The 131,943-nt window shown below is 34.3% G+C and overlaps 3 protein-coding genes and 2 long non-coding RNA genes across 5 annotated transcripts; 3 read left to right on the top strand and 2 right to left on the bottom strand.

Moving 5' to 3' along the window:
* The first annotated feature begins 16,809 nt into the window (after window positions 1-16,809).
* On the top strand, window positions 16,810-21,496 carry LOC127789830 (uncharacterized). Its single transcript, XR_008020662.1, has 3 exons — window positions 16,810-17,461; window positions 18,425-20,695; window positions 21,021-21,496. It is a non-coding gene; the product is annotated as an uncharacterized LOC127789830 (long non-coding RNA).
* A 4,642-nt stretch (window positions 21,497-26,138) lies between these two features.
* LOC127791050 (sulfite exporter TauE/SafE family protein 3-like) lies at window positions 26,139-32,953 on the top strand. The gene is made up of 11 exons (XM_052320785.1): window positions 26,139-26,764; window positions 27,112-27,271; window positions 27,412-27,615; window positions 27,722-27,786; window positions 30,839-30,866; window positions 31,110-31,285; window positions 31,446-31,496; window positions 31,586-31,807; window positions 31,902-31,995; window positions 32,086-32,226; window positions 32,651-32,953. Exons 1-11 carry the CDS (start codon window positions 26,588-26,590, stop codon window positions 32,728-32,730), a joined length of 1,398 nt encoding a protein of 465 aa, XP_052176745.1. The 5' UTR covers window positions 26,139-26,587; the 3' UTR covers window positions 32,731-32,953.
* Window positions 32,954-57,140: 24,187 nt separating this feature from the next.
* On the bottom strand, window positions 57,141-60,399 carry LOC127790828 (uncharacterized). The gene is made up of 2 exons (XR_008020830.1): window positions 59,019-60,399; window positions 57,141-57,471 (listed from the first exon to the last, which is right to left on the bottom strand). It is a non-coding gene; the product is annotated as an uncharacterized LOC127790828 (long non-coding RNA).
* Window positions 60,400-72,089: 11,690 nt separating this feature from the next.
* Window positions 72,090-77,578, top strand: LOC127789622 (glyoxylate/hydroxypyruvate/pyruvate reductase 2KGR-like). Its single transcript, XM_052318558.1, has 2 exons — window positions 72,090-72,668; window positions 76,888-77,578. The coding sequence occupies exons 1-2, from the start codon at window positions 72,243-72,245 to the stop codon at window positions 77,404-77,406; spliced, it is 945 nt and encodes a 314-aa protein (XP_052174518.1). The 5' UTR covers window positions 72,090-72,242; the 3' UTR covers window positions 77,407-77,578.
* On the bottom strand, window positions 77,509-78,157 carry LOC127789623 (uncharacterized). Its single transcript, XM_052318559.1, has 2 exons — window positions 77,957-78,157; window positions 77,509-77,819 (listed from the first exon to the last, which is right to left on the bottom strand). The coding sequence occupies exons 1-2, from the start codon at window positions 78,146-78,148 to the stop codon at window positions 77,664-77,666; spliced, it is 348 nt and encodes a 115-aa protein (XP_052174519.1). The 5' UTR covers window positions 78,149-78,157; the 3' UTR covers window positions 77,509-77,663.
* Between the last annotated feature and the right edge of the window lie 53,786 nt (window positions 78,158-131,943).

Raw genomic sequence — 131,943 nt, 5'->3', positions numbered from 1 at the left:
AAAACAAAAGGAACTAGTAACTCTGTTTGGATGTGAATTTTGTCTCACTCTAAGTTGTCAAACTTAATTGTTTAGTTGTGGAAAATGATTATTTTCTAATATTGTTTAAGTGCAATATGTAATAATTATTTGTGCAACATTTTATTATAGGAAAATATTCAAACTATAGTAGCCCAAAGAGCTGAGGAGTAACCTTTTGAACCTGTTGATGAAAATTAGATTTTTCTTGAAGTGATGGGCAAAGAAAGGCACGGTCGAGTTCGTGGATATGGTTTTGACCCCACACCTTCTTTAGTCTCTGGTAAGCTTCCTTCTCAATTACAAATGGTTTCAACAATTGAAACACTAAGACAAGAGAATAAAGAGTTGAAAGAAAAACTAAACACATTAGAGTAAACCCAAGTAGAAACTCTTAGCTTGCTAAAAAGTTTCATGGAAGAGGTTAGATTAGGAAGGGTTAGTAATGAATGATGGTGCTCTACTGATATGACATGTTTTGGTTGATGAATCTTGTTCAACATTCCATATTTTGTTGGTTTATTGATTTTGTAAAGTGATACTTTGAATTATAGCTTTTGATTGTTGATAATGTGAGTATATATATATATATATGTTTTCCTTTTGGGTTGTTGATGATCGTATAGCAATATATTTCATATATTGTGATAGTTTTTAACATTTTGTAGAGTAGGTGTTCATAAATTTGTAAAGTAAGTATCCATAGTATAGGTTGTAGGCGAAATAATGTGAAATTGTAAACCACTTTTAGTGATGGCCACATATGGTCGTCACTAATGGGTAAACCACTTTTAGTGACGGCCAACATCATCGTCACTAATGGGTTAACTTTAGCAACGGTCAACATCTAGTGACGGCCACTTATGGCTGTCACTAATGGGTTGCCATTAGTGACGACCAGAATTATGGTCACTAATTACATTAGTGACGACCATAGTGGCTATCACTAATGGGTTAACTTTAGTGACAGCCAGTTTTACCGTCTTAATTACATTAGTGACAAGGGCATTAGTGACGACTTGTGACGGTCTGTTTGGCCGTCACTAATACTTTTAATGACGACTTTTTGGGCTTTTAGTGACTACCCTGGCCTCCACTAAAAAGCTTGTTTCTTGTAGTGTTTACTTATGCTATGGATTAAAACATTTATGTATTAAAGTAAATGTAAATATGTTGTAATGTATACATGCTAAGGATTGTATCATCAAACAAATCTAATTTTTTTTAAAATTTGCACTAAGAATCGACTCTCAGTGAGGGACAATCGATTGTGGGTTATGCAGAGTCAACCCAGCCAAGAGCAAGTTATGCAGAGTCGACCTGACAGCATTGGTGTATTTCGAAGAGTCGACTCTAGCAGTGGAGAAGTTAAATCTTGTATAACTAAAGTCGACTCCCACTTGGAATGGAAGTCGACTCCTGTTTTAGAACAATCAACTTCCAGACTCAACGGCCAGATTTTTCAATCATTAAAAAAGCCATTGGAAGCCAAATCTATAAAAGGAAAAGGAAAAATCTAGAGATGGAAGATGCACAATCAAGATTAATCTTTCTAAAGACACTCTCAAGCTCTCAACCACTCAAGAAAATCAATCCAAGGCCCATGCATTGAAGATACATCATGTGGAGCCCAAGGCAAAGAAGAAGAAGTTTTCTTCTTATTGGTAACTCTTGTATTATTTATATTTGCCTTGTAATATCATTGTATTTAATTCTATTTTAGTCCAAGGTTGTTCGGATATAGGATTTATTTGTATTAATTGTAGATTGAGAGTGGCATCCTAGAGCCCGTTGTAATCTAGGTGTGTTGTATTAGTTTTTGGGGTGAGCTAAGGAGAAAATCTCGGTGTAGTACAAAAGTTTCCTAGGTGAGCTTATTGAAAAACCTAGGTGTGGTTATAGTGGAACCTCAAGTATCGGGTTGACCTTGAGAGAGTGGACGTATGTGTTGGAGACACCGAACCATTATATATCTTGTGTTAATATTGTGATTGTTTGTGTATTTGTATTGCTATCACTCCCAAACAACATACATATATTTATAACAAGCATTTTCTTTGTATAAGAAAATCTCAAGAGTTTGAAAAGGGAAGAATTCAGTTTAATAAGTTTTTATCACTCAATTCACCCCCTCTTGAGTGGCCATTGTGTGTCAAGGGATTAACACCATCGATATGGGGTAACCGATGCATAGGGTTAAGGGTATACTCTTTATGAATATGGGGTAACCGATGTCGATTAGATGTTTTTTTTGTTTACTTATTATTGTTTTCTCTATTTGCTACAGAGTTTAGATAATAACTTGGAGATCAAGAAGTTTTTCCACACCAAGATCACTAGGCTTAATCATTTTGAAGACACTGTTGATGGTATTAGGAAGAGTATGATTTGCATTCATAATGTTTGTAACAAGCCCAATCCAAGGCTAGTAATAGAGATCACTTTCCTCAGGCTTCTCAGATACTGTAGTAGGTTCATTCATGGACTCTGATTGCTCTGCCTCTTATTGCTAATTCAGAGTCTGAGTACCAATGCACTGCTGCCATGGTTTGGTAGCAGTACATTGGCAATATACTTGGAATCTAAACTAATAATAAGAGGCAGAGCAATCAAAATTTGTGAATGAACCTGTTCTAGTATTTGAGAAACCTGAGAAAAGTGATCTCTATTGTAAGCCTTGGACTGGGATTATTACAAACATTGTGAATGAAAATGATACTCCTCCTAATATCTTCAACAATGTCTTTAAAATGATCAAACCTAGTGATCCTAGCGTAGAAAAGCTTCTTGATCTCCAAGTTATCATCTAAACTCTGTAGCAAATAGAGAAAACAATAATAAGTAAACAAAAAATACATATAACCGACATCGGTTACCCCATATCTGTAAAGAGTAAACCCTAAACCCTAAGAATCGATTATCCCATATCGGTGGATTGCTGCCAACTTTGTCAAAACATGACAAACTAACAAAAATTTTGTTTTAACCTTATTTCCTGTCTTTTTCTCACGCTTGTTCTACGTTGTCTTCGCCTTCTTCTCGCTTGTGTTTTTTTCAAACGAGACATGACCTGAGCGAGCAATTTTCAGTTATATGGAATGAGGAAATGACAGTATTAGAAAGCAAAAATTTGAAAGAAGCCAGATAACGAGAATAAAAAGACAAGTTCTACGCAATGAGAATAAATAGTTGTGTTAGAGATAGAGAGAATGTAAAGAAACTAGAGCAAGTCAAATGGAAAGGTTAGAAGGTATAAGGAGCGAGCATGTAGGAATGGGAAGAATGGCCAAGGGAAAAAAAGAGAGTTTTAAACAAATAAGGAAAGTGAGTGACCATATATATATAGTTTCAATTGTGGCTTTCCAATAGCCAATTATTATAAATGACCTAGTGGCTTCCCAAGAAAGCATACCAAAAGTTGGGCAACCAAAAGGTCGCAAATCACGAAGATTTTATTGGTTTGGACCAATAGGTTTTGACTGATATCATATAGTTGGAATATTATCGGTTATGTTATATCGGTGTATAACCGATATATTTGACCGATATCCTATAGTTGGAATAAATGAGTTAGTGGCTTTCCAAAAAAGCATACAAAAATTCGGGTAACTAAACGGTCGCAAATCATGAAGATTTTATTGGTTTAGACCGATAAGTTTTGATCGATATCATATAGTTGGAATATTATCGATTATGTTATATTGGTGTACAACCGATATATTTGACATATATCTTATAGTTGGAATAAATGAGCTAGTGGCTTCCCAAGAAAACATACCAAAAGTCGGGCAACTAAACGATTGCGTATCACGAAGATTTTATATGTTTGAATCGAAAGGTTTTGACCAATATTATATAGATGGAATAGTATCAATTAGGTTATATCGGTGTATAGCCGATATGTTTGCACCGATATTAAGCATTTATCCTTTGCACTTCTCAATGTTTGCACCGAAAGGATGTCTACTTTTTTATTGGACATAAATGACTTTCCAGTTAAAAAAGATATGTCCTCCTGTTGTAGCTTCCATACATTTCTTGCTCTTGCATCCTAGTTCAATACATTGTTTACGACTCCTCTTCCTTTCATTGAGTACACAAGTCATCTCATTGCTTTCATTATCTGTCTTCTTTCAAATTTTTTGCTTTCTAATGCCTCGCTTAAGTAATGTGTCGTTTGACAAGAACATCATTGAGAACAAGGTGAAGACGATGACGAAGATGGTTTGAACATGTTTTTTTTTTTTTTTTTTTTTCTAATTTTGCATGTTTTAAAAAAGTTGGTAGAGCAATTGATTTGAAATAAATCCAACAGCGGTTTATGGGCATCGGGTCCTTATGTTTACCAAGACCAATGCATTGTAAGTGACATCGGTTTGGGTTTTGGGTTATATCATATCTAACTTAATTGATTCTTTATAAATGACATATCTTCATTGCACAGATATATACTGCTATTCTAAGACATCTTATGTATTGTATTGTTTATTTTCTTAATATTGTTTTCTCCTTTTATTACAGAGGTTCGATGATGATTTGGAGATAAATGAGTTTTTTCACACTAGGATCACACGACTTGATTATTTTAATTCAACTGTTGAATAGATTCGGATAGCATTAAAGGAGAAGCCTAACTTAGAGGATCAGTTTAAGAATTCATGTTTTGGCCAACTTGTGTATGGAGCATACAGTTAGTTCATAGTTTGTTGTTAAGGGTGATGAAGATAAGAGAAAATGACGAGATAGGCTCCATGTACTTCAAACTGTGTGGAGAGCAATTCAAGTCTGGGAAGAAGGAGTTTTCTCTCATCATCAAATTGAAGTTGGGCAACTGCTAAACTGTTAAGCAGAAAATAAATGTGGTCGGGACCCCAACGCTGTTTGCCAAGTTCTTTCTAGATGAAGACACAAAGAAAGGGGTTTCAGGGGCAAAGTTAAGGGATTGTTTTGGAGGGATATTTCCAGCGATAGGATGGAATATTCTAATGATGACCTCTTGTCTTTGTCATATCTGATGATTATTAATAAAATAAACTCCAAGTCCACTGCCACGAAGGTGGACATTAGATATTTTTACCTGGCCACTCATTAGGAGGAGATGAACAATTTTTCTTAGGCAAATGACTCTTTCGTGTCCACAATAGAAAGTGCTCGGAGAGGCATTTTGAATGGTTTCAATCAAGTGCATAACAAGAAGACTTACTCTATTAGAGGTTTCCCAATTACTCTACAGATAGAATTTTAGATAGTTTTGAACCATATCGGTTAGTATGAATCGGTTAAGTATCGATGTCATGTAATCGATATTTATATCATAAATGATATCGATTATTTCATATCGGTATTTGAACGAGTCTTAGTAACCGACATGTCTTCTGATTCAATATGTAATGTTTGTTTTGTTAATTTTAACTCAAATGCAGATTTTTGTGTTTGAGGTGATGCCATACTTATTACATGTCAGTGTTGTTAAAAGCATGAAAAATGGCCCCCAATATCCAAGGATCAAGAAATGGAGACTGTTTGACTCCATGTTATCCCAGTAATTCATTCTTATGAAAGGGTATTTTAGATGATGCTACCCGTAAAGGTTATTTGATCCATATTGTGCCAATGAAAAAGGAGATGAGTTTGGATTATTTTATAAAAGGCACATGGTGTGGAAGAAGTAGAAGAAGAAGAGGAAGAAGAAGAAGAAGATGATGAAGGAGAAGGAAAAGGTGAAAATGAACTTGAATCCATGAACTAAATTCTCGCAAGGCAAGTTGAGCCAAAGAAAAAAAGAGCTATCAAAAACTTTCTTGATTGTTTATTTAGGGAATTGGGGAAAGTGAATAGGGAAGTTGGGGTGCTGACAAAGGACTTTGGGGACGTGAAGATGAAAGTGGGGGTGCTGATAAAGGACCTCGGGGACGTGAAAAGGGAAGTTGGGGTGCTGACAAAGGACCCCGGGGAGGTGAAAAGGGAATTTGAGGTGCTGACTAAGGACCTCAGTGACATTAAGAATTTTTTGAATTTAATCTGATATAATTTGTCTATGAATTCAATGGTCATCAAGAACCAGGTGGAGACAATTGTGTGTTAGAACGGGAGATGCTATGGCACACACCAAGAGGGGGGGTGAATTGGTTATTTTAAAAACTTAATTGATAGAACTTGAAAAACTTTTTAATACAGGTTGAAGTTTTAATGATTTAAAACGTGAAGCATATAAAATGACAAATGTGAATCAAGTGAGGAATTAAGGAATGCTTGGAAAGATAAAGATGATTTAAAGAACACAAGCACACAAGAACACCAAGATTTATAGTGGTTCGGCTTAACCCAAGCCTAATCCACTACCTTAGCTCCTCACTAAGGATTTTTCAAACCATCCACTAAAACCCCCTACTTAAACCAAGTAGGTCCTCTAGTTCGAGACTAGGAATTACAAAACCTCCCACTCAAATGGGCCCTTTAGCTATACAAGCTAGGAAAACAAGAAATATATAGTTGGAGAGAATCTAAAAGATGAATCTCTTAGTTACAATGTCTCTCAAAAATGATACAAGACTTAAATGAATGTAAACAAATTAAGATCACAGCCTTGAAGAGAGAAAATTGAAGCACAGTGAATGTAAATAGAAACGAGTGTAAAATGTAAGCTCAATTCAATTCATTCCCGTCCATTTGCCTTCTCTTGATCATCTATGACATGTATATATAAGTGTCCCACGAAGTTGAAGAGAAATATAGCCGTTTGGAGCCGTTGGGATTTGAAAAAATAGTCGTTGGAGCTTTCTGCAAAAAGAAATAGTCGACAGAAGAAATATATAGTTGACTATTTTTACAACTAAAGCAAGAAATAGTTGACAGACAAAACGAATAGTCGACTATTTTATAACACAAAATTTCAATAGTCGATAGACACATTCCAATAGTCGACAGATGCTGAGATATGAAGAAATTTTTGAAATTTATGAACAAAAGTAGTCGACAGATCAGAAGGCATAGTCGACTATTTTTACTTGATAGTCGACAGATGCTTAAATAGTCGACAGAACATAAAAAATAGTCGACTATTTTGAAGCATAGTCAACAGAATGATCCTGATAGTCGACTATTCTATAAAAAAACTTGAATTTTCAATACATCCTTATTCGATTCTTTAAAAACTCATTTTGATTATCTTTAAAGCAAGTTGAGATTATCAAAAGTATGATTTGAAACAAATTATTCTTAACAAATCAATCTTTCATCCATACTCAATATTTCTTCTATAAGTTTTCATATCTTGCTTCAAAACTTATATACTAAAAATTCATTTTCTCATTCATATAATCCACATAGTAGAAATTGATTTTCATATAGTCATTTATCAAAACCATTCATTACCAAGAGATATTAGATATCAAAATACTAGGAGATAGTTTTCTAAAATGAACATACTTTCAAAAACATGTTCTAGTTGGTCTTTTGCCTTAGAATTATTTTGACCAACGATTTCAAGGAGATTCTTTTTAGATCTTAAAACTTGTTTATGCTAATCTCCAAATAATATAAAAGATCATAGATCATTTTAACAAAGCACTTTGAAATTGATTTTTGTTTCCAAACCATATGCTTTGATTGAGAAAAAAATACATTTGAAATTTTTCATCATCAAAGCTAAACACAAGAGTAAAATTTCATTGTGCATAAAGAGGAGAAGGACCAGATGGATAAGATAAAGAATGTAGATGATGAGAATGAGAGGGATAGGGATAAGGAGAGGGTAAGATAGAGGAGGAAAAGATGAAGTGTGAGGGGAATAGGGAAAATGAGAAGGATAAGATGGAGGAGGAGAAGACCAAGTTCGAGGGGGATGAGAAAAATGAGAGGGATAAAATGAAAAAGGAGAAGACAGAGAGAACAGACTCAAAAAATAAGTTATTACAAGAAATAATAACAACACTAACTCTTGTTAAAGAGAAAGTCAAAAAGTAGAGTACATAAAAGAGGCAGAAAAGAAAAGAAGTTATGGAATCAATAATGAAGTCCTTTATTGAAAATAAAGAGAAGGTCGAAGGAGTTCCAACATTCACATCCACTCTTCTGAACCTGAATGATTAAAGCTACTTTATGTACGATGAAGAAGGAGTTTTTCCAGACCCTTTATACACCAGATGCATGGCTCGAATCTTAAGTAAGTAATTATGTACTTGTATAAGTGTTGTTGTGTATCGGTTTATGTTTATCAATTAAAAATCGATATTTGTAACCGATATTCGGTTGATTTTTGTGTATCAGTTAGGGATTTTTGTGTAACTGACATTAAAAGATATTGGTTAACCTGCAAATCTTTTATCTGTTCCAAACTGATATTTTTAACCAATATCTTTTATCTGTTCAATTTGAATTTCATATTGCTTATTGACGTTTTGTTTAAATCCTTATAGCACATGGTTAGCTACGTGTACATGCTAAATAAAAGAATGAAAGAATCACGGACTTATAATTTATCATTGGTTGAAAGCACATTTGCTGTAAGTTCCGTAACAATAAATATGTGTCAATTATTATGTGAAATTTAATTTTTTTTATGTCAAATTAATCCTTTGTGATTTTTTGCCACACACAACAATCATTGAAATTGCCTAAGATCTATCTAAGGAAGGCAAGTGGGAGGAGTTCTTAGATACTAATATTCCCTGCCAAATTTTTTGGGGAGATAAATGGTTCCAATGGATTTTTTAACATGGACACCGTGCTCTACCTTGCAAATCTTGATAATAATCATTGGATTTTGATAAGGTTTGATATGAACTTCCAAAGTGTTCATGTTTATACCTATACCACACCCCTAGACTACGAACATAGGTTTCAATATATGGTATATATGATTTCAAAACTTCTAATAAGTTGTCGATACACCGAATTAAAACCTGAAATTAAGTTGAGGGATAAATGGGACTTCAAGGTTGAAGAAGCTCCGCATCAAACTGGGTAAGTGTAATTTATTTGATTATTCTTAGTTAGAGTTGTTTTGAATGTGATGCTAATTAATTTTTGTCATGTGTTTACAGTTGGTAGGCCTGGTGATTATGGGATTTCTGTTCTGAAATGGATGAAATTTATGGCTCACGATATCTCATTTCATGAGATGACCCAAGAAAAAGCTGTATAATTTAGAAAGCAAATGGTTGTGGAGCTTTTTGCTTTTACAGTACTAGATGCAAAGGATTTGGCCGCCAACAATGACAATAGAGAAATACCCCATAAGAGAAAGAAAAAATGATAAATAATTATGTAATTCTTTTATTGAACCAATTTTTTCCCTATATTTACATAGTTGTAATAAACATTTAAATTTATATTATTGTAAAAAACATTTAAATTTACAATCTTTTAATAAGCATTTATATTCTTGTAATAATAATGGAGCAGATATCATTATAAACAAAGACATATTGGTATTGGATGCATATGATCTCCTTATAGAATTTTGTTTGGAAACAATATCATGGCTAACATATCGATCATGTAACTTAAGTATGTAAAGCAATGAAAACGGATGCAAAGGGCATCGGTCAATCATATCGGTTTATGACCGATTCTACAGAACTAATATTTAAGTTTCTGTACACAATGCAATTTATACACATATATCAGTTATATAAAAGAAGTATGCAAAACCAATGAAAACAGATGCAAAATGACATCGGTCGAACGTATCGATTGGTGACCAATGCAACAAAACCGATATTACAGGTTGTGTTGGCAAAACCATTTTTCAACTAGAAGAACATGCCCCTTGCAACATTTGACAGCAGTGCATTGGCAATGTACTTGGATTACAAGAAATCTGGTACTATATAAAGCAACTAGTGGCTTCCTAAGAAAGCATACTAAAGGTCGGGCAAACAAACAGACAGTCTTAATTAATATAGGTTGTATTTCATCGATTATTAACCAATATGTTTGACCGATGTCTTAGGCATCTTTTATCATCGATTTCTGATGCATCAGTTATAAACAAAAGATTAATATTCGTGATTGAACTTCAGCTTTGATACATCAGTTGTGAACTAATATGTTTTGACCGATGTCCTTTCAACCAGTTTCAATCGGTTTACTTACATTGTTTACATAACCGATGTCCCAACACCCGGTACCGTATAAATCAGCTAGTGACTTCCAAATAAATTAAAGCATACCAAAGGTAGAGCAACCAAACATGTATTAAGTAATATCGGTTGTGTTTCATTGATTAAAAATTGATATGTTTGACCGATGTTCTAGGCATCTTTTATCATCGATTTCCAAGGCATCGATTGTGAACCGATATGTTTTTATAAATATCATTTCAATTAGTTTCCATCAATTTACATACATCGTTTACATAATTGATGTTGATTACTAGAAAATTTATATGCAGTTTACAATTCCTGTTCCATTTATATTACAATAATTAATTTGTTAAATACAATAATTTAAATCGATAAAAATGGGTTTAATACAATAAGTTGTGTCATCCTTATTTGAATTTCAACATGGTTGTTGCTGATTCATCATCATCCTTTATGTCATCCTGCAGTTGCGGAGTGAAGCAAATATCAAAAGTTATATTTATTTAAAGGTAAATAAAATTGAGATAATGTGACTAACCACTCTTGCACGTTTCCTATCTTTTTTTTCTTCCAGAGAAATGGGATTTGAGCAAGTTTGGCAATTGTGACCAACTTGATCACATTTGACCCTGTAATACCCCATATTCGTATGAGGTTGCCATGTAATTTCGATGAGTTTAGAATATTGAAAAATTAGTTTGATAGCAGTTATAAGTACTGAATTGACTACAGGGAATGCACCGGAGTGAAATTGTCTAAGAAAAATGACATGGTCTCGATAAGCGTTTCAAGATAGGATTTATGGTATCAAAAGAAATCGAATTGGGAACGATTTTCAGTACAGCTAAAATACAACTATTATTTAGGCTATAAAATCGAATTGTTGTAGGGGACTCCCGAAAAATCAACGGAACTCTAAGGGGGCTCCAGTTTTGCGTAATGAGCAATCCTTCAGTGGTTTCGAGATGAAACAATAGCCCGGTGAGGACGCTGGGGCAAAATCGCCATTATCGAGTTAATCTTTAGTTATTAATTTTGCATTTTCAGTATCGAAATGCAAATTAATTCAGTATTTGGGGGTATAATTGTAATTACAAAATTTTCCAAATAAAATAAAAATAAGAAATGAGATTTAAATATATAATATAATGTATAATTATATAATTATATATATATTTGTACGTGTGTGTGCGCGTGAGGGATAACAGCCATGCCATAGCCCATACCCTGCAACTCCCAAACTTCATAGCCATGCCCTGTGGTTGCTTTGGAGTGGTTTTCACACAAGTAGGTAAGGGCATGTCAATGAGGAAACGGTTGGGAGCTTATAAATAGCAGCAAGAAGAAGTGAGGGAAGCAAGGAGTTCGAGAGAAATGCTTGGTCGAGGGAAGAGAGATTGAGAGAGAAAGCTTGGGCTGAGGCAAAGCTGGAGTAGCCGCGAGGGAAGCCGCGACGGAGCAGTTGCAATGGAGGAGGCCGGAACAACCATGGGCAGGCGTGCACGAGCTGTTGTGCGCGGCCATGGCCGACGTGCAGCAGTAGCGACGACCATGGCAGTCCGCTGCAAGCAGTAACGGTAGGGGCAGCGCGCGTAGGAGGCTGCTGCGGTAGTGGCGCTGGCAGCGGCTCGCGGCAGTGGGCTGAAGCCGATGCGGTGCAGACGAGAAGAGGAGGAAGAAGAAGAAGAAGAAGAAGAAAGAAAGAAAGAAAGAAAGAAAAAGAAAGAAAAAGAAAAGAAAAGAGAGGGAGTTACAGGCAGGAGCATGGGAGCTGGAGGTTGAAGATGAAGAAATAAAAGAAAAAAGAAAAAGAAAAAGAAAGGGAAAGGGAAAAAATAGAGAAAAAATGTCGAAAAATCCTAGAAAATTCTAGAAGAATAGGATTTGGATATTTACTAATATTTCAGAAATTTTGGGCGAGAAAATAGTTCGGGCACACATTTCGAGGATATGACACGCATACCGAGGAAGCCAGATATGCTATATTAAGGTAAGTAAAAATTCTCTAGAAAATTTTAGAGATTTAGGAATATTATTTTATGAATTTTCGTAGTGAAATATTTGAGAAAATATTTTAAAAATATTTAGTTTGGATTTATTGAGGAAAAATAGGAAGAAATAGAAAGAAAAATAAAGAAAATGTAATAAATTATGAAAAACTAGATTTTAATACTTATTTAAATAAATGTGGTGATTAGGATACTTTGAGGCTTAAGTTGAAGTGACTTGTGAGAATTTTGAGGTTGGCACGCAAATTGAGGCAATGCAAGAGGCAAGGCACGAATATCAAGGTAGCTCGACAAGCTTGAGAAGGTAAGTGGTACTTCCCAACTAGACTTAGTTTTATGAAAAATACTTGGTTGGTAAGTAATTTATGTTTAAAAAACTCGATCCTCGAGAATGTTTTCATCATATTGACATGCCTTAATATATATCTATCACGTAGACGACATACATGACATGACTATGAAATGAATATGTATACGTTGATATCATTGATCATGCACATCGTGGCCATAGGGAGTACGAACTGACATTGCTACTTTATCAAGAGTGCCCCCATATACCTTGGCTTCGAAAGAGGTGGCCGTAAAAATAGTAGGTAGCATGAAGGGTGCAGTTGACACCTACGATGAGTAAGATATTGCATTCATGCACGAAATATGTTTTCTGTACCCTTACTTAGATGATTCATCATCTAATTTGGGTTTTGCCCTTGGAATATTCAAACGTTCCAGATAGAGATTGTAGCAGATACGAGGATGAATGAGACATGAAATGGTACTTAGCAAGGTGCATGAAATGTATGTTATGTAGCCTATGTATTTAAGTTCTGTTACTTTGAAATCTGAACATTTTAAGGAATGTTGATGTATATCCTTATGGTTAATGAAGATGCAAGAATTGATTTATGATTGATGTTAAGATATCAGGTTTCGATCATTGCTTCCACATTTGATGTGTATAATGATTCTCTTTCGAGAAAAATGAATGGGAAATTCTGGGACAGATTCGAGAAATGATGTGATTTAGCTTTAAGTTTGAAAGAGAAAAATTTATTGTCCTAGAATTGTCCGAAGTTTATAAAGCGCCTGAGAAAACGGGGCATTACAGACCCTCATCTTCTCTTCCCTAGATGAAGGAATTCGATAAACCTTGCGCCTTCCACATTTGCATCTAGTACTCGAGGGTAGCAATTGAGCAGAAGCAATTTCATTTGGCACGGTCCAATCAACCTAACTGTCCACCGGCATTACAGAATCTATGTAAGCATACAAGAGAGCTTCGGTTTGGTAGTATGATGAGCATAAGATGTATGGGTCAATGTTGCGTGAACGCACAATAGCTAGGGCATGTCCACATGGCAATTGGTCGAACTCAAACACTCGACATGTGCACCTTGTCGCATTCAAGTTGAATATGCCACCAGAGTTTCCATCTTTAACATTAAATCTATAAATATCAATGGGTTCCAGATGCCAATATTGGGATAATGCCAATCTTTTAGCTATTTCTCCTTCAGCCCACGTTGTGATATATCCAACCATCTAACTAGCATCACCCCGTCTCTCATAAAACCAATGTTGAAGCATATTCCTGATGTACTCCATCAGACAGGCATTTAGTCATTTTGCAATGTTTGTCGTCATGATATCAAACCATTTGCCATATGAAAATACGCATGCCCCACGATAAAAATCAGCCTCTTTAAGATAGGCACCAACGGCTAGAGCATATCGCTCCAGTTTATTAAAGTATTTATTAAATTTTGATTCCCTATAAGGCTTCGCTGCCTTGTAGAATAGGGCATGCACATTTTCGTGCTTGAATTTAGACTTAACGTTTTACTCAATGTGATATATACATGCAACGTGTGTGGCATTAGGGAACACCGTCATTACCGCTTTTTGTATGCTCTTATGCCAGTCAGACACAAATACCAAATCGAGTATCTCATCGCCAATTACAAAACGCAATTTTGTGAAGAACCCTTCCCATGATGCATCATTCTCCGAATCTCTGACTCCCCACGCTATAAGATATACGATGTTATTATCTTTGCAAGTGGTAACAAACAAACTACCAAGATATTTACCCTTTAGAAAATAAGCATCGATAGCACCAATGGTCATGGAAAGGTATTTGAATATGTTGTTACCTTCAATCTCGATTTTTGCAATCGTCCTGGGGTTTTTCAACTTCAACATGTAAAGATAAGATGGAAGCAACCTGAACGATTCCTCCGCACCCCCTCAGATAAAGACTTTTTCCACGACCACCATGCCTTCTCATAACTGATATTGACCCAAAGTTCTTGCAAAAATTGTCAATAATGTTCTTGGGCTTATAAATATGCTTCACATCCTCGTACTTGGGTTTGACATAAAAGCCAATTATACTCTGTTCTTGCCTGAGAATGATCACAGTGGATTATTGAAAATTAACATGCATGAATATTGACATATTTCCTTATTGTTCAACCAAAAGAAGTGTCAAGCCTTGTTGCTCTCAAGCACCATTTACACTACTCCTGCTTGCATCTCAGGTACAATACCTTCTTTATTAACTTTACAACTTTGTATTCACAATTCTTCTTCAAAGCTAACAAACTCATCTTTTGATGCAATTCTGATTTTGATGCGAAACTTGGTTCAACTCAATTTCTGACACATCCGAGATCCCTGGCTAACCCTTGATAATTTCAAAGATAGGAGCAAACTAGATGCTCAGCAGGATCGGGTTCTTCAGAAACATGTTGATCACTTTCAACCCCATGTCCAACATCATCCCAATTAACATCTTTTGCACCATGCCCACCATCATCACAATTAAAAACTTCAAGCCTATTCCATCCACGACATCATGATAATCATCGTTTATTGACCATATTGGACTATCGCTGCCCAAGCGTACCATCAGAGTATTACTCAATCCTTTATTCTTTGCAACCTTATCGTTATTTCTAACACCAAGATTATCCACAAAATCAACACATAATGAGCTTCTGGAATCTACATAAGAGCATTCGACTTGAAAGCCTTTAAGGTCTATATCATCATGAATCTTCATCAGAAGTATGGACATATCTAACGTCTTAAACTTGTACTTTAGCTCAATCGACTTCTCAGTTGGACTAACATTGAACCACATGTATATAGAAGTTACCAATTGTTTGAAAGTGCAATCTAGCTCCACGCGTATTACCCAACCACCTTTATCGGTCACGTACTTATATTCTTTGGCATCAACGTCATATTTCCACTAACCTCCAAACATCACATGTACAAAGATAGGTGTCATTCCTTTAACGTTATATCGATTTTTCACAAATTTGTGTGTAATAATATATTGGTTAAAACGTATCGATGTATAAGAATATATCAGTTAACACATATCGGTTCACATAAGATATCAACCGATAACATGCTATCGATATATCATAAATTTCAGAACAGATGTCGGTACATACATATCCGTTCGCCACCAATATATAAACTGATATAAACATGAGAAATATATAAGTTTCATCTACCGATTCCAATATATTAACCAATATAGAGAATTGCATACTTTTCACTAGATCCAACTTTTTGATGAAGAAGCAGAGCCAGTTTTATTTACAAATCCATTACTTTTTCATTCAAAACATTGTAGAAAAGAGGATAAACTACTCTGAAATTAGCCAAGCTTCCAACAAACATTGACCATCAGTTTTCCAAAGATAAGAAAATGAATAAATACCTAGTATGGAGAAAAGTTACAGGATCTGTAGAGTAAATAACAACAATGACTTTAACGAAGACGATTGATGTTGAAGCGGAGGCAATGGAGAGAAAGAAAGAAATACAAGCCAGAGAGATTGACGGTGTAATACCCGAGAAATTCTAAAATACTCAAAGATAAATTATCTTGGGGGCAAAAATGGAATTTAAGGATAAATGAAGGGTATAACGGTAATTTATTACCGTATAAATGACTGAATCGACTGTCGGGAGTGCTCTGGAGCCAAGATGCCAAAGAAAAATGATGTGGCATTAACAATCACCCTGAGATAGGATTTATGGTGCCGAAAGAAATGAGATCGTGAATAATTTTCGGTACAACTAAAATATAGCTATCATTTAGACTATAAAATCGAATCTTTATAGGAGACTTTCGGGAAGTCAACAGAAGCTTGAGGGGGCTCTGGTTTTGAGTAAGAAATAACCTTGAGGTGATTTCTGGATGAAACAATAGCCCAGTAAGGTCACTGGGGCAAAATCATCCTTATCGAGTAAATTCAAAGTTATTAATTATGGATTTGAAGCATCGTAATGCAAATTAATTCTATGGTTGAGGATGTATTTGTAATTAATGAAATATCCAAGTATAATTAAGATAAATTATGGGATTCAAATGTGTAAAATATATATTATATATATATTTAATTAAATATTTTTGTAAAATAAATTGCAAAAGTAACAATTTCCACCGAAAGAAGCCATTTCCACCGAAAGCTGCAAATCAATTGCCACCAAACATTATTCTCTGCCACTGATTTTAAGTGACTTTCAGCCATGTAAATTCAGGGCCATGTGGTGTTAATAATTATGTTGTCTAATTAAGTGGGTTTCTCATGATGGACTGTTGTGCTTGATGGCCAAGGCAGACTGCCTATAAATAGTAGCACTCGGCTGTGCAAAATTGAAATGAGAACCAAGAAGTGATTGAAGCCAAGGAGAAATCAGAAGGCGTTGCTCGTGGAGGAGGGCGGCAGCGAGGTTGGTAAAATAATTTAAATAAATGATGAGCTAGTTTAGTCAATTTAATGACTAAATTAGTAAATTACTTAAATTAAAGAATTAATTTAGTAGTTTCGACAATAAGGTAATTAGAAGTTTGGTTTAATTGGTTAATTTAGTGAGTTAATTAAATTAGTTAACTTCATAAATTAAGTTAAGTTAGTAGATTGGTTTAGTGGATTAGTTTGTGATTATTTAATTAATTAACCTTATGCTATACATATAATTTTACTAAAAAGAGAAAGAAATGGCAGCAGTGGCGCGCGCAGGAGGTGCATGCGCAAGTCGCTGGAAGGATGAAGAAGATAAATAGGAAGGAGAGAAAAGAAAAAGAAAAGAAGAGAAAAAGAAAATAAGAAAAAGAAAAGAAAAGAAAAAAAAGGAAGAAAATGTAAGAAAAATATAGAAAAATTCTGAAAAATAGAAAATTACTTTTCGGTAATATTCCAGAGAATTTGGCGAGAAAAAAATTGTTCAAGCACGCGTTTCAAGGCAGTACATGAAAATCGAGATCAGGCACGCAAATCGAGGCGATGCGTATTTTTTTGAGGTGTGCTAAAATTTGAGCATCAGGTGAGTAATTTTATCCTAAACATGGTTTTGTGAGTTTTCCTATCCTACATGATATGATTGTTTATTATGCATGATATTTATGAAAGATATGATTGCTTATATATGCATAATATTTACGAAAAATATGATTCATTTTGTCATATTATATGAAAAGTTGTGATAATTGTATGACACGATATTATTGTCACGTTGATATTTGTGCATGGGAATGGTAGTGGTGTTTAAAAAAACTGGTGCACCGCGGAAACTGGCCAAATCGAACCAAACCGAACTGATCGATTTTTTTTTTTTTGGTGGTCGAAAACAGTTTGGATTCTGTCCAAACCGCACAGTTTGCAGTTTGGACAATTGGCGGTTCGGTTTTAGAAAAAAAAATTATAAAAAAAATATTATTATAAAAATCTAATAATTGGCAACCCATCCTATTTATTTTTTACACTATTTTGTCTTTAGTTTTTGCTCCTATTTATTTACATTTAATTGTCTTTATTTACCAATATTTGTGTTTTTATTTACTATTTTTAAATATCTTTTTTAGTGATTTTAAGTAGCATTTCAAACCGAGGTAAACTACACCAAACCAGGCGGTCTGGTTTGGTGCGGTTTGGCCAAACTCAAACCAGACCACAGTCTGGTTTAGTTGAAAAACTGCACTAACGGTTTGGCGTGCTGAAAATGATTCAGACTGGCTAAATCGCACCGCGAACACCCCTAGGGAATGGGATGTTGCCCCTAGAGTGTAGCCGTAATTCCTCAATGACGTTGAGTGAATAACGTTAAGCTTATTCTGTAGAGGTTCAGGATTTGCCTAGGATTCCTAGCCAATCTTGCGGGCCAGGAAAGTTATACTAAGGGCAAATGTTGTTTATGTTATTGTATCATGCATTCGTATATATGTTTTGGACCCTCACTAGAAGTTTCATCTTCTAATGGGTTATGCCTCTGGAACATTCAACGTTCCAGTTTAGATTTGCAGCTTAGGCAAGGAACATGTTGAGATATGACGGCACGTGATGGTGTGGCCGATGGATTCAGCGAGCTGATTCAGATATGTTTTAACTGATGCTTTATTGATGATTAGTCTTGTTAGAATATTATGGAATCTCCATGTATTTATGTATTTCAATATTGAGGATATGATGTTAATTATGGTACAGATTCTTATGTTATAAATAAAGTGAATTGATTATATACCATATCAAGTTTCGATTATCACTTCCACATTTTTAATGATTTACTAGGGGTTTTGCTTGGAATTCGGTTGTAATACCCCATGTTCGTATGAAGTTGCCACGTAATTCTGATGAGTTTAGAATACTGAAAAATTGAATTAATAGTAGTTACAAGTACCGAATCAACTGCAGGGAGTGTCTTAGGGTAGAATTATCTAAGAAAAATGATATGATTTCAATGAGCACTCCGAGATAGAATTTATGGTATCGAAAGAAATCTGATCGGGAACAGTTTTCGGTACAGCTAAAATGCAGCTGCCATTTAGGCTGCAAAATCGAATCGTTGCAGGAGGCTCCCGAAAAATTAACGGAACCCTAGGGAGGCTTCGATTTTTCGTAAGGATCAACCCTTCAGTGGTTTCGGGATGAAATGACAGCCCGATACGGACACTGGGGCGAAATTGTCATTTTTAACTAAGAATTGGATTATTAATTTTGTGTTTTCGATATTTTAATGCCAAATAATTCAGTGTTTGAGGATATTATCGTAATTAGAGAATTATTTTAATAAATGTAAGGTTAAAATTGGGCATTTAAATATATATTCATTTTTTATAATGTAATTTATATGCAATATATATATATATAATATATGTGTATACGCATGGCAGCCTCTGTAAAAATGCAACCCATGCTCTGCATAATATATGTACACGCAATGCCTCTGTAAAATGCAACCCATGCCCTGTTGCAATCAGCCACGCCCCCTGCAAGATTAAAATCACGTCTCTGCATGATTTGGAAGATTTTATACGCAAGGAAGATTATGTACGCAAGTGTGGCCATGCCCTGTGAACTCTCTGGCCATGCTCTGTAAATGCTGTAATCTTCACGCTAAAATGAGGGATGGCCGAAGGAATTGAGGGTCGGGATTGCCTATAAATAGAAGAGGAAGTGGAGAGCAAATGCAAGAAATGTAGAAGGAAAGGAAAGCTTGGGCAGGCGGCCATGGCAGCACCTCGAGTGGAGCAGGGCAGCAGCAGCAAGCTGCGACGGTGTGCGGATGCGGGGCCGAGGCAACCTCGTACGGTGGTTCGTGGCGAGAGGCAGCTTGCTGGCGCGGCGATGGAGTCCGAGAGGCGGCCAAGAGCAGCAAGCCCGCGGCCATGGTAGCCATGGCCGCGAGCTCACCGAGCTGGAGCAGCTGCCGCGGTGATGGCAGCAGGGTGCGACCCGATGAGGTGCTTCAGCTCGCGGTGGTGGCTCACGGCGGGAACGGAGGCTGGCGGCGGCCGACGGAGGGCGAAGGTTGGCTGGTTGGCGGTGGAGCTGTACGCGCATGAAGCTGGGCGCGCGAAGAAGCTGCAGGCACGATGCAGAGAAAGAAGAAAGAGGAGAAGGAGAAGAAGAAGAGAAGGAAGAAGAAAAAGAGAAGAAAAAGAAGAAAGAAGGAAAAGGAGGAAGAAGAAGAAGAAGTTGCAGACGCAGGAGGCGGGAAGAGGAGGAAGAAGAAGAAGGGAGGAGAAAGAAAAGAAAAAAAAGGAAAAGAAAAGAAAAGTAAGAAAGAAAAAAAAGAAAAGAAATGAAAAAAAAAAAAGAGAAAAATGTTGAAAAAATTCCAGAAAAATCCCAAAAGATAGGAAACTATATTTTGGTAATTTGTCGGAGATTTTGGCGAGAAAAGTTGTCCAGGCACGCTTTTCGAGAATGTGGCACGCATATCGAGGAAGTCGATGATGCTAAGTTAAGATAAGTAAAAAATTTCTTAGAAAATTTTAGAAATTTAGGAATATTATTTTATGAATTTTCGTAGTGAAATATTTGAGAAAATATTTTTATAAATATTTAGTTTGGATTTATTGAGGAAAATTAAGAAAAAATAGAAAAAAAATAATAGAAAATGCTAGAAATTATGAAAAAATAGGTTTTAATGTTTATTTAAATAATTATGGTGATTAGGATGTTTTGAGAGGTAAGTTGAAGAGACTTGTGTAAATTTTGAGGTTGGCATGCAAATCGAGGTAAGGCACGGATATCGAGGTAGCCCGATAAGCTTGAGAAGGTAAGTGGTACTCCCCAATTAAAGTTAGTTTTATGAAAAATGCTTGGTTTACGCTCCTCGAAAATGTTTTCATCATATTGACATGCCCTGATATGTATCCATCACTTAGACTGCATACATGACATGACTATGAAATGCATGAATACATGTTGATATCATTGATCACTCGCATTTGAGGCCGTTGGGAGTACGAACTAGCATGAGGGGTGCAGTTGACACCTACGATGAAAGACATTGCATACACTCATGACATAGCATTATGTACCCTTACTTAGATGGTTCATCATCTAACTTGGGTTCGCCCCTGGAACATTCAACGTTTCAGTCGGGACTTGCAGAGATGATTCCGAGATTGGTGATATGTAGTGGCGCGAGACATCAAGAAGCGAGTAAATGTACCATGTTATGTTATGAGTAGTTTAAGAATTATGTACATTGTATTTATTGTCAGACGCTTATGAATTAACTTTGTAATGAATGTCATGAGCAGGTTCGATTCAGCTTCCGCTTTGTATTTATTTCTAGTGTAGATATCTCGCACTAGATAAGGTCTTAGGGAATTTCGGGATAATGTAAAGATAAAAAAAAAAAAAAAAGACCAAATTTCCTAAGGCATAATACGCCCTGAAGAAGTGGGCTGTTACATCGGTGATTAAGGTTATGTATCGAGAAAGAAAGAAAAAAATGATTTATGTATATTTTAGGTCTCAGCATAGTGACACACTCGATAAGAGAAAAACGGAGTGTTACAGACAGCGAGTGAAAATATGAAGGGAAGAATAAGATGGATCCTATACCTAATACAAGTGGGGGCATTTTTGTACAGCACAAGTTCAAAAATCCTAGTTTTACAAAAGTTTTCAAAGTGTCCTCCTTTTCAAAAGTTTAGTACCAAAAGTCCTATTTTTGCAAATTTCCCATCTCCCCCCCCCCCCCCCCTCCTCTCTCTCTCAAAATATTTATATTAAATTACTTTAAAATTTATTTACTTAAACAAATTAATGTTTTACATAGTTGTAGTTTAAGTTATATATGTATATATAGTGTTTAAATTCAAAATTAGATGGTGACTAGCATTAGGCCTAATCACTCGACCTATTCTCAATTTTTTTTGTCAATTTTCAAGTTAATCTTATTTTGAGAATTATTTCAATTTATGCCTAATATTTTAATATTAGTTACAATTATATCTTAATTTACTTTGACATGTACCTCCATTAATGTGACAAGATAAACTATCACATTGATGTGCCTTAATATTGACTTATCAAACCAACCCATTCAAACTCTAGGGTTAATCACTTGATTTATCCTAAACTTCTTGTTAATTTTTAATTTAATCATGTTTTGATAATTACTATAATTTATGCCTAATACTTTAAAATTGATTGCAATTGTATCCTAATTTTCTTTGACATGAGTCTTTACTAACGTAGTGAGATGAGCTCTCACATTGATACGTCTTAATGCTAATTGATCAAGCCTTTAAAACTCTAATAGGGATGTTCATCGATGTGGCAAAAAAGGCTTGTAAGGTGGTGGCTTCTCGGAGACTTTGAGGAATTTCCCACACCGAAAAAAGGTTGTAGTTGAGGTAAATGGCTTGGAGTGACATCAAGCTAGAGAAGAAATCAGAGCGAAAGGAAAAGAAATTGTTATTGTTGATAAGGAGATACTGGAACGAGTTGAGTTCGGCAAGACTAAGGACTGACGCAGTGAGTTGGTTGGGCAGACCTCAAATTGCTCCAAGGCGGTAAGGTTTCAAGGTTTGTCGGGAAGGACCCCATCAGACGTTAGTGCTCGATTTGGATCTAGGGTCACAAATGAGCCGAGCTGTTCATGAGCGGCTCAGTATTCGAATCGATAAAATCTAGTTCGAATTTGTTTATTAAAATAAATGATTTGAGTTTAAGTCTAACTTTGAAGCTCGATTTGTAAACGAGCCGAGATTAAATTCAATAAATCTCGATTCATTAGCTCGCGAGTGGCTCGATTAGAGGCTTGCGATCAGGTCCGATTGGAAGTTCGCAATGTGCTTATTTATAAATACATTAATAAATTTATTTATAATTTTATAATATATTATTTTATGATTAGATAATATATATATATTATAAATAAAAGTACATATACATATACATAAATCATCATTATATCATATAATATGTATTTATTAGATTTGATTGATTTGGAGGCAGTGCCATCTCTAAAACCCATTCTAGTAGTCTCTCCATCTCCAAGAAACCCATTATGGCATATGTATACATATCATATACATACCATATGTATTCTTTCCCTGTTCCATTCATCTTCTCTCCCCTTCTCTTCATTTCGCCGCCGCCTGTTCCTTCCTCTTCTTCTCTAACAGAGAGGTAGCTTGTCTGTACGTACCTGTTCTGTTCCTCTTCATCTCCTTCCGACACTAGGCAGGAGGAAGGAACGATGATGATTCTCCAGCAATTACAGATTGCTGCTGCTATTGGGAAGAAACAAAAAGGAGACTAAAGAAACAAAAATCAGCTCTGTTCTGTACCACCATGATCCATTGTTTAGGATCATGGTGGTGGTACATCTATTAAGAGAGACCAAATTGATGAGTTTATTTTGTTTCCTTGATTGTTTGTTTGACTCTTTAGTTTTTCTTTTTTTTGTAATTCATGATGTAAGTTATGTAACCAAAATTGTGGAACAAATAAGGTGCTTTCGTTAAATTGACGAGACGTAGGTACAGCACTGGACCACATGCATGCACAGCCAAATCTCATTACTACTTCACCAAGACAAGGATTAGGATATACTCTACTCAAAATGTTTTTGTCTGCAGCATCAATAAGGTTAGGTACTCTAAATTTATTACTTTTAGACTATATTTTTAATCAGATACATAGGATATATATAGTACACACCTCACCTCATATGATTTACTTTGACTCTCATTTACGCAAACATCTTAATTATGTGGTTCAAAATTAGTCTTATTACTTTTTATGCTTTCAATTTGGTCTCTTCTAGAAAACTCACGTGGCTGGGTTATACACCGGCTATGAATTCTCCACTAACTCATGGCTAGCTCCAACCGATCACAATCTTTTTTTTTTTTTTTTTGAGACCCCCTTTCGTCACTTGCTCTCATCAATTTTATTTTATTTTTTATTTAAATTGAATTTTTTTATTTAATATAATTTAATTAGGATCGCAAATGAATTGACCCATTCGCAGGTGATTCAGTGTTTGGCTTGACAAAAGATTGTTCGAGTCATTTGTTAAGATAAATGAGTCGAACTTGAGCCTAATTTTAAAATTCAATTTGTAAACGAATTGAATTTGAACTCAATAAAATCGGCTCGTTAAGACTCATGGACATGTTTGATTATAAGCCTATGAATATTAATAGGTTCGGTTAGAGGTTTGTAAACATACTCGATTAGATGTTCGAGAATAATTCGTAAACAAGTTTGTTTATAAATATATTAATACATTTATTTATAATTTTATAAATATATTATTTAATATAAAGTTATCAAATTTTAAATTATTATAATAATATAATTAAATTGAATATGTTTAATATTATTTAACTTTGTTTGGGTTACTATCTCATGTCTTGTTGTTTAGGTTGAATGATCAAAATTTTTCAGGACATCGAGTCAACCCAACCTGAAACCAAAATTGACAATACCAAGTTGATATAACAAATACACGTATATATGAGAATACTTAATATATCTATTGCAATACATATATGTATGTATACAAAATATAAATTAATAGATACATTTGTGCGTGAAAAAATAAATAATTATAGAAAATATAAACAAATAGATATACATAAGAGTTGTCAGAGACTCATCGATGGTCGTCGACAATAAAGGGTTGGAAGGAGAAACTAGTGACCATTTACCTTCTCACCGATTTGCGTTCTCTTACTGAAATGATCCCTACAATCATTCGCCTTCTCTGCCACCTACGACTACTTGCAATCATTCACCTTCTCTGACGATAAACACTATTGCTTGTTCATTTTTTTAGATTACGTCCTATCACTGTCATTTTCCCTGATGCCCCACTCTGAAGAAGGAGGTAAATTAGGACCTGATAATCCCTTGGTTTCAACACCGGGATCAATGCAAATGTAATGACAACACCTTTTTGAAAATCACCGAGAACCACCGGACTGAACCTTGGGGGGCAACATATATATATTTTTTTGTAATTTGGCTTATAGCAGTGGAAGGCGGTGGGAGCACACGTTATAAGTAGTTGAAAGACACGTTAATAACTTGAACTTTCCACATTTTTTGTTTTTTTCGTGCTCATGAACATGATGAATATGTATTAAAAAATTTTGAAAAGGGGAAAATTAAAAATCAAGTCAGTTGTTGACTAAAATTAGAATGAATGACGTGTACTATATTTAACTCATCGACCCCAAACGTACAACTTAATAAGCATGCACATGATCACTGTTTTACTTAACTTGCAAATCTACAACTCCATCAATGGAATGTTAATGCTAGAGAATTAATTGACAATAATATATGTACTAACACATACACATATCTTTAATTATATATATAAAAGTAAAAATATGTACTAAAATGGGTTTTATAAGCAGATCCCCCCCAAAACTAAAAAGCCATGGTGCATGATTCACCCGCAGATTGATATGTAGCTTGATTGAGAATCAAATAATTAATTAATTAATTATCCCATATTTCTAGAGATACAATAAACTTGGTACATAGAATTGGATTCTGATTCTGCAGATCATTCCCCTCCTGTCCTCCTCCCCTAAAATCATATGATTTTCTCTTGGAAAATGTATGTATGTATGTCCTACATTAATCATCCTCTTATTATTATGTTATTTAAATCCAAAATGCTATTCGAATATAGGAAAGTTGATATTTTGTATATTAATATGATATTATTACCATAAGGTGTGTTTGATTGTATTATTTAGAATTTAATTCTAAATAATTAATGATTGTCTAGAAAATAAATATCACTTCACTCTTTTGAAAAATAAATTTTATGGAAAGAAACTTGAAATGCCTATACTATATATAACTTTTCTATAAAAAATTTAAGGGTGTTTGATTATTTTTATAATAAATATTTACAATAATTATACATAATTAAATATTTTTTATAAAAATTATGTACTATCAAACATGTCCAAGTGTCAAAATGAAGTTTTCAAATAACATTTGGGTTGAATAAACACCAAACTTTAGTGTGAAAAGAGCATAAGTGTTGGGGGTTTTGTCCTTTTGTTGATGGGAACCACACAATGCTTATCACCATTATCATTCAAAATCAAAAGTAGCAAATACGATTTCACCTTTTACAGTTGCAGTGCCGAAAACGATGCGTGCCGAATAATTGAGAGAGGAGTCGTTCCCAACCCGAGTCACATCTCTCTTTCCCATTGGGAATAATCCTTGTCGGGAAAACAGTTCTTCTCTTTCACACCATTTCTAGTCACTATGATTTTGGTATTTTATATAATATAATGTATATTATATTTATACAGTTATTTCATGTGACAAGCTTTTTAGCAGAATTTACTCGTTTGAAGTGTATACATATACATATACATATACGATGATGATGATGATGAAGAAAATGATGCTCTACTGCCAGCTTGGGGTTGAAGCTGCATGGACAGCCATAAATGTCAAGCTTCTTCTCTGTATATATAGGACAAGAGAAAGAGAGTTGGGAGGGTGACCGATCAATTACAAGACGACTGCTTTCTTTTCCTTCCTGTCCTTTCACGTGCCGCCCGTCTTCTCCGGCCACCGTTTCAGTTTCTCCTGTTCCGGTCAGTGGATCTCCGGCGCACACACACCCTCACACATATAAAGCCAAGTGCTTGCCCGCTTCTACATGTATAACTTGATGGCCGCTGTTACACTAGTGGTAGTCGTGTCCGTAATTCTCCTTGTCTCCTTGGCTTTGGCCGCCGGCGACCGGAGCTTGCAAGAGGACTTCACCGAGTACAAAGCGCGAGCAATTCATTTTGTACGGCGGGACGGCCATGTGGGTTACCGTCATCATTGGCCAGTAAGTTCCGTTGTTTGCGTATCCACCGAAAAGAGAAGCAATTATTGCTTTTCCATAGCTGAGACCTAAAATCTCGGCTTCACTATTGTTTTTTTGACGACTCGGCAGTGGCAATTATTGTCGGTTCTGATAATTGAGACCAAAAAGTATCAGTAGGTAACAGAATATATAGTTGGATGGAATGGGCTCATTAGTACTTCGGTGAATTAATTCGTTTGCAGCAGTAGAGCTAGAGATTTGTTCCGGTGGTCCCTTTTTGTGGCCCGTCGACAGAATACAAATATATATATATATTTATGTATGTATGTATCGAAAATTGGAGGGATGGTGAACGCTTTCATGTGCAGGGCATGAAATTTGGGTGGAGAATCGTGGTGGGGACTGTGATTGGCTTCCTCGGAGCAGCTTTTGGGAGCGTCGGCGGAGTCGGCGGCGGCGGCATCTTCGTCCCCATGCTCACTCTCATCATCGGGTTCGACCCCAAATCCTCCACCGCCATGTCTAAATGTGAGCTAATTTCCACCAAATGAATTTCTTTAGCCTGAATTAACAAAATAATGTTACACAAGCTAGCCTCTGCAAAAATTAATGACCATGACCGTACAACTCTAAACAAATACAAAAAACGACCCACCTTTGTGGCTCAGGTATGATAACGGGCGCGGCGGCGACGACAGTGTACTACAATCTGAGGCTGAGGCATCCGAATACGGCGGACCAACCCATCATAGACTACGAGCTGGCGCTGCTATTCCAGCCGATGTTGATGCTGGGAATCAGCGTTGGCGTCGCCTTCAATGTTATCTTCGCCAACTGGATGGTTACAATCTTGCTCATTGTGCTGTTTATAGGTAAAATTAATGATTAATTGTTGACGGAACTTGGAAATTTGGTTGTGTTATCCTCTTCTTCTTCTGGGAAGTGTTTTTTGACAGGTCTGCTTGGCCCTCTCTGCAGTGACATCAAGCAAGGCCTTCCTCAGGGGCATAGAGACATGGAAGAAGGAGACTATTGTTAAAAGGGTTAGCGTTTCCTTTCCATTAATAGCATTCCTTAATAATTTCGAGATGGCATTTGGTCTTTACCTAGAATTCATATTTACCGTTCTTTTGGGTGTACATATGTGCAATTTTTGTGACAAAACAATCATTGTCACCCCCCTTGGTACCAATAGAGTTGAAGATGCCATTTACTCTCTTGACTGATTGTGACAAGCAAAAATCATATCTACATAGAAATATTATACAGATGATAGCCTACATATATATCACGTAGAAAATGACATGTAAATGGAGTTCTATACAGGAAGGCTTGATATTGCACCTAATTCTCCCTCCTATTATTTTACATTAAGAACTACATTAGTTTATTCACACAAATAATATTTAAATAGCATCCACCACAAGAGTGAAGGGCTAGATGTGTGCATGTACTTTGGCCCTACCACTTTCAAGAGAGCTAACTAAGCCTTGTCACTTTTAGCTCCTCACCAAACATATATGATGTGTTTGATTGTAGATATTTATTATAAAAAATATTTAATTAATTATAATTATTATATATATTTTTTATGAAAGTAATTAAATACTCTTAACTTTTTTATGAAAAATATATGTATGGTACAAGCATTTAAAGTTTATTTCCATAAAATTTATTTTTCAAGGAAATATGATAGTTTTTATTTTTTAGACAATCATTACCTGAAATTAAATTCTAGATAATACAATCAAACACACTTTTATAATCCATTGCCAAAGGTAAATCTAAACTGCCAAAGCAAATCCTGACCCCTCAAATTAGAATCAATATTGCACCAAACATAATAGGTTAGGTTTCTTCTAATCACCCATAATCAATTTGAGTGGCACTCTTTGCCACCATGATGCATGACCTATTAAAATCATGGTGGATAATGAGCTAGGCCAGTATGATTTAGGAACTGAGATCAACCATAGTCACAAAAAGATTACCGCTCAAATTAATTGCGATTTTACTAACCTAATCATCATCAGAGGAGCCCTATTAAATTATGTCTGGTGCAATTTAATTCTAGTTTTGAGGGTTAAGATTTGATTAACAATAAAAGATATTAAACACCATCAGTTTAAAAATAAGAAGACTAATTTAGTCCATAAGCCAGAGTATATGAGCCTGACTCTTATATCTAATGGATTATTATAAACAATGTTGGATGCCATTTGAAAGCCATTCATGTCAGGGCTAACAAGACACTCAATTTAAAAGTAAGAGAATTTGTTGACCCTTTTGAGTAGGACCAGCTTAGCCCTCCATCCAAAGTACATGAGCTAATTTATCATTTCATTCTTTTTCTTTTTAAAGCTATCATATCTTACTATGCATGTGAAAAGAAAAACTTAAATGAAAGTTCATTAATTAGATGGATGGTTACTGTTTATTTTTTAATGATTTTAGGTAAACAACAACAATATATCCTGTCTTTATCCCATTATGTGGGGTCGGCTACATGAATTCTAAACTTTCATGTATTTCTGTCTTTTGTCATATTCTCATTTAGATCCATATATTTCATATCAAATTTTAATGTTTCTCCTAAAGTCTTCTTGAGTCTACCTCTACTTCTTTTTGTGACTAATTATTCTATTTCATCAACTCTTCTCACAGGAGCGTCTCTTATTCTCCTTCTCACATAACCAAACCATCTTAGTCTAGTCTCTCTCATCTTCTCCTCGATTGGCACTACTCCTACCTTATTACGAATAACTTTATTTCTAATTTTATCCTTTCTTGTATATCCGCACATCTATCTTAACATCCTCATCTCCGCTACACTCGTCTTTTGCTCATACTAGTATTTGACTACCCAACATTCTGAGCCATACAACAAGACTGGTCTTATAGTTGTCCTATAAAATTTTTCTTTAAATTTTAATGGGATTTTACCATCACATAACACCCCCAATGCATTTCTCCATTTTAGCCAACCTACCTTAATTCTATGTGCGACATCCTCGTGGATTTCTCCATCTTTTTGAATCACTGATCCCAAATATCGAAAATGGTTTTTTCTTTATAAGATTTGGTCTTCTAATTTTATTATAATATCAGCCACTCTTGCATTTTTACTAAATTTACATTCCATATATTCTGTTTTCTTTCTACTTAATTTAAATCCCTTAGATTCTAAATTGTTTCTCCACAACTTAAGCTTAGTGTTCACTCCTTCTTTTGTTTTATCCACCAACACTATGTCGTCTGCAAATAGCATACACCATGGCACATCTGTCTAAATATCTTTAGTGAGTTCATCCATTACTAGGAAAAATAAGTATGGACTTAGTGTAGAACCTTGATGCAGTCCTATTGTAGTTGTAAATGGTTCAGTATCCCCTCCGCATGTTCTGACCCTTGTTTCTACACCATGATACATGTCCTTAAGAGCTTGTATATAGACTATTTTGACTCATTTCTTCTCTAAAACTCTCCATAATACTTCTCTAGGGATTCTATCATAGGCCTTTTCTAGATCTATAAACACTATATGTAGGTCCTTCTGATGATCTCGATACCTTTCCATTAGACGCCTCAGTAAATATATAGCTTCCATTGTTGACCTACCAGGCATGAAACCAAACTTATTTTTTGACACATTTGTTTCCTTTCTGAGCCTCTGCTCTATTACTCTCTCCCAGAGTTTCATGGTATGACTCATTAACTTAATTCCTCTATAATTTTCACAGTTTTGAACATCTCATTTGTTCTTGTATATAGGAACCAAAGTACTCTTCCTCCACTCATCTGGCATCTTTTTTGATTTCTTAAATAATATATATAAAAAAATATTTTTAAAAAATAATTTAATAACACGATTCATAACGACCAAAAAAAGATATTTATTTATACAATGCTATAAATATTAATATTTAGAGCTTCATATCAACATTAATCATGTGCCATACATACAAAAAGTATACATATATATAATTGTCACATAATATTTTTAACATTTTTATATAAAAAATGTACACCAAGCCAAACATAATTGCCACGCAGGCTTTCACTATAGAATATACTTACATTTTTACTGGTTTCCAGGAGGCTGCTGCACGCTTGGCATCTAATGGTGAGTAAATTTATAGACATTGCATTTCAGATATTCTTTCTTATGGTACCATAAAACCTGCGCCTTTAATTACTATTTAGGGAAAATGTTTGGATCTTCTATTCATTAATGAAGACTTTCCATTTCCATCTTTTGGGAGTGTGTCGGTTAAATTCAGATGGTATGCACGATGTTAGAAAATGGGCGAGGTATGCCCATAATAGAAGTGTTTGTCTCTGAAAGTGTAATTTAATTAATAATCAGGTGGGGATGGGGGTGGGGGTGGAGGTGGAGGTGGGGGTCAGCAGCTGGAAGGCCAAGCGGAATCCAATGAATCCAAAGCATCAGAAGAGGTTTCCATTATGGAGAATATTCAGTGGAAACAGCTCGCCATACTGATTGCTGTTTGGGCCAGCATCCTCGCCCTCCAGATTCTCAAGGTCTTCAATTCCATTGCTTTAATTTAAAGTAGTAACAAATCAATTATATATTTTGTTTTAAGACTTTCATTTCATTGTCACATTAATTAATTATTTATAGTATGTTCTGCGGCATATTATTATTTATTAATAGGAGCTCTGTGTGTTTTGTTTGGTGCAGAATAAAACCACCACATGTTCTGCGGCATATTGGGCATTAAATTCGTTGCAGGTAGTGGGAAATCAATTCTTTTGTACAAACACACCTTAAGAATAATACATTTGATCACATTTATGAATTAATATTTTAATGTTCATCAGATACCGATTGCGGTGGGGGCATCGGCTTACCAAGCAGTAAGATTGTACAAAGGGCGGAGTGAAATATCATCAAAGGGAGAAGGACGAAAAGCCATGAGAGTGCACCGTTTGCTTCTTTACTGTTTCTGCGGCATTCTCGCCGGCGTTGTCGGCGGCCTGCTTGGACTCGGCGGAGGATTCATTATGGCCCCTTTGTTTCTCGAGCTTGGAATCCATCCCCAGGTGATCAGAGAGAGCGAGAGAGTGTGTAAGGACATTTCAAGTTCAAGTTTTATGAGTCTCATGAATTGCTGTCTGTCTTATGATGGTGGTGCAGGTTTCGAGTGCGACAGCAACCTTTATCATGATGTTCTCTTCATCCATGTCAGTTGTGGAGTACTACCTTCTAAAACGCTTTCCAATTCCATACGGTAACTTAAATTTTTGTGCATCTCCACCTATATCAATTTCCTTCTTTTCTTAATATATTTGGTTGAGAATGTATGTACATATTATTGTAGCTCTCTACTTTGGGGGAGTGGCTATGGTGGCTGCGTTCTCGGGGCAGCATGTGGTGACAAGAGCAATTGCAATTCTGGGGAGGGCATCCTTGATCATCTTCATTCTTGCCATCACAATCTTCATCAGTGCAATCTTACTAGGCAAGTGCTTTCATGCTCTCTCTCTCTCTCTCTACACATAGGAGCCTTGGAACAAAGCCAATGATGCAAGTAAAGAGGAGATCTGGAGCAAAGGAAGTGGAAATTGGTGAGGGAGGGAGATTAATTTGGAGACAGAAATTAAGACCAAAGGGAAGGCTCGATCTCAGGCTTAGAGAGGAAGATTAGCTCACCAAAAGAGAGGAGTTTTTACTAATATATGGAGGGTTTAAAACCATGGTTTATAACTTAAATTAATGGTGCATGCATGAATTCTACTAGTATGGTATATTGCGTGACAAAACTTGTTACTTGTGTGTTTCAATTGTACAAGGGAGGGTCTCCTTACGTCTACATGATTATTGTTCTAGTTGTTATATATTTACTTGGTGGTATTAACTTGGACCTTTTATTTCATCCTCAACAGGTGGAGTTGGCATATCAAACATGGTGAAAAGGATGGAAAGGAAGGAGTACATGGGCTTTGATGACATTTGCTCGTACTAGGTTTAGGTTAAAATTATTGTAACCCACAAACTAATTCGATGAGGACGTATATATATAATTAATATCCCCCATGTAGCATCAAAGATTAATTAATAATAGATCAATCCCCTCATTCAGTCCCTTATCATGACTTTTTCCTTTTAGTTTCTTCTTTTTCTAATTTAATGTGTCTCCAAACACGAGGGGACTCTCAGATTCTATTGGAGAGATTTTTAAAAGAATGATTGCAATTTTTCACTTATTTGAGAAGAGATCCAACTCAAAGAATTAGAGATTATAATTTTTCAAATTCTATTTACACACATGAATGGTTGTAACATTTAGTAAAGGATTATGCCTCATTTGTTTTATATTTAATTTATGTGATTATAACTTTTGGTGAAGGGATGTATTTTTGGTAAAGAGTTGTAACATATAAGAATTAGTTATATCATTTTGTGAAGGATTGTAATACATGTGAATGGTTGTACCTTTAGTGAAGGGTTGTAACATTATCTATAAATAGATTGGTGTGTTGTTGGATAAAAATACTTTGAGAATTCATATGGTTTCTCTCTCATTTTTCTTCTCCTACATTCTTACATAAAACTTTATAATTTTTGTGCATACAAAAACCTATTCTTTGTATTCTTTTACTGACAGAATTAGAATATAAATCTTCTTGTGTTTGTTATTAATTCCATATGTTCGGGTTTATTTTCAAAAATTACACATTCGTCAATAAACATTATTCTTGATTCTATTATATCTTAGAGGCATGTTTGGATCCCTTGTGCATTGTATTTTGGGACAAACAAAGTTTTAAGGAAAACAAATTTTCGTATCTTAAAATCTTTGAGTTATTGCAACATATTTATCATTATATCACTATAATTTATTCAACACATTCGACGGTTGAGTGAGAGCCCTTTAACTTCAAGGATAAAAACAACTTCTTACAAATATATATATATATATATATATACACATATAGATATAGATATAGATGAAGATACAGGTACGGATATATAGAGTAAGAATCCTTGATCTTGCAGGTGGAATATTTATGCCGGAAACTTGGACCAAGTCCAGTTAAGTTTTTTTGTATCTTTGTTCTCCTAAAGATTTTTATGTCAAATAGGACGAGACTTGATTTTCTATGAGATAGGTACCCGTAGATTCATGCAACAGAAGATGCTCTAATAGAGACCGATCAAAAGAAAAACGTGCCCTTAGCAAAATTCACAGATCTTTGAGACATCACATATGCAGTGGTCCCCTGTGCATGTGTTTCTCTTTCCAGGACAACTTTCCAATGGAAATATGTGATTTGCAAATCCAAAGTATTGACAATGCCACACACTTATGTTTCTTTGGGCAGGGGAAGAGGAAACAAAGTTGGGATTTCTATTATTATTATTATTATTATATGAAAAAATTAATACTACATATCTACTCAATTGGATGTCAAACCCAAACTTAAAAATATAAAAAATAATTATAATTTTTTTTTTTGATAAGTAATTATAAAACTTACACAAATTAGCTATAAATAGGTAAACATGCCTTATATGTAATACCCCAAGAGTCTAGAAAATTATAATATATATTGAGAATAAGTAGGGAAGAAAACAACACCAGCTGAATACTTTTTGGGTTAAATATAGACAAAGAACTTTCGGATTAAGCGTGTTTGAACTAAAAAAATTTAAAGATGGGTGATCTCTGAAAAATTTGCCTAGACCCATCAGAATAAGTTGTTTCAGTTATTTCTATCGCTAAATGCAAAATGTTACATTATAAGTTCACTTTGGGCTACTCTGTAAAGACAATTGTGAACACAAAATTATTGTATATAGGACCAACAACAAGATTGTCCATACCTTTTCGTTCTGGGCGAAATGAGTGGAATTAATATCTCCGTTTTTCATTAAAAACAAAATGGGTGTGCTTTTGTTTCGTATCGGTAAATTTCTTGTATATTTCGGGCCATACCAGCCGAAATGGGAATTTCGGCTGAAATGATGGGATTGGTTGGGATTTAAGATAGGAGTTGGCGGTGACGATGGTTTCACAATTCACACACAGTTTCAACTTTTGCACTTCAGTCTTCTTCACGCTCTCTCTTTCAATCTTCCTTTCTTCTTTACTGGGTTCCAACAACGGAGTCACAACAAGTATTCTCCAATTCTCCTTTCCTTCTTTGCCTCTTCTCCTCCTTCCCTTGCCTTTTCTTTTCTAGCAAGATCTCATTTCCTCTTCTTTTCTAGCGATGTCGATTAATCTTTCTTTTTCCTTTTTCTTTTCAGACTTCTAAATTCCAATAACGCCGTCACGATGAGCCTTCTCCAGTTCTCCTTTCATTTACTCCTTCTCTTTTCCTTTTCTTTTCTAGTGGTGTCGTTCAGTCTTCCTTTCTCCTCTCTCCTTCCAGACTTTCAAGTTTCGATGACGACGATGAGCATTCTCTAGTTCTCCTTTCCTTTTTCTTTTTCTTTTTTTTTCCCTCTTATCCTTCTCCTTTCATCTTCTTTTCAAGCAAATTGTCCTTTCATTTTCTTTTACAACGGTGTCAGTTAATCTTTCTTTCTTTTCCTTTCTCCTTTTAGACTTCATAGTTATGAAAACAACCGGCCTTTTCTAGTCTTCCTTTCCTTTTCATCTTTTCATTTTTTCTAGTGGATCTTCTCCTTTCTCTTCTTTTCCTAGAGGCCTTTTCCTTTCTTTTTCAGACTTTCAATTGACGGTTGGTCTTAGTCTCAAATATGGTGAGAAGCTTTCAGTTCTTCTGTTAGAAACTATTTGATAACTTTGATTACATTAAATTATTTGACCATAGTTCTTAGTTAAGTATAGTTTGATTACATTTTTTTTTTTTTGGTCATCTCTCTCTCTTTTTTTTTAATTAACGCACTATCACAAACACCCCCGCTATTCGACCCTACTAGTCTAGCAGGAGATGTAAATTAGGGAACTCATAAATCAATTTTTATCCCTAATCTCTCTCCTCTGACATGAGAGTGATCTGACATTTTTTCAATTTTCAGGATAATCCTTGACTGTTGAGTTTTCTCACTTAGTCAAGGCTTAAACACGAAATCTGAAAACCAAAAAAGCAACACCTCAACAGTTATTTCTTTGTCCTTTCTCTCTTTGATGTTAAAAACTATTTGATTACGTTTAACCATTTATCTATAGTCTCTAAAATGTTTAATTATAATTTTTTATTACAGTTTTTGTGTATTTTATGGTACCGCATTTTAAAAGAACTTATGCTTGTTATACTGTTATTTTTTTTGTACAATAGATATTATGGCTAAAAATTCATCGAGTAGTCCTACTGTTCCATCCACTACAAAAAAAAAAAACTAAGTTTAGAAACAGAAAAAATTCGCCACTAAACCTATAAAATTTTGTCTCTAATGCTTTAGAGATGGATTTTGGTCCATCTCTAATTGGTTCATTGCTAAATAATTAACGGCAGATATTTTTATTCCATTTCTAATTCAAAGATGAATTTTTTTTCATCTCAAAAAAGAATTTTTCATCTCCAATTTGGTTGTATAACCAATCTCAAAATCGGTCAAATTTTACATTTAGAGACAAACAAAATTCGTCTCTAATTGAAAATAGAGATAGGAAAAATTTTGTCTCTATTTCAAATTAGAAACAAAAAAAATTCTATCTCTAACTTTAAAGACAAACTTTAAAAAAATATTGGTCGTCGACCACCATCCATGACAGATTCTGACGATCGAAACTGATCATCGGAATCGCCTTAGACTGGTGACCAATAGACGCAAAAACTAAAATGATCTAATGGTCGGATCTTAATAGATCTAAAAATTATTTAAAAAAAAAAGAGAATGCGTGTTTCTAGAAGGAGTTTGCTGGCCACCATTCATGGTAGATTTTAATGATCAGAATTGGTCATTAGAATTGTCTTGGTTTAGTGACCAACATACCAAAAAATCAAAACGATCAAACAATCGAATATTAATAAATCTAAAAATTAATTTTTTAGAAAAAAAAAGTTACTTATTTCTAGCCAACCACCATTCGTGGCAAAATCTGACGATCGAAATCGATCATTGGAATTGTCTTAGTCTGGTGATCAATATAACTAAAAATCAAAACGATCCAACAATTAAATCTCAATTGATCTAAAAATTATTTTTTTGCAAAAAAGTTACCCATTTTTGGAAAGGCATAGCCAACCACCATTTAGGGCAAATTCCAATGATCGAAATTGATCATCGTAATTATCTTGGTATGGTGACCAAATACCCAAAAACCAAAACAATCCAACAGTTGGATCTCACCAGATCTAAAAATTAAAATGAGAAGAAAAGAAGGAAAAACATTTATTAAGAGGAATCAACAAATAAAAGATCAAGGCACTTACCCGCATAAAGCCTGCTTAAGCTTCATCTCTCAATTAGCTTGCTCGAGTCTTTCAATCAGCTCCTTGTGATGACCTTGACTCCAACAACAAAAGATGCTCATTCTCGAAAATCTCCATTTCAAACCCTACAAATGAACGAGAGGGATGAACCAACGAAAAGATCAAGATACTTGCCCATAAAAATGAGTCTTTTTTAAATAAAAAGTTATAGGTAGCAATCCATTTTTAAATAAAAAGTTAAAGGTAGCAATCCATTTAGAGACAAAATTAGAGACAAAATTTCTAGTCTCTAATTTCCACCTCTATTCAAATTAGAGATGGAATATTCTATCTCTAACGGAAATTAGAGACAAAAAAATTTCATCTCTAAGGAAAAAACTCAGAGACAGAATTTTTTTTTTTTTGTCTTTGAGAGCAAGATAGAAAAATTATGTCTTTGATTTCGAAAGACTTTGAGAGATGAAATTTTTCTTTCTCTGATTCTGTAAAACTTTCAGAGACTAAATCTTCTATCTCTAATTTGAAAAACATTCAGAGACGGAATTTTTTTCATCACTAATTTCGTTTCTAATGCCATCTCTAAAAGAAATTTCAATTATTTTAGTCATTCGTCTCAAAAACAAAATTTATTACTCTCTAAAATCCATTTCTGTTAGAGATGGAAATAAATTCTATCTCTAAATTATGTCTCTAAATGTGATTTTTTTTTTTGTAGTAATCCGTGACTTCTGCGGCAACAAGGTCTAATGATCCTGCATGATCTCATGGTTAAGTGGTAATTGGTTCCAAAATTGGCACTATATGTCTTCATTGTAATAAAAAGATGAATGGTGGGAGTATTACTCAACTCAAGTATTACTTTGCTAGAATTCAAGGTCAAGTTGAAACTTATAAACAGATTTGAACCAGATGTGAAATGGCAAATGAAGCAACTAGTTAATGATTTGATGAAAGAGCAAGAAAAAAAAAAGGAAGAAACTTAGGTGGCGTTCTCTTCGTATTTCAATTTTGAGTTTTGAGTTTTGATTTCAGTTTCAATTTTGTGTTTTGAATGTTTGTTTTGAGATTTTTAAAAACGCATTTTTTTTTTGTCAATTTGAAAAAATATTTTTTAAAATAAAAAACTTGAAAATGCGTTTACTTTAAAATTTTGAAAAACTATTTTGTGTTTCTTTTTTTCTTTTCTTTTTTTTTTTCTCTTTTCTTCTTCTATTCTTTGGCGCCCAGCATCTTCTTTGGTGTCAACGACCACTGCCGGGCAAAGATTCACACTATCAGAGCCTATCAATAGAAACTCCAATCCAAGAGAGTTAACATACACAAAAATGGGCTAAGTTTAACGATTGAATTTTCGTAGATCTAATTTTTAATTTTCGGTCAACACCTATATACGCACTACCAGTCACCACCGGCCATCGTGGTTGGTGGTTTCCGGCGATCAGAGGTAACCACCCGACACCCAAGGGCTCATCGACCAACATACCCGAAAATTAGGAAGATCCAACAGCAAAATCTCCTTAGATCTAAACTTAATCATTTGACCCACCCGCTTATCGCACTGCCAGTTGCCATCGACTACCATGGCCATGATTTCTGACGATCTGAGGCAAAAACCAACAAAAGAAGGAAGAAAAGAGGGAGAGAGGAAGAAAACCAGCAAGATCGAATGACGGGGGTGGTGGTGAGCATAGTCAATGGCAGTGATGGCAATGGCAATGGCGGGCGTAATCGATGGTGACTCGTGGCAGTGATGGAGATAAGGACGCAATCGACGGTCGAGGCCGAAGAAAGAATGGACGAGAGGAGAAAGGAGGAGAAAAAAGATAAGGAATGGAAAAGAAGAGATAAGAAAGAGAGAAAGAAAGACGAGGGATCTGGAGATTAGGGGTGGGGGGGAGCATTTTCGATATTTTGTGTTTTTAGTGTGTTTTGATTGAAAACACCCAAAAATGTTGTTTTGGGTTTCATTCACAAAATTTTTTCTTGTTTTCGAAAATAGGTTTTCAAAAATAGCAAAGTGAATGCATTTTTAGTATTTTAAAAAATTAAAATATCAAAACAGGCTGAAAATAACAAAAAGAAGGCACCCTTAGATTTGAGACCAAGAATTCTTGTTGTGAGTCACCAATGGAAGAAGAAGAAGATGATGATGATAATGATTGTGCTATGGTGAATCTTATAAGTAGTATAAGGAAATGTAAAAGGAAGAAGAGTTTGGAAAAGCAATGTGGACGGTCAAGAAAGGGGTTGCAAAATTATTTTTCTCTGCACATGCTACTCTAGGGTGACAACCAAGCATCAAAAGTGCAATGGTTTCAAAAGATTTAGTTGATAATGCTCGGATGGTTGTGGCTAGATGGTGGTGTGATGCCAATGTACCATTTAATGGGGCTAGATCAGTATATTAACAACCGATGGTGGATGCTGTAGGAGGAGTTGGTCTTGGTTTCAAAGGACCATTCTATCATGATTTGAGGGGATCTCTTTTGAAAAATGCAATTCATGATATCCGATGTTATGGATCAAGGCTGACTGGGGAGCTTATGGATTCTCAATCATGGGCGATGGGTAGACAAATTAAAGACAACAACCAATCATAAATTTTCTCATGTATTGTCCAGAAACACAATGTTCTTAAAGTCTATAGATAAATTGGGTCTTAGAAAGGATAAAGAAACATTACTTTCACTCTTTGACCAAGTTGTTCGATCTAGGAGTGGGATAAGAGCATGTTGGTTAATTTATCACTAATAATGATGCTAGTTACAAAGCTGCTGGTAACAGCAGAGGAATGACATTATTTTCTTTGGTCTCCTTGTATTGCTCATTGTGTTGATTTGATGTTAAAGAATTTTTCTGATCTTAAATATTTTTCTATGATTGATGAGACTATCAAAAAGACAAGAAAATCACAAAATTCATTTACAACCATGCATGGGTCTTGTCTTTGATGAGAAAAGACTTCACTAATGGTAAGGACATGTGTCTTCCTGCTTTCACAAAATTTGCGACACATTTCTTTAAGTCTTCAATGTGTACTCAAATTTAAGAAAGAGCTCTAGAAAATGTTCACTTCTGACAAGTGGTTAGAGTCAAATTATGCTAAAATTGTATGAAAAAGGGAAGAGCTACAATTGTTTTACAAGATAAAGAATTGTAACCCCAATGCCAACATATAGTTAAGGCTAGTGAACCTTTAGTGAGAGTTCTTTGGCTACTGGATAGTAAAGAAAGACCAATTATGGGTTACTAGTATGAAGCAATGGAGAAAGCAAAAGAAGCTATAATTACAAGAGAAAATAAAAAAAAGTAACATTGTATGGGCCATATGTAGTTATTGATGCCAGATCATGAGACGAGTAACTTAATATCTCATTACACGCAATGAGTTGCTTTTTCACTATAAGAAAAATTATTTTTAGTGATGGAATATTTTTAAATATTTTTTTAATTTAGTGATGAAATTAGTGACAGGATTTTCGTCACTAAAAAATAAAAAAAAATAAAATTAAAATTTAGTGACGGATAAAAATATAAAAAATGTAAAATTTAGCGACGTGGTCACACCCATTGCTAAAAAATAAAAAATTAAAATTAGCGACGAGATCACTCTATTGCAAAAAAATAAAAATAAATTAAATAAAAATTAAAATTTAGCAACAGGGTCACACCTATCGCTAAAAAATAAAAATAAATTAAATAAAAAATATAAAATTTAGTGATAGGATCACACCCGTCGCTAAAAAATAAAAAATTAAAATTTAGTGACAGGATCACTCAGTCGCTAAAAAATAAAAATAAATTAAATAAAAAATTAAAATTTAGCTATTGCTCACACCCTTCGCTAACAAATAAAAAAATTAAAACTTAGTGACAAGATCACCCCGCTGTTAAAAAAAATAAATTAAATAAAAAATTAAAATTTAACAATAGTCACACCCGTCGTTAAAAAATAAAAAAATTAAATAAATTAAATTTATTTAGCGTTGAGAAATTCTGAAGCTAAATAGTTAAAAAAATTAAATAAAATTTAAATTATTTAGTGTATGGAATATTTCATCACTAAATAATTTAAAAAATTAAATTATTTAAGAAATTTAAATTTTAATTATTTAAACAAATATAAATATAACTTTTATGATACTCTAAAATAACTAAAAATTACATTTAAACATATCATAATAATTTTTACTAACATTAATATTTGTAAAAATTAAACTAATAATTTTTTTAACATATTACAAATTAAAATCAAAATAAAAACATAATTTTTCACTTCTAATATAATAATTTATAAACTTTATTTGAATTAATAACTAAATAAAATTAAAATTAATATTTATTTCCCTCTACTAACATTAATATTAAATTTAATATCATTAAATAAGTTTGACAAATTTTGGAGTGTAAATATAATTTTGAAAAATTTGAAAAAGAATACTATAAATATATTTTATACACATCAATAAACAATGAGGCTTTTAGATCAGCTGGCTCGTGTGCGAAACTTAGTCATGAGAGATTGAGGATTTGAATCCGATAGAAAGGCTGAGATAATAGTTGGGAATAATATCCGAGCGCTGTCACATGACACGCAAGAAAGGAGGCGAGCATGCAGGGAGGCATGATGTTTTGATTTTGCAGGCGTGCTAAATTTAGCGAATTCCGTCACTGATCAATGACGAAATATAATTCTGTTGCTAAATTATTGATTTCAAAAACTGAAAATATTCTGTCGCTGATTCCGTTGCTAAAGTTTAGCGACGCCAATTTTAATGACGAAACTTGTCTGTCACTAAATCCGTCCCTAAATAATTTAGTGACAAAAATTTAACATTTAGTGACGGAATTTTTTGCCACTAAATGTTAAATTTTTTGTAGTGTCTTAATCCCACAATTTACTCTAGGTCTTCATTCACTAAACAAAAGAAAATGACTCCGAGGGTTACTTGTCAATATCACTAGATTGGTTATTGACTTTGACTTTGATGTGCAAGATATGATTAGTGGGCAACTTAAGGAATATGAGAAATCAATAGATGATTTTGTTATGTCCCTATCTATTCGCCAACTAGAAAAATTAAATCTATGTAATATTATAAGTTTATTACTCATTTTTATTTATAGTATCTTTATTTTCAAATTTTGAATAGGGTCATATTATGTAATTGTTTATTTTTTGTTATTTCCTTTTAGTTGCATGGTGGGAACAATTTGGAAATGACACTCCAAAACTTCAAAAGTTTGTCTTCCGAGCACTTACCCAAATGTTGTAGTGCATATGCAAAAGGAAATGGAGCATTTTTTAATTCATTCATTCTAAAAGACAAAATAGACTTGAGCATAAGAAATTAAGCTTGTGTTCTATTTGTGTTTTTCATTTTCAGTTTTGAGTTTTAAATTCATTTTTAGTTTTTTATTTTAATAATTTGTTTTTAGAAAACTAAAAACGTATTTTTTTTGTCATTTTAAAAAATTGTTTCTTAAACAGAAAATTAGAAAATGCGTTTACTTTAGAATTTTAAGAAAAATTATTTTATGATGTTTTATTTAATAAATTTTATTATTAAATGATAAAATTAACTCTTTTTAATAAAATTTTACTATTGAAATAAAAAATAAATTTAATTAATAAATTACTGACATTTGAGTGATAATTTATATTAATTATTATTATACATAATATGTATAATATACTTAATAATATACTATATATTATCCTATATTTTTAATTATAATATAGATATACTATATTTTTAAAATTTTAAATAAATATATAATTTTATTTTTAAAATTTAAGAATTTTTTTTTCTTTTTTTACTTCTTTCCTTTTTTTTAGAGAAAAAATATGAAAAATTGATTGTGTTTTCCATGTTTTGGATTTAGAGATTGTTTTGGCTAAAAATAACCATTTGTTGTATTGGGTTTGCTTTACAAATTTTTTTTCTTATTTTCGAAAATGAATTTTTAAAAATGATAAAGTAAACACATTTTTATTGTTTTAGAAAACTGAAAATTAAAAATGGTTTGAAAACAACAAAAAAAAAACGCAGTCTAAATAATTTGATCTTTGTTCATTACAATCTCAAGCTTTGAGAAATGTAAGAAACAAAATATTATATTATGCAAAATGTAGTATTTCTTATTGTAATCTTAGAAATAACATTTCAATTGTTTATTTATAGTAATTTGAGCAAAACGAAAGAGTGTTTGGATCCCATAAGCATTGATAATATTAACTTGTTGGATGAATGGGTGGGTTTATAATGAGCCTAACCTTCTTAATGGAGAGAATTTCAATTGGGAGACCACCGAAGCACCATTTGCTTCATTAAATTTAGAGAAGAAAAAATAAACTACTTTGATGATGAAGATGAACTTGTTCTAACTTAAAATCCAAGGGGTTTTATGGGTGTTGGTATGTTTGGAGACAATACCATATTTAATCTCCTACAAGATCAAGATCCTTATTATTATATATGTTGGTGATGAATCTTATGTCAAGTGACCTATAATGTTCTTATGTATCAAATTATCAATTATGTTGTTGGTGATGTATCTTATTTTTATATTGTTGGTGATCAAGATCCTTATTTTTATGTTGTTGGATTTTGAGCAAAACGATTCTTGTCTCATTTGTAGTGCTTGTTATGGACTTATGTTTCAAGAACATTTGTAGTGTATGACAAAAAATACTTATTGTATTATGAGCATCTAACAACGAAGCTAAGTATGAGGTGCTCATAGATGGGATGAAATTGGCTGAGCAAATGGAAGTGAAGAACCTCAAGGTACATTTTGACTCCAACTTAATTGTACAGTAGGTTGCCAATGAATTCGAAGTGTGGTAAAAGAACATAACTCAATATTTGGTGATAGTCAAAGAACTAATATCTCAGTTCGACACCATAAAGATCAAGCACGTCTCTTGAGCTCAAAATGCGATAATTAATGCAATTTCAAAGATCGCCTTGTCTTCCTTTCTAACCAACTCTTAGGCAATACTCATTGAGTCTTGCTTACAGATGAGCATCGAGGAGATAGCCTAACACTTGTGTCTCGATCCAAAGCTGAGTTGGATAGACACAATGGTCTCATATTTGACCAACAAACAACTCCCAAAGGATCAACAAAAAGCTTAAAAGCTAAAATGCCAAGCCTCAAAGTTTCTCCTTATTAGTATTGAGCTCTATAAGAAATATTTGACATAGTCCTCCTCAAGTGTGTCTGCACAACCAAACCAAATTATATCTTAAGAGAAATTCATGAAGGGATCTACAAAAGCCATATTGGAGCTCGAACGTTGTCACAAAAGAGTTTTGGTGAGGATACTATTAGCCAACCAAGAAAGGTGACACTGAGCAGCTAGTACATACTTGTGCAAGATGCTAAAAAGTTTGAAACCTAATCCATGCTTCAGCTACCAAGCCCATATATTTGGCTCATCCTTGTACTTTTGCTCATTAGGGGATGAATATCCTCGGACCTTTCCTTTTCTCTCTAGTTGTAAGATAGAACAAGTACTTGATAGTGGTTGTTGATTACTTCACTAAATGGTAGAAGTCGAGCAAGTGACCATTATAATCGGTCGAAAAGTGAAGTTGCTCTTGTAGAAATGCATTGTATGTTGATTTGGGATTATTTTTGTCCTAATGAAAGATTGCTTGGTTTAGGATTGGTATAAGGAACTTGCAATCAGCAACACTTCACCTTTATAGACCATTCTCAAGCCAATGTATAGATTGAGCTTACCAACATGACTTTACTCTAAAGGCTTTATACTTGGGTAGAGGGAGTTATAGTGGTTAATGGGAGGAAAAGCCGTTAAACATCTTGTGGTCTTACGAAATTACACCATGATTGGTACCTGGGAAAACTCCTTTCAACTTATGTTATGGGTTAAAAGACTTGGTTTTAATAGAGATAAAAGTAACACCTTCTAAGTAGAACATTTTGATCTTGAATTAAATTAGCAGAACCTCTAAGGTAACTTAAACCTACATGATGAGCCATGAGACTGAGCAAGAATTAGGCAAGCTACTTACAACCAACATATGGCTTTGTATTATAATCGCTGAGTACGAATAACAACCTTTTTACCAAGAGATCTCATGTAAGGGCACACCCTCGAATATTCCCGCTAGCATAGGATATTCGAAAGGAAGTCATCACAGAGATGATATAGAACAAACCATAATAAAATAACTCAATTCATTACTAGCAGCGGAAACTAAATTAAGGTTCAGTTACACTTCCAATATCTCATAAGTTTGGGGCTCGAAGGCCATACAAAATAATTAAGAGGCTCTAATGTTAACCAACAAAACAAAATCATTTCATCTCAAACCTCACAAAACGCTAAACAGGATCTTCAAGTTAGGACGCGTCCCCGTACACCACTATCCTTAGGCCTTAGTCCCACTAGATTTGCCCCCAATAATAGCCTTCCCTTTACCTGGAATGGCAAAGAAGATCAAGTGAGCCACAAGGCTCAGCAAGTTCTAGGACAATAAACAAGAACCAAGAATAAGGTGACACCAAAAGAGAGTAATCCAGAACTCAACAGTTGTATACAAGTTTCACAATTTAAGACTTGATCAATTCCAAGTTAAATGTATCATACCACTATGTACCAGTATGCAAATGTGCATATAAATTTAATATCAGTATCCAATCTCATAGGCTCGCAACCCATCAACAACATATGCCAAGTGCATCAAGAGAGTAAAAACTCACATTCAATATGGAGCCAACCTGCCGGGCTATGGCCACCTCGTCCCGCACCAGGTGCTCTAGGGTACCCTTTCCTCCGCGCAAAATAATAGGTGCACAAAATTTAATAACAATAGTGTATATATCATATTTTGACATGCCATTTATGAAATGACGCAAGGTTACCAATCTTGATGCCATGCTCTCAAATGCATAAATAAGTATCCTCATAGTTTAATATTACGTATTGATGATGAGTACATTTTCACGAATAGTCTCAAATTTGTGATTCGAGTTCCCATGCAACTAAAAGAACCACATCAAGGACATTGGCTCTATTGATCTTTACACACATTTAATTTACTACCCATAACTAATGACTAAAAATATAAGGAAAGTTTTGATATGAATTCTCATAAGTTTGTCATATTCAAAATTATTTAATAGATAAGTTATGCCCATGAAAAAAAATACAATGGTGCGTACATATGTATACATAAACAAATGTATATATTTATATTATTTTATTTGGGTGAACTTTAATTCTTTACAGAGGGTGCTTTACAGTGGGTGCTTTAACATGTATATATATATATATATATATATATTATTTTGGGTGCCTTGTGTTCAAGGTGGGTTTACATATTTGATAGCATGTAGAGATATTAAACAAAACATAGGCTAAATAGGTGCTAAACGTGCATATGCAATATATATATATATATATATATTGGGTGACTTCAATTTACTGGGTTATTGGGGGCGTGGGTGCTAAGCACATATATATATATATATATTTAGGTGTCTTCAATTTTACAGAGGGTGTTAACATGTGTAAGCCTTTATATAGGTATATTATTTGAGTGCCTCAAGCCCTAAACATTACACTAATTAAATAGGCAAGCGTATATGTATATATATGGTACCTGCAAGTAAGCATATAGACATATATAAAAGTGGACGGAAACTGAGAGGGGTGGGTTTGCTCGATGAACCAGGGCAACTAACGTGGGCGCGAATTTATGCATATAAAAATGGTTTTGCTCGGCTGGAACAGAAGATTCAAAGTAAGCTAAAAGTGTATATATATATATAAAACAAGTGGGTCACTCGATTGGCAACAAACAATTGCTCAAGAAGAGATAAAATATACAGGGATTACAAAATGTGAATGAGAAGGCAGAAAGAACTTGCCTGAAGTTGATTGAGCTTTCTCCTTGCTGAGCTTCAATTGATAGCACAAGGAGGAGAAGATGAAGGAGATGAAACCGAAATAAAGGGAGAAGAAAGACGCTGAGGTGATGAGGAAAAAAAAATGGAACAGTAGAAAAAGAAGAAGATGATTTGCACTGTAATTAGAAGATTTTCACACAGAAAAGGGACCACGTACAAGTTGCACGCCAACTTCAACAAAATTATTATAATGCCCTTCTTCTCATATTATAGGCAGAAATATCTAGGGGCTTTATTGGCAAATGCTAATTTATTTTTTTTCTTTATTATTATTATTATTATTATTATATATTTATTACACCACCAATTTCATTATTTTTAAATTATTTATCTCAATGGGCCTAAGCCCAAGCCACATATACCCCATATATATATATATATATATCAAGCCCACTAGGCTTAATTTCCCACCCGGGTCAACCCATGACCTCGCTAACTAATTAATTGCGGCCCATTACATCGTTTCTAATTTTTTTAAAATTTGACCCATACATTTACTTTCACGATCATATGAACCATAAAATAAAATTATACAATTCAAGAATTATTTCTATGCCATCAAAACAGTTATCACTAAGTATTAAAGTACTTAGATCCATATTTAAGTGCCATTAATTGAAATTAGGTAATAAAACACCTAGACCCATTTTGTGGTCGTTACAGTTTCTCCCCCCCTTCAAAGAATTTGGTCCCCAAATTCGTACCTAGTCATGCAAAAAGCTGGGGGAAAAAACGTCTCATCTCATCCTCGCGCTCCCAAGTAGCTGATATTCTACCCTTGTGTTTAGTTTTGATGATGAAAAATAATATCGTGTTTTATCCCAAAGTCATGAGTCAAGTTTATGGTTTTCAACAAAAATCAATTTCAAATACTTTGTTAAAATGAAAACCAAATGATTTATATTCTTATACATGGAGATGTGAATAAACATGTATTATGATAAAATCTCCTAAAATGTTTTTCGAATTAGCTTTGAAGTCATTGGTCAACATAGAGCTAAAATTGTTCTAAGGCAAAAGACCAACTAGAAATTCAAATGAAAGGTTTTCAATATAAGTTTTTCATATTTTGAAACATGCATGAAAGGTTTTGGTTTGAAACTTAATCATATGAAAAATCCTTTAGTTCATGCATCATGTCTTGAAACTCATTTTGATATCGTTTCAATATTTTTCTAAGTCTGGAAAACTAGCACCTTATAAGGAGACATATATGAAAATGTTTTCTTTTTAGAAAACTAACTCCCGGTAATTCAATAAGTAACATTCATTAGTGATAAAATAATTTTTAACGAATTTTTCAAGAAATGAAAAGTGTATATTTTGGAGGTGGTAAAATAGCAAAATCCTAAGTTCCTACTAAAATCCAAATTCTACTTTTTTATTCTTATGGATTTTGATTTTTTTGATATTTTTATTGAATCCAAATGGGGGGTACTTTCTTATTTACATTTATGTATTAAAGTAAATGGAAGGTAAAATATAAATTAAACAAAATGAGGATAGTCGACTATGTTGTTTAGTGTTGTCGACTATGCATAAGGATAGTCGACTATGCTTGTTCAGTCTGTCGACTATATCTTGCATCTGTCGACTATTTTTGAGTCTGTCGACTATTGTGGAAGGATAGTCGACTATGTTATTTCATCTATCGACTATGTTTGTTCATGAATTTCAAAATTTTCTTTGTAATTTTTGATCTGTCGACTATGTAAAAGGATCTGTCGACTATAAGATTTTTGTGTTATAAGATAGTCGACTATGCTTTTCTGTCTGTCGACTATGGCTAGCTTTATTTGATAAAATAGTCGACTAACCTATTTGATCTGTCGACTATGTGTTTCACAGAAAATTTCAACGGCTAGTTTTTGGCGCATTTAATGCTCGCCCAACCACCACAACGGTCAGATTTTTGGATCTATCTACCATCAACTATAAATATGGGTTGGGAGAATCGATTGAAGGTTGTTGGAAAACATTTAATATCTTCAACCACCGAGCTTTCATTTTACATCGAGCGATTAATATCTTTTCTCTCTGTATTTACATTTCTGAGGCTTTGTATACACTGTTACATTCATTGTAAGCCTAAATTTATCAGTTGGAGAGAGCTTGTAACTAAGAGTTTGTACTCTTAGACTCTCATCTTCACGATTACTGTAATTGTCTTAGCGTAAGCTAGAAGGCCCATTATATTGGGAGGTTTGTAAGTTTTTCCTAGTCACGGACTAGAGGACCTACTCGGGTTGAGTAGGGGGTTGATAGTGAATTTGCTTCAAAATCCTTAGTGGGTAGCTAAGGTAGTGGATTAGGCTTGGAAAGCCGAACCACTATAAATCTTTTGTCTTTTGTGCTTCCTGTTTTTATTTGTTCATGTTAGCATTTTTATCCCTACTTAATTCATTCATTCATTCATAAGATTTCATATTTACTTTTCACAAAACAAGATTGTTTTTACACGATTGATATCTCTGTTTCTCTACTTCAATTTTTAATATAACCAATTCACCCCCCTCTTGGTGTGTGCCATAGCACCTCCTGTTCTAACAGTAGCCTCGTCTGAAGAATGACGCTGCCATTGAACTTTCACAAAAGGAATCGAACGGTTCCGTAGCACTTTCTCCTTCCGTTCCAAGATAATGACAAGCATTTCCTCGTACGCCACATCTTCCCCGACCTCTATAGTCTGATAGTCAATAATGTGCTGAGGATCTGGCACATACTTCCTCAGCATGGACACATGGAAGACGTAATGAACGCCAGATAACTGTGGTGGCAAGGCCAACCTATAGGCCAAAGTGCCAACCCGTTCCAAAATCTTAAATGGCCCAATATAGCGAGGACTAAGCTTCCCTGACACCCCAAATCGGCGTACGCCCTTTATGGGGGTCACTCTCAGCCATACATGATCCCCACTCGAAAACTCCAAGTCTCGTCGTCTCTTATTAGCATAACTCTTTTGTCGATCCTGGGCGGCCTTCATTCTCGCTCTGATGATGCAAATCTTCTCCGTTGTCTGTTCCACAATCTCCGGCCCCAACAAGGCTCTATCTCCAACCTCCTCCCAACAAATGGGTGATCTACATGGCCTACCATAGAGCGCCTCATAAGGCGGCATACCAATACTGGAGTGGTGACTATTGTTGTAGGCGAATTCTACTAATGGCAGATGGTCATCCCAACTGCCATGAAAGTCTAGCACACATGCCCTCAACATGTCCTCTAACGTCTGTATGGTCCTCTCTATCTGCCTATCTGTTTGTGGGTGGAAAGCGGTACTAAATCTCAACTTCGTCCCCAAAGCATCTTATAATGCCCCCCAAAAGTGCGAGGTAAAACGAGGATCCCGATCCGACACAATACTAGATGGGACCCCATGCAATCTCACTATCTCCTCGATGTACATCTTAGCCAAACGGCTCAAAGGATAAGTCTTCTTAATCGGCAGAAAATGGGTTGATTTAGTCAGACGGTCTACTATCACCCATATAGCATCATACCCATTTGTCGTCCTCGGCAGCCCTGATACAAAGTCCATAGATATGTTGTCCCACTTCCACTCTGGAATGGGCAATGGCTGTAGAAGGCCTGCCGGCTTCTGATGTTCTGCCTTAACCTGTTGACATACTACACACTGGGACACATATTTGGCCACATCTCTCTTTAGTCCATCCCACCAAAAGTGCCGCCGTAAACCTTGATACATCTTTACCGTGCCAGGGTGAATGGTATAACGAGACTTATGTGCCTCTGCCAAAATTTCCTTTCTAATCCCGACATCATCAGGTACACAGACTCGATCCTGAAATAGTAACATCCCGTCGTTTCTCTGATTGAATCCCATTGGAGAAAACTTTCCCATATCTGTCAAAATCTGGGCCAACTTCACATCACAAGACTGTTGCACCCTAATCTGCTCCATCAAATCTGGTTGTACCCTCAGGTACTAACAATACACAGTAGGTCTCTTCTCGGGTCCAGATATAGTCATCTCCCCCATCTGCCTCAAAAGCGTCCACTCATGGACCATCATAGCTGCCATGTATGCTCCTCGGTGACTCAAGGCATCTGCCACCACATTGGCCTTCCCGGGATGGTATAAAATTTCACAATCATAGACTTTCAGTAGCTCCATCCATCTGCGTTGTCTCATGTTTAGCTCCTTTTGTGAGAAAAGGTACTTTAGACTTTTGTGGTCAGTATAAATCTCTACCTTCTCCCCATAAAGGTGATGCCTCCAAATCTTGAGTGCAAATACCACGGCTGCCAATTCCAAATCGTGTGTGGGGTAATTCATCTCATGCTTCTTCAACTGTCTCGAGGCATATGCATTTACTTGTCCATCCTGCATCAACACACACCCAAGGCCAGAGTGCGACGCATCACTAAAGATGGTAAACTTCTCCCCACTCTTGGGAATAGCCAATACTGGCGCTGTCGTCAATCTCTTCTTCAATTCCTCAAAGCAACGATCACATGCCTCGCTCCACTCATACTTGACTCCCTTCCGAGTTAACTTCGTCATAAGCAAGGATAGTTTGGAGAAACCCTCAATAAATCTCCTGTAATAACCGGCTAGTCCTAAGAAACTTCTGATACCCGTCACTGAGGTTGGTCTTGGCCAATCCATCACTGCCTTCACCTTCTCAGGATCTACTGAAATGCCCTCACCGGATACTACATGCCCTAAGAATCCCATCTGTCGTTGCCAGAAGTCGCACTTACTGAACTTGGCATATAATTGTTTTTCCTTAAGTCTCTGCAAGGCTAACCTGAGATGGTTCTCATGCTCTTCTAAGCTCGGCGAGTAAATGAGAATGTCATCGATGAACACAATGGCAAAACAATCCAAGTACTCCCTGAAAACCCTATTCATCAAATCCATAAAGATAGTCAGAGCATTCGTCAGCCCAAATGGCATGACCACAAATTCGTAGTGGCCATACCTAGTACGAAATGTAGTCTTCTGAATGTCTCCTTCTCTGACCCTTACTTGGTGATACCCCAACTTTAAATTAATCTTAGAAAAGACTGAGGCTCCATGTAGCTGGTCCAACAAATCATCAACTCGGGGAAGAGGGTACTTATTCTTCAATGTTAACTGGTTCAACTGGCGATAGTCTATGCATAACCTCATGGATCCATCCTTCTTCCTAACAAACAAGACCGGAGTGCCCCAAGGTGAAGCGCTTGGGCGAACGAATCCCTTCTCAATCAACTCCTCAAGCTGTACTTTCAATTCCTTTAGTTCATTTGGGGCCATTCTGTAAGGTGCCTTGGAAACTGGCTGGGTTCCTGGCATCAACTCTATGGAAAACTCTACCTCCCTCGGTGGCAGCAAACCTGGCAACTCATCAGGGAATACATCAGGGAATTCTCGGACTATAGGAATGTCTAGCAATTCTGTATCGTTCTCCTTGCCCGTGGTCACAAAAGCCAAATACGCTTCACATCCATGTCGCATCAATTTTTTAGCCTTCATCACCGATATCATAGGAGTGACAGTCATTGGTTTAATGCCTCGATACGCTATGACTGGTTGCTGAGGTAACTCAAAGTGGATAACCAATCCACCTTGGCATAATGTCGAGATAACCAATCCATGCCCAAAATAAGATCAAAATTATGTATGTTTGAGATTATCAAATCCCCGGGCAGTTCCTTATCATGCACCATAATCTTACATCCCTTATAGACTTCACTCCCCACTAACTCAACTCCTCCCGGTGTAGACACGATCAAATAATAAGGCAACAATGTACTAGAAAATGGAATATAGCACACAACCCTAGGTGTAACAAATGAATGTGTAGACCCCGTGTCAAACAAAACACGCACGTCAATGTCATATAGGGAGAGAATACCTTGCACAGTGTCATTTCCCTTCTCTGCCTCTGCTGATGTCAAAGCGAATGCTCGTCCCTGGGTGTGGGGTCGACCAGCGTCTGTGGTACCCTGTCCTGACGGTAGTGCCAATGGTGGTGCTGTCCCCTGAAGTCTCGGCATTGGTTGCCTTTGTTCCATCTTGTTGCCTTGGTTCCCATACCTCTGTCCTCCTTGTTGTGGTTGTTGCCTTAATTTGAGCTTACTGTTACTCGTTTGTATTTACAGTGATTGTGCTTCAATTTTTTTTCTCTCTTCAAGGCTTTGATTTTAACTTGTTTAGATTTATGTTTTTAGATGACCAATTATTCTTTGAACATATATATATATATATATATGAGTGCATGTGGTTCATTCATCAAATTTATGATCATTGTCATATAAGTTCAATTCTAACAATTGGTATCAGAGCCTTGTTCCCATTGTTTTTCATTAGTTTAACAACCTAGGGAAAAAGATCTTGTCAAATGGCACATATTTTCGGCTCATCAATAGTTGAGGGTCAAAGTACCACTCGTCCACCTTTCTTTAATGGTACTAACTTTAATTTTTGGAAAACAAAAATGCTCATCTATCTTATGCAGGATACAAGTCTTGTGCAAGTGATTAAGAAAGGGGTTACGTTGGCCAATATGGAAAATATGGAGACTTGGACAGTAAAGGAAAGAAGAGATATGGAGATAAATGCAAGAGCCATGAACACTTTGTTTTGTGCTCTTTGTGTCGAAGAGTTTAACCAAGTCTCAACATGCAAAACGGCCAAGGAGATTTGGGACAAATTAGAGGTCACTCATGAAGGCACCAGTCAAGTCAAGGAATCAAAGGTAAATCTACTAATTCATGAGTATGAACTTTTTTCTATGAAATCTTGGGAACCTATTAATGAGATGTTTACTAGGTTTAATAATATTGTCACAAATTTAGAGGCCTTAGGTAAAACATTTACAAATGGAGAAAGAGTTAGAAAAATTCTAAGAAGTTTACCTAGATCGTGGGAATCCAAAGTCATTGCCATAACAGAAGCTAAAGACTTAGATAACTTATCTTTTGATGATTTGGTTGGATCTCTCATGACTCACGAGATCATGTTGAAGAGAGATAATGATGAGATAAATAGAGATAAGAATCTTTTGTTCAAAGTTTCACACTCATCTAGTGATGATGATGATGATGATGATGATGGTGATTTGATGATAATTACTAGGAAATTCAAAAAGTTTCTTAGTAGAAAAATGTTGAAAGAATTGGAAAGAAGAAACCTAAGGAAGAAGAAAGATAAGTTTGAGGGGGAGAAATATAAAAATGCAGTTAAATGTTATGGATGTCAAAAGTATGGGCATATCATATCCGAATGTCCATCATTTAAGAGGTATGGAAAGAAGTTCAAGAAGAAAATGTATGACTCATCCTCTAGTGACGAATCTCAAGTGGAGGAAGTGGTCAACCTATGTCTTATGACCAACATAGAAGAGAATCATTCCCATTCTAGTGATTTAATTTTAAGTTTTACTCTTGATGAATTGCATGATGCATTCAATGATTTGATGAATGAATTTGAAAATATCAGTATGAAAAACAATGTCTTAAAGAAGAAATTAAAATCTTTAGATAAAGAAGTGAGCTTATTGAAAGAAGAAAAAGATTCGTGGAATAATGAGAAGAAAATGTTGAAAGCTCAAAATGATGAACTTCAAGAGAAAAATAAATGTTTAAAATTATCTCTTGAAAAAGCTGACAAAGAGAAAGAAGATTTGAAAAATGCTCTTGAGATTCAAAGAAAAGATTTTCATAAAAGAAGAAAAGGGCAAAGTGGCTTTGTGAAAAGAAAACAAAATTTTACCTCACATTCTAAAATCACTTGTCATTATTGCGGTCAATGTGGGCATTATGTAAACAAATGCTTTATAAGAAACCATCCTACAAGATATAAACAAATATGGGTTCCAAAAGGAATTTTCAATGCTAACTATGGTGACCCCAAAGTGGTTTGGGCACCAAAAGCTTGTGGATGATTTATCTTTGCAGGTTGCTTGTCATTCAAATGAAATTCAAGGAAAAATATTTATGAATGAATCAAGCATGAAGAAAAGAGGAAGTGAACAAGAAGATCATTCCTCATTCTACCAACTAAGAGTAAGAGAGTTTGCTAAATTTAATCTTAGTGGTATATTTTCTATCCTTAAACTCTCTGTGTTTATAAGTTTTGATGATCTTGAGTTATAAGTGTGGCTTTATGATTTTGTTGAAAACTTATATTGGTTTCTAAAATTAAGGGGGAGAATAAATCTTTTTGATATATGTTATTAAGGGGGAGTTTGTAAAAATTTATCTTTTCTCACATGTACTCTTACCCCATTGATGTTTTGCCCAATCCCCTCTTAATCTTGTGTTAAAATTCTTTCAAATTTATCCTTTTTGATTTATGACAAAAAGGGGGAGACTTTTGGGTATTTCATAAAATGTTTTGTCATCATCAAAAAGGGGGAGATTGATGTTTTACATTTGATATAATTTTGATGATGAAAAACAATTGTATTTTGATGATGAAATAAAGTTATGAGATTTCAATGTTAAAGAATTTTATGATTCAAAATATTCTTTTTCATGTTATCATTTATCGTTTCAGTTTTTATAAAAAGAATAGTCAACTATGTGTTTATGTTCTGTTGACTATGTTTGTGGATAGTCGACTATGTGGTTTAGTGCTGTCGACTATGTCTGAAAATAGTCGACTATGCTGATTTGATCTGTCGACTATTTAAGGCTTCTGTCGACTATTTTTTCATCTGTCGACTATCAAGTAAGGATAGTCGACTATGCCTTTTCATCTGTCGACTATTTTTGTTCATAAAATTCAAAATTTTCTTCACATTTTTGCAATAGTCGACTGTGCATATGTATCTGTCGACTATGGGATTTTTGTGTTATAAGATAGTCGACTATACGTTTTTTCCTGTCGAGTATATTCTGTTTTATTTGTAAAAATAGTCAACTATGCATTTTCTTCTGTCGACTATATCTTTTACAGAAAGCTTCCAACGACTAGTTTTTCAACTCCAACGGTCACAAACGGCTACATTTCTCTTCAATCTTTTGGGAAGCCTATAAATACAAGTCATGGATGATCAAGAGAAGACTAATGGATGGGAACGAGTTGATCTAAAGAAGTTCAAATCATTTTTACTCGCACTACAAAAAAACTGACATTTAGCGGCGGTTTTTTTTACATTTAGCGGCGGTTTTTAACCGCCGCTAAGTAATTTAGCGGCGGTTTCCAAAACCGCCACAGATACAGCCGTCGCGCAGCATTTAACGGCAGTTTTTAGCAACCGCTGGTATAACCGCCGCTAAGTGATATTTTTAGCGGCGGTTTTTAAAATTTAGCGGCGGTTTAAAACCGCCGCTAAAATTAATTGAATTTAATATTAAATTAGCGGCGGTTTGAAAACCGCCGCAATTAGCGGCGATTTTTAAAATTTAGCGGCAGTTTAAAACCGCCGCTAAAATTAATTGAATTTAATATTAAATTAGCGACGGTTTGAAAACCGCCGCAATTAGCGGCGGTTTTTAAAATTTAGCGGCGGTTTAAAACCGCCGCTAAAATTAATTGAATTTAATATTAAATTAGCGACGGTTTGAAAACTGCCGCAATTAGCGGCGGTTTTTAAAATTTAGCGGCGATTTAAAACCGCCGCTAAAATTAATTGAATTTAATATTAAATTATTTAATTTTTAAAATTTAATGACAGTTTTAAAACCGCCGTTAAAATTAATTAAATTTAATATTAAATTATTTAATTTAATTATAAAAAATAATTTGATAGCAATTTTTTTAATTTTTGCAACAATTTTAAAATCGCTGCTATTTCTATCTCTAAATCCGTCAAGAAATTTTTAAGATAATTTTTTCGTCTTAAATTTGAGACAAATTTTTTGTCTCAAAATTCGTCTCAATTTTAAAAAAAATTGGAGACAAAAAATTCTGTCTCTAAATCCGTCTCAAATTTAAGACAAATTTTTTTACAAAATAATTTTTTCGTAATTTAATAAAGATTTTATAACGAATTTTTCCGTCTCTACATCTGTCTTAAATATAAATATAATTAAAAAATAATAATTTTTTAAAAATTTCAAAATTCAACCTAATAAACACAATATACGAACTAAAAAAAATCATTCATACAATACAATAAATCCATAAAGTAATACACATCATCCATAAATATTAAAAATACATTGTAAAATCTATCCATACTAATTACACATTCATAAATAGTAAAATACATAATAAATTCTATCATCCATACAAATAACGAATCCTCTTAATAATCCGAAAGATCTAAGGGTGGTGATGATGAAGACGACGGCGGGAGAGGCAATCTACCTTGAATGGCTGACAGGTGATTGTGAAAGGATTTCATAGCTGTCTTAATAGCTTCTTGTATCTATTCTACCAATAAGCTCGACGATAATGGCAACTTACCTTCAATGTGTGATGATGCCTCCTATTGTAGCGTTTGAAAGTTAGCCTGTAAGCATCATAAATACATGAAATAAGTTGTAATATCAAAAAATTAATTAACCATAATAGAATAATATAAAAAGATATAAGTAATGTATACTTACAAATTGCTTCGACTGTAAGAAAAAAAAAATGTTCATACAAAAATTGTTATTTCTTAAAAAATAATTAAGTAAAATAAAAATAATAAAAAATATCAAATATTATCAATTTTTTCTTATACTCTGACATGGGAATAGAACCATAGGTAAGCATACTGCCCCCGACATTTGAGACCTATTTTTTTTTGGCTTTCTCATACTTGTTTTTGAATTCTGCAAAATTTCAATACTCCTTTTAAATTTAGACATCACTAAAGCAAATCATTTATCCCAAATAAATTCACAAAGCCCACAATGGACCCACCAATCACTTAAATGCAATTCATAAAAATTCATAATACAATCAAGAATATACAACTGGATTAACACGGTATTTCAAGAATTAGAGAGCTTCTCTCGTGTACACTTATAGATAATCCAAAGTAGAACATATACAGAACAAGTTGCTGATATGCTCTATAAAAAAAAAAGTTATTGTTGAATCTCACCAACAACAAATTTAGTAACGGATAAGAATATGGATAGAGGTAAAAGACCCAATCTCAATGTTAATAACTTTGTCCGCGTAAACATAAGTCTGCTATATATCTATATCTATAAATCTATATCTATATGTTCCATGTATGCAAATTACTTAGCGGCTTACACCATGCTTATTGATGTAGTGATTGTATAGCCAATGGACATTCCAATGAGGATACATATTTATCTATATGTTCCCAATAGAATATATATATATATATATGAACAAAATAGCAATCCAACCATCGTGACGCTGCCAGTTACTCATTCATGGTGATGGCCTTGTTCCCTTATGGGTTTAATTATTTAAAATAAATAATTACATTTATAAGACAAATGAACATGCAAAATGCCTTGGTTCCCTACAATAGTAAAAATAAGAATATGCAAATTCCCATGGGTACTGTAAATCTCAGTATACACCATTACAACAGAAGAGAGTCCTATTACTGCATACAAAGGAAACATTATTTACTTCAACAAAACAATGAAGTAAATCAAAGTACCAATAGTTTTGTACATTCATGAAGCTGCAAATTAAGTTTCCAATGATGACTGTTCCACTATTTGAAGAATTAAAATAAAATCACAGGACTCATCTAAGAGGCAGGATTTGTACTAGTGTGCAACATCTAAGAGGCAGGATTGTATCATGTAAAATTAAAGTAGGGTGTGTACTATGTCAGCATGATATAGTGTTCAATAGAGAGTTAATTTATGATAAGAGGTGCTATACCATAACAAAAGAGGTAACATCTCGCATGTTAACTTGCCACATTAACACAAATAACATCAACTTTCAAATAATATTTGAATAATAATTGGAACATATTGTCACAGCCATAAAACTTCCAATTTCTTAAAGAATACTATGCTAAGACAACATAATTAAACTTTCAAGTACGAAAGCAAGTGAAGGCAATTCTCTTACCAACTAACAACTCAGCAACCCAGGGGAAATATTTTCCAAGAACCTTCTGCAGAATCTCCAACAGAGTACACCAAAACTATAGCAAAAATGCAACATTCATCTAGAGAAAACATCAACTTCCACGCCCAATTCTGCTGCAGGTGATTTCAGTTGGGAAAAAAAGCAAAAACAAAAACAAAAACAGGCAACCCATGTTGCAAGCAACTAAACCGCCCAAAGCAAGCAAATGTTGATACCTTTTGTAGCTGTGCTCAATAGTTTTATCTGGAAGGATTACTAATGTACCTACTTCCTTGCTAACATCAATATACTTGAGAAAATGCTCTATGTATTAGATAGGAAATAAAATATTGAATGTATTTATAACAAATAACCCACCCAAGGATTATAAGTACTGTTTAGCATACAGGAAATACAACAAAATGAAAGCAGTTGGGCATGAAAACAGTAATAAGTCCAAGGATTGTAAATTATTCAATTCTAGGTTTGGAAAATTGCTGAAGTCTTGCGGTTGATATTAATTAAAAAGATTTTAACTGATAGAAACTCAAAAGATTTAACTGGCAGGTTTGGAGAAAGGGAGAACACACCAATTTGATTCTCCCACTTCTAAAGCCATGTCACAATTTTGTGACGGTGTTACCCTTAAATAATCTATGGATATACTCTTTAAAACATCTTTCTTTCAAGTAAATTTTTTAATTGACAAAAGCATATATATGATATGCACACCATTGCTGAAAACTCAAGAAAACTACCATTTTGTGGATTTATGGCCATACGATATGCACACCATTGCTGAAACTAAACTAAGTATAGATGTCTGGGACAATTTTGATAGCGATTATATATATTTGAGATGTTATTACTTTTATTTATAATATTTGTAGTAAAATTTGTGTATTAAAAAACTGAACCACATACAACTCAAAGTCCAACTGTTAACATATACACACACAAAATATATACACACACAGAATATACATACACACAGAATACATATACACACAATATATATACCTTTGAGGCGGATCTGGCAGCGATGAAGGCGGAGGCGGATCTGGAAGCGACGGAGGCGAAGCCCGATCGAGCTGGAGGCGGCGGCTGCTGTGGCGACAAGAGGCGGAGGCAGCGGCGACGACGGACGTAGCAGCGACGACCAGAGCCGGATCTGGCAGCGGCGAAGGCGGAGTTCGATCGAGCTGGAGGCAGCGGCTAAGGCGGAGGCGGCGGCGGATGGGTCGACGGCGGGAGTAGTTCACAGAAGAGAGAGAGAGAGAGAGAAAGAGAGAGAGAAGGGGGGAGAGGGGTGAGTTAGGGTTATATTTGGGGATTTGGGGAAGGAGGGGAGGAGAGAGGGAGAGAGAGACGGCGGGAGTAATTCCCGCCCACATTTTCAGTTTTTTGTTTGTTTTTTTTAATATTTATTTGTTAAATAATAATAATAAAATAATTTATAAAAATAATATAATTAATTATTTAATTGATAAAAATATAATAATTTATAATTATGATAATTAATAATATAATAAAAAAATAATTTAAATTATTATATCAAATTAATATTTATTTAAAAATATATTATAAATCTATCGAACTTCTATCCATCCCTTCCCTTGTTGGCTGTAATTAGTTTTTATCTAATTTGGCCACTTATCTAATTAAGATTGAAAACTAATTAGGGTTATTTATTGTTAATAATTATCTTATATATATATTATTTTAAATTATCATAATAAACAATATTAATTATTTATTAATAATATGCATTTATAATAAATATTAAAATTCCTATTCCATCCCTTTCTTCTTTCTCTATTCTGATGTACATATATTGTTTATAAAAAAATAAAATAGTTTGGACTAGTTAAGATCAAATTGGACCAGTTTAAATCGAATAAATACTCCTAAAGTAGACATCAAATTTGGCATTATGACGTAATATTAGATTTTTAATTTTTTAAAATATCATCTATTTATCAATTTATTTATTTTCTTAAGAAAAGATAACAAATGAATAAGCTAATTCCTAATTTGATTTTATAACCTCCAAGACACAACAAATGAATAAGCGAAGTAACTAGATCAGGCTTAATTCACGGATTAAGCCTGGTCAAGTTCTTTTGGATTAAGCCCAATTAAGTTTTTTAAAACTTACACTATTGCAAGCCATCTGAGCGTTGACCACAAAGAACTCAGTGGCTATGGCTATGGTTGTGATAAGAGACATTTGAAGTAAAGAGGGAGTTAAAAGAAAAAATCAAAAAGGAAGTGACCATGCCATGGATTTGGGGAAGTGACCGGCTGTCTGTCTCGCCGCCTGTCTCTCTGATAGTGGTTATGATACTTGTGAGGTGATGGGGGATGGGATGGTTTTGGGAAGAAAATATGTTGAGTATTTGATCTCAACCATTGACACTGTTAGTGTTTTTTTAAACTTCATGTCTCGACCATATGAATTTAAATTAATTCATATATATTTATGATTAATCAAACATTGTAATGCTTAATTAATCAAACACAACACAATGCATTGCATTTATTGATTAATCAAAACACAATATAGATGAAGATAATACTAAATATATTATTAATCAAAGTCATGTTTGATATATACTATATATATAGAGATTCTTGTATATTATATAGAGAAATGTACATTCTGATCATATTAGATGTATTGTTATTTTTAATTCAAAAAGTTATTATAAAATTATGTGATATAACAAGTTTTTTGAGATTTGATATGTTTTTCTTGACTCTATCATCAATCTAAAAATATTTATATTATCTATTCAATATAAGAATAGTATTTATATATATTCTCTAAATATTATTCAATTCAGTTTTAATATACTTTTTCCCATTAAAAAAATATAATTCATATACTAACTTCTTTTTTAAAATATGAAAGCGCCCCTTTCTCTCTCTCCTCTCCTTTTTTTCATTTTGTATATATTTAATAACTATTACAAATAATTAATTATTATACATTTAATATATATTTTAATTTATAAATTTTTATATAAATTAGTTTACATGTATATATATTTTATTTTATATTTTATGCACATGAAATATAATAATTTATATATTTAGAATTTAATTTCTATATTTATAGATAAAAAATTTATATTTTATAAATTAATATTTTAAAATTTTACATTTTATAAATCTGAGAGGGAAAAAAATTAATTGATAAATTAAAATTTTAATTGATAAATTAACTGATAAATTTACATTTTATATATTATTTAATTGATAAATTTAAAATAAATAAATTATTTAATTTAATTGAATTAAATTAAATAAATAAATTGATTAAAAAATTAAAAAATTTAGATTATATTGCAAAATTTAATTTAATTTTAATTTTAAATTATTAATTTTTTTTTAAATTTATTTTTTGATTTTTTTAATTTCTGAATTTGGCGGCGGTTTTTGACCAAACCGCCGCTAAATTTAATTTTTTATTTTTTAATTTCTAAATTTTGCGACGATTTTAACAAAACCGCCGCTAAAATTAATTTTTTCTGAATTTTTTTATTAATGAATTTGGCGGCGGTTTTGACAAAACCGCCGCTAAATTTAATTTTTAATTTTTTAATTTCTAAATTTTGCGGCGGTTATTTAAAACCGCCGCAAAATTTATTTTTCAATTTTATTATTAACGAATTTAGCGGCGGTTTTGTCAAAACCGTCGCTAAATTCAATTTTTTTGAATTTTTTTATTAATGAATTTGGCGGCGGTTTTGACAAAACCGCCGCTAAATTTAATTTTTTATTTTTTAATTTCTAAATTTTGCGGCGGTTATTTAAAACCGCCGCAAAATTTATTTTTCAATTTTATTATTAACGAATTTAGCGGCGGTTTTGTCAAAACCGTCGCTAAATTCAATTTTTTTGAATTTTTTTATTAATGAATTTGGCGGCGGTTTTGACAAAACCGCCGCTAAATTTAATTTTTTATTTTAAATTAATTAGTTTGGCGACGATTTTTCAAAACCGCCGCAAAATGTTAAATAAACCGCCGCAAAAAACCTATTTTGCGGCGGTTGAAAAACCGCCGCAAAATTCCATGTTTTGCGGCGGTTTTCAAAACCGCCGCAAAAAAGCCGCCGCAATAAACCCGTTTTTTTGTAGTGTCGAAGCTTACAATCTTTGTGCTTTCACTGTTGTATTTTCTCTCCAAGGCTTTGTTCTATCATTGTAAATCCATTCAATTAAGCCTTGTTTAATTTTGAGAGACATTGTAACTAAGAGATTCATCTCTTAGATTCTCTCCAATTGTATACTTCTTGTTTTTCCTAGCTTGTGTAGCTAGAGGGCCTACTTGGTTTAAGTAGGAGGTTGTATTTCCTAGCTTGTGTAGCTAGAGGGCCTACTTGTGTAAGTAGGAGGTTTTAGTGAATTGGTTTAAAATCCTTAGTGGGAGCTAAGGTAGTGGATTAGGCTTGATTTAAGCCGAACCACTATAAATCCTTTGTCTCATTTATTCTTCTCGCTTTACATTTGTCATTTTATATGTTCTATGTTTTAAATCACTAAAACCTTAATTGGGTCAAAAAGTTTTCAAGTTCTATCAAGATTTTTAAAATATCCAATTCACCCCCCTCTTGGTGTGTGCCATAGCTCCCGTTCTAACAGTATGCCCCTTTCTTCCACACCGGTAGCAAGTCACCTCCCTGTTGCCCGTTATACCTTTCCCTTGTGGACAATCATTCTTTATGTGCCCCAACTGCCCGTAACCGTAGCACGCCTTACATACACCTCGGTGTCGCTTCCCACAAGTGGTGCAGGGAGGAATGTCAGCTACATTACCAAAAAACCTCGGTGCTCCCTTCTTTTTCCTGTCATTGCCTTGCCCCTGAGCTGAACCTGATCCCCTAGCGGCTGCCTGAACTGCCCTTAGCTCACTCCTCTCCTTCTTTATGATATGTGCCCTCTGCACTAGTGTAGCATAATCCGTGATCTGTGCACCAGCTAGGTGAAATCTAATGTCCACTCGCAGACCTCTTTGGAACTTGGATGCTTTCTTTTCCTCGATACATACCAACTCGGGAGCGAATCGTGCCAGAGAGATGAACTCTTCTTCATACTGCGCCACCATCCTATTGCCCTGTGTCAGCTCAATAAACTCATATGTCTTCTGATCTCGGACCCAAGCTGGGAAGTAGTTGGCATTGAAAAGCTCTCTGAAGACCGCCCATGACGGCTCCCTGCCCACAAACCTCTGTCGAACTGTCTCCCACCACCTCTCGGCTCCTCCTCGAAATAGATATGTAGCCTACTGTACTTTATGGGTGTCACTACACCCTATCGTCCTAAGATGCTTCTCCATTGCCATCATCCACTCTTCTACTACCAATGCGTCGGTCCTTCCACAAAACTCTAAAGGTCTTAGTGCCATGAAATTTTGTACCAACTGGCTCCCGATATTGCCATCCACTCCATGGGGCTCCACCTCCTGTGGCACTGGGTTTGAAGTCTGACCATTAACGTTCTCATTCAGGCCTGGTTCATTCCTTGCTCTAGGTGGTACTTGCTCCTGCCTTCCCTGATGTGCCATAAAATTCTCAAAGTGCCTCAACATAGCAGTCATGGTGCCCCTCAACTCACCAACCTCCTGGCGCAAGTCTGCCACTGACTCCGCTGAAGTGGCCGGTGCAGGTGGAGGTGTAGGGGTAGGAACAGGTACAGGCTCAGGAATGGGTCTAGGAACTGGAGTAGGGATGGCTCGGTTGCCTCGGGCACGAGTCGGCGGTCTTCCTCGTCGTCCACTCATTTCCTGCATGCCAAACGACCTTTTAGTACTCCATCTTAACTTAGGCTTACTAGACCATTAAACACAATTCTAACTCTACCCAAACCTAGGTGTACAGAGACTCCTCTCACTTCCTAACTTATGCTCTGATACCAAAATTGTAAGGGCCCACCCTCGAATATTCCCGCTAGCATAGGATATTCGAAAGGAGGTCATCACAGAGATGATATAGAACAAACCATAATAAAATAACTTAATTCATTACTAGCAGCAGAAACTAAATTAAGGTTCAGTTACACTTCCAATATCTCATAAGTTTGGGGCTCGAAGGCCATACAAAATAATTAAGAGGCTCTAATGTTAACTAACAAAACAAAAAAAAATCATTTCATCTCAAACCTCACCAAAACGCTAAACATGATCTTCAAGTTAGGACGCGTCCCCGTACACCACTATCCTTAGGCCTTAGTCCCACTAGATTCGCCCCCAATAATAGCCTTCCCTTTACCTGGAATGGCAAAGAAGATCAAGTGAGCCACAAGGCTCAGCAAGTTCTAGGACAATAAACAAGAACCAAGAATAAGGTGACACCAAAAGAGAGTAATCCAGAACTCAACAGTTGTATACAAGTTTCACAATTTAAGACTTGATCAATTCCAAGTTAAATGTATCATACCACCATGTACCAGTATGCAAATGTGCATATAAATTTAATATCAGTACCCAATCTCATAGGCTCGCAAGCCATCAACAACATATGCCAAGTGCATCAAGAGAGTAAAAACTCACATTCAATATGGAGCCAACCTGCCGGGCTATGGCCACCTCGTCCCGCACCAGGTGCTCTAGGATACCCTTCTCTCCGCGCAAAATAATAGGTGCGCAAAATTTAATAACAATAGTGTATATATCATATTTTGACATGCCATTTATGAAATGACGCAAGGTTACCAATCTTGATGCCATGCTCTCAAATGCATAAATAAGTATCCTCATAGTTTAATATTACGTATTGATGATGAGTACATTTTCACGAATAGTCTCAAATTTGTGATTCGAGTTCCCATGCAACTAAAAGAACCACATCAAGCACATTGGCTCTATTGATCTTTACACACATTTAATTTATTGCCCATAACTAATGACTAAAAATATAAGGAAAGTTTTGATATGAATTCTCATAAGTTTGTCATATTCAAAATTATTTAATAGATAAGTTATGCCCATGAAAAAAAATACAATGGTGCGTACATATGTATACATAAACATATGTATATATTTATATTATTTTATTTGGGTGAACTTTAATTCTTTACAAAGGGTGCTTTACAGTGGGTGCTTTAACATGTATATATATATATATATATTATTTTGGGTGCCTTGTGTTCAAGGTGGGTTTACATATTTGATAGCATGTAGAGATATTAAACAAAACATAGGCTAAATAGGTGCTAAACGTGCATATGCAATATATATATATATATATATTGGGTGACTTCAATTTACTGGGTTATCGGGGGCGTGGGTGCTAAGCACATATATATATATATATATATTTAGGTGTCTTTAATTTTACAGAGGGTGTTAACATGTGTAAGCCTTTATATAGGTATATTATTTGAGTGCCTCAAGCCCTAAGCATAAGTAAACATTACACTAATTAAATAGGCAAGCGTATATGTATATATATGGTACCTGCAAGTAAGCATATAGACATATATAAAAGTGGACGGAAACTGAGAGGGGTGGGTTTGCTCGATGAACCAGGGCAGCTAACGTGGGCGCGAATTTATGCATATAAAAATGGTTTTGCTCGGCTGGAACAGAAGATTCAAATAAGCTAAAAGTGCATATATATATATATATAAAACAAGTGGGTCACTCGGTTGGCAACAAACAATTGCTCAAGAAGAGATAAAATATACAGGGATTACAAAATGTGAATGAGAAGGCAAAAAGAACTTGCCTGAAGTTGATTGAGCCTTCTCCTTGCTGAGCTTCAATTGATAGCACAAGGAGGAGAAGAGGAAGGAGATGAAACCGAAATAAAGGGAGAAGAAAGACGCTGAGGTGATGAGGAAAAAAAAAATGGAACAGTAGAAAAAGAAGAAGATGATTTGCACTGTAATTAAAAGATTTTCACACAGAAAACGGACCACGTACAAGTTGCACGCCAACTTCAACAAAATTATTATAATGCCCTTCTTCTCATATTATAGGCAGAAATATCTAGGGGCTTTATTGGCAAATGCTAATTTATTTTTTTTTCTTTATTATTATTATTATTATTATTATTATTATTATTATTATTATTATTATATATATTTATAACACCACCAATTTCAACATATACCCCATATATATATATATATATATATCAAGCCCACTAGGCTTAATTTTTCACCCAGGTCAACCCATGACCTCGCTAACTAATTAATTGCGACCCATTACATCGTTTCTAATTTTTTTAAAATTTGACCCATACATTTACTTTCACAATCATATGAACCATAAAATAAAATTATACAATTCAAGAATTATTTCTATGCCATCAAAACAGTTATCACTAAGTATTAAAGTACTTAGATCCATATTTAAGTGCCATTAATTGAAATTAGGTAATAAAACACCTAGACCTATTTTGTGGTCGTTACATCTCATCCTTTGCTAAACAAGCATCAATCAACCCAAGGACTCTAATAAGTTAACAGTAAATTGGGAAAGACCTTGTTGAGTTAGGGAAACACTCAGTCGGGGGCCATATTGCTTGGAAGATATGGGAGGAAGACTTGTTAAGCACACCTAGAATGTTCAGAACCTTGGAAAATTCTATTAGTAAAAGAAGAAGGGGGTCACCCTACTCCCGATGTATTATTACCTCAATAAAAGTACATTTTATTGACCACCCATTGGCTTGTTAATTAATATAGGGTGAGAGAGTCAGGAACCGCCCCAAATAAATGAAGGAATCGAGAACCACCTGAATTGCCATGAAGTCCGGGGATAACCCTGGATGATAAAAAAAAAGGCCACTTCTACTTGGGCACATTAGGGAGGATAATTAGTTTGGCTAAACCAACCCCTACCTAAATGCTAAAATATTGATAATCAACCTAAACCCTTCACCTTTGTTAAGCACCAAGGTAAGAGGATGAAATACCAAGAGGCTCACATAGAGGCCTGATGGAAAACCCGTCTATGGCCGTGCAAGTTAAATTAAAAATTTTATACACATTAGATATGCATAACGGAATATATACATACATGCCATATACATGGCTTGAGTATTTAAGTAACACTCACACTTATCGTACGAATATAAATATGTACACACATACCTGCGGTCTGATGTAAATAGGTACATAAACAATTTTTGTACTAAAACCAATCCATTTCATGATGTGGTGGTCCTAGTTAGTCCACACCTAGTACGTTATCCGGTACCGTTTCAGCTTCCCCTTCCTAAGCTAGACACAAGGGTTGTCGTATCATCCGTACCCAGATCTCAAATTTATCCCCGCGTGACTCATGCATATTAATTTCTAGATGCCATATAATTTACAGAAGCAAAAGAAGACAACAGCGTGAAATAGTCTACACTACTTCTTCAATTTATTATGCCCAAAACTAGCCACCGCCAATACCCCAACCTTTCCCAATTTCATGCCACCTGACACTCAATAATGGCTACTGGGTCACACCGAAAGTTGACTCTTTCCTTGGAAAAGTTGACTTTTGCCACCTCAAAAGTCGACTTCCACTACTGGAAAGTCGACTCTCCAGGCCAACAAGTTTACATTTGACTCGCCAATTCCTAAGACGCTTTAGGCACAAGATACCTCTTGAAGTTGTGCTCCTAGGAAGTCCTTCACCTCCGGAAGGGTCGTGGCATCTATTGACTTCGTAAGTAGTTCAACATTATGATCCTGGACACCATGGAGCTACTCCTCTATGCTGCATTTCCCGATCCTCGGCTTCAAGCTCAAGAACCCTACTTGATCTTAGCTTGATCTCTTTATCTTTAAGCTCCATAACTTTCTCCTACTCTTCCAAGAAAATGGCGAGCTCGAGAGTCCTCTTACTAGTGTGCGCCAACCGATTAGATAGCTTAAAGATGAGGGTTATTCCCTACAAACAAGTCAAGTATTTCCATCTAAGCTAAAAGAACTTGTTAAAAAAAATCAGAGAGAAAAATGACTATGGATGCAATCAAAGAAAGCCTTATCCCAACTTGGAAGGTATGCTCATACACAATAATTAAGATAACTTAAAAGGGTGTTTTGTGGGTCTTCAATTCCCTCACAACAAGATACCAATAACCTTTTTAGGGAAGGTGATATTTCTTCACTACTCTAATTTCAACTTCAATAACAACCAAGTGGACATGGTAAGGTTTTTGGGAAGAAAAAATAGTTTGAATCTCTCATCAAGCTTAGGAGTCTAGGCACCAAGTTTAATGGAGCAAAATGACACTTCCCTTCCAAGTCCAACACCCTTGGTCTCCTCAAAGACAAGTTAAAAACTCAAAGGAGGAGTTAGACCAAGTACTCAAACTACTTGAGCTAGAGTTGGACTCAGATAAAGACATAATAAATATTGCGCAAGGAAAAAACCTAAAAATAGAGAAAAATGGGTTAAGGCAGATCCATCTCAATCAAGGTATGACTAAGTAGCAAGATGGGCTAGTGGATTGAGTAGGTAAGATGGCAGGCTGAGAAGTGAGGCTAGCTAAGGATAATTAAGCCAAGCAAATCGAGTAGATTGATTAGCAACAATGATAGTAAACCAAGAAGCAGCTGCTTGGCATTAGATTGAGTAAATCAGGTAAAAGGTAACTAAGTAATAGTAGACTGATAGAGATTGAGCAGCAAGATCTAGCCATAGGCAAACCAAACAATAGAAGCAACGATGATTGAGCAAGCCGAACCAAGCAAGATTAGGTGGCTCGATGTAAAATTGAGCAGCCCCATAAACTCGATAAAAACCAAGCATAAAGAAAGAACAATAAATGAAATAAAGGTAAAGACTAGGAAGAAAAGGAAGACACTAACCTAGTTGAAGAAACCTCTAGACCCTTGATGACTAAGCCTTCTAAGGTAGTATTTGTTAAAATGAGGGAGATAAGGTTGTATCAAAATAAGATTGTAATGCTTTATGAACCAAAATATGGAATGATCAAGATAAAGATGGGAAGCATTCTAAAATTTTTATCAGACTGTTTGTTAAGTTTTTTGGAATGCATTGGGGACATATGAGTCAATTTTTTCTTATCTATAAGGTCCAAGATAAATTTATTTAAAAGGATAAGAGATAAATTTTTATGAATAATCTCAGATAAGAAATCATGTGACTTCTTTTCCAAGGATTACTAAATAAATTTAACAAATATACTAAAAAACACTTTTGTTTAGAATGCTTTCCATATTTCAATTTTTTCAACCCATTTATTTGTTAAAAAAAGCTACCTAAGAGGAAAAGAAAACAAGTGAAGAACTCAATGGCAAGACATGACCTTTTATAGGCCAAGAAAGATAATTGCGTAACTCGCTTGCCATTTAAATGAGTGTATTATTATACTAAAAATATACAATGAAAAGGCATGATTTATCAAAGAATGATCTCTTAAATGTTAATTGCACAGTCATGGGAAAGAGAAATAGCCACCATAACACCAAGTGGCCAAAAAAGGGCAATTTCGTTACTCATCAAATTGAACAAATTGCTTAGCTTGAGGAGTAGAGGGCAAATGATGGGGACATTCAAAGTAGGAGAAAGTACTAACCTACCCCCCCCTTTCCTCCATGAAAAAAAAATAAAAATAAAAAATCAACCAATGTCATCATGTCATATGTCACTATCAATAAGCAATAGGGAAACGACATGGCCTTTCATACAGATAACACCTATCCTCCCTCTTGCCTAGATTTAAAGAATAAGTTTACAAAATCTAACTCTCAAATCCTAATTTTAGAGAACCTAACTCCTATCAGCAAGGCTGGAGATATTCGAGCTTGAAAACCTTAGAGATGACTATCTCTATCTAATTCAACGAGTACACCAACTCTATTCAATTCGAAGGATTCTCCACCAAATATAAGCCTGTTTAGTCTAACGAGTTCACTAAGTCTATCCGATTTAAATGATTCTCCGTCAACTCTATGTCCATCAAATTCGATGAATTCTCCAACTCTAGATAACTAGAACAAGTATATTATATATAATTTTAGATATCTGACTCACTTCATCTCTAAAAAATTCGAGTCTAGTATTATCTCTATCTGACTTGATGGATTCATATCCTAACTATGAGTATCCTGACCCATCTCACTTATATAAAAACAGGGAACGCCCATAGCTAAACCATGAAACTCAAGTATTTATATGCATCTATTACTTATTTATTATAGTAACTTGAGCATCAAAAACTATACTAAGAGAACCAACACTACATTTTCTTGTAAATGCTCTAATCAAGGAGAGTTATGGTGATTGATCCCAACTACCACCACCATCATCATCATACATACATACATACATATATATATATATTAAACTAATAAATACATAAAATTTAAACATAAATCTCATATTACTCAACTAAAATAAATAAATATTCATATTAAATATCTAACATCATAAAGATATATCTTAAAGTACTAAAAGCATATCCATTTTTAATATCATCATCTCTAAAATCATTTTATTTTTCAGCATTATCATTGAATGCAAGCATTTCCTCTTATTCTTATTCTTGATTTTCTTTATCTTATTTCTCCTTGGCCTCAATCAATTCATCATTTTCATCTCCAACATCCTTTATTTTTCTATCAATTCTCAAGTTCTTTGAACATTCATAAATTATGAATGTGTTAGAAGATAGATGAGTATTCTGATTTTTTAGATTTTGCTAAATTTCAATTGGATAAGAATTGATCAGTTCACTTTTGGTTTATCAATTCATTTCCAATTCTTCCCAATTTTCAATTCTCTAACAAATTTGAATCAATTAATTTAGAATTATATCAAATCACACTATTTGAACCATATATCATGTAATTTTAACAAGAATAATGCTAGAAGTCATGATTAATGACATGATCATCAGTTATGTGACGTCTCCTCATTGGAGGAGGTTAAACAGACCATATATCATTATCTCATTTGTTTAGTACTTTTTTTTAATAAAAATACGATATATAACTAATAACACTATCATTAATTATAACTCTTAATATTATCCTCCTAACAACTATAGACAAAAATAACTGCTACAGGGCGGGGAAATCTGCTGCACCTAAATAGGCCGCCCCATTTACGGCCCACGGGCCAGGAAGAGTCGGCCCGGGGGGGGGGCGGCACCCGGTGGCCGTGCTGCCCCCACGCTTTCACCAAGATTTTCCCCTGAATAAACTTCGGCTCTGTTTGGTGGCTGAGAAACTGGAAGAGAAGAGGCGGGAAAAATGGAGGGCGTTGGTGTACTGATGACTTGTCCAATGTCGTCGTACCTCGAGACAGAGCTCGACAAGCGATTCAGGCTCTTGAGACTCTGGGAAGCTTCTTCCTCCAAGGAGCAGTTCCTTGGGGAGAATTCCAATTCAATACGAGCGGTGGTCGGAAACACCACAATTGGGGCTGACTCCGAGTTGATCGATTCCCTGCCGCGTTTGGAAATCGTGTCGACTTACAGCGTGGGGTTGGATAAGATCGATTTGGCCAAGTGTCAGGAGAGAGGCATTAGGGTTACCAACACCCCCGATGTGCTCACGGACGACGTCGCCGATGTAGCAATTGGTCTTGCATTGACGACCTTGAGGAAGATTAGTGCATCTGATCGGTTTGTGAGAAGTGGCTCGTGGAAAAATCGCGATTTCCAGTTGACTTCGAAGGTTTCTTCTCTCTCTCTCTCTCTCTCTCTTTCTCTCTCTCTCTCTCATGTTGCTATATGCTTTCTTGGAATTGGTTTTCATGATTGATTGGTTTATGCTCATGACTAAAATATATATCATGATCTCAATTTGTTGAAGGCTTTTTTACTAGAAATCCCTAGTGTTGTTGTCGGATTACAATAATGAATTTATAGTATGGGAGACTGTCTCAAGGTGATATACGAGTGACCTCTCGGATGGCGGATGACCCTCTTGTGATGAGTGCCCTGCTGAGAAAGAAACCAGTTAGGGCCCGGGTGAGTGTCCCCCATGCAGACCTTTTGATGTTTAACTCAGTCTCTAAAGAATAGTGTGCTTGAGAGCGATATGAGAGTTCAAGTGCCTTAGTGAGCGTACTTAAATGAGGGGGAGGATCCCTCTATTTATAGTGATGGAGAAGATCGACAGGTGGCGTGTGACCCACTATTCTCGACGAGCATCTCAGAGGTAGTTTTGACCGGGTCTCACAAGGTTCACGACCTCCCAAGAGGGTCTCTTGCATGGCTTGGAGAGAGGCTCCCAAGTTTAGGTGGCCCACAAGGGTCTCTCGAGTGTCTTTGAGGGAAGTGAGTGACTCGTGGATCCCTCGGGAGCGTCTCTGAATGATGCCTCAAGGGAGGCTCCCAAGGGGTCACTCGGCCATGTTTAGCTTGGTGGCACGGGTGTCTTTTGCATGACTCATGGCCCCTCAGCCCTTATCGCATGGTTGCAAGTCTTAGTGTGGTCGGATGACTTGGTGCCCCCGCTTGGGGGTCTCTCAGCATGGTGTGGTTAAGGGGTCTCCCGACATAGGGGTCTCTCAGTGTATGGCTCGCATGATGGCCTTGCACGAGCTTCATTAGAGTTGGAAAATGGGCGAGTCGGGCCAAGCCGGCCCGCCTCCCACTTGGCCTACTCATTTCGTGGGTTGGGTCGAATTTGGCCCGCGAGGGAGACGGGTCAGGCTGGGTTGAGCAATGGAAAATGGGGGCCCGGTACGACCCTATGGCCCTTAATAAACGGGCCAAGGCAGGCCGGGCCAGGCCATTTTGGTGGACCACCCCCATTTTTGGTGGGCCGAGCCAAGCCGGGCCATTTTGGTGGTTCGGGTCGTGGGCCACAAAGCACTGGCCCGACACAGCCCGTTTGCTATAGTATCAGGTAGAGATGGGCAATGGGCAGTGGGTAAGCCAGGTCAGCTCGGCCCGCCTCCCGCTTGGCCCACCCATTTGGTGGCCAGACCAAATTTAGCCCACGAGGAAGACGGGACGGGCCGGGTTGGGCCAGGCCAGGCTGAGGTAATGAATATTGGGGCCCGGCACGGCTCTGTGGCCCTTAATAAATGAGCCAAGCGGGCCGGGCCATGGGCCAACTGGGTAGGGCTGGCCCGTGGGCTTGGCTGTCTGGGCCCGCCCATGGGCCATTTATTTATAATTTTTAAACATAATTTTTATGTTTATAAAATTTTTATAATTTTTTAAAATATGTATAATTTTTATGTTTGTATAATTTTAATTAATATATTTAAAATATGTTTAAATATATAAATATATTTAAACATATTTTTTAAACATATGTTTAAATATTTAATAAACATAATTTTTTAAATATTTTTTTATTTTTTGGTGAGCCGTGCCATTTTGATGGGCCATTTGGCGGGCCGACCCACGGGCCATTTTGGTGGACCGGGCCAAACTACAGGCCAGATATCCCTGGCCCAGCACGGCCCGCATTTTGCTAGGCTGAGCCGGCTTGTCTGCTACAGTAGCGGGCCGGACCATGGGCCGCCCGGCCTTTTGCCAACTCTAGGCTTCATCATGGCCTTAGCTACTCGGCCGTGTTGCTTTAGGCTTTCGCTTTTTGCTCGTTTGTTACCTAGGTGAGGGGTGCATGAACGAGAGACCCTCACTCAGTCATGCACCCACGAGGGGTCTCTTGGCATGGCCTTAAGTTCGCCGCACCCGGCCATACCTCTTGGCCTATGTGCTGGTCAACTCGCTTGTGCTTGATGTGCGATAGGGGGCCCGCGGGTGGCACGAACTTGGCCGCATGATCCTACGGCTGTGTGCGCTTATTGCGCGCGCAGGGGTGGCAGCGGCGGCTATGGTCAAGTGACCCTCACTCGGCCTTGTCTCCCCCTTGCTGCTTGGCCACTTCTCCTTCAGCTCTTCGTCCCACTTTGACTAATTTTGGCCTAGTCATGTCGGGGGCTTATTTTGTTGGTCATAACACCTAGTTTTTTGGGGAGTATACCTAAGTTGGTAGAATAAGTTACAAAGAAGGATAGCAAGGAGGACAAGAGGACAATGGAAGGGATGGAGAAAGAAATCTGAATTCTCAGTCTAACTAATATCAATCAAACCGAAACTATTTCTCTAATTATACTGTTCTTTCTACAAGAAAATATATAATCCTACTAGTAACTAAAGAAACTAAAACTTAGAGCAGCAAAAAAGAAACCGAAACTTCAAAACAACAGACCTAGCACAAGTTCTTTGCTTTTACACCTAAAGTAACTCCTAATTTGTGGATAGAAAGTGTCAGCCTGAAATGTAGAAGGAAGTGTTTCATTTATCTAGTTGCATAGTTGTTTGCTTTTGCCTTCTAGGTGATAGAAATTAATCTTTACCTATGTGCAATTTGGGACCAACAATATGTTATGCATCAATGGCACTTGTGATCAATCTCATGGGCATGACACAAGTTACATGGAGAATTTTGTATTTCATACCAGTGCTTATTAGTGGAGGGCGAGCCTTGATAGCAATAGTAAGGTTGCTTCATCATGCTCTGAAGGTCATGAGTTTTAGCTATGAAAACAACACACTAGGGATACCCTTTTTCCTTTGCTTGTTAGAGACTATGTTACTTGGTTATCAACTCTGTATATCCCCTTCATGCTAAAAGTCCAATCATGGGAACCTAAAATTGATAGAAATAAATTAACCAAAACATCAAAAATGAGAGTGAGAAGTTAAGAATAAACATAATAGTCAAATGAAGCCTACTCTGTTTATGTTAATGCCTGATGGTCCTTTCATCCCATTTCGATTTTTATTAACTTTATGAATGTAAATCTCAGAATAACCTATCTAGTCTTGAGGATGATGCATTTTATGCTACTTAAAAAAATGATGGATTTTATTTTGAGGATTAAGTAACTCCATCTTAGTTAAGGTTTGTCAATATTCTAATTTGGAGTCTTTAGCTGTTGCTGTAGACTTCTACACTTGGTTTGATGGATATGACAAAACCAAAAGCCTGTAGTAGAAAGGGGTAAGTGTCTTTATCAAATTGCCTAGATATTTTGGTATTCCACTATGTGGGACGCTGTAATCTAATTGTCTTTATTAGAGTGCCAAAATAAGAGGCTGCAACTCTGCTGACTGGAAGCATTCATGAGATACAGAATTGGCATATTTATCACAATGTCCAAATCACCCAAAAAAAAATAATAATAATAATTAATAGTGACGATAAACAAAAATGGGTCCTCACCGAAAGAAATCCAAAGAAAAAAGGACAATTTGAAGCTAGAATAGACTCTCCTCTGCATTAAAAGAACTTTCCTTCCACACCAAATGCACCACATCAAGCCCATAGGAGTATCGCCCTAGCTCCCCTGTCCCCTCCTCTTTGTCAAGGAAGAAGAACATGAGAAAACTCTGACCAGCCCGATTCAGAATCTTAATACAGGATATATATATATATATATACATACACCTTTAAATACCCCTGCCTCATTCCACTACCTCAACCTATCCCCCCACCCATCCTTCTCCCACGGTGTCAATTGCTTTGTAGATCTTGAGATCCTGCTGAAAATTCATTTCAATTCTTGCTATTACTTTCTTTGCATTGTCATTTTCTATTACTTGATATTTAGGTATAGAAAATATATTCTTACATTACTGGTATTATATTTTACAAAATATTTGCCGTCCGGGACGGACCAGTAATAAATGATCAATAGGAAAAGATACTCTGATCCATCCTGTTGGTGGGCATTAGCAGCACTATTCAGTAATCCTACCAGTAATTAAGTTGGACATGATTAAGAAAATGATCCATGGGATAAAAAATTCCACTTGATTAATGCTTATTAACAGCTATATTTTTGGCATAGACGGATACTTTGTGTCCTGATCACTGGAAGAACAATGATATTAAACCCTGTTTTTCTGTTTTTGTTTTTTTCCAGTTCAGTGGTAAATCAATTGGTATTGTCGGATTGGGTAGGATTGGCACAGCCATTGCAAAGAGAGCCGAGGCATTTGGCTGCTCCATCTCTTACCACTCCAGAACTGAGAAACCCCAGTCCAACTACAGATATTGCTCCAACATTATTGACTTGGCTGCCAACGCCCAAGTTCTTATTGTTGCGTGTTCACTTACAGAAGAAACCCACCATATTATAAATCGACAAGTCATCGATGCATTGGGCCCAGAGGGCGTTCTAATCAACATTGGCCGAGGCCATCACGTGGACGAACCCGAACTCGTGGCCGCGCTGCTCGAGGGCCGGCTGGGCGGCGTGGGGCTCGACGTGTTCGAGAATGAGCCGGAGGTACCTGGACAGCTGTTGGAGCTCGACAACGTTGTTCTTCTGCCCCACGTTGGAAGTGACTCGGTTGAAACCAGCCAGGCTATGGCTGACCTTGTTATCAGGAACTTGGAGTCATACTTTTGTAACAATCCACTCTTCACTCCGGTAGTTTGATCTTCATTTCTTGGATATTTATTTATTTATCTAGTACCCGTTCAAGTTCATATAACAACATATATATACATATCATCAGACACTAGAATAGGAGACAGACACTGCGGTAATACAATGTATTTGGATATTTTATCTTTCTAATTCATCTGCTGTAATCAATATTAATGAGGAATAGGACCAAAATAGACTAGAGAGGAGCAGCATGATCATGAACAGAGCGTAGATACAGAATAAGACTTGGGGGTGGTGTTGAAGAATTAGCTAGATGGAAGTCCCCCTTTGGCTTTGAAGATGAGAAAAGTGAGAGCCTGAAGGGTGAAGTAGATGAAGGTTCCTTGAGTATGAGTGAAGAAACACCCGAAATTGAAGCCAACCACACATTGCCATCCGCTCCCATGTCTCTCGTCAAAATCCTGTCGATATCAGTTACAATACAAAATTAATTAAATTAATGAAGCAATATTTAATCCAATAAATATGAATGAATGAATGAATTGAATTGAGCTGAGTTGAGCACAGAAGATATGGGGTTAGTAGGTAAGGTAGGTACCTTCTTAATGTGGGCAGCAATTGAGATGCAATCAAGAACATCATAGAGATCCAGAGCTTGAGAAGCTGCGGCCATGGCCTGCATCTGCATCTTCACCGGCATGTCTGAGTCCTCTACCACCGCTTTGCCTTCCAACATCTCTCTCTCTCTCTCTCTCTCTCTCTCTCTCAATGTGAAGGAATGAAACACCATTGACTATTTTAAGCTTTATTCTTAGACATCTGATTCTCTCTCTTAATCAAAACTGGATAATGATGCCTAGGAATCTCGTCTCGGATGGACACACTGAGCCAGCCCCTAAAGATATTTACAAAAAATCGTCACTCCATATCAATATATATATATATATATATATATTAAAATAATCTTTAACTATAAAGTATTACTATTAATCTCATCCATCTATTGCATAACTATTTTTAAGTTGTAATATGACTCCCTTTCAGTAATTAATTATTTAAAAGTGAGAGTTTAATGGATTCCAGTTTCTTAAAATAATCTCTTAATAAGGCTCTTTGGGACCATCTGATTATGTTCCCTCTCCATTTCACCTTCAGCTAAAAGTTAAAAAAAAAAATTATTTTTTTAATTTGTGAGTAAAGGGTTAAACTAATTGGTAAGTATTCATGCTCTACCCACCTCACCCATGAGACTACATTAAATGTGACTAATTTGACATTATTATTCATGTAAATGTTACAAAGCTCATTACGGTAAATATTTGTTAATAGATCATCAATGACAATATTATTGATCCGTTCGCTATTAAATTTAATTTAAACATGATAGATGATTATTCAATTTCACGTAAAACATAATATTTAAACTTGAAAACTTCAACCCTTATTTAAATTTGGCGACACTTACTTTATTTCTAAATGATTTTCTTGTTACCTTTTCGATTGGGTTGATTAAATTTTTTTAGGGTAGGTGATTTTTGTTTTTTCTTTTTACTTCTTTTATTATTAATATGGAAATGATATTGTATAGATTTTTTTTTATTTTTTTATAGATTTGTATTTATAAAAGTAGTATTACTAATGAGAGGGACATTAATTAGTACACATGGCCACGCTTGCTTGGAAAGGATTCATTTTTGTCAATTTCTCTTGTGAAGTTTGTCATAATGCAAATGGTGGTGGCCCATCTTTTTATTTTTCTAAATATTTGTTTTTTCAACATTGAAATACTTTATTTATTATTTGTTGAAGTAAATTAATATAGCTTTAGCTGTTAACGTACGGCAGCCTTTAAAAATAGAAGGTATTTTCTTTAATTTATTATTAATTTTTTATTTATAATTAAAGATTTTTTTCTATTATCCGCATCCGACAATTCTTATATTATTTGACACAAACAAAATGAGAGTAGGGCATGGACCATGGGGGTGGTGAAACCCACACACCCATCCCCCCTGAAGTTATATCGGGCAACATGACATTATAATTAATGGTTTATATTTTGATAATTTCATTGATTGAATTGACATATAATTAATTAATATATTTAAAATATATTTGTACCTATAAAAAATAACTTTAAAGGAATAGCAGAAAAACACATGGGGGACGGATGAATTACTAAAGTGAGAAGAAATATTAGAGTTCAAAATAATATACGATGTATTAAATTGAATAAATAATATGGTGTTATAAAATTTGAAGAAAGTAAAATAAAAAAAAATGAAGGCAAAAAGAGAATTTTTTTATGAATAGATTTCTTGATTTTTTGAACAATACAAAATGAGCAATGGGGTGACTCCATTTATAATGGTTTACATTCTCAGTGTACCCTCAAAATCAATAGTCATCGTATGGTCACATTTAAAAGATTGATCCTTTAAGGCAGTATTTATTAATTAAAATATAAAATATGAAAAATATTTCAAATTTTTGTCTATTTCCAATGTTTTTGTTAAATTTATCTAGCGACTCTTGGAAAAGAAGTCACGTGATTCCTTATCTGACATTTTTTAGATATGATTATCTCTCTCCCCTTCAGATAAGCATATCTTGAACTTTACATATAATAAAAAATTACTCATATGTCATCCACTACATTTCAAAAAATTTAATAAACAATTTGATAAAATCTTGAAACACTTCTCAGTTTTATCTTGATCATTCTATATCTTGATCTGAAAAGCATTCAAACTTTATTTTGATACAACCTTATTTTACACATTTTAACAAATGCTATCTAAGTGGTTATCCATCAAGATAATTATTTACAACATTGCTCATTTGATAACCACTCCATAATGAACAAGCCTCATTAAAAACCCTTCCCTAGTAAAAACCTAACGAGAACAAAAGAAATCTTGGTGAAGAAAATAAAAGTACACTATTCTCATGTGATTGATAACTTCCCCCCCCCCCCCCCCCCCCCCCCTCAAGAAGATTCAATAATATTTTCAATAGTTATGCATGAAATATCCTTGAGTCTACACTCCCTAATCTTATGTATCAACTTTATAAATATTACAGGTGGCAATGTTTTTGTAAATAAGTTTGTTAATTTATCACTTGATCATATTTGTTGAACATCAATGTCATCATTCTTCCAAAGATCATGTGTATAAAAGAATTTTTGAGAAATATGTTTGGTTGTATTTGATATAAATGTATAGAAAATGCACCACAACCCAAGAGATGAGTGAATTGGGTTATTTTAAAAATATGAATGAACTTGAAATCCTTTTTGCTAAAAAATGAGATTTTAATGCAAATGAGAGTAAGTGAGGATTTGCTTAACGCAAAAAATGAAATCAAGAACAAAAGCAATAGAGGGACACAAGCGATTTATGGTTCATCCAAATAGCTTAATCCATTCCCTTAGCTTCTTACTAAGGATTTTGAAACACTTTACTATAACCTCCTATATACTTGAATACAAGTAGACCTTTTAGTCTCTAACATTAGGAATTACAATTCTCCTACAGTTAATGTAGGCCCTCTAGCAACCTTGCTAGAAAATATAATTCTCCTACAAACAATATAAGCCCTCTAGCAACCTTGCTAGGAAATGTAAGAGATTATACAGAAAATAGATTCTAAGAGATAAATCTCTTAGATACAAGATCTCTCAAAAATAAATACAAAGTCTTTGAGAGAAAAATGAATAAAAAAATTGAGTGTTAGGTTTGTATAGCAATGGCACTAATACCCAAGAAGGGGGTGAATTAGGTTATTTAAAAAAAAATGATTGAACTTGAAAATCCTTTTGATGAAAAACAAGATTTTAGTGCAAGTGAAGGTTATTGAAATGCTTGGAACAATAAATGAAAGAAGTAGTACAAGCAAAGAAGAGACACAACGATATATAGTGGTTCGACTTAAACCAAGCTTAATCCACTACCTTATTTCCTCACTAAGGATTTTTCAATCAATCCACTAAAAACCTCATATCTCTCCGAATAGGCCCTTTAGCAATAAGCTAGGAAGATACAACCTCTTGTTTAACCAAGCAAGCCCTCTAGCACTAAGGTAGGTATTTCAACCCCTTGCTTTAATAAGCAAGTCCTCTAATACAACAAGTTAGAAATTTTACAAAGTAGTACAATATAAGAGAGGATCTAAGAGTTATCACTCTTAGTTACAAATTATCTCAATAATACAATAAGGCTTGAAGATAAATTTACAAAGATAAGCACAAAGACTTTGGGAGAGAAACAAAATCACCAATGAAGCACACAATAGAGTAAGCACTTGAAAGCTTGAAATGTAATCTCTTGGTGAGTTTGAATCACCCATTTGACTTGTATTTATAGTGCCTTGAGAGCTCATTCACGAATCTTGTCGTTGGTAGTGGAAAAATCACTTTGGAAGAGTGGAAAAATTAGCCATTACATGTTGTCTGCGACTAACCAGTCGATAGGTTCATAATACTAGTCGACAGGTTGTGATGCAGAAGTGGTTGACAACAAACAACTGAGAGCATGTCGAGCAACCGGTCGACAACAAGATTAGAACCGGTCAATAGGTCCATAAAACCAGTCGATAGGATGGAACAAACGGTTGATAATTTTGCTAATGAAAAAATTAGATTGTTTGATGATTCAATCTATAGCATCACAACATATTTACCTTTCATTTATATTTTACCTTTCATTTACTTTAATACATAAATCTAAATAAGAAAGTACCCCTCATTTGAATTCAATAAAAATATCCAAAAAATCAAAATTCATAACAATAAGAAAGTAAAATTTTGGTTTTAGTACAAACTCGGTATTTGGCAATTTTAGTACCTCCAAAATACATGTCTTCTATTTCTTGAAAAATTCATTAAAAATTATTTTAACAACAATAGATATTAGATATCGAAATATCGGGAGATAGTTTTTTAAAATGAAAATATTTTCAAAAATATGTTCTAGTTGATCTTTTGCCTTAGAACACTTTTAACTCTATGTTGACCAAGGATTTCAAAACTAATAGTTGAAAAATCATTTTAGGAGATTTCATCATAATACATGTTTGAGCAAATCTCCATGTATAAGAATATAAATCATTTGGTTTTCGTTTTAATAAAGTATTTGAAATTGATTTTTGTTAAAAACCATAAACTTGACTCATGACTTGGGGATCAAAACCAAATGTTGTTTTTCATTATCAAAACTAATCACAAGTGTAAAACATCATTGAGCACTTGAAACCTTGTAATAAATTCTCTTGGATATCTTGAATGATCATCCAGTGTGATGACCCATAATTTTCTGGATCTTTATTTACAACCAGCTAATAACTTAAAAGCATGGGCTAAGAATTTGCCCCATTATTATATAATAGCAGAAGCAAATTAAATATAAATATACATCTCAGGTAAAAAAAAATTGATCAATCCAATACAACATATACGCTATCAGAGCCCCTGATCACAACTCACACCCCAAAGATCTTTTCGGCTATGATTGCTCTGTACACTGAATCCAAAGAAAATAATAACAAGCGCCATAGCAACCATCCTTGAGCACTATTCTTCTCAACCTAGAATGATGGTAAAACAAAGTGACCCACAAGACTCAGCAAGCACAATAGAAGAAATATGGTACGGTTGGGACTAAATCTCTCACACTAAATACCACCCATCAAATGTCGTGATGGAAATCAAAGTGCCATGTCATGTATTACAACATCCAGCCATCAACATAAATAAATAAACCAATGCACACAGTGGCAGTCCTTGGGGCCCACATAAGAAATGCATAACCCGGCACCTAAGTTTGCATACAAACCTGTCGCCACCATGGACTGGCTAGCATCCACCATATGGGCCTGAAGCCCTAGTATAAATCATATGAGCTCAAGGCCCTGGCTAGCAGAAATATATGAGCCCGAGGCCCTGGCTAGCAAAGATATATGAGCCCACAGCCATGGCTTGCAAAGATATATGAGCCCAAGGCCTTGGCTAGCATAAATAAATGAGCTCGAGGCCCTAGCTAGCATAAATATACAATATCGTAACCATGCAATGCAACAAGTAATAAATGTAATAGCTTCTGCAATATTAACATGATGATAAGGCCCCCATAAGTCAAGCATCAGGCCATGCTACGCCCACATAAGAATTCACACGAGCGAATTCTCTAAATGCATATGCTCACCTAACATACGCAAGTCAGCACTCAGTAGGCCAACTATGTCATGCCAATGCTCACACCCCCAACACATACACGCATGATCCCTAATGAATGCAAGTCCAATCTCATGCACTGCAATGCCATGCAATATGTCACATAATGAAAAAATCGGTCGACGGTGACCAAGCACCGGTCGACAATTTGTGACTAAGGATTAACCGGTCAACAACCATCCCAGGCCTGGTCGACGGTTCGCTCCCGTGTCACAAAATGATCAACACGTCACCTCACCGATTAACAGCTCATGCCTCTATTTATTAAGACTCCCACTCGTGGGAAACCATAACTATAACCAAATCCCTCCAATCTTCTAGAAACCTAGCCTCGGATTAGGTTCGGCATCATTCCCAAAGAAATAGGGGTGATACAATACCCTGTAGTCACACAACAAATAAAACCTCAGTGAGTCTCATAGTTAATTTAAATTAATTCATACCATTAAAATACTCAATTCGTATAATTAATACGAGGAACCGAATCGAATTAAGGAAAGGCATGGGATTCATAAAATGGAAGGAGCTCACAAAGGAAGTAAAGAGCTTGCAATGGAAAGTAAATGAGTGAAAACTTGCCTTAGATAATTTCCTTAAATTTCTCAAAGTAATAAGATAGCCGACATCACGACTTGAGACTCCCCTTTAATCCTGAATCTTGTAGCAAGAACGTCAATTTCCTCAAGCCTACTTCCCTTCCCCGAATCACTCCACAACTTGAATTTGGTTTCCTTGCTTTGTGTATCAATTTCCAACAGCTTACAGAGGGGTTCCTTGCATTTTTCCTTAACCGTGGCCACAATCCTTCAAATTATAACCTCACTTCAAGAGGAATAAGGTAACGGAACAAGGCCGTTGCTGGTGCCACTGGTGTTGCCTGCACCTTGCTGTCACCCCTTCGTATATATATAATTAATCACACACAGAATGCTTGCTGGTCGAACTGGACGGAAGAACCGAATAGCATAAGGCATTGGACAAAGCTGCTGAAGCGAAGAAGTAAGGCGCTGAACTTGAAGCCTTGAGAACCAAGGAGAAAGAAAGGAAGAGAGAAAGAAGAAAGAGAGGAGAAAATCCTCACACCAAAAGCCCACAAAAATCTGCTGCCTCTTCTCCCATTTTCCCTTCTTTATATATTAACACTTATAAATCTATATGCACCTTAAGTCTCTGCCAACTCCACCGCCTCCCTCTCAATTCTCTTTAATAATATATTATGCTAACAATTTAATATTTATACATATAGACTCACGTATATAGCATGCAACTAGAACCTTGGAAGCTAGGTCTCCATCCCATTTCGCTTCCCCCAGATGCATTCATGTCCTTCTGCCAATTTTTCCCTTTCAATTGTCTTTTCTCCCTTTTCTCTTCCTAGCCACAGCATTTGACTTTCACATGCTAGGGACACGCGCACGCACACATATGTATTAATTGAGGTGGCAGTTCATGGAAGTCTCTTCATCCCCACTTTCCTTGCTTTTATGTCACACACGATATGTTTATTAAGTTAATATAATATGATATTAGCATAACATGCATTAACTTAAATTAATATTTGCTATTAATATACTATATCATCACATATACGCACATCAGCCACTTCACTTTCAAATCCCTTCACTTGCCTTATTTTATTATTATTATTAGTTTTTAAATATATCCCATACAACACATCAATTATTATATTAATATTTTTCTTTATTAACTATAAACACTTGGTAATATAATTCCTATTTAAAAATATAATAAATTTAATATTCTTCACTGAATTTCTCAAATCCACAAATCTCAATAGATCATAGTTAACTTCAAATACACAAATTAATGTTTATTATATGTTCCCAAATAATCGGGATGTTACATCCAGCCCTCTATTTATAGTGTTTAGCAAGCTCTTTCGAAAAATATAATCGTTGGTGATAGGTGGAGCGTATTGGATGAGTTGTCAAATTGGTCGTTGGAAGTTTCTAACATAAAAACGGTCAACATATTCAAAGAATCGGTCGATAAGTTAGTTCAACAATTCAAAAAGCAATCGACAATACTTTGATTAAAACGGTCGACATTTACCAGAAACAGTCGACAATACATGATGCAATGACAGTCAACAGCAAACAACCAGGAGCTATCATTTGTCCAATTGACAACCTTATGAAGGCCGGTCGATAGCAATATCCAAAATGACCGACAGTTTCTTAGAATCTGTTGACAACTTGTCCTTTGATTTTAAACCATCTTGCTCCATTTTCTCCAACATTTTAAACCAATTTTGAAACATATTTTTGAATATCCTTTTGAGTCTCAAGACTATGATAAAGAAATAATTTGCATTTCAAAATTGATCTGCATATGAAATTGGTCTTCATTTCAATTTTGAAATTGATTTTTATTTAAAACCGAAAACATACTCATAACTTGGTTTAGGAACCAATTGTTTTTCATCATCAAAACCAAACACAAGAAAAAAATATCGATGCCACCTTTGATGTAGCTTTTCTTATTTATATAATGCATGTAACATTATCTTCATATCGCACTATCAATTATTCTTTTAGTGTGTCTAGCCCACACTTTTCTTGAATATGCTATATCATGGACCTTAATCAAATACATTTTCTATTAGCTTCATGAATCACAAGTATCTCAAAATGATTAGAAGATGTTGCCAAAACTCTTTATTTCAAATATCACCATGATATAGTAACATCAGCATATAAGAATACATAACTTGTTTGGTACTTGGTCTTGTGTGGGTCTAACAGATAACCATTATTAGTCAATGAAGTAAAATTTTGTTATATTTGAGTAAATCATTTCTGCATATAAAGATAATCGATTATAAGTTAAATTGTATTTGAGTAAGTAAGAAAGAATACTCGATTGAATCTATTTTGTAATCAAGTAGTAATTCGCAAGTGATATGTCAAGTCTCTAGAATGGCAAGAGTAATCAAGTACACAAAATTATAATTGCGTGAATATCTTAGCATACTTGATTAAATCCAAATTGTAATCGAATATTAATTCTCAAGTAGATTGTCAAATCTCTAGACTTTTAGTATATTCGAATGTTTAAATTTGTAATCAAATAGATTTTATAGCATAATCGATTAAAATAAAAAATGCAATCAAGTAATTATTCACAAAGAAAATTCAAGTCTCTCTTCCAAAAATTTAATCGAATACAAATGTTTGTAATCAAGTAAAATCCAAAATTAGTCAATTACAAATTGTATGCACTCAAGTGATTGCCAAAATTAATCGAATAATATGAAATTTCCCTCGAGTGATTAATTGTTGATTTTGAATTTATAGTCGTTACATCACATTTAATGTATGCAATTTTTGCTTTTCATCTCTTGATTAGTTCATTAAATGCTGATTGATCATTTTGAGATAATTTGTATACTAAATATCTATTTCTAATCTCTTTGTGAGCTAGTTTATAGGGAAATTTGGTAGTTAAAAAAAAAAAATTATTCAAGCATAAAGTAGTAGAGCATTTAAGACGGGAACACTATATAAAGAGCTCGAGAATGAATAAGAGAGACAATAGAAAAACAACATAGAAGCAGAAAACAATCTAATTTCTCAAGAAAAGAGTTTCAAATGTGTTTTCTTCATGTACATCCTTAGAAAGAAAAGAGAGACTAAGCTTACTTTTCCTATCTTCTTTCATCTCTGTAACCCAAGAGAAGTAACTGTATTTTGTTATCTTTCTTTCAAAACTTTTCTTGTATATCTTTTATTCTCATTTATTTGAAAGTTGTAAAGGTTACGCCTTATCCTTGCAAAAGGCAGTGGTTGTTGCTAATTCTATTAAAAGTCATTTGTAAAAAGGTTTGTAGCTGGTTCTTTTACAAAAGCTACTCGAGTAAGTTGGTTGACTAAATTCTTGGTGAGGATGTCAGGGCCCGCTTCTAGATTACCCGCTAGCATAGGAAGTCCGAAAGAAGATCCATTCAAAATGGATACAGATACAAATATCACTCAAAATTTTTCAAAAATTCTTTTCATTCCCATATTTGCTCACTATCAATAGGAGCTAAAATAAATATTATACATCATTCTTTACATTACATGCTCGGGTCTACAACCCATACATTTTCAAAGTAAAAGGGCATCGAAACTTTAAATACAAAATGAAACCCTCTAATCATGCCCTCAAACTACACCCATGGATCTTTGAGGCCGGGACATCTCTGTACACATATAACTAGAACTTGCTCTGAATAATTATCTTTCACTTACCTGGAATGACAAAAGAAGAAATGGTGAGTCACAAAGCTCAGCAAGCATATAGCAAAAGGGAAGCATCAATAGATCCATATATGAAGGCATGAAAAACTCGGAGCCAAAAGAAAATCATTACCCGACATATAACACTAACTGGGTTTATGCCTTCTACACTTAACAACAACCTCACAAAAATACCATTTCTTATTTTTGTTTATCAAACATATTTTCCAATGTAAGCCATAAGGCTCAGCAAGTGTATCAAAATAACAAAAATTGGATATGACCAAACTTCCCTAAACATCATTCATATCATGCCACATATGGACACATACCATCCCCAAAAGCATAGATGACACACAATCTATGCCATGTAATTATATCTCAAGATACCCAGCCATAACATCAATATATGGATGCACACATATGGTCCTTAGGGCCCACATAAGAAAATGTACATAATGGCGCCTAAGACCCTGTATACAAACCTGTTGTAGCCAAGGGCAGGCTACCAAAACAACAACATGAGTCCAAGGCTCTCATCTCACATCCATCACCATCATCATCATGTGTCACATCACTCACAATCTTATCAAGGTTACAAGCTATTGTGGGCCTCCACCCATAGTCTTACGCATCACAGGATCTAGCTGTTGTGGGCCTCCACCCATAATTTTATGCACCATAAGCACAAGCCAATTTCCACCACCATCACCACTGCGCACAAAGGAACCATGCAATGCAACATATAAGGAATGCAATGGCTCTTGCAGCATTAACGTGATGACCAGACCCCCATAAGCCAAGCATTAGGCCATGCTACGCCCACATAAGAATCCACACACACACAAATGCTCTAATACATATGCTCGCCTAACATACACAAGTCAGCACTCACAGGCTAACCATGACATGCCAATGCTCACGCTCCCATCACATACAAAGCATAACCCCCCAATGAACGCAACCCATGATCCAACATCACAAAGTGAGGTAATATAGAAACACAATGCCATGTAACACAACCACAACAATGCTATGATAAATGGCATTCACACATCCTCACTTTGATTTTCCATTAGAGCTCTTGGCTCTTCCACACATTTCACATTGAATAGATTTCACCACATCAATTAAGGGCAATTATCCATATAATGATAGTCATGCAACACACGTGAGTTACCATGGACATGCCAACCAAGAACATTTCTCATTAAATTCCCAAATGCTTCATCTTGCGACTCATTTATGCTATTATCACATGAATCCCATGTATATACGTATAGGTGTCTTCAACCACATACTATTATTTTAGAGGATTGAGGGATATCAAAGGAAGCAGTTAAAAACAATTTACTTTAACAATCTTACTTGATATGGATTAAGATAAGCCTTAACTAACTCAAATAATATCCTAAATATATGATATTATATGTCAAATTGAATCCCTCAAAGTCTAGTTTATGACGGCTCAAACGGATCGCAATTCCAAGTTCTACATCAAAAGTTATGGTCGAAATAGCAAAGCACGCGTAGTGTAGTCAAGTTGCGGCCGAGTCCACTCGAGGCAAATCTAAGTCGACTTGGCCCGAGTTGACTCGCCCAAAATCTAGTTGACTCGACCCGAGTTGACTTGACCTCCTGGATGAGTCGACTTGGCCGAGAACGAAGGAGAAAAGCCAAAAATCCATCGAAAACACTCAAAATGGACACCAAACCCCCAAAAACTCTCATTCTAGCTTCCTAACCCATAATGTCATTCCATGAAAGAATAATGGGGTGAACAAATCCCAACGAAACCATTTTCAAGACATCCAATGATAATAAAACAAAAACCCACAATCTGTTTTTATGAATATAAACAAAGCTTACTTATTTCAAGAAAATAACTCCAAAAGTTTGGAAGACCACTCCAAATTATTGGTAATAAGAAGATTTAACTTTTCACATCAAAGAGGAAAACAAGAAATAAGCTTGCCAAAAGAAAGAACTTGCACCAACCATTAAAAAGAGAGGGAGTGCAAGAGAACTTTCCTTGAGAAAGAAAATCAAAGAGAAGAAAAACCTTCCGATAAGGTCAACATCCCCACTTCTTGAAGCTCCAAACAAGGAGATAAATGGAAGGAGAAAAAGAATAAGAAAAAAGAGAATAGAATAAGAGGCTTCCGTCGGAAGAAGGAGAAAAATGAAGAAAAAGCATGAAGGCATGGAGAGAAAGATGAGGAGGAGTGGGCTACCAACCACTCTCCCTTCAAAAATTACCAAAATGCCCTCATATACACATACAACACAAAATATCTCATGCCCCTTATGGTCATTTTGCATTTCTTATTTCTTTCTCATTTTCTTTATCCCATTCATTTGTGAAACCCCCACATTATCCTTACCTTTTTTTCACACACAACACAAACATAAACCCTTTTTAGACTTTTCATAAATCATTTCAACTTTTATTAAATAAATACACAACTTTATGTACATGGGCCCAAAGCCCATTTCATTAGCCCAACTCAAAGGCCTCAGCATATCCTTAAGCCTAATGGGCTTCACAACATTACAACAATTAAAATATACAAAATCTCCTCTTCGGCTCAACCCAAGTTTCCAAAGCCCAATCCTTTAATCCAAACACATCACATATGAGCAAAGCCCATTTATGTCATTCTATTTTAATTTAAAACACAACTTTTACCAATAGACTCAAGCCCAACCCATCAACTAAATACACAACACACTACTACATGGCTTAGGCCCAAATGAGCAACCCAAACTCATTAATTCAACACATAACTTATTTACATTCATTTACCACATAAGATATTTCTCACATTTAATTTAATAAGAGCAAAATTGCCAATGGTCACAAATAAAATATTAATAACTCCTAGACCCACCAATGAGTCGTTATAGAGGAGCTAAGGTAGTGGAGTAGGCTGCTAGCCTAACCACTATAAAATGTCTATGTACTTCGTTCTTTAGGTTTTCTTTTATATTTTCCTTCAGTTAAATTGAGAAAAAATTTTAAAGGTGAGGCCTAATTCACCTTCCTCTTAAGCTAACTATGTTTTTCAAGTGGCATTACAAAAAATCAAGCTTTTAGCGACGAAAAAATCTATTTTTAAAACTAAAACTTCCGTCGCTAAATTATTTAGGGACGGACAAATTCTGTAGCTAAAATTGGCGTCGCTAAATTTTAGCGACGGATGGATTTAGCGGCGAGGATGCTTTCGTTGCTGATCAAGAATGGGATGTTTCGTTTTTGATTCAAAAAAAAAATTAAATGTAAATAAAATAATAATAATAAAATATATAAAAATATAAATTATATAAATTAAAATTTGAACGTAAATTTTTATATTTATTTAATATAAATAAATTTTTGATAATTAATAATTTATTTAATTCATTAATTAAAATAACTAGCTCACCAACAATATTTATAACATTATATTTGTACTTCTTATTTTAAAATACAAATGAGAACTAATTAAAATAAAAATATTAAGCTTTTTATTTAAAATTATTATAATATATTTAATAAATAACTACTTAAAAATAATTTTTACAAATAAATTGTATATTCATTTTATTTTTTATGTATAATTAATATTTCATTGAAAAAATTGACATAATAATTTTTTATTTCGTTTAAATCATCATTAATATATACACAATACATAGTAATGTATACAGAATATACAACTATATAAATCTAAAATAAATAATAATATACATGCAATAAATATAAATAACATGGATATTTTTCATCTAAAAAATATTCAAAGATGCATTTAAAAGTTAAAATAACAAAATACTAAAAATATAATGTACAGAGAAAAAAAAAACACCTTATAAATTTTGGTGATACTCGTATCTTCTAAATGTAAACTCTACAACAAAAAAAAAATTAAACAGAACTTTAAATGTGATGCTGGGAGTGCAAAAGGGGAAGAAATGGGAGACAGAGAGTATAGAAAGGGGGGGAATTCAAATGTGAGGGGTGCGGGCTGGAAAGGAGAGGCGCAGGGAGGGTGGTTTAGTGACGGGCATCTTCCCATTGCTGTATGGGAAAGGGGGGAGGGTTTAGCGACTGGAAGATGCCCATCACTAAACGAAAATGGGGGAAGAGGGGCATGCGGGGAAGGGTTTAGCAAATAGGAAATGAGGGCAAGGAAGGGTTTAGCGACGAGAAGATGCCCGTTGCTAAACAAAAGGGGAAAAGAGGGGCATGCGGGGGAGGGTTTAGCAAACGAGAAAGGGGGGGCGTGAGAGGGTTTAGAGACGGGAAGGAGGGGCATGGGGGAGATGCTGTTTAGGTTGTTTGAAATAGCGACAGGCACATCGATAGGCATCTTCCCGTCACTAAATGGGAAGGGAGGCGCGCAGGGGAGGTGCTATTTAGGTTGGTTGAAATAGTGACGGGCAACTGCCCATTGCTATTTTTAAAAAGAAATCAAAAATTTAAAAACAAATATTTCAAATATTTTTAAAAAAATCATAAGATATAAATAATACATATAGAGTGAAAAAATATATTTTATACTCAATAATAAACATAAAATAATATATATAAAAATAATAAATAAAATCTCGAATTTAGGCAATTTACAGGATTCAACAAGCAATTGATATTTCACAATGAATGATACATTGGAAGACTCTTTTAAGTCTTCCAATATCAATACATTGATTGTTTCGCTTTTGTATATTCCAAAAAGAAAAAATATCTTTGAGAGTTATTTCCTAAATCCGAAATAGAGCTTAGGTTCTCCCGATAATTTAAAAGTGTAACATGCTTGAATCTAAATAGGGTTCGCCATGTTAGAGGAACTAGATCGAAAAAAGAAGGATTCTAGTTGTAAGATATCTAATAAAACCATTGTTGGAATTGAGATCTTATTCAAATAGAAAAATTAATTCATATATAAATATTATACTAAACAAAAAAATAATAAATCAAAAATATTATATAAATTATATATTTATGTTGGTCTCTTGACACACAATGGCCACTCAAGATGAGGGGTAAATTAAGTGATTAAAAACTTATTCAACCAAATTATTTTCGTTTAAAAACTTTTGAGCTTTTCTTATACAAAGAAAATACTTTCTTTAAATATATATGTTGTTTGAGAGTGATAACAATATAAATACACAAGCAACAATAATTAACACAAGAATATATAGTGGTTTCCTGTCCCCAACACCTATTCCACTATTTCAAGGTCAACCCGACACTTGAGATTTTACTAAAACCACACCTAGGTTTTTCAACAAGCTCACATAGGAAACTTTTACACAACCGAGGTTTCCCCTTAGCTCACCCTGAAAACTAATACAACACATCTAGATTACAATGGGCTCTAGGATGCCACTCACAATCCACAATTAATACAAATAAACAATCCTATGTTCAACAAACTTAGACTAATATGGATATGAATACAATAAAAATATACAAGACAAATGAATAAATATAATTATTAGCACCCCCACCCGGATATCTCAACCACCCGGACTACCCGATCAGGAGCTCCTACGGAAGGAGAAAAAATGAAACACAAGACAGGAACTATCCTAGCATGCATACACAAGAATTAAAATAGTGGAAGCTAAGCTATACACATGCATGCACTACGGGTACTCCGCTAGCACAGCGGTCACATAATAAATAAATGTATACAGACTTCTGTGCCGACATACATGGGACACAAGGAATGACCTGGCACAATAAAAAATAATAGAATAAATCCCTCAAACATCAGAGTCAACTAGGGCTAACGGGGGAATGATGGGACTGACTGTATACCATACCGATTATGCCGCTAGATGTTGTCTCATTTGCCCTTGACCCACGCTACCACTACCTAGAATGATGGAAAGCAAAGTGAGTCGAGAGACTCAACAAGCATAAAGAAAGAAAGGTTGTAGGCTGAATATATCTAGTAAACTTTCTCTAGAACACCAACCCCCAAGCACACACAAACCATGAGATGCCCAACACAGTATAAAAGTGTAAATAAAAGTACGTATCAGTCCTTGGGGCCCACACAAAACACACGACACCCAAGTCCCATACCAACCTGCCACTACCCTAAAAGGCAACATGTACCTCCAACAAACCTGTGCACACCATCCCGGGTCGGTGCTCCCATCACCCGAGTGCTTGCGTTGGTCCTCCCAACACCCGACCTGTAGAATAGCAGAGCCGTAGGCTCCCTCGAAACAGTCTTCCCGTCCGAAACGTGTGAACTATCGGTAACCATGCAATGCACATAAAAAATGCAATGGCGTAGTGAGCATTAACATAATACACTGGCTGCCATACATCCAGGCATTAGGCCATGCTCCGCCCACATAGTAAACCACACGCGATGCATATGCCCGTGCCAGATGCAATCTAACCATGCTAGAATATCCGTGTCCAAACATACTCAATAAATGAATACCCCAACATGCATCTTGTACCCATGTGCATATCAAACCATGAACGGTAATACAATATATCGAATCATGCAGTAAATCACATAATGGCAGAGCTAGTCAGTAGTGTCCGGCACCGGTCAACCATCAGTAACTAGGAGTGTCTGCCCGACAGTCTACTTCAGGGCCATACAATAGTCTACCCTAATGTCACCAAACAGCTGACCCTTGCCCCACTGCTCGACAGCCCTAACCGACCCACACTTGAGAAATCCATAAATAAACCTATACCTCTAAGAATCTAGTCCCCAAGTTGGGTTCGGCATCATTCCGAAAGGAATGGGGGCGGTACAAACCCCCGTAGGCTTTCAACAACTAAATTTCTAGAAGTCCCGAATTTAATTTAAATTATACCAAATGAATAATAACTCAATAAGTAATGTTAGGAGCCGAATTAGAGTAAGGGAGGGGGTAAAATACAAGAAACAATGGGGACTTACACGAAGATTGTAGGGTTTACAGAGGGAGTTTAGAGCTTGCCTTTTAATAGCAAATTCCCACCTCCTTGCTCTGTCACTGTACAAATTAGTAATTTTTACTAATTACACTAAGCTTCGATACAAGGCTTATACACGTATCTCCAATAATCTGGTTAAATCGGTATAAAATCGAGGTTATTACGGGTATAACAGGTCATTAAAAATTAGAAAGTGAAGAGGGATTGCCTTATTTCGCAAATTTTTGGCCCTAAATGCCCACTTACTGCAAAATAATAATAGCACTAAAATAAGCCAAAATATAACCTAAAAATAAGATTTAATCGGTAGAAAATGTTTAATGCTAGCTGATTAACCTACCTCGCCCTTCAGATCTTCAATTGCACGAAATAAAATCAACTTTCTGAAATTTTCCTCTATTTTCTCCCTTCTTCGCCGTTGTCTTCGCGCCTTTTTCTTCTCCCAATTGCTCTCTATTTTGCCTCCAATTTAACTTCAATTGAAGCATTAAATAGCAACCTATTACCCAAGAAAAATCGGTCAAGAAGCATGGCCAATTTGGCCTTGAAAATCATGAAAAATAGAGGAGGCGTGGGAGCAGCAGCACGGGCACGCCAGCGAGCACCACGTGGCCATGTAATGGCCTGCACTAGCGCCCTGAAACGGTGCCATTTTGGCCCGCCCCTGCTACCAAAATAATTTTTTTTCTTCCTTTCCCTAGCGCGCGCACACCAGCAGACTCGAACCCGTGTCCGCCTCTCGCCCCTCGCACGCGCCAACTGCCTGCCCTAGCCATTCCTTCCCTTCATTATAATATACACACCCAATTAATGTTAAAGAGACCTCACGGCCATTTTCGAAAATTACTCCTAGACCTTGAATTTTTCAGAATTATCACTTAAACCCCACTTTTATAATTACACTTATACCCTAACTCTTTCCAAATAATACCTACCCACCAAAAATAAAATAATTAAATATTTTCCTTTAAATTAACCTAATAAATAATTATTTCCACCTACCATTAAATAATTCAACATTTCCCATATTACCCAAATAAATTATCGCATTCTCATACATCCCCAAAGATTTAGAAATTAATTACCTCAAGCCCTATTATGAAGTTTATTATTATTATCATCAGGAATAAAATACATTAACATATCATTTAAATTAAATTAACACTATAATTGAATAACTAATTTAAATCCCGAATAACGGGCTATTACAATAATGATACAATTTTTACCACACTTGGAAAGAATATCTCCTTTGCCTTGGGCTCCAAAGATTTGACTTTAAGCTTGAGTCTTGAATTGCTTGAAATAGATCCATGAGAGCTTTGGGTGTGCTTTAGGATAATGGATCTTGATAGAGCATTAGTCATCTCTAGATTTCTCCTTCTCCTTTTATAGATTTAGCTTCAGACGGATTTGTAACGGTTAGAAAAATTTGATTGTTAGACCCGAGGAGTCAACTTCTCTAAAATAAGAGTCAACTTCCATTTTAAGTGGGAGTCGACTCTAGTTATATAAGTGTCGACTTCTCTAATGCTAGAGTCGACTCTTCGAAATACATCAATGCTGTCAGGTCGACTCTGTTGACTTCAACTTAAAGGGAGTCAACTTCACTGAACCAAGAGTCGACTTCTGAGGCCAATTTTATAGAAAATAAATTTTATACATACAACAATTGTTTGAAAATATAATCCATATAGCATGTATACATTACAAGATATTTACATTAAATGTTCTTATTTTCTTTAATTTATAATTTATCTTCAATTTACTTTAATACATAAATGTAAATAAGAAAGTACCCCCTATTTGAATTCAATAAAAATATCTAAAAAATCAAAATCCAAAACAATAAGAAAATAAAATTTTAGTTTTAGTACAAATTCGGGATTTAGCAATTTTACCACCTCCAAAACACATACCTTCTATTTCTTAAACAATTCATTAAAAATTATTTCAATAACAATGAATATTAGTTATTAAAATACCGAGAGATAGTTTTTCAAAATGAAAACATTTTCTTATGTCTCCTTATAATACGACAATCTTCCAGACTTAGAGAAATAACATTTCTTAGTTTATTTTGATACACAAAATACTATAATACTTAAGACACATCAAAAATTTTATTAAGGGATTTAAATATACCAAAAATATTTTTACTAAAATTATGTTTTGTTAAACATCAAAATACACAATAGGTTGATTGGAGCAATTTGGCTCAACAATTTATACTAAATAAACAAAAATATATATATAAAAATAATATTTTTAAACTCCAATTTAATGCTAAACTAGCGAAAAAAATGATTTACGACTTATATGTTAGAGAAATAATTTTGTAAGTAAATAATTCTAAATATTTGATAAAAAAATATCTTCAAAATCTAACAAATTTTGTAACTAACTCTAAGTTTAATTGTAATTTTTGTATAGATAAATAATGATCGAGTGTCTTCCATGATATTCATATATGCAAATATATGTTTGTGTTTTGTATCTAGGTATGTTTTATTGTTTGTGTCTTATATCTAAATATGTTTTACTTGTATTTGTCTTATATCTGAATATGTCTTCTTTTTTTTTTTTTTTTTGGTTTTTACCTTATATTTGAATATAGGCTTCTTTGTTTGTCTTGTATTCGAATACAAATGGAATATTCTATCGCTAATTCAAAAGAATATTAATTTTAATTCTAATATTTATTAATTTTGTTTCTTTGTTAATTCAAATGAAAATTTTATAAATTATTATATTATCAGCAAAAAATTCAGTCCTTATTTTGATTTTAATTTGTAATTTTATTTTTTATTAATTTTACAACTTAACGATAAAACATTCTGTCACTAATTTTGAATTTAAATATGAAATATTCTCCATTTAAATATGAAAATTTTCTTTGTTAAATGATATTTTAAATTTAATTTAAATAATTTATAAATTTTTCATTTTAGCAATGAAATAATTCAGCCTCTAAAACTTATAATTTAGATTTTAATTTTTTTCATTTTAGCAACTGAAGAATTCTGTAGATAAAAGATTTAAATTTTTCCCCATTTAGCGACGGAATTATCCGTCCTAAATTATTTTAAATTAAATTTTAATTTTATTTTCTTTTAGCTATGAAATAATTTCATCGCTAAAAGATATTAATTTTAGTTTAAATATTTTCCATTTAGCAACGAAAAATGGATTGAGAGTTTAATGAAATGGAAATATTTTACATTTAAATATAATGGTATTATTTTGAAATTAAATAAAATGGATTGAGGGTTTAATGAAGTTAGATTTGGGCCAATGTGAGAAAGCGCATGGCAAATGGTAGTTAGAATTTAAATAAAATTATTTTTAATGGATTGGGCCTAACTATGTATAGATTGAGTCCATAGTTGATTTTAAATTGAATGAGTTGGACCAAGTGAAAAATAGATCTTTTGGGCCTTAAGTGTTAGGCCAAATTAAAAATAAGCCTTTTGAATTTTATGAGATATTGGGCCTAGTTAAATGAGTTGGGCTTAAATTATATGTAAAGGATAAATGGGTTTGGGCTTGAGCTCATTTACAAAAGAATGATTTAAATTTAAAAGAAAAATTAAATGAGTGAAAAATGTCTAAAATGGGCATGAAATGATTGAGGCTTGTGTGTTTGTGTAAAGGGCAAGATGGTTATTTTGTTTAAGGAGTTGACTTTCTTTTTCTCCTTCATCTTCTTGCCCAAAAATCCCTTCTCCATTTTCTTCTTGATTTTCTCTCCAAGAGTTTCTTCTTCATTTTTTGATTAGAAGCATCGAGGATTGGATCTTGGATCTTGAAGAATAACCCATTCTCTTTAATCTTCCATCAACATCAAGGCAAGTTCTCCTTGTAACTCTCTTGTTATACAAGATTTTCTCTTTTTATTTTGATGTATAAGTTTCTTATTTAATTTCCTTCATTTTGAGTAGATCTTGCTTCTCCATGGCTAAAACCACCATTTTTGTTTAAAAATGAGTCTTTCTTTTTATTTACAAATATTTTGTAAAAATTCTACAAAATTTATGGGTCCTGTTAGATCTTTATTTGGGGTTTGATTTACCCCAAAATCCTTCAAAGAATGACATATTTTTTGTTAGATTAGAGAAAAAATAATTATTTGTTGGGTTGTTTTGCATTATGTCCATATGTTCATTTTGGGTCATGGTAGCCTACGCATGCTCTATTATTTTGGCCATAACTTTCAGTAAAAATATCCGATTTGAGATACGTTTATTGTATTGTAAACTAGACTCGATTAACTTCAATTTTAAATAAGGCTTGAATTTTTTGGCTTCAATTTGAGCCCTCAGTGGCTTTGTTAATTTCTACTAAAAAATTCATAACTTATTGCTCCTTGTAATTCGACCTTGTTTGGGTTTTTCAAGTATAACTTTTTGTGGTTATATTTGATTTGCAATTCGTTTGTTTTTGTGTAAACTAGACATCTTAGGATTCATTTTAGTTTAGGATTTGAAATTTTTGGTCATGATTTAGACCCATAACAGTCTTGTTGAATTCTGCTAAGAATACTCTAATTTTACTATAGCAATTCTACCTTGCTTCTATTTTTGGAAAATAACTCATTGTGATTATTTCCAATTCTAAATTTGATTATTGTTTCAAAAACTAGAGATCCAAGGCTTTAATTTGATATAAGATTTGAACCATTTGGACAATTCTTGAGTTTGTAAGAGCCCTTTGAAATACATGCTTGAATAAAAAATTTTCCATTTTCAAGGGTTGACTTTCACTACTTCAAGGGTCGACTTTCCATATTTCAAGAGTCAACTCTCCCACTTTCAGAAGTCGACTTTCAATGTCCAAAATTGTGGAAAAATAATTTAGAAATGATTTATAATGGGATATGGGTTGTAATTTGCATATTAATTGCAACATTCATTTATTGATTGCCTAATCTAAAAATAAAGGTGAAATTGAGAAATGTGTCCATGGATATGAAATAGGAAAGACTTGCATGATGTTATGCATTCATATTGAGATGCCTATGTGTGGTTATATATTTGTGCACCTATTATTTTATGCGGCGGCTATGTTCGTGGGTGATAAGAGGATATCTTATGAGCTCCTGACGTGGGTGAGGTGGCCATCAACCCGAGAGGTGAGGATCAAATTGTTATTGCTTGTTGATGTATTTTTATGATGTATATAGTCATGTATGGATATGGTGGTTGTGGGAGCCATGAGAAATATGTGGAAAATCACTTACTATTAATGCATGTGCATGAGCATAGAAATGAATACAAGGTATGTACAATAATCATGGCATGGGAAATAGTTGTAAATGGAAAACTTATGAGTTGTGTTTTACTGATATCTTTTCATAGTCATTGTTTACTATATCTAGGTTATCTATGCCTTTGATTCTATATTTCCATGCTTTGTATATATACTTGCTGAGCCTTATAGATCACCTTATTGTACTCTCATGTCATTCTAGGTAAAGGTAAAGCAGTGGTTGAGGGCAAGTTTAATGGGGCTAGAACCCAGGGTTAAAGGTGTACAGAGGTATCCCAAACTAGACGATCCATGTTAGTATTTGTGATGAGGGCATGTTGTGAGAAAATTTTATGTTATAAATTTTGTTAGTGCCTTTGTATTTCACTTGTGTAGGCCATGGTGTCAAGATGTTGTAAACCTTGATGTTGGCTTCTCTTGAATCTAAGGATAGTAATAAGGTGTTGTATGTTATTGTTCTATATCATCCTTGTGATGATCTCCTTTCGAATATCCTATGCTAGCGGGACTATCTGGGAGTGGGTGACTGCACTCTCACCCTGCAATTAAAACACAATAAAAACAAATCATAATAAAACTTTTATATTTTTTTTATTTTAGTGAGAGGTTTATACTCGCCAGTGTACGAGTGCAGTTGTAGTCCAAATTTATATTTATATTTTCTGGATGAATCCAGGTCGTCCACTGAGAGATTTATTTATGGCAAAAGAAAAAGAATGTCACACACACGCACACGCATTTGGACAAATTGACAACAAGATTTTTTATGGTTTTGTTTTTAGACAACAGATACTAGAAAATAAAGTAAGGCAAAAATTGAAATAAACATTAAACGTAAAAATATGAATTTGGATAGTGCTTGAGTTAAAACAATTTTAGTACCAACCCGTTGATTCCCAAATTTTAGCATAAAAGATTAGCAACATTAATTTAATTTCAGATATGAGGATTTGTTATTAAATGCAATTAGAGATGATGATAGTTCTAGGTTAAGCAATCCCCATACATGATATGCGGGATTCTAATTTAAGCAACTACCATAAATTCAATTACAATTAATATACAAAACAACTAAATTAATCATCTGGATTTGGGTATGATAGCGTTTCCAGTTCTAGTAATTCTCATACATGGCATGAAAGCTCTAAGTTAGGCTTACGCTCCAATCCAAACCTAGTGATTTTTTAATAATTAATACACACTCATACTGAAATTTAAATTAATGTTACTTATTTAAAGCGCAGCTTTCTTTGGGAATCATTGGCGTTGGACACTGTCCTTGCCTTAACCCAAGATTAGATTTAACTACTCATTTTTATTTGAAAGTTAATTGACATAAATTTAAATGACGTAATTTAAATAACAGAATTTAAATGACAAGAAATTTAAAGGCATAAACTAACCGGCCATTTAGGCGGTGGATAATTAAATGACAAGAATTAAAATTGCAGAAATTTAAAGGCATAAACTAACCGGCCATTTAGGCGGTGAATAATTAAATGACAAGAATTAAAATTACAGAAATTTAAAGGCACAAATTAACCGGCCATTTAGGCGGTGAATAATAAAGTAATAATAAATGACATAAGAATTTAAAAGAAGAAAGAAAAAAGTAAGATTATAAGAGAAAGTATTAAAGAAAATGAGAAAGAACAAGAACAATTCTCAAAGAGAGAATTATAAGGAAACAACTAAACTTTTATTCAAGAATAATAATCACACTTACAAATGCAATCAAGTGATCTATTTATAGGCCACAAGATGCAATACAAACCACACAATTTCAATTATTCAAGTAGACATAATTATATCTAATGGGCACTCACACACTTAAAGTTAAATGGATTTTAGCTATAATACACACCTAATATTAAATGGATTTTAGCTAAAATACATACCTAATAAAGCACTCATAAAGTTAAATGGATTTTAGCTATAACATCCACCTAATAGTTAAATGGATTTTAGCTAAAAAACACACCTAATAAAGCTCTCACATAAAAAATAAAAATAGATTTCTATAAATTGGTTTTTAATCTTCATTAGGATTAAAAATAATCCTTGGGCCTTCTCAAAATAATATTTTCCATGGGTTGTTCAAATTGGGCCTTAATTCTTCATGGGCTTGAATTCTTCATGGACTTGATTTCTTCATGGATTTGATTTCTTCATGGATTTGAATTCTTCATGAACTTTAATTCTTCATGGACTTGATTTCTTCATGGATTTGATTTCTTCATGGATTTGAATTCTTCATGGACTTTAAGTCTTCATGGGCTTGAATTCTTCATGCCTAAAAAAAAAATAATAATAATTTAATGTTATTAATAAATTATATATTATATATATGTATTACACATGGCACATATATATATTAGATTATATTATATATATATATATTACATGCGTGCATATAATGATGTATATGTATTATATATAATTTTATATATTATTATTATTATTATTAAATTTTACTTTAAAATTTCATTTCATTCATTTTTCAATTTAAACTTGCATATAACCATAAAATATATATTAATATCTAATTTAAACCATTTTTAAGATCAAAAGAAGGGTATAATTATAACAAAATTTTTACAAAATTAACCACTAATCATACCCCCCAACTTAAACATTGCTAGTCCCTTAGCAATCAGATTATACACATGCCAAGCTTTAATAACTGTATGAATGTAAAAATTTCAAATTTGAAACCGAAATGCGTAAAATTGAATAAATAATTTAGCATTCTAAATCAGATTTTTGGTTAAAGGTCATATAATCTCAGGAATGGAAATTAGGATAACCAACACACAGACTTACTCCCTCGAAGTTTTGACTTCAAATCTTACTATGGATTTTCTCTCCAATAAAAAGGATTCCTCAGGTGTACACACAAGGGGGTGCACCGTTATAAGAGTAAATGCAAAACAAGTTCAAAACTCGGTGCCATCCCAAATACAAGGAACGTATTTTCATGAAAGAACAGGGAAATTGACATAGCTTCATGATTGGAATAATGCTCTAGATGAGTAACTTCTGAATTTAAACATGATTCCCTACTCCAAACTCGAATTCTGAGATCACATGATTTATAGCATCAACAAGGACCAGACTGGGTTGTAATGGGGCTATAAGGTTAATACGGGTTGTCAAAGAAAATGTAGAGTGTGCAAAGGGTGTGTCGGGATTTTTTTTTTTTTTTTTTAGCATTTATTTTGAAACAGTTATGCTGAATAGCTAAGAGAATTTGCCCTTTTTTTTTTTTTTTTTTCTTCTTTTTTTTTTCTCTTTTTTTTTTTTCTTTTTCTCTTTAAATATGAAAATAGAAAGACAAATTAATTCCCAAAATCACACCAGGTTGGATAAAATTCATATGGTTATGGGTTAACCGAGAGTAACGAAAGAAATTGTACTACAAATGGCTCAAATGGGATAGCAAGGGAGGTTAATTTAAAGAAAGAAAAAGGTTTAATAGGCTCAAACTGAAAGAAATTGATCCCCCTATCATGGTTCTCAGTCATCTAAGTCAAAGTTTGAAACCAGTCAAATTCATCCGCTATCATACTAGACATTCAAAGCGAATTGATATTTTGAAGCCATTGAAAAGATAAGATAAACAAGAGAGCATATTTAGAGTAAGTGTTATTTCACTCAGAATTAATGGTTATTAGGCTCAAACACTTACTTGGGTAATAGTCTCCACTTCTGTTGAGGGATCATACAATGTACTAATCAGTTAATTACTGTTACCTTTGACTTTATGACCGATAACCAATTTTTAAATTTTGAATCCCCGATGAATGCAAATTACTTATTCTAATGCACATACGTTTTCAAATAAGAAATCAATGCATCCATGTTTCGTATTGCAAACTTAACCGGCTATCAGTGCATAACTTCAAAACTTTAGGAATAGCATTATTTAAAACACAATTTTTTTTTTTTAATAAGAGCAGATAAAGATAATCAATTTACACAAGACTACAAACTAGCAATAGCAAACTCACAGTTAAATATGAACCAGATAATTCATAACTAAACCTTACACCCCCCAACTTGAATTGCAGTAATAAATTAGGGTTGTTAGGAATACCTGTAACTCCACAAGTTCATTTTGCTGTGAACTGCTAAAACTTAAACAACAAATGAGCACACCATATATATATATATTTATATTTTCACACCAAAATAAAAATTTCATGCAAGTCATAAGATAAGCAAAATGCGTCTCAAGAGTACAAAAAGTACTCCTTACTCAGCCACCTTATCATAGACTTTGCTAACAAAATTCCACAGTTTTGTTTTTTTGTTTTTTTTTTTTTTTTTGTTTTTTTTTTAAAGAACACAACCAAGAAAAATCCTGCAAGGTGTACAATAACTAGATGCGTCTCAAGAGTACAAAAAGTACTCCTTACTCAGCCATCTTAATAAAGAGCATTTCTCACAGTGATAAATCTAAATTAATCGGACCCCTTTGGCGCTTGTTACTAATTGCCTTAGACCAGTCTATCCGAGGCTCATAAGGATCGTACTGTGGAACATAAGCATGTAATTTCTCTAGCAGCTTATCAATGGTGGATGCAGAAATGAGAATCTTTCTTGCTGAACGAGAAATGAACTGTTGGTCCACAGCCTGATCAAGAAAAGAGAGTAACCCATCGAAAAAATGGTTAGCATTTAAAAGTCCAATAGGTTTGGTATGGAGATTACTCTTGGCCCAGGAGATTATACAAAAGATTTCTTCAAGTGTTCCAAAACCTCCCGGTAAAGCAATGAAGGCATCTGACTGATAAATCTTACAAGCCATGCGCTCAGACATAGAAGTCGTTTCTATAAGTTGACCGCGTGTAATCCCGGAAATATGTGGTTCAGCTAAAGGGATTGGCATTATACCTACCACAGATGAATTTCCAAGATGTACAGCTTGTGAAACATAACCATTCAATCCACGACTTCCCCCTCCATATACCAAATTAATTTTTTTCTCTCCTAATTTTTTACCAAGTTCGCTCGCTGCAAGTGCGTAACAAATATCGCTCCCAAGTTGAGAGCCACAAAGTACACATATGGTATTGATTCGACGAACTAACTGGCCTTCCATGTTTGTTCCTTTTGTATGTCCTGAAAAGAAGTTTGGCTATCAAAAGTAGCTATACAACAATTCAACAAGAAATAAATACAAACAAAAATCATGCGTATGTATAAGTAGTTGTGATTGTGGCTCACATCTTCCTCTGGTTTTACGTCCAGAAACGGCTTAAACACTTTCTATGAAGCGGGGATAAGCTTCCCATCCAATTTTCTTATAGATTGGCAAACAGGGTCGTTTTTAGTCAGATTCCCAAGACTATAGCGTTGGTGGTCACTTCTGAACTGGGTCCATAAAGCAAGAAGTTCTCTTTGCACTATTTCACATGGATGCGTCTCAAGAGTCAATCGGATATCATCCAGAGACTCCTTACTCAGTCCATCCTTTATGAAACTAATTTTATCTTCTCGATTTATGGACGTAAACCCCACAGATTTGCATCGTGTGTTACAGGTCCATCGAGCACATTTGTAACAACCATTCACTCTTTTCGCTCTTCTTTTCTTCGCAAAACTACTCTTCCCTAAGCCTGGAAAATGCTTAAAACTAGGTGAAGTTTCACCAGCTAATCGAACTTTTGCTTCGATCAGCCAACGAATATCTTCAGGGATGTTATTAAGCGTCAACAACCTAAGTCTTTCACACCTAGCAACATAAATTTTTTTCAAATCATTCTGCGGGAGAGATGGATAGTCCTTGTGAATTTTTGAGAGATAAAGATCCATTTTTTTTTTTTTAAAAAAAAAAATTATACTAAGAAGAAAGTAAAGAACTATAAACTTTACAAAAGGGATGAGAGTACCTGATCGGAGAATAACACAAAGGAGAGAAGATTGAGCTCAAGAAGGGTGACTTGCCTCATACAGATATGGAGTCTCTTATAGAGCAATGGGCATCACTATTCTACACTCGACTCGAGGCATGCCATAATTGCACCGTCAGACTTGACGTCGTTTAGCGTCTCATTTTTCAACATTTGGCAGTGTGCCTTTTTTTTTTTTCAACGCTCGGCGCCTCTGTTTTCAACATTTGGCAGTGTGCCTTCTTTCTTTATAGGGCAGTGTGATTGCACTGCCCAAGAAAAGATGGCTACCACCAGCGTCAATTTTGTCTCTCTCAATTCAATTTTTTTTTTTAATTAATTTTGTTTTAAATTTTTTTTTTTTTTTTTTTTAGGTAAAATTTTGTAGACACCTTACCCCCAAACTTAAATTGCGTATTGTCCTCAATTGGCAATAAAATGATAGAAGATAGGCATACCTGGCGGTCTTCAATACATAAACTCGTATGGAGAAATTTTATTTCGACTGCACATAGAGAAACACTAGTTAAGTAATGAAGAAAAGGAACAACTTATATGTATATATATATATATATAAAATTATTTTATTATATTTTTATTTATTTATTTTTTTTTTAGAATTTTTTTTTTCTTTTCTTCCAGTTAAGGATCAAATGAGTTTATTTTTTTTTTAGAATTTTTTTTTTCTTTTCTTCCAGTTAAGGATCAAATGAGTGGTTGCCCACCTAATCGTATAATATCTCCCATTCACTACACCACTTTTAAAGTTATTTTCAAAATTATATAAATTGATTTTTCTCATGAATGCACATATATATTTTGAAAATATATCGTCCGGAGGTGTTGGTTTTATTATATCCGCGTATGGCACATTAATTTGCACAAACATCTCACACGTGTTTGGTTTAATTTGATCCTCAATAATATCGACTAACCTAAAAGATAGAAATTGAGGGGTAAATGTGGATAAACTTATGATTTTTTCACATTTTGGCTCTCGAATTTTATCCTCTTCTTCCTCCCAGGTTTCTTCTTTTCTTACATCATTTTGGTCTTTTTCTTCCTCCAAGGCTTCATTGACATCTACCTCACTGTGATCAACCACTCTCTCTTCTTGCACCAAAGGGTGTACTGTCCTAGGGGCATCAAGTTTATCAATTATTTCTCCATTCCTTAAGACAATCACTCCTATGTCCTGCTCCTGACTTTCACTTTTGATGATGGGTTTTATTAATGGGATTTGGAGTGAGTTGGGATGGACAGGCTCTGACATGCTCAAAGTCTGTGTTAGCTGTGTCAATTGGTTCCTAATGTCCTCTGTAACTCTAATGGTATGTTCTTGACATTTGGACATTTGTGTAAAAATTTCCATTTGGCCTTGCATAAATAGATTGAAGGTATCTTCTAATGAACTCCCATGAGGGGGTTGATATGCATCGAATGTAGACCCTTCATTAGTTTGAAATGATTGAGGCTGGGAAAGGAAGTGCTCATGTGGTTGGGCTACAAAATCATTTTCCCATGAGAAATTTGGATGAAAGTGTGAATTAAGGTGATATGCATCAAAGTCCGAATGGTAGTTTTCCTCATGGTTCTGGTAATACATTCTCTCATAGTTGTGTGTGTGTGTGTAACTGGATTGACCGTACAATACCTCCTTAAAAGCAGGTATTATAGGGCAGTCATCCGTTAAATGAGCTGAAGTCTCACACACAGCACACCAAACCTCAATTTCATGGTAAGTGGGTAACAAATGGGTAGTGTCTGATTGCAAATCAAAAGTGGTTTGCCTAAGAGGGTATAGATAATCCTTAAGAGGTCTAGACAAATCAGATTCAAAATGATAATTTTCATCATGATAAGTATCTTGTGCAGACAGATTGTAGTAATTTTGAGACATGAGTGTAAAGTTGACAATCCAATTGCAGGTAAAGACTCAGAATGATATGAAAATACTGTTTCAAAATTCTACCTGATCTCAGTCTCATATACAATGCACAAACAAAAATAAAGTAAAAGAGAAATAGAGTTACCGATTTTATCAAGAGATGCTTATTCTTTTTTTATTTTTTATTTTTTATTTTTTTCTTTTTGTTTTTGTCTTAATCTCCCCGGCAACGGCGCCAAAATTTGACTGCACTCTCACCCTGCAATTAAAACACAATAAAAACAAATCATAATAAAACTTTTATATTTTTTTTATTTTAGTGAGAGGTTTATACTCGCCAGTGTACGAGTGCAGTTGTAGTCCAAATTTATATTTATATTTTCTGGATGAATCCAGGTCGTCCACTGAGAGATTTATTTATGGCAAAAGAAAAAGAATGTCACACACACGCACACGCATTTGGACAAATTGACAACAAGATTTTTTATGGTTTTGTTTTTAGACAACAGATACTAGAAAATAAAGTAAGGCAAAAATTGAAATAAACATTAAACGTAAAAATATGAATTTGGATAGTGCTTGAGTTAAAACAATTTCAGTACCAACCCGTTGATTCTCAAATTTTAGCATAAAAGATTAGCAACATTAATTTAATTTCAGATATGAGGATTTGTTATTAAATGCAATTAGAGATGATGATAGTTCTAGGTTAAGCAATCCCCATACATGATATGCGGGATTCTAATTTAAGCAACTACCATAAATTCAATTACAATTAATATACAAAACAACTAAATTAATCATCTGGATTTGGGTATGATAGCGTTTCCAGTTCTAGTAATTCTCATACATGGCATGAAAGCTCTAAGTTAGGCTTACGCTCCAATCCAAACCTAGTGATTTTTTAATAATTAATACACACTCATACTGAAATTTAAATTAATGTTACTTATTTAAAGCGCAGCTTTCTTTGGGAATCATTGGCGTTGGACACTGTCCTTGCCTTAACCCAAGATTAGATTTAACTACTCATTTTTATTTGAAAGTTAATTGACATAAATTTAAATGACGTAATTTAAATAACAGAATTTAAATGACAAGAAATTTAAAGGCATAAACTAACCGGCCATTTAGGCGGTGGATAATTAAATGACAAGAATTAAAATTGCAGAAATTTAAAGGCATAAACTAACCGGCCATTTAGGCGGTGAATAATTAAATGACAAGAATTAAAATTACAGAAATTTAAAGGCACAAATTAACCGGCCATTTAGGCGGTGAATAATAAAGTAATAATAAATGACATAAGAATTTAAAAGAAGAAAGAAAAAAGTAAGATTATAAGAGAAAGTATTAAAGAAAATGAGAAAGAACAAGAACAATTCTCAAAGAGAGAATTATAAGGAAACAACTAAACTTTTATTCAAGAATAATAATCACACTTACAAATGCAATCAAGTGATCTATTTATAGGCCACAAGATGCAATACAAACCACACAATTTCAATTATTCAATTAGACATAATTATATCTAATGGGCACTCACACACTTAAAGTTAAATGGATTTTAGCTATAATACACACCTAATATTAAATGGATTTTAGCTAAAATACATATCTAATAAAGCACTCATAAAGTTAAATGGATTTTAGCTATAACATCCACCTAATAGTTAAATGGATTTTAGCTAAAAAACACACCTAATAAAGCTCTCACATAAAAAATAAAAATAGATTTCTATAAATTGGTTTTTAATCTTCATTAGGATTAAAAATAATCCTTGGGCCTTCTCAAAATAATATTTTCCATGGGTTGTTCAAATTGGGCCTTAATTCTTCATGGGCTTGAATTCTTCATGGACTTGATTTCTTCATGGATTTGATTTCTTCATGGATTTGAATTCTTCATGGACTTTAATTCTTCATGGACTTGATTTCTTCATGGATTTGATTTCTTCATGGATTTGAATTCTTCATGGACTTTAAGTCTTCATGGGCTTGAATTCTTCATGCCTAAAAAAAAAATAATAATAATTTAATGTTATTAATAAATTATATATTATATATATGTATTACACATGGCACATATATATATTAGATTATATTATATATATATATATATATTACATGCGTGCATATAATGATGTATATGTATTATATATAATTTTATATATTATTATTATTATTATTAAATTTTACTTTAAAATTTCATTTCATTCATTTTTCAATTTAAACTTGCATATAACCATAAAATATATATTAATATCTAATTTAAACCATTTTTAAGATCAAAAGAAGGGTATAATTATAACAAAATTTTTACAAAATTAACCACTAATCATACCCCCCAACTTAAACATTGCTAGTCCCTTAGCAATCAGATTATACACATGCCAAGCTTTAATAACTGTATGAATGTAAAAATTTCAAATTTGAAACCGAAATGCGTAAAATTGAATAAATAATTTAGCATTCTAAATCAGATTTTTGGTTAAAGGTCATATAATCTCAGGAATGGAAATTAGGATAACCAACACACAGACTTACTCCCTCGAAGTTTTGACTTCAAATCTTACTATGGATTTTCTCTCCAATAAAAAGGATTCCTCAGGTGTACACACAAGGGGGTGCACCGTTATAAGAGTAAATGCAAAACAAGTTCAAAACTCGGTGCCATCCCAAATACAAGGAACGTATTTTCATGAAAGAACAGGGAAATTGACATAGCTTCATGATTGGAATAATGCTCTAGATGAGTAACTTCTGAATTTAAACATGATTCCCTACTCCAAACTCGAATTCTGAGATCACATGATTTATAGCATCAACAAGGACCAGACTGGGTTGTAATGGGGCTATAAGGTTAATACGGGTTGTCAAAGAAAATGTAGAGTGTGCAAAGGGTGTGTCGGGATTTTTTTTTTTTTTTTTTTAGCATTTATTTTGAAACAGTTATGCTGAATAGCTAAGAGAATTTGCCCTTTTTTTTTTTTTTTTTTTCTTCTTTTTTTTTTCTCTTTTTTTTTTTCTTTTTCTCTTTAAATATGAAAATAGAAAGACAAATTAATTCCCAAAATCACACCAGGTTGGATAAAATTCATATGGTTATGGGTTAACCGAGAGTAACGAAAGAAATTGTACTACAAATGGCTCAAATGGGATAGCAAGGGAGGTTAATTTAAAGAAAGAAAAAGGTTTAATAGGCTCAAACTGAAAGAAATTGATCCCCCTATCATGGTTCTCAGTCATCTAAGTCAAAGTTTGAAACCAGTCAAATTCATCCGCTATCATACTAGACATTCAAAGCGAATTGATATTTTGAAGCCATTGAAAAGATAAGATAAACAAGAGAGCATATTTAGAGTAAGTGTTATTTCACTCAGAATTAATGGTTATTAGGCTCAAACACTTACTTGGGTAATAGTCTCCACTTCTGTTGAGGGATCATACAATGTACTAATCAGTTAATTACTGTTACCTTTGACTTTATGACCGATAACCAATTTTTAAATTTTGAATCCCCGATGAATGCAAATTACTTATTCTAATGCACATACGTTTTCAAATAAGAAATCAATGCATCCATGTTTCGTATTGCAAACTTAACCGGCTATCAGTGCATAACTTCAAAACTTTAGGAATAGCATTATTTAAAACACAATTTTTTTTTTTTAATAAGAGCAGATAAAGATAATCAATTTACACAAGACTACAAACTAGCAATAGCAAACTCACAGTTAAATATGAACCAGATAATTCATAACTAAACCTTACACCCCCCAACTTGAATTGCAGTAATAAATTAGGGTTGTTAGGAATACCTGTAACTCCACAAGTTCATTTTGCTGTGAACTGCTAAAACTTAAACAACAAATGAGCACACCATATATATATATTTATATTTTCACACCAAAATAAAAATTTCATGCAAGTCATAAGATAAGCAAAATGCGTCTCAAGAGTACAAAAAGTACTCCTTACTCAGCCACCTTATCATAGACTTTGCTAACAAAATTCCACAGTTTTGTTTTTTTGTTTTTTTTTTTTTTTGTTTTTTTTTTAAAGAACACAACCAAGAAAAATCCTGCAAGGTGTACAATAACTAGATGCGTCTCAAGAGTACAAAAAGTACTCCTTACTCAGCCATCTTAATAAAGAGCATTTCTCACAGTGATAAATCTAAATTAATCGGACCCCTTTGGCGCTTGTTACTAATTGCCTTAGACCAGTCTATCCGAGGCTCATAAGGATCGTACTGTGGAACATAAGCATGTAATTTCTCTAGCAGCTTATCAATGGTGGATGCAGAAATGAGAATCTTTCTTGCTGAACGAGAAATGAACTGTTGGTCCACAGCCTGATCAAGAAAAGAGAGTAACCCATCGAAAAAATGGTTAGCATTTAAAAGTCCAATAGGTTTGGTATGGAGATTACTCTTGGCCCAGGAGATTATACAAAAGATTTCTTCAAGTGTTCCAAAACCTCCCGGTAAAGCAATGAAGGCATCTGACTGATAAATCTTACAAGCCATGCGCTCAGACATAGAAGTCGTTTCTATAAGTTGACCGCGTGTAATCCCGGAAATATGTGGTTCAGCTAAAGGGATTGGCATTATACCTACCACAGATGAATTTCCAAGATGTACAGCTTGTGAAACATAACCATTCAATCCACGACTTCCCCCTCCATATACCAAATTAATTTTTTTCTCTCCTAATTTTTTACCAAGTTCGCTCGCTGCAAGTGCGTAACAAATATCGCTCCCAAGTTGAGAGCCACAAAGTACACATATGGTATTGATTCGACGAACTAACTGGCCTTCCATGTTTGTTCCTTTTGTATGTCCTGAAAAGAAGTTTGGCTATCAAAAGTAGCTATACAACAATTCAACAAGAAATAAATACAAACAAAAATCATGCGTATGTATAAGTAGTTGTGATTGTGGCTCACATCTTCCTCTGGTTTTACGTCCAGAAACGGCTTAAACACTTTCTATGAAGCGGGGATAAGCTTCCCATCCAATTTTCTTATAGATTGGCAAACAGGGTCGTTTTTAGTCAGATTCCCAAGACTATAGCGTTGGTGGTCACTTCTGAACTGGGTCCATAAAGCAAGAAGTTCTCTTTGCACTATTTCACATGGATGCGTCTCAAGAGTCAATCGGATATCATCCAGAGACTCCTTACTCAGTCCATCCTTTATGAAACTAATTTTATCTTCTCGATTTATGGACGTAAACCCCACAGATTTGCATCGTGTGTTACAGGTCCATCGAGCACATTTGTAACAACCATTCACTCTTTTCGCTCTTCTTTTCTTCGCAAAACTACTCTTCCCTAAGCCTGGAAAATGCTTAAAACTAGGTGAAGTTTCACCAGCTAATCGAACTTTTGCTTCGATCAGCCAACGAATATCTTCAGGGATGTTATTAAGCATCAACAACCTAAGTCTTTCACACCTAGCAACATAAATTTTTTTCAAATCATTCTGCGGGAGAGATGGATAGTCCTTGTGAATTTTTGAGAGATAAAGATCCATTTTTTTTTTTTTTAAAAAAAAAATTATACTAAGAAGAAAGTAAAGAACTATAAACTTTACAAAAGGGATGAGAGTACCTGATCGGAGAATAACACAAAGGAGAGAAGATTGAGCTCAAGAAGGGTGACTTGCCTCATACAGATATGGAGTCTCTTATAGAGCAATGGGCATCACTATTCTACACTCGACTCGAGGCATGCCATAATTGCACCGTCAGACTTGACGTCGTTTAGCGTCTCATTTTTCAACATTTGGCAGTGTGCCTTTTTTTTTTTTCAACGCTCGGCGCCTCTGTTTTCAACATTTGGCAGTGTGCCTTCTTTCTTTATAGGGCAGTGTGATTGCACTGCCCAAGAAAAGATGGCTACCACCAGCGTCAATTTTGTCTCTCTCAATTCAATTTTTTTTTTTAATTAATTTTGTTTTAAATTTTTTTTTTTTTTTTTTTTTAGGTAAAATTTTGTAGACACCTTACCCCCAAACTTAAATTGCGTATTGTCCTCAATTGGCAATAAAATGATAGAAGATAGGCATACCTGGCGGTCTTCAATACATAAACTCGTATGGAGAAATTTTATTTCGACTGCACATAGAGAAACACTAGTTAAGTAATGAAGAAAAGGAACAACTTATATGTATATATATATATATATAAAATTATTTTATTATATTTTTATTTATTTATTTTTTTTTTAGAATTTTTTTTTTTCTTTTCTTCCAGTTAAGGATCAAATGAGTGGTTGCCCACCTAATCGTATAATATCTCCCATTCACTACACCACTTTTAAAGTTATTTTCAAAATTATATAAATTGATTTTTCTCATGAATGCACATATATATTTTGAAAATATATCGTCCGGAGGTGTTGGTTTTATTATATCCGCGTATGGCACATTAATTTGCACAAACATCTCACACGTGTTTGGTTTAATTTGATCCTCAATAATATCGACTAACCTAAAAGATAGAAATTGAGGGGTAAATGTGGATAAACTTATGATTTTTTCACATTTTGGCTCTCGAATTTTATCCTCTTCTTCCTCCCAGGTTTCTTCTTTTCTTACATCATTTTGGTCTTTTTCTTCCTCCAAGGCTTCATTAACATCTACCTCACTGTGATCAACCACTCTCTCTTCTTGCACCAAAGGGTGTACTGTCCTAGGGGCATCAAGTTTATCAATTATTTCTCCATTCCTTAAGACAATCACTCCTATGTCCTGCTCCTGACTTTCACTTTTGATGATGGGTTTTATTAATGGGATTTGGAGTGAGTTGGGATGGACAGGCTCTGACATGCTCAAAGTCTGTGTTAGCTGTGTCAATTGGTTCCTAATGTCCTCTGTAACTCTAATGGTATGTTCTTGACATTTGGACATTTGTGTAAAAATTTCCATTTGGCCTTGCATAAATAGATTGAAGGTATCTTCTAATGAACTCCCATGAGGGGGTTGATATGCATCGAATGTAGACCCTTCATTAGTTTGAAATGATTGAGGCTGGGAAAGGAAGTGCTCATGTGGTTGGGCTACAAAATCATTTTCCCATGAGAAATTTGGATGAAAGTGTGAATTAAGGTGATATGCATCAAAGTCCGAATGGTAGTTTTCCTCATGGTTCTGGTAATACATTCTCTCATAGTTGTGTGTGTGTGTGTAACTGGATTGACCGTACAATACCTCCTTAAAAGCAGGTATTATAGGGCAGTCATCCGTTAAATGAGCTGAAGTCTCACACACAGCACACCAAACCTCAATTTCATGGTAAGTGGGTAACAAATGGGTAGTGTCTGATTGCAAATCAAAAGTGGTTTGCCTAAGAGGGTATAGATAATCCTTAAGAGGTCTAGACAAATCAGATTCAAAATGATAATTTTCATCATGATAAGTATCTTGTGCAGACAGATTGTAGTAATTTTGAGACATGAGTGTAAAGTTGACAATCCAATTGCAGGTAAAGACTCAGAATGATATGAAAATACTGTTTCAAAATTCTACCTGATCTCAGTCTCATATACAATGCACAAACAAAAATAAAGTAAAAGAGAAATAGAGTTACCGATTTTATCAAGAGATGCTTATTCTTTTTTTATTTTTTATTTTTTATTTTTTTCTTTTTGTTTTTGCCTTAATCTCCCCGGCAACGGCGCCAAAATTTGACTGCACTCTCACCCTGCAATTAAAACACAATAAAAACAAATCATAATAAAACTTTTATATTTTTTTTATTTTAGTGAGAGGTTTATACTCGCCAGTGTACGAGTGCAGTTGTAGTCCAAATTTATATTTATATTTTCTGGATGAATCCAGGTCGTCCACTGAGAGATTTATTTATGGCAAAAGAAAAAGAATGTCACACACACGCACACGCATTTGGACAAATTGACAACAAGATTTTTTATGGTTTTGTTTTTAGACAACAGATACTAGAAAATAAAGTAAGGCAAAAATTGAAATAAACATTAAACGTAAAAATATGAATTTGGATAGTGCTTGAGTTAAAACAATTTCAGTACCAACCCGTTGATTCCCAAATTTTAGCATAAAAGATTAGCAACATTAATTTAATTTCAGATATGAGGATTTGTTATTAAATGCAATTAGAGATGATGATAGTTCTAGGTTAAGCAATCCCCATACATGATATGCGGGATTCTAATTTAAGCAACTACCATAAATTCAATTACAATTAATATACAAAACAACTAAATTAATCATCTGGATTTGGGTATGATAGCGTTTCCAGTTCTAGTAATTCTCATACATGGCATGAAAGCTCTAAGTTAGGCTTACGCTCCAATCCAAACCTAGTGATTTTTTAATAATTAATACACACTCATACTGAAATTTAAATTAATGTTACTTATTTAAAGCGCAGCTTTCTTTGGGAATCATTGGCGTTGGACACTGTCCTTGCCTTAACCCAAGATTAGATTTAACTACTCATTTTTATTTGAAAGTTAATTGACATAAATTTAAATGACGTAATTTAAATAACAGAATTTAAATGACAAGAAATTTAAAGGCATAAACTAACCGGCCATTTAGGCGGTGGATAATTAAATGACAAGAATTAAAATTACAGAAATTTAAAGGCATAAACTAACCGGCCATTTAGGCGGTGAATAATTAAATGACAAGAATTAAAATTACAGAAATTTAAAGGCACAAATTAACCGGCCATTTAGGCGGTGAATAATAAAGTAATAATAAATGACATAAGAATTTAAAAGAAGAAAGAAAAAAGTAAGATTATAAGAGAAAGTATTAAAGAAAATGAGAAAGAACAAGAACAATTCTCAAAGAGAGAATTATAAGGAAACAACTAAACTTTTATTCAAGAATAATAATCACACTTACAAATGCAATCAAGTGATCTATTTATAGGCCACAAGATGCAATACAAACCACACAATTTCAATTATTCAATTAGACATAATTATATCTAATGGGCACTCACACACTTAAAGTTAAATGGATTTTAGCTATAATACACACCTAATATTAAATGGATTTTAGCTAAAATACATATCTAATAAAGCACTCATAAAGTTAAATGGATTTTAGCTATAACATCTACCTAATAGTTAAATGGATTTTAGCTAAAAAACACACCTAATAAAGCTCTCACATAAAAAATAAAAATAGATTTCTATAAATTGGTTTTTAATCTTCATTAGGATTAAAAATAATCCTTGGGCCTTCTCAAAATAATATTTTCCATGGGTTGTTCAAATTGGGCCTTAATTCTTCATGGGCTTGAATTCTTCATGGACTTGATTTCTTCATGGATTTGATTTCTTCATGGATTTGAATTCTTCATGGACTTTAATTCTTCATGGACTTGATTTCTTCATGGATTTGATTTCTTCATGGACTTTAATTCTTCATGGACTTGATTTCTTCATGGATTTGATTTCTTCATGGATTTGAATTCTTCATGGACTTTAAGTCTTCATGGGCTTGAATTCTTCATGCCTAAAAAAAAAATAATAATAATTTAATGTTATTAATAAATTATATATTATATATATGTATTACACATGGCACATATATATATTAGATTATATTATATATATATATATATTACATGCGTGCATATAATGATGTATATGTATTATATATAATTTTATATATTATTATTATTATTATTAAATTTTACTTTAAAATTTCATTTCATTCATTTTTCAATTTAAACTTGCATATAACCATAAAATATATATTAATATCTAATTTAAACCATTTTTAAGATCAAAAGAAGGGTATAATTATAACAAATTTTTTACAAAATTAACCACTAATCATACCCCCCAACTTAAACATTGCTAGTCCCTTAGCAATCAGATTATACACATGCCAAGCTTTAATAACTGTATGAATGTAAAAATTTCAAATTTGAAACCGAAATGCGTAAAATTGAATAAATAATTTAGCATTCTAAATCAGATTTTTGGTTAAAGGTCATATAATCTCAGGAATGGAAATTAGGATAACCAACACACAGACTTACTCCCTCGAAGTTTTGACTTCAAATCTTACTATGGATTTTCTCTCCAATAAAAAGGATTCCTCAGGTGTACACACAAGGGGGTGCACCGTTATAAGAGTAAATGCAAAACAAGTTCAAAACTCGGTGCCATCCCAAATACAAGGAACGTATTTTCATGAAAGAACAGGGAAATTGACATAGCTTCATGATTGGAATAATGCTCTAGATGAGTAACTTCTGAATTTAAACATGATTCCCTACTCCAAACTCGAATTCTGAGATCACATGATTTATAGCATCAACAAGGACCAGACTGGGTTGTAATGGGGCTATAAGGTTAATACGGGTTGTCAAAGAAAATGTAGAGTGTGCAAAGGGTGTGTCGGGATTTTTTTTTTTTTTTTTTTAGCATTTATTTTGAAACAGTTATGCTGAATAGCTAAGAGAATTTGCCCTTTTTTTTTTTTTTTTTTTCTTCTTTTTTTTTCTCTTTTTTTTTTTCTTTTTCTCTTTAAATATGAAAATAGAAAGACAAATTAATTCCCAAAATCACACCAGGTTGGATAAAATTCATATGGTTATGGGTTAACCGAGAGTAACGAAAGAAATTGTACTACAAATGGCTCAAATGGGATAGCAAGGGAGGTTAATTTAAAGAAAGAAAAAGGTTTAATAGGCTCAAACTGAAAGAAATTGATCCCCCTATCATGGTTCTCAGTCATCTAAGTCAAAGTTTGAAACCAGTCAAATTCATCCGCTATCATACTAGACATTCAAAGCGAATTGATATTTTGAAGCCATTGAAAAGATAAGATAAACAAGAGAGCATATTTAGAGTAAGTGTTATTTCACTCAGAATTAATGGTTATTAGGCTCAAACACTTACTTGGGTAATAGTCTCCACTTCTGTTGAGGGATCATACAATGTACTAATCAGTTAATTACTGTTACCTTTGACTTTATGACCGATAACCAATTTTTAAATTTTGAATCCCCGATGAATGCAAATTACTTATTCTAATGCACATACGTTTTCAAATAAGAAATCAATGCATCCATGTTTCGTATTGCAAACTTAACCGGCTATCAGTGCATAACTTCAAAACTTTAGGAATAGCATTATTTAAAACACAATTTTTTTTTTTTAATAAGAGCAGATAAAGATAATCAATTTACACAAGACTACAAACTAGCAATAGCAAACTCACAGTTAAATATGAACCAGATAATTCATAACTAAACCTTACACCCCCCAACTTGAATTGCAGTAATAAATTAGGGTTGTTAGGAATACCTGTAACTCCACAAGTTCATTTTGCTGTGAACTGCTAAAACTTAAACAACAAATGAGCACACCATATATATATATTTATATTTTCACACCAAAATAAAAATTTCATGCAAGTCATAAGATAAGCAAAATGCGTCTCAAGAGTACAAAAAGTACTCCTTACTCAGCCACCTTATCATAGACTTTGCTAACAAAATTCCACAGTTTTGTTTTTTTGTTTTTTTTTTTTTTTGTTTTTTTTTTAAAGAACACAACCAAGAAAAATCCTGCAAGGTGTACAATAACTAGATGCGTCTCAAGAGTACAAAAAGTACTCCTTACTCAGCCATCTTAATAAAGAGCATTTCTCACAGTGATAAATCTAAATTAATCGGACCCCTTTGGCGCTTGTTACTAATTGCCTTAGACCAGTCTATCCGAGGCTCATAAGGATCGTACTGTGGAACATAAGCATGTAATTTCTCTAGCAGCTTATCAATGGTGGATGCAGAAATGAGAATCTTTCTTGCTGAACGAGAAATGAACTGTTGGTCCACAGCCTGATCAAGAAAAGAGAGTAACCCATCGAAAAAATGGTTAGCATTTAAAAGTCCAATAGGTTTGGTATGGAGATTACTCTTGGCCCAGGAGATTATACAAAAGATTTCTTCAAGTGTTCCAAAACCTCCCGGTAAAGCAATGAAGGCATCTGACTGATAAATCTTACAAGCCATGCGCTCAGACATAGAAGTCGTTTCTATAAGTTGACCGCGTGTAATCCCGGAAATATGTGGTTCAGCTAAAGGGATTGGCATTATACCTACCACAGATGAATTTCCAAGATGTACAGCTTGTGAAACATAACCATTCAATCCACGACTTCCCCCTCCATATACCAAATTAATTTTTTTCTCTCCTAATTTTTTACCAAGTTCGCTCGCTGCAAGTGCGTAACAAATATCGCTCCCAAGTTGAGAGCCACAAAGTACACATATGGTATTGATTCGACGAACTAACTGGCCTTCCATGTTTGTTCCTTTTGTATGTCCTGAAAAGAAGTTTGGCTATCAAAAGTAGCTATACAACAATTCAACAAGAAATAAATACAAACAAAAATCATGCGTATGTATAAGTAGTTGTGATTGTGGCTCACATCTTCCTCTGGTTTTACGTCCAGAAACGGCTTAAACACTTTCTATGAAGCGGGGATAAGCTTCCCATCCAATTTTCTTATAGATTGGCAAACAGGGTCGTTTTTAGTCAGATTCCCAAGACTATAGCGTTGGTGGTCACTTCTGAACTGGGTCCATAAAGCAAGAAGTTCTCTTTGCACTATTTCACATGGATGCGTCTCAAGAGTCAATCGGATATCATCCAGAGACTCCTTACTCAGTCCATCCTTTATGAAACTAATTTTATCTTCTCGATTTATGGACGTAAACCCCACAGATTTGCATCGTGTGTTACAGGTCCATCGAGCACATTTGTAACAACCATTCACTCTTTTCGCTCTTCTTTTCTTCGCAAAACTACTCTTCCCTAAGCCTGGAAAATGCTTAAAACTAGGTGAAGTTTCACCAGCTAATCGAACTTTTGCTTCGATCAGCCAACGAATATCTTCAGGGATGTTATTAAGCATCAACAACCTAAGTCTTTCACACCTAGCAACATAAATTTTTTTCAAATCATTCTGCGGGAGAGATGGATAGTCCTTGTGAATTTTTGAGAGATAAAGATCCATTTTTTTTTTTTTTAAAAAAAAAATTATACTAAGAAGAAAGTAAAGAACTATAAACTTTACAAAAGGGATGAGAGTACCTGATCGGAGAATAACACAAAGGAGAGAAGATTGAGCTCAAGAAGGGTGACTTGCCTCATACAGATATGGAGTCTCTTATAGAGCAATGGGCATCACTATTCTACACTCGACTCGAGGCATGCCATAATTGCACCGTCAGACTTGACGTCGTTTAGCGTCTCATTTTTCAACATTTGGCAGTGTGCCTTTTTTTTTTTTCAACGCTCGGCGCCTCTGTTTTCAACATTTGGCAGTGTGCCTTCTTTCTTTATAGGGCAGTGTGATTGCACTGCCCAAGAAAAGATGGCTACCACCAGCGTCAATTTTGTCTCTCTCAATTCAATTTTTTTTTTTAATTAATTTTGTTTTAAATTTTTTTTTTTTTTTTTTTTTAGGTAAAATTTTGTAGACACCTTACCCCCAAACTTAAATTGCGTATTGTCCTCAATTGGCAATAAAATGATAGAAGATAGGCATACCTGGCGGTCTTCAATACATAAACTCGTATGGAGAAATTTTATTTCGACTGCACATAGAGAAACACTAGTTAAGTAATGAAGAAAAGGAACAACTTATATGTATATATATATATATATAAAATTATTTTATTATATTTTTATTTATTTATTTTTTTTTTAGAATTTTTTTTTTCTTTTCTTCCAGTTAAGGATCAAATGAGTTTATTTTTTTTTTAGAATTTTTTTTTTCTTTTCTTCCAGTTAAGGATCAAATGAGTGGTTGCCCACCTAATCGTATAATATCTCCCATTCACTACACCACTTTTAAAGTTATTTTCAAAATTATATAAATTGATTTTTCTCATGAATGCACATATATATTTTGAAAATATATCGTCCGGAGGTGTTGGTTTTATTATATCCGCGTATGGCACATTAATTTGCACAAACATCTCACACGTGTTTGGTTTAATTTGATCCTCAATAATATCGACTAACCTAAAAGATAGAAATTGAGGGGTAAATGTGGATAAACTTATGATTTTTTCACATTTTGGCTCTCGAATTTTATCCTCTTCTTCCTCCCAGGTTTCTTCTTTTCTTACATCATTTTGGTCTTTTTCTTCCTCCAAGGCTTCATTAACATCTACCTCACTGTGATCAACCACTCTCTCTTCTTGCACCAAAGGGTGTACTGTCCTAGGGGCATCAAGTTTATCAATTATTTCTCCATTCCTTAAGACAATCACTCCTATGTCCTGCTCCTGACTTTCACTTTTGATGATGGGTTTTATTAATGGGATTTGGAGTGAGTTGGGATGGACAGGCTCTGACATGCTCAAAGTCTGTGTTAGCTGTGTCAATTGGTTCCTAATGTCCTCTGTAACTCTAATGGTATGTTCTTGACATTTGGACATTTGTGTAAAAATTTCCATTTGGCCTTGCATAAATAGATTGAAGGTATCTTCTAATGAACTCCCATGAGGGGGTTGATATGCATCGAATGTAGACCCTTCATTAGTTTGAAATGATTGAGGCTGGGAAAGGAAGTGCTCATGTGGTTGGGCTACAAAATCATTTTCCCATGAGAAATTTGGATGAAAGTGTGAATTAAGGTGATATGCATCAAAGTCCGAATGGTAGTTTTCCTCATGGTTCTGGTAATACATTCTCTCATAGTTGTGTGTGTGTGTGTAACTGGATTGACCGTACAATACCTCCTTAAAAGCAGGTATTATAGGGCAGTCATCCGTTAAATGAGCTGAAGTCTCACACACAGCACACCAAACCTCAATTTCATGGTAAGTGGGTAACAAATGGGTAGTGTCTGATTGCAAATCAAAAGTGGTTTGCCTAAGAGGGTATAGATAATCCTTAAGAGGTCTAGACAAATCAGATTCAAAATGATAATTTTCATCATGATAAGTATCTTGTGCAGACAGATTGTAGTAATTTTGAGACATGAGTGTAAAGTTGACAATCCAATTGCAGGTAAAGACTCAGAATGATATGAAAATACTGTTTCAAAATTCTACCTGATCTCAGTCTCATATACAATGCACAAACAAAAATAAAGTAAAAGAGAAATAGAGTTACCGATTTTATCAAGAGATGCTTATTCTTTTTTTATTTTTTATTTTTTATTTTTTTCTTTTTGTTTTTGCCTTAATCTCCCCGGCAACGGCGCCAAAATTTGACTGCACTCTCACCCTGCAATTAAAACACAATAAAAACAAATCATAATAAAACTTTTATATTTTTTTTATTTTAGTGAGAGGTTTATACTCGCCAGTGTACGAGTGCAGTTGTAGTCCAAATTTATATTTATATTTTCTGGATGAATCCAGGTCGTCCACTGAGAGATTTATTTATGGCAAAAGAAAAAGAATGTCACACACACGCACACGCATTTGGACAAATTGACAACAAGATTTTTTATGGTTTTGTTTTTAGACAACAGATACTAGAAAATAAAGTAAGGCAAAAATTGAAATAAACATTAAACGTAAAAATATGAATTTGGATAGTGCTTGAGTTAAAACAATTTCAGTACCAACCCGTTGATTCCCAAATTTTAGCATAAAAGATTAGCAACATTAATTTAATTTCAGATATGAGGATTTGTTATTAAATGCAATTAGAGATGATGATAGTTCTAGGTTAAGCAATCCCCATACATGATATGCGGGATTCTAATTTAAGCAACTACCATAAATTCAATTACAATTAATATACAAAACAACTAAATTAATCATCTGGATTTGGGTATGATAGCGTTTCCAGTTCTAGTAATTCTCATACATGGCATGAAAGCTCTAAGTTAGGCTTACGCTCCAATCCAAACCTAGTGATTTTTTAATAATTAATACACACTCATACTGAAATTTAAATTAATGTTACTTATTTAAAGCGCAGCTTTCTTTGGGAATCATTGGCGTTACACTGTCCTTGCCTTAACCCAAGATTAGATTTAACTACTCATTTTTATTTGAAAGTTAATTGACATTTTAAATTTAAATAACAGCAAGAAATTTAAAGGCAGCCATTTAGGCGGTTTTAAATGACAAGAATTAAAATTACAGAAATTTAAAGGCATTAACCGGCGTGAATAATTAAATGACAAGAATTAAAATTACAGAAATTTAAAGGCACAAATTAACCGGCCATTTAGGCCTTGAAGAAAGAAAAAAGTAAGATTATAAGAGAAAGTATTAAAGAAAATGAGAAAGAACCAATTAAAGAGAGAATTATAAGGAAACAACTAAACTTTTATTCAAGATTAATCACACTTACAAATGCATTTCTATTTACCACAAGATGCACTCAATTTTTTAGACATTTATATCTAATGAAAGTTAATGGATTTTAGATAATACATAAATTAAATAAAAAATGACTCATAAAGTTAATTTTTAAATAACAGCTCTCAATTTAAATAAATTGGTTTTTAATCTTCATTAGGATTAAAAATAATCCTTGGGCCTTCTCAAAATAATATTTTCCATGGGTTGTTCAAATTGGGCCTTAATTCTTCATGGGCTTGAATTCTTCATGGACTTGATTTCTTCATGGATTTGATTTCTTCATGGATTTGAATTCTTCATGGACTTTAATTCTTCATGGACTTGATTTCTTCATGGATTTGATTTCTTCATGGATTTGAATTCTTCATGGACTTTAAGTCTTCATGGGCTTGAATTCTTCATGCCTAAAAAAAAAATAATAATAATTTAATGTTATTAATAAATTATATATTATATATATGTATTACACATGGCACATATATATATTAGATTATATTATATATATATATATATATTACATGCGTGCATATAATGATGTATATGTATTATATATAATTTTATATATTATTATTATTATTATTAAATTTTACTTTAAAATTTCATTTCATTCATTTTTCAATTTAAACTTGCATATAACCATAAAATATATATTAATATCTAATTTAAACCATTTTTAAGATCAAAAGAAGGGTATAATTATAACAAATTTTTTACAAAATTAACCACTAATCATACCCCCCAACTTAAACATTGCTAGTCCCTTAGCAATCAGATTATACACATGCCAAGCTTTAATAACTGTATGAATGTAAAAATTTCAAATTTGAAACCGAAATGCGTAAAATTGAATAAATAATTTAGCATTCTAAATCAGATTTTTGGTTAAAGGTCATATAATCTCAGGAATGGAAATTAGGATAACCAACACACAGACTTACTCCCTCGAAGTTTTGACTTCAAATCTTACTATGGATTTTCTCTCCAATAAAAAGGATTCCTCAGGTGTACACACAAGGGGGTGCACCGTTATAAGAGTAAATGCAAAACAAGTTCAAAACTCGGTGCCATCCCAAATACAAGGAACGTATTTTCATGAAAGAACAGGGAAATTGACATAGCTTCATGATTGGAATAATGCTCTAGATGAGTAACTTCTGAATTTAAACATGATTCCCTACTCCAAACTCGAATTCTGAGATCACATGATTTATAGCATCAACAAGGACCAGACTGGGTTGTAATGGGGCTATAAGGTTAATACGGGTTGTCAAAGAAAATGTAGAGTGTGCAAAGGGTGTGTCGGGATTTTTTTTTTTTTTTTTTTTAGCATTTATTTTGAAACAGTTATGCTGAATAGCTAAGAGAATTTGCCCTTTTTTTTTTTTTTTTTTTCTTCTTTTTTTTTCTCTTTTTTTTTTTTCTTTTTCTCTTTAAATATGAAAATAGAAAGACAAATTAATTCCCAAAATCACACCAGGTTGGATAAAATTCATATGGTTATGGGTTAACCGAGAGTAACGAAAGAAATTGTACTACAAATGGCTCAAATGGGATAGCAAGGGAGGTTAATTTAAAGAAAGAAAAAGGTTTAATAGGCTCAAACTGAAAGAAATTGATCCCCCTATCATGGTTCTCAGTCATCTAAGTCAAAGTTTGAAACCAGTCAAATTCATCCGCTATCATACTAGACATTCAAAGCGAATTGATATTTTGAAGCCATTGAAAAGATAAGATAAACAAGAGAGCATATTTAGAGTAAGTGTTATTTCACTCAGAATTAATGGTTATTAGGCTCAAACACTTACTTGGGTAATAGTCTCCACTTCTGTTGAGGGATCATACAATGTACTAATCAGTTAATTACTGTTACCTTTGACTTTATGACCGATAACCAATTTTTAAATTTTGAATCCCCGATGAATGCAAATTACTTATTCTAATGCACATACGTTTTCAAATAAGAAATCAATGCATCCATGTTTCGTATTGCAAACTTAACCGGCTATCAGTGCATAACTTCAAAACTTTAGGAATAGCATTATTTAAAACACAATTTTTTTTTTTTAATAAGAGCAGATAAAGATAATCAATTTACACAAGACTACAAACTAGCAATAGCAAACTCACAGTTAAATATGAACCAGATAATTCATAACTAAACCTTACACCCCCCAACTTGAATTGCAGTAATAAATTAGGGTTGTTAGGAATACCTGTAACTCCACAAGTTCATTTTGCTGTGAACTGCTAAAACTTAAACAACAAATGAGCACACCATATATATATATTTATATTTTCACACCAAAATAAAAATTTCATGCAAGTCATAAGATAAGCAAAATGCGTCTCAAGAGTACAAAAAGTACTCCTTACTCAGCCACCTTATCATAGACTTTGCTAACAAAATTCCACAGTTTTGTTTTTTTGTTTTTTTTTTTTTTTGTTTTTTTTTTAAAGAACACAACCAAGAAAAATCCTGCAAGGTGTACAATAACTAGATGCGTCTCAAGAGTACAAAAAGTACTCCTTACTCAGCCATCTTAATAAAGAGCATTTCTCACAGTGATAAATCTAAATTAATCGGACCCCTTTGGCGCTTGTTACTAATTGCCTTAGACCAGTCTATCCGAGGCTCATAAGGATCGTACTGTGGAACATAAGCATGTAATTTCTCTAGCAGCTTATCAATGGTGGATGCAGAAATGAGAATCTTTCTTGCTGAACGAGAAATGAACTGTTGGTCCACAGCCTGATCAAGAAAAGAGAGTAACCCATCGAAAAAATGGTTAGCATTTAAAAGTCCAATAGGTTTGGTATGGAGATTACTCTTGGCCCAGGAGATTATACAAAAGATTTCTTCAAGTGTTCCAAAACCTCCCGGTAAAGCAATGAAGGCATCTGACTGATAAATCTTACAAGCCATGCGCTCAGACATAGAAGTCGTTTCTATAAGTTGACCGCGTGTAATCCCGGAAATATGTGGTTCAGCTAAAGGGATTGGCATTATACCTACCACAGATGAATTTCCAAGATGTACAGCTTGTGAAACATAACCATTCAATCCACGACTTCCCCCTCCATATACCAAATTAATTTTTTTCTCTCCTAATTTTTTACCAAGTTCGCTCGCTGCAAGTGCGTAACAAATATCGCTCCCAAGTTGAGAGCCACAAAGTACACATATGGTATTGATTCGACGAACTAACTGGCCTTCCATGTTTGTTCCTTTTGTATGTCCTGAAAAGAAGTTTGGCTATCAAAAGTAGCTATACAACAATTCAACAAGAAATAAATACAAACAAAAATCATGCGTATGTATAAGTAGTTGTGATTGTGGCTCACATCTTCCTCTGGTTTTACGTCCAGAAACGGCTTAAACACTTTCTATGAAGCGGGGATAAGCTTCCCATCCAATTTTCTTATAGATTGGCAAACAGGGTCGTTTTTAGTCAGATTCCCAAGACTATAGCGTTGGTGGTCACTTCTGAACTGGGTCCATAAAGCAAGAAGTTCTCTTTGCACTATTTCACATGGATGCGTCTCAAGAGTCAATCGGATATCATCCAGAGACTCCTTACTCAGTCCATCCTTTATGAAACTAATTTTATCTTCTCGATTTATGGACGTAAACCCCACAGATTTGCATCGTGTGTTACAGGTCCATCGAGCACATTTGTAACAACCATTCACTCTTTTCGCTCTTCTTTTCTTCGCAAAACTACTCTTCCCTAAGCCTGGAAAATGCTTAAAACTAGGTGAAGTTTCACCAGCTAATCGAACTTTTGCTTCGATCAGCCAACGAATATCTTCAGGGATGTTATTAAGCATCAACAACCTAAGTCTTTCACACCTAGCAACATAAATTTTTTTCAAATCATTCTGCGGGAGAGATGGATAGTCCTTGTGAATTTTTGAGAGATAAAGATCCATTTTTTTTTTTTTTAAAAAAAAAATTATACTAAGAAGAAAGTAAAGAACTATAAACTTTACAAAAGGGATGAGAGTACCTGATCGGAGAATAACACAAAGGAGAGAAGATTGAGCTCAAGAAGGGTGACTTGCCTCATACAGATATGGAGTCTCTTATAGAGCAATGGGCATCACTATTCTACACTCGACTCGAGGCATGCCATAATTGCACCGTCAGACTTGACGTCGTTTAGCGTCTCATTTTTCAACATTTGGCAGTGTGCCTTTTTTTTTTTTCAACGCTCGGCGCCTCTGTTTTCAACATTTGGCAGTGTGCCTTCTTTCTTTATAGGGCAGTGTGATTGCACTGCCCAAGAAAAGATGGCTACCACCAGCGTCAATTTTGTCTCTCTCAATTCAATTTTTTTTTTAATTAATTTTGTTTTAAATTTTTTTTTTTTTTTTTTTTAGGTAAAATTTTGTAGACACCTTACCCCCAAACTTAAATTGCGTATTGTCCTCAATTGGCAATAAAATGATAGAAGATAGGCATACCTGGCGGTCTTCAATACATAAACTCGTATGGAGAAATTTTATTTCGACTGCACATAGAGAAACACTAGTTAAGTAATGAAGAAAAGGAACAACTTATATGTATATATATATATATATAAAATTATTTTATTATATTTTTATTTATTTATTTTTTTTTTAGAATTTTTTTTTTCTTTTCTTCCAATTAAGGATCAAATGAGTGGTTGCCCACCTAATCGTATAATATCTCCCATTCACTACACCACTTTTAAAGTTATTTTCAAAATTATATAAATTGATTTTTCTCATGAATGCACATATATATTTTGAAAATATATCGTCCGGAGGTGTTGGTTTTATTATATCCGCGTATGGCACATTAATTTGCACAAACATCTCACACGTGTTTGGTTTAATTTGATCCTCAATAATATCGACTAACCTAAAAGATAGAAATTGAGGGGTAAATGTGGATAAACTTATGATTTTTTCACATTTTGGCTCTCGAATTTTATCCTCTTCTTCCTCCCAGGTTTCTTCTTTTCTTACATCATTTTGGTCTTTTTCTTCCTCCAAGGCTTCATTAACATCTACCTCACTGTGATCAACCACTCTCTCTTCTTGCACCAAAGGGTGTACTGTCCTAGGGGCATCAAGTTTATCAATTATTTCTCCATTCCTTAAGACAATCACTCCTATGTCCTGCTCCTGACTTTCACTTTTGATGATGGGTTTTATTAATGGGATTTGGAGTGAGTTGGGATGGACAGGCTCTGACATGCTCAAAGTCTGTGTTAGCTGTGTCAATTGGTTCCTAATGTCCTCTGTAACTCTAATGGTATGTTCTTGACATTTGGACATTTGTGTAAAAATTTCCATTTGGCCTTGCATAAATAGATTGAAGGTATCTTCTAATGAACTCCCATGAGGGGGTTGATATGCATCGAATGTAGACCCTTCATTAGTTTGAAATGATTGAGGCTGGGAAAGGAAGTGCTCATGTGGTTGGGCTACAAAATCATTTTCCCATGAGAAATTTGGATGAAAGTGTGAATTAAGGTGATATGCATCAAAGTCCGAATGGTAGTTTTCCTCATGGTTCTGGTAATACATTCTCTCATAGTTGTGTGTGTGTGTGTAACTGGATTGACCGTACAATACCTCCTTAAAAGCAGGTATTATAGGGCAGTCATCCGTTAAATGAGCTGAAGTCTCACACACAGCACACCAAACCTCAATTTCATGGTAAGTGGGTAACAAATGGGTAGTGTCTGATTGCAAATCAAAAGTGGTTTGCCTAAGAGGGTATAGATAATCCTTAAGAGGTCTAGACAAATCAGATTCAAAATGATAATTTTCATCATGATAAGTATCTTGTGCAGACAGATTGTAGTAATTTTGAGACATGAGTGTAAAGTTGACAATCCAATTGCAGGTAAAGACTCAGAATGATATGAAAATACTGTTTCAAAATTCTACCTGATCTCAGTCTCATATACAATGCACAAACAAAAATAAAGTAAAAGAGAAATAGAGTTACCGATTTTATCAAGAGATGCTTATTCTTTTTTTATTTTTTATTTTTTATTTTTTTCTTTTTGTTTTTGCCTTAATCTCCCCGGCAACGGCGCCAAAATTTGACTGCACTCTCACCCTGCAATTAAAACACAATAAAAACAAATCATAATAAAACTTTTATATTTTTTTTATTTTAGTGAGAGGTTTATACTCGCCAGTGTACGAGTGCAGTTGTAGTCCAAATTTATATTTATATTTTCTGGATGAATCCAGATCGTCCACTGAGAGATTTATTTATGGCAAAAGAAAAAGAATGTCACACACACGCACACGCATTTGGACAAATTGACAACAAGATTTTTTATGGTTTTGTTTTTAGACAACAGATACTAGAAAATAAAGTAAGGCAAAAATTGAAATAAACATTAAACGTAAAAATATGAATTTGGATAGTGCTTGAGTTAAAACAATTTCAGTACCAACCCGTTGATTCTCAAATTTTAGCATAAAAGATTAGCAACATTAATTTAATTTCAGATATGAGGATTTGTTATTAAATGCAATTAGAGATGATGATAGTTCTAGGTTAAGCAATCCCCATACATGATATGCGGGATTCTAATTTAAGCAACTACCATAAATTCAATTACAATTAATATACAAAACAACTAAATTAATCATCTGGATTTGGGTATGATAGCGTTTCCAGTTCTAGTAATTCTCATACATGGCATGAAAGCTCTAAGTTAGGCTTACGCTCCAATCCAAACCTAGTGATTTTTTAATAATTAATACACACTCATACTGAAATTTAAATTAATGTTACTTATTTAAAGCGCAGCTTTCTTTGGGAATCATTGGCGTTGGACACTGTCCTTGCCTTAACCCAAGATTAGATTTAACTACTCATTTTTATTTGAAAGTTAATTGACATAAATTTAAATGACGTAATTTAAATAACAGAATTTAAATGACAAGAAATTTAAAGGCATAAACTAACCGGCCATTTAGGCGGTGGATAATTAAATGACAAGAATTAAAATTGCAGAAATTTAAAGGCATAAACTAACCGGCCATTTAGGCGGTGAATAATTAAATGACAAGAATTAAAATTACAGAAATTTAAAGGCACAAATTAACCGGCCATTTAGGCGGTGAATAATAAAGTAATAATAAATGACATAAGAATTTAAAAGAAGAAAGAAAAAAGTAAGATTATAAGAGAAAGTATTAAAGAAAATGAGAAAGAACAAGAACAATTCTCAAAGAGAGAATTATAAGGAAACAACTAAACTTTTATTCAAGAATAATAATCACACTTACAAATGCAATCAAGTGATCTATTTATAGGCCACAAGATGCAATACAAACCACACAATTTCAATTATTCAATTAGACATAATTATATCTAATGGGCACTCACACACTTAAAGTTAAATGGATTTTAGCTATAATACACACCTAATATTAAATGGATTTTAGCTAAAATACATATCTAATAAAGCACTCATAAAGTTAAATGGATTTTAGCTATAACATCCACCTAATAGTTAAATGGATTTTAGCTAAAAAACACACCTAATAAAGCTCTCACATAAAAAATAAAAATAGATTTCTATAAATTGGTTTTTAATCTTCATTAGGATTAAAAATAATCCTTGGGCCTTCTCAAAATAATATTTTCCATGGGTTGTTCAAATTGGGCCTTAATTCTTCATGGGCTTGAATTCTTCATGGACTTGATTTCTTCATGGATTTGATTTCTTCATGGATTTGAATTCTTCATGGACTTTAATTCTTCATGGACTTG

This window comes from Diospyros lotus, chromosome 14 (assembly GCF_014633365.1).
Source record: "Diospyros lotus cultivar Yz01 chromosome 14, ASM1463336v1, whole genome shotgun sequence".
NCBI classification, from domain to species: Eukaryota; Viridiplantae; Streptophyta; class Magnoliopsida; order Ericales; family Ebenaceae; genus Diospyros; species Diospyros lotus.
Note: the sequence above shows the minus strand (reverse complement) of the source record. Positions and strands in the feature narration are given on the sequence as shown.

What these genes read in the sequence shown, in the direction of transcription:
- LOC127789622 (XM_052318558.1), top strand. Translation starts at nt 72,243, where the DNA reads ATGGAGGGCGTTGGTGTACTGATGACTTGTCCAATGTCGTCGTACCTC. An exon ending in ATTTCCAGTTGACTTCGAAG is followed by an intron (nt 72,669 to 76,887) that starts GTTTCTTCTCTC and finishes GTTTTTTTCCAG; the next exon opens with TTCAGTGGTAAATCAATTGG.
- LOC127791050 (XM_052320785.1), top strand. Translation starts at nt 26,588, where the DNA reads ATGTATAACTTGATGGCCGCTGTTACACTAGTGGTAGTCGTGTCCGTA. An exon ending in TCGCCCTCCAGATTCTCAAG is followed by an intron (nt 31,286 to 31,445) that starts GTCTTCAATTCC and finishes TGTTTGGTGCAG; the next exon opens with AATAAAACCACCACATGTTC. An exon ending in ACGCTTTCCAATTCCATACG is followed by an intron (nt 31,996 to 32,085) that starts GTAACTTAAATT and finishes ATATTATTGTAG; the next exon opens with CTCTCTACTTTGGGGGAGTG.
- LOC127789623 (XM_052318559.1), bottom strand. Translation starts at nt 78,148, where the DNA reads ATGGTGTTTCATTCCTTCACATTGAGAGAGAGAGAGAGAGAGAGAGAG. An exon ending in TTGCTGCCCACATTAAGAAG is followed by an intron (nt 77,820 to 77,956) that starts GTACCTACCTTA and finishes TGATATCGACAG; the next exon opens with GATTTTGACGAGAGACATGG.